Raw genomic sequence first — 144,179 nt, 5'->3', positions numbered from 1 at the left:
ACAAGTACTACTTAGGAGGATTTCATGAAGAGAGGCAACTGGTTACAGAAAGCATTAACTGTGAGAGAAATTGGACTGTTGTTAAAGCTTAGAAAATTGATTCATATTGCCAGAGATGCCAGAGGCAATAGGAAAACTTCCTAGCACTGAGCTGCAGAATTATCCTTTTATCTGACTACTCTACCTGTTTCCTTTGAAGAATCAAGTCTTCACAATTTCACAACATACAGACATATTAGCAGATTAAATAAAGTGTTCAAAAATATCTATCACAGGTTGGGGATTTAGCTCAGTGGTAGAGTGATTGCCTAGCAAGCACAAGGCCCTAGGTTCGGTTCTCAGCTCCGGAAAGAAAAAAAAGTAAAAAAAAAAAAAAATCTATCACTATTTTTACTATATCTTTAGTATAAATTTATGGTATCTGCTTTTAAACTTCAGAAATAATAATAGCATACCAGAATTGTGTTCATGGTGAAATCAATAAGTCATATTGTTGGTATCAACAATCAACCATGCAGGAAGTAATGATGAGGACCACTCACTTCTTTTTTTTTAATTTAAGAATTTTTTAAAATTCATTTTATATACCAACCACAGATCCTCCATTCATCCCTCCTCCCGCTTCCCCTCTCAGCCTACCTCCCACAACCCTGCTCATACCCTCCTCCAAAAGGGTAAGGGTTCCCATGGGGAGTCAGCAAAGCCTGGTACATTCAGTTGACTCAGGACCAAGCACCTCCCCCTGCATCAAGGCTGAGCAAGGTGTCCCACCATAGGAAATGGGCTCCAAAAAGCCAGCTCATGTACCAGGGATAGATCCTCAAACAGACAAAGCTATACAACTGTCCCCCATATGCAGAGGGCCTAGTCCAGTCCCATGCGGGCTCCACAGCTGTTGGTCTGTGTAGGTTTACCCATTATGAGCTTGACCCCCGTCCCCTTGCTCATAGAATCCCTCTTCTCTCTCTTCGACTGGACTCCTGGAGCTCAGCCTGGTGCTTGGCTGTGGATCTCTGCATCTGTTTCCATCAGTTATTTGAGAAAGTCTCTATGGTGACTGTTAGGGTATTCACCAATCTGATTATCAGGGTAGGCCAGTTCAGACACCCTCTCCAGTATTGCTAGTAGTCTAAGCTGGGGTATTTCTTGTGGACTCCTGGGATTTCCCTAGCACCTGGTTTCTCCCTAACCCCATAATGTCTCCCTCTACCTAGATACCTCTTTTCTTGCTCTCCCACTCTGTCCCGCACCCAGCTCAACCTTCCTGTTGCCTTGTGTTCCCATCCCCCACCCTCTCCCCTTTCTCTATTGTTCCCCTCACCCCCAGACTTTATGGGTGTAACTTCTGACATTACTAGGAGACACAATCTCACAGCAAAACTTCCTATCCTCTGGCTCATATACACTTCTATACCCTCCTACGCAATGTTCCATGAGCTTTAGGTGCAGAAGTGTTTTGTAACTGTATTCCCTGGGACCAGGCTCCATGACTCTGCAGTTTGATTGGTTGTGGTTTTCTGTAGTGTTCTCTGTCCACTGCAAAGAGAAGTTTCCTTTATGAGGAACAAAGACTATACTTACCTGTGAATATAAGGACAGATGTTTATAGATTGTTCTTAGGGATCATGCTGAGTTAGTAAATTAGAGGTGGTACATTCTCCTCCAATAACCATCACTTCACTAGCACTGCAGCCAAGCAGGACTCTGTAGTTTCCTCCTTTGGAAGTTTGCAGGAGGCCTTCTGGGACCTTGCAAGCTAGTCTTCCTGGAGGGTGTATTCAGGTCAGTTCCAGCTCAGCAGTCTTTCGGGTTTTGTTTCTGAAATGCATGCTATCTTCAGCAATAGGGACTTACTTTCCTTTCACCTCTGGGGTGTCACCAAAGGGCAAGAGCAACAGACTATATGTTTTGGGATTCTCTGGGATAGCACTGGCCAACAACTCAAGAAGGCTTCTCAACTCAAAAGAGGGCTTCTTAACTCAAAAGAGGGATTCTCATGTCTCGTATTGTGGCAATTTTTAGGTAGTCTATTAGAGGGAGCACTGTCAGCCCAGATGAGAAAAGTTCATTAAAACCATGTATACGTGCATGAAATTACATTTATTATAAAGCTTTTTTATTTTGGTAACTAGTTAATTGATTCTCTGTGGCTTTTTTCAGACTTACTTATTGTTATTTTACCCTCTTCTCTCCTCCTGTACTTACCTCCCTCACTACCCCCTAAACAGAGATTGCTTGTACCCTGCTATTACCTTCTGTATGGTTCCCCAGCTCCTTGTCCCAGTAATGGTCTTCTTTTCATTTCCTGGTTTCTGAGTTAGTACAGGCAGAACCAGGTGGATCTCTGAGTTCGAGGCCAGCCTGGGCTACAGAGTGAGTTCCAGGAAAGGCACAAAACTACACAGAGAAACCCTGTCTCAAAAAACAAAAAGAAAAGACAGAATATGTGATGTTTGTCTTTCTGATTTTGGGTTACCTCAATCAATATGATCTTTCCTCGTACCATCCATTTACCTGTATATTTCATGGTTCCATTTTTCTTTACAGCTGAATAGTATTTCATGGTGTATATGTACTATATTTATTGAAAAAAATTTAAAGAAGTAGTAAGTTTAGGAAATCTCTTCCTTAGGAAAATTATGCAAATCACTTTCCTGCATTTTAAGAACCACACTAATATTAATTTCCTCCAAGGAAACTTACCTAAAAAGTATCTAATACATATTCTATGACTCAACATATTTTGGATATTATAGTTTATTATCAAGAAATATTTTCTGTTAAGGTGAGAAATTTAAACATATTATCTTTTAATATTCTTCACTATTCATTTCTAAAATCTTTATCTGGTTTAACAGTAAAACTCTTGCAATGACTATTGTGAAATATTTATTTTCCTATCTACTCCAAAGAAAATATTATAGATCTAGTGCCAGGGTCCTGCTGTGGCTCAGGTTCAGGTCCTGAGGCATGGGAGGGATGTCAGGCCAAGAAAAAATTCTTACCACCAAGTTGATTGCACTGAAGTGGCCCTGAATAGTTCAAACCATTTTGATTTATATTTTAACAGTTTTTCTTACTAGGGTTACACAAATAGCTTTATTATTGGCTTCTATTTTTGACTTTAAGAAATACATCACAATTTAAGGAATACACGGTGATCATTATGAAAGCACTATTGTTTCCCTTTATGCTTTCCGAAATCCAGTTTCCCACCCCCCTGCATAACCTTATTCTAGGTACAGAGTTCAACATTTTTGCAGGCTTGAGTAAATATTGAGCCAGACACATCCTGTTCTAGCAGAACTTAGGTCAGCTGGCAGCTAACTGCGGTTACAGAGTTACAAAGTAATAAATACAGGTTCAATGATTTAAGGACAACAATATTCAAACCCAAACAATCCTTTCATGTCTGCAAAATATGCTTTTATCCAGTTCCATTTTCTACATGAGGTTCCCATGTCTCAATCTCTCTGTAAAAGGCAGACTTTGGTAAGGCACTCTTTTCCCATCCTACCATATTTCTTCCACCAATATAAGCTCCTGTGTATGGTAAAAGATGGATCTATCCATCCCATATTTTATACTACGTTTTTCCTTTTGGAATATAATAAATCTTATCATTGATTCTATATATTTAGTGTCCAGGGAACTTACTCTCAACAGTTGGCACTATGGGCATTCCTGAGGCTTTTCCCCCATTCTGTGTATGCATGCCTTACTCTCCTTTCCAGAACTGTGAGACTCTGTAAATGTTCCAAGTGTTTTTTTCTCATATGTGCCTAACTGATTCTCTTGAATCAGAAAAGTTCCCAGCGTCAGGAATTGTAGTTAATAATTCCAGATAAAAGATTAGAGAAGCATCTGTCACCTGCTGAATCGTAGGTGAAAATATTTGCGGGAGAACAGAATTTCCATGGAAAATTAGAGCTGTTGCATGTATGACTGACAAAGTAAAACTAAAAGCTGCTCAAAGAATCAACAATATATGCTGTAAGATGCAAAAACATACAAAGTAGAATTTCAGCTGATTATGACAAGCTAATACCTGGAAGAAGGCAAGGGCCTTCCAGAGGTCAAGCTGAGATTCAAGGAGCCATGGTGATATTTGTCTTTTGATTATCAGCCTTTTCCTGCTATGAGTTTCTTGTGTGCTGTTGTAGCTTTTCTATCATTGATTGGGCACCATTTCCCCTCTACTAAAGGAATATTTAGATAACCTTGTGCACTGACAGTTATGCACAGCCCGAACCCCAGTTCAAGCCTCCTTGTAATCAATGTCATTGTCAGCATCCGGCCAGGTCCATCCCCAGAAGGAAGAAAATACCTTATCAGAGATACCTCTGTACACTCTAAGAACAGACTTAAGCGTCCAGGCTATCTGTTTGAGAAGGCCTGGCGGATGTGCCAATTAAGCTTAACTTCCTCCTTTCCCAAATCTTACCTCTAGTTCCAGATCTCACTTTAACTATCACCAGAGGCATCTAGCTGTACACAGGTTGCCTAGCAACTAAGCACACTTTCCCCCACCCTGCAGGAAAACAGCAGATAGCTAGGACAAATAGGAGACACAGGAAAAAAGAAGACAGTTTTATTTTCTCCCACTGACCTAGCAACTTATAGATTCTTAACATTTTCTACCAATCACGTTTAGTTGAGGGCATATAATCCCTCTTCTTAGATATTACCCGAAATTAGCCTTATGTTAATTCATTAGTCACTTCCTTTTGGGTTGCAGATACTTATCACCCTTCCATTTGGCCCTGGAAGCCTGGTGGTCACCGCCTGAGGAAAAATTCTTACCTGCCTTTACAATCCACATAATTCAAGCCTGGTGACTTTGCTCCACCAGAGGACTGTTATTGCTTGGGTTTACAACTGGATTTCTGGGAGACTTAGGGGGAATGTGGAGAACTTAGAGATGGAGAACAGACAGAGACAAGGAGGATTTTGACCACAGAGTACATGTGGATGAGATGGAAGATGAGGAAGAGTCAGATGGCGAAGTTCTAGCTGGGTAAGAACAAGGTGAAAAGGACCAAGATGAGGCAGAATTAAGATGAGAGAATTAAGATAGAACTTAGAGGGAGCAATAGATAAATATAGAGAGAAATCAGGCAAGAAAGGGGCTAGGCATGAGAACAGAACTGAAGCTGTGTACATAAAATGTTATTCCAGAGAATTAAAGTGAATGGACTAAGGAGCTTGGTATGCCGAGATTCTATTTCCATTTCCGGTAGTTCTCTCTCCTGAGCCCCTGGGATGTATAATACTAAGGCTGGTCCCTCTAATATTATACAAGAAATGTAATAAGAGAGAAAAGAGCCCACAAGCTGCATGAGTTTTGCAAATTACTACACTGTCCCATGGACTGGTCCTTGCCAAGTGGGAGTCCATTTCCACAGGTGCCTTCCCTCAAGGAAACCTATCCAAGACTAGGCTGCATGGCTCCCAACAATCTAGTAGACATAAAGCCTTCTTAAACTCTGACATTAAACCTCAGAATGCACAAATGAGCTTAATCCCATCTCCATGGTATTTTCATCTTTAAATGTCTTTGGAATGGAATATGTACACTAATATATGACTGGATGAGAATAGGCAGTATTAAGTAAATCATGAGATGGTGTATTAATATGTTAATCTAATGACCTCTGTTTTTCCAATTACATATCTTCTCATATCCCACATACCCTACACTTCCTCTCCCCCCATGGCCTTCTAAATTGCTCTATCTCACTCTTGGTTTCTAAGTAATTGAGAGCATACTACAAAATTGGTATCACAAATTTTTGTTATAAGATACAGAAAATAAAGTTGGAACTGAGCTTGGAAGGTTCTCCCTGATGCTTCATGATGGAAGGTTCCATGCAGGCTGCTGGGGAAGAAAAGGCAATAGTCTTAACCAGCTCTGAAGCCTATGAACTACAGTAGCAATCTTCCAGGAAAGATGAACCTATTTGGGCAATAGTGGCCAGAGTGGTATGGATGTAATGAACCACTCTTGGACTGGATTTGAGAACCGCTCCACAGGTGAAAATCTATAAGCCCAGTCAAAACCATATTAGAGAAAAAAACTTAAGCCCTGTGGTGGAGATTTCTACTGTTATTTAGCTCAATTGGCAGCATCAGATTGCCTTTACAAAAAACTATGTTTCTACCCATAGACAAATGTTACTTTCAGTCTCAATTAGAAAAACCTATCTTTGCAAGGAACAGTAGTTCAGTCAGTACAGGGACTCATGGTTGCTCAGGGTTCTGAGAATAAGTGTTGGTTAATGTTAACCCTAAATAAAGCAGTTCATGCTATCCATGCAAAGGCTTAGGGAACATTGTGAGAGAATTTAAGAGCTGGAGACTAGGTGGATTGGCAGATAACCACAGCTACAAAACGCCATCTTGTTTGTATGTCACAGTCATTGCAATCATGAGCTGACGGCAGTGTGGTTACCTGCACAGGGCTCTATCATCAGTCAGCCCCAGATGTTGAAGAGGCTCATGGTGCTTTGCCAGTCTCTGATGAAACTTTGCCTACTGATGAGTAATGGGAGTGGAGGAAGCCCACCAGGCTCCCGACAGTAGATAATTTCAAACTCATTTTTACACAGACACCCCTGGTTAATCCCAAAGGTAACAAAACAAAAAACCATGAACATGACAAAGAAATTGGGGGGGAGGTAGGTTGATAGGTGTCGGGAAGATTAGAAAAGGCTGAGATGAGAGTAATCAGAGTGCATTAGATGCATGTATTTAATTGCCAAAAAACAAATTTAGTTTTTTAAAAACCTAATTAGCCACTGGGATCAATGTTACAATGAAACAGAACAGATAAGAGTTTGTGATGTATGAATGTATATTCCTTAAAGACCTCCCTACTCAGTTTACTGATACTCATAAAATGTAATTTCTTTAACACCCATAACAATGCTTATCATTTATACCATACTAAAAGCATGAGGGACATTCTATTATGGGATTTACATATATTGACTTAGTTCATCCCCACATTACTCACTGAAAAGATACTGTTATTTTCCCCTCCTTACATATTTGGAACCACAGGTAATAAGAGAGTTAGTCCTTGGAGACTGTAAAAATATAATAAGAATAAAGATAAAAAAATTAGTAAAAGAAATATGCTTATCATTACCGCATAGTGCACACTTACATATGGATTCTGTATTAAATATTGTATTGAATTCTGACAAGTTTGCTATAAAACAGACCTTACTTACTATTCTAGAAAACTAGCAAACAAGTTCAGCAATGTAAAGTTTCTCATGTTCCAACAGCTAATTAAGTTATATATTTAAATGCCTATCTTTCTAAGGCTTTCAACCATGAAGCATTCTATCTTAGCAAATACCAAGAAAGACAGCAAACTGACAAAGCTCATTCTACATTGTTAGTTATTTCCTTCTTACCTCATTTTAAATAGCAAAAGAATGAATGAAGTGTGAAAAAAGGCAACTCATAACATTGTGACACCCTTTTTCCCCTGTAAACATAAAAACCCCACATATTTGCCATTGATAGTTTGTTGTAGTCTCCAGCCTAATACACAGATTTAAGAATTGTTTCTCAAAGTAGAGCAAATTCTAACTTTTAACATTCACTTTCTTGTTTATTTTCGCAGACTTCTTATTTTCTTTAAAAGAATTTAATATGTGTGGTTGTTTTACCTGCACATATATCCATGCACCACGTGTGTCCCTAGTGCCCACAGAGATCACAAGAGGGTATCAGATCCCCTGGAACTGGATTTACAGATGGTTGTGAGGCACCACTTGTGTGCTGGGAATCAAACTCAGATCCTCTTCAAGAACAAGTGCTCTTAACCACTGGGCCATCTCTTATCTCTTCGGCCCTCTTTTACTAATATATTTAATGTGGAAGGAAAATCTTTATTTATTCAAAATAATTACATTTTAGATTTTTTGTTACTAAATGCTATTTGTTGGTAGCTTTGAACTTGGAGTCAAGGTTCAAATGGTCTATTGACCACAATTGAATGAACAGTTGCACAGTGTCAACTTATTCAAAAGAAAATAATTAATTGGTATTTGAGATAGTAAAAAAAAAACCTCATTTTCATCTATGCAGGAACAAAATATAGATTTAGAAATAAAATTTTTAAAATGATGTTTGGCTCAAAGATGCCAGATAAATAGAAATGTGATTATGGCTTACTGTAAAAGTTCTAAACATATGTATTTATCAAGTTAAAGTGCATGCCTAAACAGGAATAATATATTAATTCAGTACAGACAAAAATGATATTGCCTTGAGTTTTAACTTTCAATCTGTGTTCATAGGACTCCAGCTCTTAAGATGGTCAATGATTATTCAATGAGTCATATTTTTATTATCTAGAACAGAACACAAAATGAAAAAAATTACAATTTTCCTGTAAGAATTATTTATAGATGTCACTTTTAAATTAATTATTTTTAAGTCATCTAATCTACTTTTTCAACTTACCTTTACATGCTCTAAATCAACAAAGTTCTCCAAATCCTAAAATGATCTCCCCTTTTAACATGTGACAGAATATTTCCTTCTGAGGGCAGGGCAGCCTTGACATTTTGATTAGTACTCATAAAGATAAGGAATTCATTTTCTCCTTCATCTCACTTGTTAAAATAAATCCTGTTGCATTATTGGTGCCGTTCATATTAATAACATAATGGGCATTTAAGATGAAGTTGTAGAGACTTGCTGTATTTATCATTTGAAGTTTCAATTTTCCTTCAGAATCATGTAGGGAAAACGTGTCTCTTAGAGGAGAGGATTTCAGGTGGTTGTATCTTGTTAAAAATAAAACAAAAAAAAGCACTAAGAAAATTTAATTAAATGCTTAAAAAGAAATATTTTAAAAGATGTAAAAAGCAGCAATTCTACATTTATACCATCAGAAATAAGTAATTTTATTTAATAAACTTCTTAATAAATAGATACCACATGTATGCTCTGTTTTTCCTAAATATATGGCTCTGAGAGTATTAATCAAACTATAATGACTTATAAACTATTTTTTCACCCCTGGAAGCAAAGACTGACCAGTTACACACCAGAGGATGAAGAGAGTATTCATTCTTCTTTTCCCTTCTATTAAATTCCACACCAAACTTCCCAGTAGACTACCTTGAGCAAGGAGAAGCTCATTACTTCTCCAAATGACACCTGATGACTAAAGTCTACCACTTGGATACTTGCAGTTTTGGAGGATCTAGGGTTGGGCACCAGTATTAAATCATTTCACGATGTGAGCAAACTAATTGGACTAACTCTTTAAGATGTAAGCTAATGACCATCTGGTAGAACTGATAGTTATAAAGTACCTTTCCAGTCAGATCAGTTCAAAAAATGTTTATTGGCATAAGAAATAAAACATATATAATTAGAGATGAGATTTAATATAGTTATTGAAGGTATTTGATACAAATAAAGATACAAAGCCAATAACTGACAACTACAAATAATCTAAAATTAACAAGCTTGAATTGATTTTAGTAGAATGCCAATATAATAAGATATGTTGTAAACACAGGCTGTTAGTAACTTAAACTCCTTATGCCATCTAACCTAAAAAATTCTCAAGTGACACAGGCATAGGCATCTTTGTGGGTGAGCCATCTACTAGTTACAGTTGTATTAGAATTAAATTTAATATTATAAATGTAGTATTTCATTGCAGTCAGTTCTACTGGATGGAAAATAGTGTTGCTGTAGAAGCCTGTTCTTTATTAATAATAGTCCTGCTGGAGTGGAAAAACCATTCTTCTTGAAGAACCTCAGGTTCCTCTGATGTTCTGTGTGGGGAATAGAACTTCACCACAAAAATTATCTTGGTAATTCACTGATCAGGGAACATTCATTCAGCTTAAATCATGTGAATGGGTATGTGTTCACATTCTATAATTCAGTTATATTTAATAAAATCATTATCTTAAAATGACACAGAGATTCACATGAGTATAAAATAAATAAAATTAATTTTTAAAATTTAAAATTTACCAACATATAAAGCTCTTTTGGCTATTATGAAATAAACATACTTATTAAATATATAATTTGAAATACCACCATAAAATTGTTCATATAACTTCTAATGAAAACATATGTGTTTGAGATGAGATACTATTATAACTTTGAAGATGTGTTTTACAAGGTAATATGATGATTTCTGAAATGAGTCATCTTTCATGTGAGATTACCAAAATGGCAAAATAAAAAGCAACCCACAAAACACACACACACACACACACACACAAAAAAAAAAAAACAAAAAAAACAAAAAACAAAAAAAAAACAACCCTCAAATAGTTATTTAGTGGATGAGACTCAGCTCCATTTGGATTTTCCTAAGGGAAATTTTGTCAGTTTCTCATGGGTCTGAAGTCTAGGTCCATGACACATACATAACAACATAATATATAATACATAACATAATACATTAACAACATATGTTTACTGAAGGGTTCATCTGCTGTTTACACATTAATTCAAGGCTTCCATGGCTCCCCCAAATTAATGAAGAAGGAAGAAAATGTCTTTTTACTATTACTATAGAGATATGACCCAGAAGGGTAACAGTGCTGTTTGGGTTGAACCCTTGTACATTGTAAGAACGTGCTTAACCATTTCTCTGTCATTGTGTGATCCTTGGGTCTTTCCTAGGGTCCCATTTTCTAGGTACCCTCCCTGGAGTTGTGTAGCAGTCTAGTCATCTTTGTTTTACATCTATTATCCTCCTATGAGTGAATACATACCATGTTTGTCCTTCTGAGTCTCGGTTATCTCACTCAGGATGATTTTTTCTAGATCCATCCATTTGCCTGCAAACCTCATGATGTCATTGTTTTTCTCTGCTGAGTAGTACTCCATTGTGTATATGTACCATATTTTCTTTATCCATTATTCATTTGAAGGGCATCTAGGTTGTTTCCTGGTTCTGGCTATTACAAACAATGCTGACACAGGGATCACTCAATGACAGAGAAATGGATGAGATCTACATGAACAACCTGGATGACAGTGGGAGTAATGAAGGGCAAGGTTTGAGGGAAAGAAAGCTAAGGGGAGCAGGAGATCCCAGATGGATCAAGAACAGAAAGGGAGAACAAGGAATAACAGACCATGATAAATGAAGACCACATGAGAACAGGAATAGGCAGAGTGCTGGAGAAGTCCCCAGAAATCCATAATGATTCCTCCACTGTAGACTGCTGGCAATGGTCGAGAGAAAGCCTGATCTGACCTAGCCTGGTGATCAGATGGCCAAACACCCTAACAGTTGTGCTGGAACTCTCATCCAATAACTGATGGAAGTGGATGAGAGATCCTTGGCCAGGCCCCAGGTGGAGCTCTAGGTGTCCAACTGTTGAGAAGGAGGAGGGTCTGCAAGAGCGTGAATTGTTGAATCCAAGATTGCAAAAAGCACAGGGACAAATAGCCAGTCGAAAGGAAGCACATGAATTATGAACCAATGGCTGTGGAGCCCCCAGCTGGATCAGGCCCTCTGGATAAGTGAGACAATTGAATAGCTTGAACTGCTTGGGAGGCATCCAGGCTGTGGGACCAGGACCTGTCTTTAGTACATGAGCTGGCTGTTTGGAACCTTGGGCTTACACAGGGACACTTTGCTCAGCCTGGAAGGAGGGGACTGGACCTGCCTATACTGAATAGACCAGGTTTAAATGAATCCCCAGGGGAGTCTTGGCCCTGGAGGAGATGGGAATGGAAGGAAGGGGCTGGGGGGAAGGTGGAGGTGGGGGCGGGAGGGGGGAGGACAGGGGAACCCATGACTGATGTGTAAAATTAAAACATAAATATAATAATAATAAAAAATGAACGTGCTTAACAATAGAGGTTCCACCTAGTGGGCATGGTAGTACTCACTGTGTAATGTCTGCACTTGGGAGGAGAAGGTAGGAGAATTGGGAGTTTAAGGTCATCCATGGCTGCGTAGGATGATTAAAGCCAGCATACAGCATGTGAGACCCTGTCTTACACAAATATCAGCTCAAGTTGTAATCCTGGCTCTGTTGTTTTCTGACTGTATTCTTAGGTTCACTATGCTATTGTCTTCCATGCTTTTGTCTTCCTCTCTGTACACTGAGCTAATAATGACACCATTCTTCTTGAAGGATTGTAACTGGAAGCTTTCCTGTGCTCCACAGAAAGAAGAGAGAGAGAGAGAGAGAGAGAGAGAGAGAGAGAGAGAGAGAGAGATACACATACCTTACCCTATGTGAAGTATATTTTTGAAATTTATATATAAACAAAATCATTAATAACCTCAGATTCAAAAATCAGTTGTTCATCAAAAGAAAACCATTTTCACCTAGAACTAACAAAAGGTGTCCTCAGATGAGTGCTTGTAGACAAATTGTGTGTGTGTGTGTGTGTGTGTGTGTGTGTGTGTGTGTGTGTGTGAGAGAGAGAGAGAGAGAGAGAGAGAGAGAGAGAGAGAGAGAGAAAGAAAGAGAGAGAGAGTTCTAAAACCCTTATGGTGAACAAAAGATTTCTATTTTTGCCTTTCATGTGACTTACTCTGTGCTATGTATTGTCCACTAATGCTTGTGCATAAATTGCTTGAGAAGTACAGATATAGACCTAAATCCTTTCTTTCCTTGGCACTTCCTGACAGGAGTGGAATCATGCTTCTTCACTCTGCTGGCTCTACAGTGATACAAAGATATCCTCCCTTCTCCCCTACTCCACCAGGCCAAACTACTCCACATATTCTCAGGCTTACTTCAGGCCACCTGCCACAGTCATATTCAACATTATACATGCCCTCAAGAACTCTTGCTCAGCTAAATACCACTTCCCAACCAACAGATATTAGACTGTTGGCCTTATGAGCTATAAATGTAGAAGTCTATTTTGGAAAGTTGTGTATGAACTTTATCTAAAAGATATGCTCATTGAAAAATGAAGTCTTAATAAAGGGTAAATTTTCTGTGGAGAAACCAATACAACTTGATCAAGAAATATAAATTCTCCAAACATACAAATCACACAGTAGTAATATAAGAATGAAGTGACTCTTCTAGATAGCTCACATACTCAAAGAGTATGCTTATACATGCTTGTATAGTATACCTTCTGATTTATTTAATAAAAAGGATATACTGTGAGGACAAATTTATTATTGAATTATGTGTATTTTTATTGAAAACAGATTTTTTCATATAAAATATTATGAATAGTTTCATCTCTCCCAACTCTTCCCAGATCTTCCCCCACCCACCAAAACCCACACCCCTTTTTCTCTTTCTCTTTAGAAAAATGAGCATCTAAATAATAAAATAAAATAAGATTATAAAAGAATAGGAAAAAAACCAAACAGAATAAAAGGGTCAAATAAAAAGCACAAGAAACATTCAGATGCAGAGCCACACGCATTCATACAAACACAAAATCAGAAACCATAATATATAAGCAAAAGACTGGCAAGGTATAAAATAAATAACCAGACAATTCATTATGAGACAAAAAAAACCCTCCAAAAATCATTGAGTTAATTTTGTGCATACTTTTAAATTATAAAACATTTCAGACATACTAATAACATAAGAAAATATAACCCAAATCTGTGTATAACCAGAAATATAGATTGAACAGATGCCATCTTGCCATATAGATTTTAAATCTTTGAAGTATAATAAGTGCTTCTGATTTTAATAGTCATTGGTGATGATAAAATTTTGGGGAAAAAGTTCTTATTCTGATGTATGCTTATCTGTATATAATTTTAACACTGGATAATACTGTGAATATTTTTCACATGTAAATACAATTTGAACTATGACTTTAAATATTTTATCATGTTCTTTCTACTATTGGTAATAAAAAATTATGTTACATTTTTATCTTGTAATACAAATTATAATAGTTACAACTTTATTTTTTAACTGTTTTACTTAAAGTTAACCTATATACTAGATATATAAAGTTCACATATATACTAGAGTCTTTGATACACAAAGACTAAGGTTTATGTGGGCTGGACAGATGGCACAGATATTTCCCAGTAACAACATGACAGACATAGACCACTGAGCCCACCTCACCCAGGTGTACCCTCTACAGGACACTCCACACCAGCAGCTGGGCACTGCTCCCAGTACCTGTTAAGGACATAGGACCTAAAGTTCCCACTGCCCAGAAATCCCTGCAGTTCCCCTTCTGGTTCACAGTGGACTGTAACTCCAATTCCTAAGGATCTGGCTCCCTCTTCTGGTCCATACAGGTACTGCATGCACATGGTGTAACATACATATATATGCATGCATGCATGGGTACGTGCTAGCATTATTATGATACATGAGGCTACACATAAAATATGAATATGTTTTTAAGGAGTAGTGTTTATAAAACCACATTATCCATTTCACCTGAAGTCCTGTTAAAAATTGGAAATCCCAGTGCCTCTCTCAAACATGTAAAACTGGAATTCAAACATCAATATAATTCATGAGAACAGAATTGGATGAAAATCACCATCTTTGTACTCATTAGCACCCTAGTTAGCCTCTCTCCTACTTCCTCCACATTTGCCAGAGTGAGTTTTCTACTTAGCTAAATCAGTTCTTACTAGTTTACTGTTTTAAATTCCCCAGTGTTTTGCATTAGGTGGGTACAAAATTCAAATTAATTTAAAAGGCTTAAAAATATCAGTGTTCAGGGTTGGAGATTTAGCTCAGTGGTAGAGTGTTTGCCTAGCAAGCACAAGGCCCAGGTTCGAGCCTCAGCTATCAAAAAAAAAATCTCCCTGTTCAACTTTCTCTTCGTGTTCTTCACGTTTGCTTCCTCACAGTGATCAGACTGGTCTTAGATATATTCTTTCTTGTATTACTCAGATATTCCAATTTCCTTTCCCAATTCCTTTGTTCTTGCTCCCCATTTAAATTATTCTCTCTCTCTCAAGCCATGATGTCTCTTTATAATAGGCTTATAGAGTATGACTGTCTTAGGGAACTCTTTTTTCACCTCTTGTTTAACAAGATGATAAAGGCTTTATATGCATTGTCCTGACTACACTGACAAGATATTTTTGCCATCCTAATTTAAAAGAGGGTATAGTTGAATAATAAATATAACTTACAAACATCATAAAAACTATTACAAAGTAAACAACAAGTCTAGATTTATGAACTCTTTAGTCATTGTACCTTTCTTGCTGACAAAGGAGAATAAAACCAGAATATTAGCCTGGAATTAGGCAGACAAGTCCTTGTAAAAACTTTTAATGATTTTTTTTAACCATGAAAGGAAAAGGACAATAATTTAAACACATTTTTCTCAAGTAGAGAGAATGAGAATTTATTATGGGAATATTACATAAGGAGGAAAGATGAGACTTATAAGAGGTTAGGGCAATAATTTCAGGAATTAATTGTATTGAATGGGGCATGGCAATATGTGGCAAAGTGAGAGAGGACTTCAAACCTTTCAAGATTCTAACTTAAGTGATCAGACAGCTAAAAAGTGTATGTATTGATAGGCAACCATCTCACAGGAAAAGAAACTTCTTTAGAAAATGTACTTAATGAGTGTAAGTAAACAATATATTATACTGTGAAGTAGAATGCACTAAAATTGGGAAAGCATGGAGACACTGTAGATACATTTTTCCATGTTTCTCAACTCAAGGGCATAATCATTGAAAACAAAAGAACTGAGCATGTAGCCTGGTGGTATAATGTTTGCTTAGCTTTCAAGAGGGTCTAACAGTCAATTTCCAACACCAAAAGAGTTATCCAGTGTTATATATGAATAATTCAGAAGTGGTCCTATTTTCCCCCTATTTCTGTTCATATCTAAACTACATATATTAAGCAAGCAGATTACCTTTCGTTAGCATTTAAGTTTCAAAAATCTAGTGTCATTTAGTATTTAAAGTCAAAGGCTCTATTCACCTCAAAATCTCTAGATAGCATTTAATCTATAGAATGGAATAATATCTACTGTGATTATCCATCTTTTCCCTTTACTGTGGTGATATTGTGTTCCCCAAAATATTGTACACCCTAATAAACTTATCTGGGGTCAGAGAACAGAACAGCCACTAGATACAGAGGCCAGAAAATGGTGGCATACATGCCTTTAATCTTAACATTCCAAAGGCAGAGATCCATCTGGATCTCTGTGAGTTCAAGGCCACACTGGAAACAGTCAGGCATGGTGACACACGCCTTTAATCCCAGGAAATGATGGCAGGAAGCAGAAAGGTATATAAGGCATGAGGACCAGGAACTAGAGCCTGGTTAAGCTTTCAGGCTTTTGAGCAGCAGTTCAGCTGAGATTCATTCTGGATGAGGACTCAGAGGCCTCTGGTCTGAGGAAACAGGATGAGTTGAGGAACTGGCAAGGTGAGGTTAGCTATGGCTGGCTCTATTTCTCTGATATTCCAGCGTTGACCCCAGTACCTGGCTCCAGATTTGTTTTTATTAATAAGACTCTTTAAAATTCCTGCTATACTTTACTACTAATTTTATAAATGCTAGATTAAAAGTTGAAGTATTTGTCAAATATAGACGAATGTAAAGTGAAACCTCTAAAAGGTTATTAAGTTACAGGAAGTAGGAGCTTTAAGTATACTATTAATGCTAGGTGGGGCATTTATAGTTCATTCCTAGAGTAATTATTAAACATTGGCAGATATATATAATTTTTCATCCATGAAGTATGTGCCCAAATAGTAATTTCAGGACCTGGGCTTTTCTGGTCTAGAGCAGTGTTTTTAATCTTCCTAATACCGATACCCTTTAATGAAGTTCCTCATGTTGTGATGACCTCAACCATAACATTTTGTTTTGTTTTGTTTTGTTTTTCGAGACAGGGTTTCTCTGTGTAGCTTTGTGCCTTTCCTGGATCTCGATCAGTAGACCAGGCTGACCTCGAACTCACAGAGATCTGCCTGCCTCTGCCTCCTGAGTGCTGGGATTAAAGGCATGTGCCACCACCGCAGGCCTGGCTTATTTTTGTTTGGTTGGTTGTTTGTTTGTTTTGTTTTGTTTGAGCTGAGGATCAAACCCAGGGCCTTGTGCTTGCTAGGCAAGCACTCTACCACTGAGCTAAATCCCCAACCCACACATAGCAGGTCTGGCAACCATGACTTTTATTTATTTATTTTTTTGGAGCTGAGGACTGAACCCAGGGCCTTGTGATTGCTAGGCAAGCGCTCTACTGTCACGACCACCTCGACCAGCAAGGGAGACGCAACACCAAGCTCTTCTTTTAGCAGTTTACTCAGGAACCTTGAACAAACTTCTGACCCTGGGGAAAGCCCGCCCACGACCTAAATAGTCCCTGGGTGGTCAACCCCATCCTGCCACGTGGGCACTGCGGATAGGTCCAGGTTCACAGAAGCAAGCCAGATCCTAGGACTAAGCCAAATATGGAGTTGTTTACTCCCAAGAGCACTCACCATTGGGAAGGTGGGGGCAGAAGCCGGCGCCATCTTATCGGTGCGGCTGCACGCAGTTCTCTACAGTTCCCCCTTTTTTATTATAGCAACAGGTAAGAGTAGAGGCCTGATCTCTGTAAGAATGAATCAGGGACAATGTACTGACTCTCACTTAGGCATCAGCCATCCGAGGAGCATCAGACCCGTCCGACACCCTTTTCACAGAGGTGGGACTTGAGGTATCTACCCACATGCAATCAGGCGTGCTCTCCTTAGGATCCAATGTGCAATGGACCCCAAGTGCAGTGCTCAAGCCTTGCATCCTGTGCTAAGGAACTTAGTACTTCATGGTGGCTAGCCATGCCTGGGGGGACCGTCCTGCCTCAACAGCTGTAAAGGCCTGAATGATCATGGCTGCATTGCGATGCTGGGAAACCTTAATCCGACAAATACACCACAGACAAACTAAGGAGACCAACACCAGAAGGCCCGTCAAGGCTCCCAGACCCACCCACTCCTTGAGATGATTCATGGCATTAGAGATCCATGAAGACAATCCCTCTGCCAATCCAGCATCCACCCAGGTCGAATTCACTGTGACAATTGCCACCCTCAGCTGTTCCATCAGGTTGTCAAACTCTCTGGTCCAATTACAATGCTAAATAACCATGGAAACAACTTGGCATCATGGCGAACTGGCATCGGTTCTGGGAACTTGGACAGTATCCCCCATCTTTTTTCCAGCATTCCCGGCTGCATTGTCACGAGGAAGAGCAGGAGGATCGTCATTTCGACCATCGTGGATTTCCCCATACTGGACTCTTCTAGTGAGGCGTTCGGGCACCCACACCAGATCTTGTTGATCCTGAGGGAAAACACAAACAGAATCTCTTGCCCATGTCAGCACGGGATTGGGCCCGCGCCAGAGCCCTGTCAACACATCTTTCCATTTTACCATTCCTTTAGCTGTACCATGAGACTCATGATGCCTATCCGCTACAGAATGGCCCTGAGCATCCAAATTTTAAAAAATGATGGTAAATAAAGCAAGAGAAAGTCTTTCCTTTGGGGTATGGCCGCAGCCTATTCCCCCTTTTTGTTTTTGCAGGCATTCTTTTAATGTGCGGTGAGCACGTTCCACAATGCCTTGACCTTGGGGATTGTAGGGCAAGCCATGTATAAGTTGCACGTCCATCTGATGACAAAAGTAGGCAAACTGTTGTCCCATGTAAGCAGGTCCATTGTCAGTCTTAAGTTGATGAGGTTTTCCCCAGGCCGCCCAGGCCTCCAAACAATGGGCAATAACATTGCATGCCTTTTCCCCAGTCAAAGGTGTGGCGTGCATGACACCTGAGCAGGTGTCCACAGACACGTGCACATATTTTATGTGTCCAAATTCAGAGATGTGTGTCACATCCATTTGCCAGACCTTTAGCGGGAGTAGACCCCGGGGATTTACCCCAATACTGGGCGGATGTTGATAAACTACACATTGAGGGCAATCTAGAATCACTTGTCGAGCATCAGCTAGAGAAAGTTGAAACTTTTGTTGTAATGTTTTTGCATTGACGTAAAATGTTTCATGAAAGGTTCTGGCTCTGTCTAAGGCAGAGCTAATGAATATCCATTCCTTTCGAGTCCATTGATCTACTATATCATTACTTTTGCTCAGGGGCCCTGGCAGGCCTGTATGAGCTCTAATATGTTGGGGATAAAAGCAGGACTTCCTATGCCAAATCAATTGTTGCAGTTGTTGAAACAAAATGCAGACCGGACTGGAGCTTTTAACAGGTCCAGCTACTTCCAAAATTTTGAGGGCATTAATAATGTAGGTAGAGTCTGATATCAAATTAAAAGGAAAAGGACAAGCCTTAAAGGCTTCAATCACTATCTTCAATTCTACAATCTGAGGGGAGCCAGGTTGAAATTGGTGTTGTACAGGCTCTTGTGTATCTATCATGTATATGACACATCCAGTCTTGGATTCATCTGTAAACACATTTAGGGCATTAGGGATGGGCTGCGATGACGTTATCCTAGGGAATATCACCGGGTGTTCCTTAAAGAACCCTAATAGTGGGTGTTTGGGGTAATGGTTATCCATGTATCCAGTAAAGCTACATTGCAAAATGGCCCAATTATCTATTGTAGCACACAATGTTTGAACTTGATGACTGGTATAAGGCACTATAATGGTAACTGGAGTGACCCCAAAATACTGTAGGCATTGTTGGATTCCAATCATGGCAAGGTTTTCCACGGCAGTAGGGTAATGTTCAATGGATTTAGTTGGCAAAATCTTGGGATAAATCCAGAATAATGGCCCATCCTGCCATAACAACCTGGTGAGCTGGTAATAGGTAGGAAGGATGCACAGGATAATGTCTTTACCTTCTTGTAACATCTGTAAGAAGGCACCCTGTAACCTCTCTTCCACCTTTTGTAAAGTCTTCCATGCCTCCTTAGTTAATTGTCTTGGAGAATCTAATGCAGAATCCCCATTTAAGATGTTGAAAAGAGGCTTTAAGTCATAATTTGGTAACTTTAAATAACATCTAATCCAATTTATATCTCCTAACAATTTTTGAAAATCATTTAGGGTTCGTAAATTATCTTTTCTCAATTCCACTTTCTGTGGGATGATACATCTCTCATTAACCTTTGCTCCTAAATAATTAATAATTTTGTCCTTTTGTACCTTTTCAGGGGCTATAAACAGCCCCCTCCCTTCAAGCATTTTGACCAGATCTACATAGGCTTGTTCCAGGATTTGTGTTTCTTTTGCTGCTAGTAAAATATCATCCATATAATGTATGCATCTCAGGGCAGGATAATTCTGCCAAAGTGGAGCAATAGTCTCATCTACATAAAGTTGACACATGGTGGGACTATTGGCCATGCCTTGAGGCAAGACCACCCACTCATATCTTTTATCAGGTTCCTCATGATTATAGGAAGGAACAGGAAGGCAAATCTCTCACTATCTTGAGCCCATAGCGGAATAGAAAAGAAGCAATCTTTAATATCAATGACAATGACAGGCCATGAGGCTGGCAAGGAGGAAAGTAATGGTAAGCCATACTGTACAGGGCCCATAACTTGCATTTGATCGTTAATGGCCTGCAAGTCATGTAATAGGTGCCATTTGCCAGACCTTTTCTTTATTACAAAAATAGGTGTATTCCACGGGGACACTGAAGGCTTAATGTGTCCCAAAGAGAGTTGCTCCTCCACTAGTGCCCTAGCAGCAGTCAGCTTTTCAGAGGAAAGCAGCCACTGAGGAACCCATATGGGCTCCTCTGTCTTCCAAGATATGGGGATACCTCCCTCAGTGGCCCCTAGGAAAAACCCAGGCCTTGTCTATGGCTCCTTTGTTGTACCCTAATGAGGTCTTTTCTTCCCTGCAGAAATTTCCCTAATCCATAACCTGGGTGGTAACCCATGTTATTCATCATCCTAAATGATGCTGGGGAGCAATCATTACTTAACCTGAAACCTATATCTTTTAAAAGGTCTCTGCCCCACAGGGAAATCGGGAGTTCCAGCACATAGGGCTGCATAGTCCCGGAATGCCCTTCCCCATCTTTCCATTGTAATTGTCTTGCACTTACGTCTGGGGCTTTGGCATATCCCAGGCCTTGTAATGTCTGGGAGGAGAATTGTATGGGCCATCTTGACGGCCAATCTTTCTTGGCAATGATGCTCTTGTCTGCCCCTGTGTCCAATAAACCTGGAATCTTTTTGTTATCAACAGTGAGTTCTAACACTGGCCTCTGATCCATATCCAAGGACAGAAACGTTAAGTCTGTCCCTATGGATCTGAAACCGCCTTCCCCTCTTTCTTTTGATTGTGCTGTAAAGCAGCCATGTAGGCTAGGCAAGATTAGTAACTGGGCAATTCGATCACCCGGGGAAATGGCCAAGATTCTTTTTGGAGACTCAACCATGATTTTTACAATTCCGGTATAATCTGGATCAATCACCCTGGGGTGAACTCTGAGGCCTCGTAGGGTTGTGGAGGACCTCCCTATTAATAGGCCCACCATGCCAGGTTCAAGGGGTCCTTTAAAATCTGTGTCCACCAGCTGGACCCCCATTTGGGGTGTTAATACGAGTCTGGTGGTGGAGCAAGGAGGTCCAATCCTGCTGAGCCTGCAGTGGCTCTCCGCGGTCCTTGGGGTGTCAAAGGGTTGGCCATTGCTCCTGGCTCCATTCCCTGTCCTGATTCTCTACTGCCCCATATATTTGTGGGCCCTGAGGTCGTGGGCCCCGCTGTCCGTTTTTTGGATGTGCTCCTTATTGGCCTTGAACCAACGGTTGACCATTTATGTCCTTCACTGACTGACATTCATTTGCCCAGTGCTTCCCCTTTTTACATCTAGGACATACCCTGGGTTGTGTAGGGCATTGTCCTTTTTCTGCTTCAGCAGTACTTCCTCTCTCAGGGCACTGTCACTTTAGATGTCCCATTCTGCTGCATTTAAAACAAGTACCCAAGCTTCCTTTTCTATTCTGAGTCAGCTGGACTACAGCCACTGCCAGACCAGCATTGGTCAGGGGCCCTCCCAGTTCTCTGCAAACCTTCATCCATGCTTCTAGCCCTCTGGTCTTATACGGGGTTATGGCAGCCCTACATTCCTTAGTACATTGCTCATAGACAAGTTGTTTAATAAGAGGCATAGCTGCATCTGGGTCCCCAAAAATTCTGCCGGCGGCCTCAACCATGTGAGCAACGAAGTCTGAGAAGGGCTCCATGGGACCCTGCAAAATCTTAGTAAGGTTGCCGCTCACCTCACCCTTATTGGGCAAGGCCTTCCATGCCTTAATGCCTATCTTATTGATCTGTTCATAGACTTGAACTGGGTATCCCGTCTGTTGATTAGCGAATTGGCCCTGACCAAGCAGCATATCTCTGTCCCAAACAGGATTTCCGGCAGCCTGATTGGCTGCAGCCTCTTCGCTGGCAAACTCAATCAAAAAGGCCTTCCAGTCTAGGTACTGTCCTGGGCTCAAGCATGCTCGTGCAAGCCCACTCCAATCACTGGGTGTCATGCAGTGCCTGTTCAAAGCCTCCACCTGGGCTACAGTGAAAGAGGCCGTGATCTGGTAGGTCTGCACGGACTCAGCCAGAGATTTTATCACCTTGAAATTTAAGGGCTCCTCGTATTGGTTTCCTTGTGGATCTTGGAATACTGGGTAAGCCGGACGTAATTACGTTCTGACTGCCTTCCAAACCCCTGGACTGAAAGTGTGCCTTGAACCGCCACCCCCACCCTCCACATAGGGAGGGGGAGCCGAGAGTGCAGCTTGACATGACATGCGGAGGGTGCGCAGCATCCTTCTCTGTCTGGGTCTCCCCTTTTCTTCTTCTTCTCTCTCCCTTTTATCCTCGTCTCTTTCATCTGTTCTACAAGTGACCTTATCTTTCCCTCCAAGTCTGTAGACTCCAGACTCTCTATATCAGAAAGGTCGGGGTACAATTTTTCTTTTTCACCCTGTCCTTTCTCACTGCCCGCCTTTTCTGATCTCTCCTCCTGTAACATTTCTAATGCAGCCTGTCCATTCTCCACAGCTTCATTGTATCTCTGGTCTTTTAGGCACCTGCGTACTAACTTCCATACGGGACATACGACTGCCTTAAGTGTCCCTTTCTTGTGTGTGAAATCTAGATCTCGACCCAACTTATCCCAAGAGGCAATGGTAAGACTGCCCAAAACAGCAAACCAGGGAGCAACAACATCACACTCCTCCAAAAATCTCTCCAAGGTGCTTTTCTTAATCTTTAGATCTAAGCAGGTCATTAAGAGCCATAAAACTTGGGTGTGAAGTGGAAGCACCCATGTCTAAAACTTTTCAACCTTTTAGACAATGTTTCACTTTCACTTTTGGCTCGTCTATCGACTAGCCCTTGGTTCCCGCTCTCTCTTTGTCTACAGAGAAGAGCAAAAACCTCCCCGCTTTTGTCACGGGTTCCCAATTTACCTGGGATTTCCTTTAGCCCTGCTTTTGTCGCAGGTTCCCAATTTGCCTGGGATTTCCTTTAACCTCGCTTTTGTCACGGATTCCCAATTTACCTGGGAACTTACCAGTGCACTGCCCTGACTGCAGAAAGTTCTGAGCCCTCCTTGAAAGTAGTGAAATTCCCCATACGGGCCACCACTTGTCACAACCGCCTCGACCAGCAAGGAAGACGCAACACCAAGCTCTTCTTTCAGCAGTTTACTCAGGAACCTTGAACAATCTTCTGACCCCGGGGAAAGCCCGCCCACGACCTAAATAGTCCCTGGGTGGCCAACCCCAGCCTGCCACGTGGGCACTGCGGATAGGTCCAGGTTCACGGAAGCAAGCCAGATCCTAGGACCAAGCCAAATATGGAGTTGTTTACTCCAGAGAGCACTCACCATCGGGAAGGTGGGGGTGGAAGCGGGCACTATCTTATGGGTGCGGCTGTGCGCAGCTCTCTACACTCTACCACTGAGCTAAATCCCCAACCAACATTATTTTTGTTACTAGTTCATAACTGTAATATTGCTACTGTTATGAATTGTAAATATCTAATATGCAGGACATCTGATATGTGATCCTGTGAAAGGGTCGTTGAGGACTGCTGGTCTAGAGGAAGTCCTAAATGCCAGATCAGTGACCTAGAGAGGATTTCTATATATGTTTTATACAATGATAGACCAAGATATTTATTAGGATCAGGCCCATTATATGATAAATTTCAGCCATGGCCAACTCAAGAACAAAGCATCTTTCAAAATTCATACTTTAAGATTCGTTATTGTCAGTTCTGACTCAGATAATTGTTAAATGTCAGTCATGGCAGATTGAATAATTTATCTCCAAAGATGGCTTGATACCTAATACCTGAGACCAAATGTCCACAAATTTCTTAGTTCAAATGGCAAGGATTTGGAAGAAGAACCCAAGACAAGGAGATAATCCTGGAATCCAATTAAAAGCACAAATGTAAGAGAGAGTGAAGAGGCTCAGAATGGGAGAGAGGAAATATGAAGGTGAAAGTGGAGTTCAGAAGGAAGATGCCAACCAAAATGCCCATTTTGAAGACAGAGAAAAGGATTGGCAATTATAGTGACCCCTACCTAGTAGCCATAAAAGACAAATAAGTGGATTTTCTGCCAGGGACTCCAGAAGGAAAACAACTTTTTGACATCTTGACTTTAGTGAATCAGATTTCAGACTCCTGACTTTCAAAAACTACTGGAGAATAAATCTGTATTGTTTTATGACACTAAAATTTTGGTAATATTTTACAATAATAATAGTAAGCTAATTCAAATAGAAAACAGCACTATCATTTATGACAGACAATACAATTTCAAAGAAAGTTCTTTTGTCTCAATGAATATCCTGATTCTTAATTACAGTCAATCAAATATTAAAGACTTTAATTCCACATAATTTATCACAATTTTCAATATTTTTTTCTGGATGGAAGAACAAAAATAAAACAAAGTGTACTCAATCAATAAATTTACAGAAGTGTATCTTCTATTCTTAGGTCTGTTCTGTTCAACATATAGGTCATGTATGTCTTTGTCTATTCAAACTTAAATGAATTACAAAATTTGAGTTGCTGAATTGTATGCATGAGCCACATACAGGGAATCAGTATCCCTATGTAGCTAATGGCTCTACTATGTTATCAACACATATTGCAGAACATTTCCATTGTACTGCTCCTAAATGTTCCCTCATCACCACCTCCACCCAAACACAAACATATCTCTATCTGTCTTTGGGGAAAAGTGTAGCTTAAAATTCCTGTGCCAGCCTGCCAGCAGTAGAGACAAATCTCTCCTACTCCTCTCCTTGCAAGTAAACACACAGAGGCTTATATTAATCAAAATTGCTTGGCCATTATCTCAGGCCTATCACTGACTAGCTCCTACATTTAAACACAGCCCATTTCTTTTAATCTATATGTTGCCACATGTTCCGTGGCTTTACCTGTGTGCCATTACATGCTGCTCCCTAGACGGCAGGCTGGTGTCTCCTGAATCAGCCTTCCTTTTCCCAGAATTCTCCTTATCTGCTTATCCTGCCAATACCTCCTGCCTGGCTGCTGGCCAATCAGCATTTTATTTATCAACCAATCAGAACAACATATTTACAGCATACAGAGTACATCACCATCAGAGAGGGCAGCATACTCATTGCAGAGTGCATTAAAAAACAGCTATGAAGCTGAATGGTGGTGGTGCGTGCCTTTAATCCCAGCACTCAAGAGGCAGAGACAGGAGGATCTCTGTAAGTTGGGAGACCAACCTGGTCTATAGAATGAGTTCCAGGATAGCCAAGGCTACACAGAGAAACCTTGTCTCAGAAAAACAAACAAACAAACAAACAAAAAACAGCTATGAAATCTTTTTCAAAATCAACTAGCTATATTTTATAGGAAACTCATAACTAGATAATCAAGCAAATGTAGGACCTCTGTAGGTATATAAAGGAATGACGAATGAATTTTGAAATTACATTCTCAAATCTTAAACATGAGGCCTACACTAGTGTTTTTACAGAAATGATTAGTGTTGAAATTACATGTAGGAGAATCTCATTAAAATGATGGAGAAATGTGCAGATTTAATACTCTGTGTAGGCAAAGTTCTCTGCAGCATAATAATATTGATATTAAGGGAGAGTATGCATTGAACTAATCCAGAAACCTTATTACCAGTTTTAGAGGAAATAAAGGAGCCACACAAAGTGCTTCAGGCTGTCAGAAATGCTAGATGATGATAGAAATATTCAACACATGGCTCAAACTGATGACTACAATGTCTTGAGAAGGAAATAGAATTTCTCTTCCTCCTTTGCCTCAGCAGAACTTTATGCTTTCTCTCCCTGATGCCCAAAAATGTAAGATAGGTATATTTGCAACAGACAATCAAAAGAAATAATACAAAAGCAGCCCAACACCTATTCTGTACAAACTTTCAATGTCTTCTGCAGAAGCCATAAACATCCTGTTTCATTGATGACTCATCTCATAGAGCTGTGCAAGGGCAGAATACTTCAACCCATAGGACACTACAGGATACTAAAGTAGCCCATGTCTGATTTCCTTTTGTCCTAGATAGTATCTCACTCAAGTAGGGATGGCTGGCTTGGAACTCATTATGCAGCTTAGGCTGAAGCTCAAGTCATCATTAGTGCAGATATTATAGATATGAGCCACTACACATGGCTATAAACTACTTGTTTTTTGTTCTATGCAGTGCTGGAAATCAACTCCAGGGATGTTTACATGCTAGTCAAGCACTACTCCACCATTGAGCTGAAGGCCCTATCCTCTCTTTTGTATTTAAATCTTATTTGTAACTATCATAGATGAGATAACATATGTAATAAGTTTCCTTTATATTCAAAACTATTGCCATGCTAACAAGTATATATATATATATATATATATATATATATATATATATATATATATATATATATGTATATATATATATGTGTATGTATGTATGTATGTATGTATGTATGTATGTATGTATGTATGTAGTATTTGTTGACGAGGTATGTGGTAGATTGGAGAGTTTAGAATAAATCCAAATCTTTGGATCATGGGGTCTGCATTACAGCAGGAAACACTCCAGATCCTTGAAGGAGATGGTTATAATCCTCTCTAGTCATGGAGCCTTGTATATTAGGCCTTTAACTCTTTAGGTTCCTGTTAAAGTTGAGTATAGCGCTTATATGGAAGCAAGCAGCTTAGTTTCATTACTTTCAAACGATAAAGTCAGGATTTACTCATACACTGAAATGCTTTCTCCAACACATTTCAAAAAATAACATTTTGCTACAGAATTCTTTACATTTACTATGAAGTGCAAAAGCATCTCCATTTGCCTACATTATTGTTATCTCATTTTAGCATATAGGTTTTACAATTAGTTAAGCAAGACTGATAAATCATTATGCTTCACTGATGATCCTACTCTGTCAGATTTCATACTTGTTGTCTAACATCATGTTTACACTCCAGGATACCAGATTCCATTTGATCATAATGTAGTCTTACAATGTTCTTGGCTTTGGTAGTTTTCTCAGACACTCATGTTTAGGTGATTCCACAGTTTAAAGATTATTAGCCAGAGATTTTAGAGAAATGTCCCTTATTCTGGTGTGGGTTTTTTTTTTTTTTGTAACCAAATTGAGTTTGTGTATTTGAGGGAGAAAGACCAATTAAAGAAAATGTTCTTTCATCACATTTCACATGTTACCACGAATCATCACTGTTGATACAAAACTTGTTTGAGGCCTTTTTCAGGTTTTGCTACTGGAATGATACTCTTTTCTTCAATTTCCATACAGTATTTTAGAAGGGTACACACTAGGCCAACCTAGCTATAAATTATGGTAGTTTTGTTCTATCTACTTGGAAAAATATGAACAGAATTTACTTGAAACTTTTCACCATAGAATTGTCTGTCACTTTTTTTTAAAACTCGTTTACTTATAAAAATAGACACTGACTATGTTTATATAATACTTTGGACTATAGCTTGACAATTACTTAGTTGTTCAAACTGTTCAGGTTTAGGCTGTAAGGAAATCTTTTCACTACCATTATTAGGTTGTAGTTGATTACTTTTATTAAACAATCTCTTATAATCTACTATGGGAAAATTCTTTATAATTATTTTATTTCCTGCCTAAATATTATAAGTGTTCATTTTAAAAACTGAAAATAGATTCTTCTCTCATATAATATATCCCCAAACACAGGTTCCCCTCCTCCACTCCTCCCAGTCGCCCCTACTTCCCCTCTCCTCCAGATCCACTCCCCCTCTGTTTCCCTTCAGAAAAGAACAGGACTCCAAGATCTAACAACCAAACATAAAAATTCAAACTATATAAGACTAGGCAAAAGTCCTCACAAGAAGGCTAGACAAGTCAAACCAACAGGAGGTAAAGACTCAAGAGCAGGCAAAAGAGTCAGAGATACACCTGCTCCCACTGTTAGGAGTCCCACAAAAATGCAAAGCTAACAGCCATAACAAATATGCAGACCTATGCAGACTTGGTGCAAACCCATGCAGGCTCCATGCTTGCTGTTTCAGTCTCTGTGAGCTTGTTTGAGACCTGCTTAGTTGATTATGTGGGCCGTGTTCTCTCCTGGTGTCCTCCATCCCTGACTCTAATAACAGTCTTTCCTCCCCTCTTCTGTGGATCTCTGATTTCCCAGGAGAAGGACCCTGCAGAGATCTCCCACTTAGACTCTTTCTCTGCATAATGTCTGGCTGTGGGTCTCTGCACCTGCTCTCATCTGCTGCTGGAGGAAGCCTCTCTGATGATGATTGGACAAGGCACTGATCTATGGGTATAGCAGAATATCATTAGGAATAATTTCATTGATTTATTTTCCAGTTGTGCTTGGTTCTACCTTAGTTCCCTAGGTTATCCAGTTTACAGTTACTGACCAACCAGACAGTATAGGGCATGGGCTCCCTCCCGTGGCATGGGCCTCAAGTTAAACCAGACATCAGTTGGCCACTCCTACCCGTTCTGTACCACCATTGCCCAAGCATATCTTGCAAGCAGGACAGAAGGTAGGTGGAAGGTTTTGTGGTTGGGGTGGAGTGCAGGTTTCTCTTTCCATAGCCTGCAGAGTACCTTTTCCTGCAAAAGAGACTAGAACATAGAGGTGAAGGATCCACACAGGCACCATCTTGACCTTTCTACATTCAATGAGCTATGTGGGTGCCAGCTGTCAGTATCAAAGAGCAATATTCTGTCCTGCCATCAGCCAGGGTTATTTAGGGATATCCACAGGGCCCTTTCAGCCAACAAGTCAACTGGAAGTAACCAATTCCCACCACTGAAAGCCTTGCCTGGCTACAAGAGACAGCTAGTTCTGAATCTATATCCTCCCTTACTAGGAGTCCTCACTAGAGTTGCTCTCATAAATTCCAGGAAGTTTACATTGCACTAGGTTTCCATATTGTCTCTCAAGAGCCCCCAAATTCCAGCTGTCCATCCCCCTCAATTGATCCCTCCTGCTCCAGTCCTCACCCACTCCCAGTCTGCCCACAAAATCTATTCTATTTCCTCTTCTCAGGGTGGTCTATGCATTTCCTCCTAGAACCCTCCTCTTTACCTAACCTTTCTGGGTCTACGGAATGTAGATTGGTTATCACCTGCACAATGTGTAATATCCACTTATAAGTGAATATGTACCTGTTAGTATTTAAGCAGTGCTAGGAACACGTCCCGAACACGACAAAACCACAGAAGAGTTTTATTAAAAAGGATAGAGGTGATAGGCCTGTGTGAAACACACATGGGTGAGGAGATAAGGGGGCTCATGCAAGATGGCACCGGCTTTATAAAGGTTGGGCCGCGCATGCGTACAGGGACTCCTGTGGGTACTCCATGCATTCGCATAGATTACGTGGCTGCGCATGCGCTTTACGCAACCAAGTAAGGCCACAGAGTCCCGGTCCCGCGAGATGTCTGACCCGGAGACAGCTATTCTGAACTGTAAATAGTTAGGCGGTCTGCCGGGCAAGCCCAACCGTGTGGACATGTAATCTCTAACATTCCCAACTCTCATGTTTTAAAAAAGAAAAAAATGTGGATAGATGGGCATGGGACACTGGTTCTCTCAAAGACTGCTTCAGGCTGAATGGTGGACATTGATTGGTTTTTGGGGGAGATGGGGAAGCTGTCTCCTGAAGTTCTAGGATGAAATCCTGTAGCTGTGTTCATCCTCCAAGGTGTGGCTGGTCCTAGGATGAGATCCTGCAGCTGTCTGTCCTCCATGGTGTGGCTGGGAACCTTCTATCTGACAAAACACTGGTGACATAAAAAGCTTAGAGAAAAGACTCATTATTATTTTGTTTTTGGAGTTGACATTTATCTGAGGTAGCTCTATCTGGTCTGTCTGGTTGGAGACATGTTAAAGGTGGCTGTGATGTTTCAGTACTCTGCTTAATTTTTATCTGAGGCAAGCCTTATTTAAGGCAGTTTATTTAAGGCACCTGTTTGTTTTGCTAGTTTAGCGTTTGGGAAGCACAGGTGATCAGTTGCTGAGTATTGAACAGTGATAGATTGTTATAGATCATGGCCCTGTCTGTATGCACATGAGAAACACAGGTGCTAACTTTGAAATGAGACAATGAGCTCTTAGTTGGAAATCTTTCTCATTAAGTAACTCTGAAAGTGCAATTAAACCTGGTGAGGTAAGTAAAGCTGTCCTCTGTTCCCGACAATAGAAAGGAAGAGTGACATCCAAAACTCCCAGGACTGAGTCATTGGCTCTCGTGTCCAGAAGGAAAGAAACTGATCGCTTCCCTGCTGAGTTCTGGGTTCCCTGCTGTGTCTGTAGCCAAGCCTAGCTTTGCTGGAGGTCTTAGCTTGCTGTACCCATGCGTCTTGGGGCCTGGGGGCAGTCAGCTGACTGGTTGTCTTTCTAGGCGGCACCTTTAGCAAGGCTGTTGATGGGCAGGGCATTTGCTAGCCCATGGCCTTTTTCATTTAAAACAGGGACCCAACAGCTTTCAGGAGTCAGCGAGTACCAGCATTTGGCAATTTTGTTTTTGGGCTTTTCTTTCCTGGCACACCTTAACCACCACAGATGACTCTTTTGCCCGTGGGGTCAGGAGCCTTGTTCTCCAGATACTTAACTTTTAGCCGGGAACAAGAGACAGATTTTACTCTGTGTCCTGAATTTTTTTCTGATGATTGGTGGCTTAAGGACAGCTTTTGGAAGATCTGCCAGTAGGCAGACTGTAAACCTATCCTTTGGAAGACTTGCTTGAGGCTATAAGCTGATTTTTTTTTTTTTTTTTTTTTTTGCTTAGGAGTCATCCCGATTATTGTAAACTTAATTGTTTATATCTCAGCTGCTTTTAGACCCATCTGTGGTTCTCAAGGCAGTTTGAGAATGAATGGGTGGAGTTAAGGTGAGTTAGGGCAAGTCTTAGAAACCGCCCAAGCCCACGCATTTGAGCCCGCCCACCGCCGGTGCAAAGGTCAGACAGAAAAGTTTACAGGTGGCCGACGCCTTAGTGGGAAAGGAAAGAAAGGGTTTAGAGCTTTAGCAGAAAGCTTGGAGATGAAGCAACTCTTATTTTCCCGTTCACTGGCTGAAGTACCTGCCACACTGTTATGTGGTCAGGTTTACTGGTACCACAAAGCTGTTAAGCGGCCAGATTTACCGGTACCCGCCCCATCCACCAATGTAAGTGGGTGGTATCCGCCCTCTGTCCCATGGCTGTAACTGAGTGGAAAATAAAAAATTAAAATAACAAACTGGGATCAGACTTCAACTCAGGCGTCCTGAGAATGAAGTAAGATCTAAGATCAGCTCAAGTCCCCCCATTTTCGTCAAGGGATGGGAGGAGCTGTGACTGAGCTGCCATGGGTCCACACGGTAGACCCTAGACACCATTTTTGCTCTGAGCAAAAATGTGCCTGCCATTGCCAACACAGCCTGGACAACCACCGGGATTGTCCGTCGCAAACATATAGCTCAGATTTCAGCCATTAGAACAGCAGACTCACTGTGAAAAATCGTGGCGGTATCAATAATGGAAAGCCGCGCTTCTCATGGCTGGCCACCACCCTCGGCGGCCAGCTGGAGGTGCGTGCTGGTTGGCGGAAGAATCACAAGCCATGGTTACCTTTTTAGAGCTTTTAGAGAGAGAGAAAGCTAAGATAAAGAGCAACTCTTTCCATTTGCCTGTTTGCTGGCCAGAATTAGATAACTCCCATAAAAGATTGGGACTTTTTGTTATTTTTTAAAGCATACTTGGGCCATGTCTTAGTACAGAGACTGATAAGCTTAGGAATCTTTAAGTAGGGCTGATCGAGTTGAAAGCCTTATTTCCCATGTCTGCAGCAGAGAGACAAAAACAAAAAATAAACATGATCCGGAGCTGGGGGGGGGGTCGCTGTGTGAAGGAAGGTCTCCCCAGGAGCCCTTGATGCTCAGCCACCCCGTCGGGTGCAAAGAGCATGTTAGCTTTACACAGCCCCCAGGATGCACCTGACGGTGGTGGTCCCTTTACGAAATATCTCACTCAAGCTGCAGACATGGGAGGTGGCTGGAAATCTGGGCCCGAGATGGGGGGGGCAGCCGTGGCCAGTAAAGACCGTTGCCGGGGGTTCCCCCAGTCTCAAGAATAACCAGTGAGGTGCCGGACGCTCAAAGGTCGTTCTCACGGATTCAGGAAACCATTTACGCTAGCCAAAGAGGGGAAAACTCACCAATCAGTAGCGGTGTTGCATGCGGATTTGTGCGACCAGGATAATGGAGAGTGATCTGTCACGAACGGAGCAGAGTTCCTGGTGTGTGTAGCGCAGTTTCCATCCCGGTTCCCGGATTTCCAGGCGCAGAGCGCCCGGAAGTGCCCATTTCTGCACAGCACCAATGTTAGTATTTAAGCGGCGCTAGGAACATGTCCCGAACACGACAAAACCACAGAAGAGTTTTATTAAAGAGGATAGAGGTGACAGGCCTGCATGAAACACACGTGGGTGAGGAGATTAGGGGGCTCATGCAAGATGGCGCCGGCTTTATAAAGGTTGGGCTGCGCATGCGTACAGGAACTCCTGTGGGTACTCCATGCATTCGCGTAGATTACATGGCTGCGCACGCGCTTTACGCAACCAAGTAAGGCCACAGAGTCCCGGTCCCATGAGATGTCTGAACCGGAGATGGCTATTCTACACCGGAAATAGTTAGGTGGTCTGCCGGGCAAGCCCAACCGTGTGGACATGTAATCTCTATCAGTACCATATTAGTCTTTCTGGTCCTGAGTTACCTCTCTCAGGATACATTTTTTTAGTCCTATCCGTTTGCCTGCATATTTCATGTTATTTATTTTAAACAGCTAAGTAACACTCCATTATGTAAATGTACCACATTTTCTTTATCCACCCTTTGGTTGAAGGACATCTAAGTTGTTTCTGTAATCCAAAGTTCCCTAATCTTTCCTTGGAATAAGGTATAAGAAACTAAGTTTTGAGTATTTGAATTAATTTACTGCTTGTAGATTATCATTGCTTAGGCTTTCTCAGCTAACAGAACAAAGGTATATATACATATACATATATATACACATATATATATATAACGTATATATAGCTACATATGTTTCTATACTTAAACACTATGTACATTAGAGTAGACATTAATTAGTTCAGGTTGATGTCTCTGATATTATGATGTTAACCAGCCTAGCTTTGTTCTTTGCTCATCTGCAACTTCTTACTCCCTAAACTAAGAAATCTGGTTGTTACCTTCTGCAACTGATTCTTAGTTGTTCAGTTCCAGTATATATGTATAGCCCTATCAGAATGGCTATCACAAAGGGCCTCAAGGAAATAGACTTAGGAATGAGAATGATGTGTTTATGAGTAGTTTCCTCTGCTTTTAGTATTGCCTATTAGGGTCATTTCCAGCATTACTTAGGCCTACCACCTTTTGCCATTTGCTCACTTCAGTGATCTTATTTAAAAACTTTTAGTACAATTGTTTCCTCATATTTAAGATTTAATACACCACACACATTATATGTCCACAGTTAATTTCCCTTGTTTGTAGTGCATACCATCATTTTATATACCTTGAACTTCTTATGTTTTTATTCATGAGAAATGTTAGATTGCAATGCATTCCATTTCTACTATCTTCACCTTGTTTATTTAAAATGTATGCTATGACATAACTCCAATGTTCACAAGAAAAAGTCTTAACAAAAAAGTAACAGGATGTCTGGTGTGAGATTGCTTTGAAGAGCAATGTCAGCATAGCTACACCCATGAAATCTCAGCAACATGGTTACATAAATAAGACCTGAGCAAGGAGAGCACCAACAGCCATGCTAAACCTCATGAGGTCCCAACTCTAGACAAAGAACTACAAGCAACTAAGGAATGTTGAGAGTGAGAGAAAATAGTCTTCCCTAAGGAAGGGCACACTGATTAGTTATCCAGTACCAAGTGGTAAACCATGAAATCATGTTTGTAGAAATAACACCAAACAGACTGAGCAGTGTGTGTGTGTGTGTGTGTGTGTGTGTGTGTGTGTGTGTGTGTATGTGTGTGTGTGTGTGTGTGTGTGTATCAACAAAGTAAAGAAGCCAGAAGTTATGAAAGAAAAGATAAAGATTGGGAAGACTGGGGTCAGGGAGTACAGCATAGGGGTTAGTTAGAGAGAGCAAAGGGAAAGGCAAAAATCACGCAATTATGTTTTAATTTCAAAAATAAAATTTGAAAATTTATTAAGATATAAATATAAAAACTAATCATTGAAATATATTTAAAATGCCAAAATACATATTTGTGAATTTAGACTAGGAATAAATTTACTAAGATAAACAAAAATAAGTTTATTCAATTCAACTAAGCCAGATTTAAAAGTTTCTGTTAAGGACTAGAAGCAGTACCCCCTCCCCCAATAAAAATAATTGAAAATACAAGCTGCAAACAGAAAGGGGAAAACACACAAATTCCAAGGAGTAGTCATCAGAATGCATGAAATTCTACTATTTCATGAGACAATAATAAACATCCTACTTTTATTCAACAAAAAAAATAACAGTTTTATGTGTTATATACTATAAAACCAATACAATGGAAATTAAGATGACACCTTAGTCTGGATTTCAAACAATAACAACCACCCTAATTTGAAAAGGCAATCCCAAGCAGCAATACTTAGGGACAGGTTGAATGCAGCATGCCAGGAAAAGAGTGAATGTGTGCTTGCATTTCATTCCAGCTAAGTTGACTGACTACTTAGTTTTATAGATTTGTCTTCAATAAAGGTATTTAATTGTATCTCAGGTCAGTCTAATTTTAGGAATAAGTAGCTGGAAGTAGCCATTCCAGCTTTGATCTGGAAGTTCCAACCCCCGTTGAGGCTTTGGTAACTGTCATGCCTACAAGGCAGGGCTGAGAGAGGACCCTGAAGACCTGAGAGAACCCAATGTGCAGGCTCTCTTGGTTCCTGGACCCTGGATGCTGGAGGTAGACTGAGCACAGTTCTCCAGAGAACACCGCTGCACTGTGCTACACCTTTCCCAGATCCTATTACCTATCCCTTCACTTGTAAGTTACCCCACAAAATAAACCTCCCTTTTAACTACCTGGCCTTAATAATTTCACCAATAGGGTTCTGCATTACATTTGGATTAAGTGCACCTGAGGAAGACTGTGGCTTAAGAAAAAAAAATCTCAAAATCTGCACTGTAATTTCAGCACTGAATAAAGAGTGGAAAGATTGGGTTAGAGAGAAGTTGCACAAGGCACCTCAAAGAAGAGATTGAGGAAGGATTTTAGGAGCTAGAGGGGTCAAGGACACAACTGAGAACATGGGCCACAGAATCAATTCAGCAGGGCTCACAGAGACTGAAGTAAGAACCAGGGAGCCTGCATGAGACTACACTAGACCCTCTGTATATATGTTACAGTTGTATAGCTTGGTGTTCTTGTGGGACTCCCAACAATGGGAGTTGAGTGTGCCTCTGACTCTTTTGCCTGCTCTTGGGACCATTTCCTTCCTACTGGGTTGCCTCATCCAATCTTAATATGAGGGCTTGTGCCTAGTCTTAGTGCATCTTGTTATGCCATGTTCATAGAAATAAATTGACGATAGGAAAGCCTGAATAAATCTTAGTGTCTAAGAGACAAAATATATTTTTGAGGGCCATGCCACTTCAAGGGTCATTCTGATCTGCATGGCCTGCGCTGCCACCCAGGGCCATGTAACATCAGGGACCAGGTTCTGCCAGGGGCTATGTCTGGGTTCATGATCCTACAGCAGTCAGGGTCTATCTATGTTGATGTCTGTGGCTCCTGTTACCACCCAAGGCCATGTGAATGTGTGCAGTCTAGGCAGCCATCTGGGGCTATGCTGATATCCGAGAGTCATGCTGTTGCTAGGGCCATACTGATTGGAGTGGCCTGCCCTGCCACCTGGGGCCATGGTGTCATCCAGATCTGAGCTGCTGAGGGTCATAGTTGGGTCCATGACCCTACTGCAGCCAGGGTCTATGTTGTCTGTGGCTCCTGTTACCACCCAAGGCTATGGGAATGCCTAAAGAATGGGCTGCCACTTGAGGCCATGTTGGTGTCTGAGGGCCATTTTTCAGCTGGGGCCATACTGATCTGAGTGGCCTGCACTGCCAACCAGGACCATGGTGACATCCAGGTCTGAGCTACTGTTGAGGGCCATGTCTATGTTAAAAAACATTTAAAAAGGCACAGTATGTGTTAGGGATTTAGCTCAGTGGTAGAGCGCTTGCCTGGCAAGCACAAGGCCCTGGGTTCGATCCTCGGCTCCAATAAATAAATAAATAAATAAATAAATAAATAAATAAATAAAGGCACAGTATGTTTTTGTAAATTTATAAAATTAAATTCAAAGGAAAAATCACATAAATAGAAATAAATAAATAAAATGATGCAAGCAATCTAAATATCCTCCTCACTGGCTCCAGAATGAATTCTTAATACAATAAAAATATACATTTATGTGTTAGTTACAATTTAATTATATTAACTGTTTTCTAAGAAGAATATACTATATATCAACAATGAGGCTCATTGCAAAGATAAGCATAAATAAGGCCCAGAATATTTAAGGAAGGAACTATTGAATTTCAACAGGAAAATTAGCACAGGGCAGGTAATTAAAATATAAACAAATCATTATATTCATTGTCAATAAACAAAAATGAAAATTAAAAAGACATTATTATTGGATTAGTGAAATTGTAAATTAGATACATAAAAGTTTTATTAAGATAAGAAGAAATAACAGGGATTTTAGTGAAGGGTCTCTGGAGAGAAATCTGTGGTAGTAATAAATGAAATTAACTCTGAATATGTATTTTCTGTGGAGGTGGAAATAAGAATAGGAAAATTGTGCTTTTATCTTGGTGTACTTGGCTATCCTTGATAAAGCCAAGTCTTTTTTGATCTGTTCTAGTAAACTTATCAAAATCACTTAATCAGTAACTCTTTCCATAATGCATTCTATTTTGAGAAGTATTTGTAGGGAAACTCAGCTAAGTATAGTGCCTGTGCCAAAAAATATGCATCTTTCTTTTCATTCTCTCAGGTCCCAGTTTTGTAAAGCATAGGAGCAATGAATAGGAGATACCTTTATAACATTAGGATCAATCAAATTAACCCTGTTAATAAACAGAGTGAGATTTGTATTTTTGTTTCTTTCTCATGTGGCTATGTAAATCATTAATATAATTGAACCGTTTGCTGTAATCATGAATTTAAACTTTACTTTGGCTGACAACAAGATTTACTTTGACATGGTAATATGTATCATAGATAATACTAAGTGAGTAGAAGATAATTTTATAAAAATAAAGTAATATCGTGGCTTATTGTTGTTTTAGTACTCTTAAAATATTCTCTGGAGAATACCCAGAAGTTACATAATTTGATAGTGAGTTTTATGTTTTAATTGACAGAGCAATCAGAAGTTTTGTTAACTTACATTTGCCATTGTGTTTCTAACAAGGAGAATAATTTTTCTTTCATTAGATGATTTATAATAATGAGTCACCCTACATAATAGATTCCTCTAGTGCAGGAAAAAAATTTCAGAGTAAAGTATTCCCCACTTTCTACTCATTTTTAAAAGGACTAATTTTAAAAGTAATTGGCCATATTAATAATATGAATTTATAATCATTGGATATGTAATTTATTTTTCTGCTAAAGTATTTACATCTACTTTTCTTCTATAAATGTTATACATTGAAAACAAAAGCATTTGCTGTGATTATCACTAGGCTCACTCCAGAGTAAATGAATCTGATATGTCCCTGTCATGAAAACAATTCTTGAGAAATTAAAAATTTCAATGAAAACAGCATGCTTACATTTTACATACTGACCTCTTGGAGATATGTCAAAATTCTTATGGATAACAGAATACCCATGCTTAAATGTTCAACATGACCAACTTCTAGAAAAAATACAATGCCTTCACTTCACTTCAGAACAACCAATACTGGGTATCATATTTAAATGGTAAAATTAGATTACAAATATAGGATAAATATGAAATGCTAACATATTTCTGGTTTGCTTAAACTTACTTGTGACAGGCATGCTACACTTAGCATTCTAGTTCAATTGGAATAATCATCTCGTCCAGCTGAGAAACTGCGGTTGGGAACTATGTGATAAATACTGTGTGATACATTGTTTTCAGTCCATTATAGTGATCACTATTTTCCTTATGCATCCAAATTAACTACATTTGGGGTTGGAGAGATGATTCAGTGTTATTAGCATCACTGTTCTTGCAGAGAATCAGGATTCTGTTCCCAGGACCCTCATGGCAACTCAAAATCATCTTTAACTCCATTTCTAAGGCATCCAGCGCCCTCTTCTAGCCTCTGTGGGTACTAGGAATGCACATTGTACACATTCATGAAGAAGTATTTCACATGAAATACAAATAAGTTTTTAAAAATTATATTTTTGACCACTGGAAGCCAGATATAAAGTAGCATACTGTTCAACAAGCCCCTTATATTTGAAAAGGTAGTTAAAATCTAGAAGGAAAGGTAAAACTTACCTGTTATTCACAATTTAAATTACTCTAGTATCCATAACTAGGCACATGAGTATGCAGTTAATTCTAGCTACAATATACTTATTGGTTACCAATAGCACAAATCTTATGCACTCAAAAAAGAATAAAGCAACGTGGTTGTATTTCTTCTCAACCAAGTGAATTAAAATGAAGGAAGAACTAGTTTTTCTTGACATTTTATCTCCAAATTACTAATATGACTTTCCCAGAGAAATATTTCCCAACATTAAATAATATGAAAAAAAGTTTCCATGGTGTTATTTATTCAGTTTTGTAAAATAAGTGCTTTGTAACTGAAATCTTTTACATTTGCAGCTTTCTAAAGCAAACACTGAAAAGAATGTAAAGCTGTTCTCTCTCAGCTTTTGAAAAGCTCATTTAGTTACAGAAAGTATTTTATTTCTAACACTTTCTCACATACAAAACCTACTTAGTTCCTAAGAATATGACAAACTGTTTTTATTTCATTCTGTTTCCACAGTAACATAATGGGATTCCTTGGCCACCAAAAGCCACAATAGTTGATAGTGTAATTTCTCAGTCTTTACATCTTGAGTTTGGTCTCTTCAATACACTAACCAAAATAAATCATTTGTCCCATTGACACACAAATCCCACCAACATGCCTACATTTGAGAGCTGCATATACCTCTATAGCATTATTGAGGTACAGGTTCGGGGCAAAACTAACTCCTGAGGTCTGAAATTTGTCATTCTGGACTCAAGGGGAATGACAGCCAGAGTCAAGGCTGTGGAACAAGGCAGGCACAATGACCAGCTCCTCATCTCCCTTCCACAACCACTCACCAATGAATGCCAGGCCACAAATGTATTCTAATGTAGAGAGGTTTATGGAATTTTTGCTGAACAGTAATTCAGAAAGTCACCTATAGTTTATTCTATTTAAGTATATATCTGACGAGCAACTAAAAATGACATCAATTTTTCTTATATTACTAGCTTTCATTTATTTCCTCAACACTGTGAAAGAAAACAATAGCTAGGCATATTGAGGAAACTTCATGACAGAAAGGGAAAAACTGTTTTTCACAAGAAAAACCAAAGAACTAACAGAGATTTCCTTCATGAACCTAAGCAGAGATTCAAATATTAGGAGGAACAAGAGAGTGTAGGTTATTTCAATTTCACCCCTATTCTCACATACTTGTTACATTTTTGTAGTTCAAAATTTACCTTGTAATACCTATGATTATGTACCATAAAGTGTCAGCATTATAGAACAAGCAAGCTGAAACACTACAGAGATTTTCATTTCTGTGCTTTAAACTGATAGAAGCAGAAGATTCAGGTGTTTTGTTTGGTTTTTACAGAAGGTGCCTTGTCCAGCCATCATCAGAGAGGCTTCCTTTGGCAACAGATGGGAGCAGGTGCAGACCCATAGCCAGACATTATGTGGAAAGAGTCTAAATTGGAGGTCTCCAGTGGGCTCCTCTGAGCTCCGGGAATCCCGTGGAAGGGGAGGGGTAAGATTGTAGACGTTAGAGGGTATGTAGGACGCCAGGAGATCATGGCCCACAGAATCAATTAAGCAGGGCTCATATGGGCTCACAGAGACTGAAGCAGCATGCACAGGACTTTTGCATGGGTCTGTGCTCGGTCCTCTGTGTACATATTATTGCTGTTAGCTTGGTGGTTTTGTGGGACTCCCAACAGTGGGAGCAGGTGTGTCTCTGACTCTTTTGCTTGCACTTGGGCCTATTTTCCTTCTATTGGGTTGCCCTTTCCAGCCTTGATATGAGAGAGTTTGCCTTGTCTTCTTATATCTTGTTTTGTTGTGTTGGTTGTTGTGTCTTGGAGGCCTGTTCTTTTCTGAAGTGAGACGGAGGGCAGTGTATCTGGAGGAGAGAGGAGGTGGTAGGGAGCAGAATGGAGTGGAAAAAGGGAAAACTGGTCTGGGTGTATAGTATGAGAAAATAATCTATTTTCAGTATATATATATATATATATATATATATATATATATATATATATATATATATATATATATATTTAAGCTTCTAAAGGCTTAAATAAAACTTTACTTACTGTAATAGTTTCAGATAAAACATAAACATTCAGTCTCAAGGAGTGAAACCTATTGAAACAAAATTACACACAGTGCTGATGCGTTCACATAAGATGCTGATATTGATTGCTGTTCACAGTTGCTTTTATAAATGCAAGATATCCCACAGTATTCTCTAGCTCATTGTAGTCTACTGTTGATATTTACTTTCTGGACTTATTATTTGGCCAGGTCGATAAATGATTGACTGCAGCTTGTTTTCCTTTAGCTGTGGCATCAAATAGGCTGCATTTCTCACTTTGTCTTCTCAGCAGTTGTGTGGATTATGGAGATGAGCTGTGGCTGGAGCAGAGAATGCATCATTTATATATGTCAGTTGGATGGCATCATGTGCCTGTTCCAGACTGTTTTTCAGAGTCTGTGAGATTTATGAGCATCATAAAGATTCTCCCCCCACCCAGATCATGTTTGTAGAATTCATGTTTCTCTGCTGGACTTCCTGTTTCATATAATCAGACAAAATAAGGAAAAAGAAGAAGATTTTGGAGTAATTTTTCTCCAAAAATAAGAGAAAATTACCCCATCCTCTTAAAATTTTGTTGTACTTTCAAACCACTAATTAATCAGGATAAAATAAAAACAATAGTGGGAGAATTACTTAGAGCAAAATAAAAAAGTCAAGGCACATTTCCTTTTAACATGTTCTTTTTGCAGAAAAAGCATACATACATTTTCATGAATATATATTTAGAGTCCAATGTATGAAATTGTGCACCCTAATTTGAGCCACAGTAAAATCCATTCCATCATACATCAATAGTTTTGCTAATGTTCTTACAACGTGTGTGTGTGTGTGTGTGTGTGTGTGTGTGTGTGTGTGTGTATAGTTTTATCTACCTGTGCAAATTGAAGTTATTATTAGGTGTTGTATTAATATGAACTGGTTTTGGTAGGCAGAACTTGGTGAGGCACTCACATGACTGAAGGAAATGCACAAGTGAAAACTTTTATTCATAAAACAACCACTGAGGAAGGAGGAGGTAGTACTCGATCTTTCCTCTGTCACTCCTCCAGCAAAGCAAAGAAGAACCGAGCCTGATTTCTAGCTTTAAAAGTGGCACTAATTACCAAAACCCAAACCACATAATACATCATACTATACATAGAAGATGAATTGTTCTGTGTGATTATGTGAAGAAAAAATATTATTGTCTAACACAGTGATTCTCAACCTGTGAGTCTTGACCCCTTTGCGGGTAGAATGACCCTTTTACAGAGGTCTCATATCAGGTATCTTGAATATCAGATATTTACATTATAATTCACAACAGTAGCAAAATTACAGTAGCAATGAAATAATCTTATGGTTGGGGGTCACTACAACATGAGGAGCTGTATTAAATTGTCACAGCATTTTTCCTAAGCATAAAAATAGGTTTCATAAAGGATGCAATATCGAAGCTGCATTTTTCTAAACATGTATTTCCCTGTTAGGTGAGACCTTTTCTGTCATTAAGAATGAAGAAAACAGAAAACAATTAAAAGATACAGTTAGGGAAGCATGTAGAACCTGAGAAACCAAGCAATTATGTTTTATCCAGTCTGATATATCAACATTACACTGTATCTATATCTCTAATAAACATCAATACACCAATTCCCCCAACATGCATAGCATTTGCATAAAGACAGGTAAATACTAGGAAATAAAACTTGGTTTTGAATATGAAGCATCCATATGAATTGCTGTTTATCATACATTCATTTTTATTGGTTTTGTCTTGAAACATCCTTGTAGGCTAAAATAAAAACCTCTTTCTCTACTGATTTCCATCTTTTTGACTTAATCCTTATTGATTTTATGATTTTTCTTGCCCCAAACTTAGTGAAATTAATAAAAATGCTGTTTTCTTATACACTGCTATATTCACCTAGTAAGTATGCTCCAAAGGCTGTCTACTGGATAAGGAAATACAGCTTTGAAGGTTTAGTTAGGATACTTTACAACTTTAGGAAAAACAAAATTAGGAACAAAGTAAAATTCTGGAACTGCTTTTTTTGGTGATTTACCCTTTTGCCTAACAGATTAGCTCATCAAAAGTGGATTATATTGAACCTTGGTCTCTTGAGAACGGCAAGGTTTGCTTGGGTGTTCCTGTATTGCAATCAGTAAAATATTATTCATTCACCAAATTATGTAACAGGAAGCCAATGTGTTATACTAATAGCACAGGAGAAAGTGCCTCAATTTACATATTCAAGAAATTTTCAATATACAAAAGAACATAGAATTATTTGAAAACATCTCAGTCTTCAACAGGTAAAAATTGAGATGTAAAGGGAAATGTGGTAGTCTGGCTATTTGACATGTTGCTCATTACATTAGTCTAATAATATATCTTCTGAAATAAATTATTTTAGCAACATGCAAGTGTGACTAGTAAACCTTAATATTTCAATTTATAAATAAGTTCTTTTTTATCCATTACCTATTTAAAATATCTCTTTAGACAACTAATAGAAAGATTTCACCCTCTTAGTTTACATTCTTTGTTATTTTGTGAAATATTTGATAGGCGTTTGCATATTCTGTTACAAATTAATTCAGAAGGCTCCAATTTGACCATTTCATATTATAGTGTAATGGAACTGATGCATCCTCAGACAAAATAGCCTTTCATTTAAATGCCTACTTTTGACAGGAAAGGAAGCTAGAGATGTGTGAGCTTTCACAGCTGGGATATTTTCCCATCACAAAATGCCAGAATATCTGCAAAGAAAACTCTTTTGTCAAAATCAATTTTATATGAAGCTTGATTTAATAAGCAGTTTTTATGGGGCATAGAAAATGCTGGCAATTTTCTTTGTTGTAGTCAAGCAGTTATACTAATCACAGCACACCTAGACTTCAGGACCAACTTCCTCTCCCTTAGAGTTGATTGCCAGAACTTACGCACCCCAAATTTTTTACAGCACAGAGTACATTTCTCTAAGAACATAAAGTGTTGAACTTCCAATTCTATAAGACAAAACAGGCACTCTCATTAATAGGGGTTGGTGATGAAATATATTTTGTATTACCTAGTACTAACCAAAACAAAATGTCATGCTACTATTATTTTCGCACAAAGTTTACCATAAACTTTTATTACCTCCTCAGAAGTAGAGGATCAGTGATAATTTGGCATTAATTACAAAAGATTGAACATGTCTACAAAAGCTTCCTGAAATCAGAGCAAATGGCAGTAATCCAAAAGTATGGCTGAATTTGAGATTTGTTGAAAATGGTTATCTCAAGGTCTGTTCAAGAAGTTCCGGCCATGCTGTTACTTCTTACATCATCAACCTTAACTTTTTTGGTTCTAACTGTCATAGATACACTTCATATCTTTACTCACTCTCCCTGGAACCAGAAAGCACATTCATGGGCTAGGAGGAGTTGAAAAGAATATCATATGTTCTGTAGGGTTCACAAATTCATCCCTAGACCACGCCAAATAAACTATTTTACAATAGATCTTTGGGAGCAATTGTAATTTGTATATATTAGTATTTCAAAATTGAAGTATGACTTAGAGACCCAGTGAAAAATTGTATTTGGAAAATAAAATTTAACACTTCAAAGCTATGTAAGTTTCTGGCTACATGACAGTCTTTTTTAAATAAAGAAAGGAAAAAAAAAACATGAAAAAGATCAATGAAAGCATTGAGTACATTCCTGAAATGGTCAGACAAAAGTATTCCATTTACAAATCAATCTGAAATGTTAAAATTGGAAGGTAAATGTAAATGTTGAGACAAGTTCCTGAGATGAGGACATTTGTAGAAATACAGAACTTAACTTAGCTTCTGTTTTCAGATCACAACTAGAACACAACCTTGAACTACTATGCATATACAGGGTTATAAAACAAAAAATATATACTCATTTTCTTTTAAGAATTCATGAGATATTAAAGGGAGCTGATGATGTTCTACTTGACAAAAGAAGTTTTGACAGGCTGCAATGGAATGATACACTTTAATCACAATTCACTTGCATTTTGAATTCAGAAAATAATTTAAAAGTTTGCATGTTTGAATTTAAAAAATATTTTGAAATAGCCCATGCATCAAACAAAAATAAGAAAAGTTATTAGGAAATACTCAGAAATAAAATTGTAAATGTCATTACATATCAAATTTATAAGTGCTTTTAAATTCCTTTATAGAATGCAGACCCTTGAATGTTAGGGGAAAACAACAAGGCAAGCCTTATATCCTACCCACTCAACATAACAAGGTGGGAAATACAGTTACTGGCAAATGTTAGAAGGTAATAAATAACAAGAGTAAAAATTAAGTAGACATAAGGCTCATCAGGGTGTCTGAAACAGATTAAGTACTAGTTTCCTATTGGGATAGCTACATATCTTTCTATACTCCCATTTTTTGAAAAAAGCTGAGTTTCAAATAAAGGACCCAAGTACAAGAATTGTGTATTTAGGAAAACCCAATTCAAAATGATGAAGATAGATTCAGAACCATAAAATTCTCATGGCTCTTTATAACAAAAGAGATACTAGTCTTTATGGAATAGTGCACTCTTACAAATAAAGGAGTGTCAGAGTACTCACAATTATACTGTATTCATGGTGTGGAAGGTTGAATTGAATTTAAATAAAAACGTCAATTGATCTTTATAATTATACTAATAAAAGTTCCAAACTAATTGCAGCATTATCAGAGAAAAGGACAATAATCACAAGAAGTACAAAATTGAGATTTGGCCTGAAAAAATATGAGCACATTAAAGTCCTGATAATTAAGACAAAGATTTACTATTATAATACACTCTGATTAAAAGAATATGAAATATAACCAGAGGTGTAAGTTATAGGACAATTGGTAATCTATATGGAAAAGCACATTAGGTCTATTCATGTCCTATTTTAGAAAATGAATTGCATTAGGTGTCGAGATACAAAAATAAAAAATAGACAGCAAAACAAAAAACTATTTTAAAACTCTATGGAAAAACTTGTAAATAAGATGCAAAATTCACAGCCATAAAAATTATTCAAAATGAAGCAAATCTGATTAACAATTATGCTGTACAAAAAAATGAAAATTTGGTTTCCATTTCCAGCACTGAGAAATGAGAAAGACACAGAGACAGAAAGACAAACAGAGGAGAGGGATGGAGGGAAGCAGGGAAGATGAGAGAGAGAGGGGGGACACAGCAAAAGGCAGACAGAACACAAAGAGGGAGAAGAGGAGAACACAGAGAGTGACAGGAGAGAGATGGAGGAGAGAGACATGGAGGAATTAATCCCAATTAATTTCATGTCTGAAAAAGAATTGCCTATCCTTATATCTATATAAATTCATGCTTTCAGTGATTAAGAAAAAACACCCAAATAAACGAAAAGAACCATGAACAATGGTTCTCCAAGGAAGAAAATTAACAAATACTGAGATGAATACTTGGTTCAAACTTACTAGAAATAAGGTAAAGTGTGAGAAACCCAGTGCTATTAAAGATGACAAAAAGTTAAGGATGATAAAATAAGGTGCCAAACACTGGTGATTGGAGCACTCAGTCACAAAAACAGATGACACTACCAAGCAATTTTGATAGTACAAAAGTGATGACACAGCAATTTAGTTCCTTGCTGTTATATGCCAAATGAAGAAACTTGATCTTTTGCTACAGAAAGTTCACGATACAGCAATACACATCTGTCTTCTCCGTGTGTGTGTGTGTGTGTGTGTGTGTGTGTGTGTGTGTGTGTGTGTATGGAGTACGTATATATAATAAAATATATAGCTATATATATATATATATATCCATTATATATCTATACATCATATATATGTATTGATATGGCTAGGGATATGTACACACACACACACACACACACACACACACATAAACACACAGAGCTAAACAACTAATTTTACCTTCATATGTGTTCTCTACCTTTTTCCATTTTTCTCTGTGCTTTTGGAAAGGTGAATAAGTTTAGAATTCATTAGTCAGCTCTTTTGACTACCAGTTGTTCTTAATTTTTCTGATAATAGGAGAGACCTCTAGGCTCTAGAAATTGTTGAAGGGTAGAGTGGAAAACTTCTCAGCTCCCTTCAAGGTCATCCAAAGTTAGCTGCAATTCCATTCCTTGAAAGGCACTTTTCTTTTTTAAATTATTTTATTATTATTAATTACACATACCAACCATAGATCTCCCCTCACCCCTCCTCCTGCTCTCCCTGCCAGCCTTCCCCCGCCCAACCTCCATCCCCTCCCCCCAAATTGTATGGCCTCCCATTGGGAGTCAGCAAAGCCTTTCATATTCAGTTGAGGCAGGTTCAAGCCTGTCCCCTCAGCATCAAGGCTGTGCAAGGTGTCCCACCATAGGCAATGGGCTCCAAAAGGCCAGTTCATGTATCAAGGGTAGATCCTATTCCCACTGTCAGCGGCATGTCACACAGACTAAGCTACACAACTGTCTTGCCCATGCAGAGGGCTGAGTCAATCCCATGCAGGCTCCACAGCTGGTAGTCCACAGTTCATGAATTCTCACTAGTACTAGTTTGTTTTGGTTGTCTCTGTAGGTTTCCCCATCATGACTTTGATGTCCGTTGCTCATAGAATCCCTCTTTCCTCTCTTCAACTGGACTCCTGGAGCTCAGCCTGGTGCTTGGCTGTAGCTCTCTGCATCTGTTTCCATCAGTTACTAGATGAAGTCTATATGAGTCATCCTTGTGGATTCTTGAGAACTTCCCTCACCCAGGTTTCTGCCTATTCCTATGATGTCTCCCTTTATCAAGATATCTCCCTATTTGCTCTCCCACTGTGACCCTGTTTCAGCTCAATCATCCCATTCCCCCATGCTCCTATCCCCCATCCCCTACCCTCCATTGCCCCCCTCTCACCTCCAGTTTACTCAGGATATCTCATCTATTTTCCCTCCCCAAGGTGTTCCATGTGTGCATCTTAGGATCTTGTTAGCTAGCTTCTCTGGAGCTGTGAATTGTAGTCTGATTAACCTTTGCTTTACTTCTAGTATCCACTTATGAGTGAGTACACACCATGTTTGTCTTTCTGAGTCTAGGTTACCTCACTCAGGATCATATTTTCTGGTTCCACCCATTTGCCTGCAAATTTCATGATGTCATTGTTTTTTACTACTGAGTAGTATTCCACTGTGTATATGTATCACATTTTCTTTATCCATTCTTCGGTTGAGGGGCATCTAGGTTGTCTCCAGGTTCTGGATATTAGGAATAATGCTGCTATGAACATAGTTGAGCATATGTCCTTGTGGTATGATTGAGCATTCCTTGGGTATATACTAAAGAGTGGTATAGCTGGATCTTGAGGTAGATTGATTCCCAATTTTCTGAGAAACCACCACACTGATTTCCGAAGTGTCTGTACAAGTTTTCACTCCCACCAATAGTGGAGAATAGTGCTCCATATCCTCTGCAACATAAGACCTTTTATCATTCTGTAGGCTGTCGTTTTGTCTTATTGACCTTGTCCTTTACCCTACGAAAGCTTCTTAGGAGGTCCCATTTATTAATTGTAGCTCTCAGTATCTGTGCTACTGGTGTTATATTTAGGAAGTGGTCCCCTGTGCCAATGCGTTCAAAATTACTTCCTGCTTTCTCTTCTATCAAGTTCAGTGTAACTAAATTTATATTGAGGTCTTTCATCCACTTGGACTTGAGTTTTATGCATGGCAATAGATATGGATCTATTTGCATTCTTCTATATGGTTTATTTTGTTTGTTTTTGTTTTTTTTTTTGAGACAAGGTTTCTCTGTGTAGCTTTGCACCTTTCCTGGAACTCGCTCAGTAGACCAGGCTGGCCTCAAACTCACAAAGATCTGCCTGCCTCTGCCTCCCTAGTGCTGGGATTAAAGGCGTGCACCACCACCGCCCGGCTCTTCTACATGTTGATACACAGTTATGCCAGAACCACTTGTTGAAGATGCTTTCTTTTTTCCATTGTACACTTTTGGCTTCTTTGTAAAAAAACCAAAAAAAAAAAAAATCAGGTCTTCATAGGTGTGTGAATTAATGTCAGGGTCTTCAATTGGATTCTATTGGTCCACATGTTGATTTTTATGCCAACACCAAGCTGTTTTTATCACTATAGCTCTATAGTAGAGCTTGAGGTCACGGATTGTGATGCCTCCAGAGGCTGCTTTATTGTACAGGACTGTTTTGGCTATCCTGGAGTTTTTTGTTTTTTTCATATGAAGTTGAGCCTTGTTCTTTTGATGTCTGTGAGAAATTGTGTTGGGATTTTTGATGGGGATTGCATTGACTCTGTAGATTGCTTTTGGTAAGATTGCCATTTTTATTATGCTAATTCTACCTGTCCATGAGCATGGGAGACCTTTTAAAGTTCTTGTCATACAGGTTTTTCACTTGCTTAGTCAGAGTTCCCCCAAGGTATTTTATGTTACCTGTGGCTATTGTAAAGGGTGATGTTTCTCTGTTTCTTTCTCAGCCCATTTATGATTTGTATATAGGAGAGCTACTGATTTTTTTAAGGTAATCTTGTATCCGCCACATTGCTGAAGGTGTTTATCAGCTGTAGGAATTCCCTGGTAGAATTTGTTGTGATCAGTTACATATACTATCATATCATCTGCAAATAGGGAAAGTTTGGCTTCTTCCTTTCCAATTTGTATCCCCTTAATCTCCTTTTGTTGTCTTATTGCTCTAGCTAGAACTTCGAGTACCATATTAAATAGATATGGGGAGAGTGGACAGCCTTGTCTTGTTCCTGATTTCAGTGTAATTGAAAAGCATATTTTTTAAAAAGATAGTTCATCATATTATACCTCAGCTTTACTGTGTCAAAGTTTGGGTAATTGATTTGTTTTTTCTCTTCAGAACTGTGACAGTGTAGAGTTCTTCACTGTTCCCAGCCCTAGGGTATTACATTATCCCATGTAATTTCAAAGATCAGCTTTTAGTAATTTCTATTCAACTTAATAAATCCTGTATTTGTCATCTGGCTCTTGTGGGGATTCATAATAATACAATTCAATCACAAAATTCTAATGAAATTGAAAACAATCTTGAATAGGACTCATATGATTAGATGGTGTTATAGAATTAAAATGGAGTAGTAAATAGAAAATTTACAGTTTCATGAATCTTATTACTAATTTAAAAATAGGCAATAATATCTAAATATTACTCAGAAAATAGTTTAAAAATAGAATCATAAATATGTGTACATATATACATATATACAAATATTTGGGTGTGTATAATTTTGTCATAAAGCTACAAATAAAAGATAAGAAATAAAAAGTGTTCTTGTTTGGATAGATATTTGATTGAGTAAAAGAATTTAGAGTGTTTTGAATTAACTGGTAGAATTCTGTTTTCAAATCAATGGTAGATATACATTTGCCTTGAAAATACATGCATACAGGGGCCTTAGACTTGGCTCAGTGGTTAAGAGTACTTCTTACAGAAGATCTGAATTTTGTTCATAGCACCCATATTAGGAAACTTACAACTACCTGAAACTTCAGCTTTAGGGGATCTGATACACTTTTTAAGACTCTGTGGGTTCCTATACATGTGTACACACACACACACAATATATATATATATATTATATATAATGAAATTATTCTCAAAAATATATACATGTGTCTCCTGTCACATAAATTGTATATATTTTTAAAAAGTTAAACCATATCATTTTAATTTAATTAAACACCTGTTTGATTACTAATTCATTATTTTTATTACATATAAAGAAATATTTCATGTTTTCATCCTGTTTTGCTACTTACTACTCAGGGAAATACAGAGTTTAGAAGTTTATGGTGATTCAGATGTTATAGCAATTATTTTTACATTCAATTGGATTATTGTGACTGTGTAAAATTCTCATAAATATTCTTGTTAAATTGAAGCTAATTTTATACTTACTTATCTTTTTGTAGAATTTCAAAATAATTTCTTAAAGTAAATAAGCCAGGTAATGAGTGAATGAAAAAAATAAAATGTTCTCACTCTCATGTGGAAGCCAGAGGATTGATTTCATAGAAGTAAACTAGAACACCCATCAGTGAAGATTATTAGCAAAGAGAGACAAGAGAGGATAAATGATTTCCTTGACTCCTTCCAATGTGATAATTGAGCATGAAGGCTTACATTTAATGTGTGGCATTCTAACATTACATCTTTATTTTGCATCCTCAGTAGAATATTAATTACAGTTATAAAATAGGTCAAAGTTATTTTATGAGACTAGAACTTGATCTCAGAAGTCAATTATCAAATGAAATTAGAATCCACCACTATCATCCCAATTTAGCAAAGAGAACTAATATTATAAAGTATCCAATATTAAACAGTTTGCAAATATTAGAGATCCCCTGACTTTAGACAAAAAGCAGAATAGATTCTTAAACCTGCTGCCCTCTGATCTTCTGTTTCCAGGAGCTCACTAGGTATGGACAATGTCACAGACTACCAGTGAGTTGATCTAGTGAAAGACATTTTGTTGTTAGCTATTTCATTACTCTGAGCTCACACTAAATCTAAAGAACAACATTTTTCTTTTATATTCTTTTTTTTTGGTTCTTCAAGGCAGGGTTTCTCTGTGTAATTTTGTGCCTTTCCTGGAACTCACTTGGTAGCCCAAGCTGGCCTCAAACTCAGAGATCTGCCTGGCTCTGCCTCCCGAGTGCTGGGATTAAAGGCGTGAGCCACCACTGCCTTTTAAAAATTTTCCATATAATACATTTTGATCATACTTTTTCCTTTCCCTCTATTCTTCTCATATCTTCCCCGTCTACTCACCCAGCATCTAGTCTTTTCTATCTTTCAGAAAAATCAAAATCAAAACCAAATCTAAACCCTTAAAAGGGGGCAGAATATAAACTATGACATCTGTTTTTTGTCGGTTAACAATTTCTGAGCATTGAGCCTGCCCAGGAATATGTTGATATATCTAGTGTTACTCTATTAAAGAAAACCCATTTTCTCTCTCACAGAAGCTATTAGTAGCAAATAGCTTCTTGAATAGAGGTTGAAATTTGGTTTTTCTCTTTCTCCATGCTGGGATTTTGTCAGGCTTCAACATAATGTAGGTTTTGTGCATGCTGTCAAAGTCTCCATGAGTTCATATATATGTCAGCCCTGTTGTTTCTAGACAACAAAACTGGTTTAAGAAACATTTTTATAACCTATAGAACAAGGAAATTACTTTTCAGGGAACTATGGCATCTTGAAGCTCTTACCACTCTGTGCACTTTCTGATTTCCTGGTTTGTTTAAATGTTTTCCCCTTCTCTGTTTTTCTCTATATAATCATGAGAATATATCAGATAGGAATAATGGAAAGCTATACATTCAGAGTCACAGTCAAGTAAGGTCATTAGGTGATCCTGCTACTTACTTCCTTCATTATCCCTCAAAACATGGCTTAATTCCAAGTCCAATCTGTGTCCTACTTCAGTTCAAGTATTGGACACTGTACTTCCAATCACAGCACTTAGCAAGTACTATCATTGACATTAGAAATGGATTTTCTCAATACAATGCACTTGCTTTATGAAACTGAAGGAATCAGGAGGACTGCTATGAGAAAGCAAAGAATGAAGACAATGACTGAAGCTCGAGTTTTTTCTCTGGGTCCTGCCAAGCCCTGGCAGTCCCATAGCCCACTTACAAAACGCTTATAATATTTAAACTGCTCCGCCATTAGCTCAGGCCTACAATTGTCTAGCTCTTACTTATACTCAGCCCATTTTTGTTCATCTATATGTCACCACATGTTCCATGGGTTTACCTGCTGCCTTTACATGATGCTCCCTGGAGGGCAGGCTGGCGTCTCCTCCTCTCGGCCTTCCTGTTCTCTCTCTGCTAGTCCCACCTATACTTCCTGCCTGGCTACTGGTCTATCAGTGTTTTATTTATCAATCAATCATCCACAGCACTTCCACTTTGTCTTTTTTTTTTCAAAAAGGAAGGTTTTAACTTTAACATAGTAAAATTACATATAACAAAATAATTATCAAGCAAGAATTACAGTTACAATATTAAAGAAGATATCCTATCTATCTTATATTTGTGAGTCTAAGGTTTTATATCTAACTTATCTTGTATCATAACTGAGGAAATTATATCTATCTAGTCTTCAACCACATCAAAGACCTCAGAAGGATATAATATTACCTGAGAAACAAGAGAAGGATGCAAGCAAATTTTGGGAGTCTTGCAGGGTAGACAGAGACAGCTGGCAGCCTGGACAGTCACCTAATGTTCCTTTGTAAAGTTGGGGCATTTGTCTTCAGTCCTTAGGACTAGAGTCTCTTGGTCATTTTTCCTGTACAATGTCTGGCATTTTCCTCTGTGAAGCAGGAACCTGAAGGACCATTTTGTCAAGCAAAGTTCAGTGGTCACCTTTCTATGGGTCCTGAATGTCCAGTTGATCAAGCAGTCCAGACAAAAACAGTTTCTTGCCCAAATGGCTATTTTTGTCAAGGTGAAGATAAACTCCATATGAAGTGTCTTTGATGCCCATCCTCCTCTCTGAAGTAAATCAGTGCTGCCAGGAGCGGAGTCGCATAGTCCAGAAAGTCTAATTTTTTTAAAGAGTTATTTATTTATTATGTATACAGAAGAGGGTGCCAGATTTCATTACAGATGGTTATGATCCACCATGTGGGTGCTGGGAATTGAACTCAGGCCCTCTGGAAGAACAGTCGGTGCTCTTAACCTCTGAGGCATATCTCCAGCCCCTAAATTTTTAAGACATTTAAAATGCCATATTCTGTAAATCTTTGAAATGTTTGAGGATTACCTACCTAATTGAATTATATCTTTGTATAGCTAGAAAACAACATGACGATAAGTTTGACTATCATAGAAGACTAATTAATCTGTATTTCTTAATTATCCATTACAATCTAAATGAGTTACATAAACATAATACCTCAAATGAGAGTAGAAATGTATATACATATACAGTATAACAAAATTAAGTTTAAATTTGTATCAATAAACTAAAATCCACAGCAATGTAAAACATTTTAAACAAGTTGTTCTTTAAAAGTAGATTCAATAATCTACCCTTTTATCTTAGCCTATCTATATCATATCTCCTTTTCTTCTTTAGAAAGAGATCACATTTATAATTAACCTGATTTAAATAAAAAATATTGGTTTTTCTCTGTCCCACACCAGAGGGCTCTTCTGATATGGGACAAAATAATTTTTTAATCTCTTTTTTTTAATTTTAGCAATATGTTTGGGTTTAGAGAAGGAGTGAGCCAATTCCATATCCAAAGCCACCTTGGTATATCTGGGAATTTGAGTGTAGTTTCTCTTACTACTTCTTGCTGGAGGGAGGCGCTGTATCTTATGGGGACACAAAGAAAATTTTAGGATTATGGAGTAGTCCGTGAGGGTATATCTTTTGAGCCAGTTGCCTTGAAACCGTTTTGGATGTTGGATCATTTGAGCCATGGTGTCATCGGAGACCTTTCTGGGGGTCTTGGCTAGTCAAACCTGATGTATCTTAATCTGGAACAAATCCATAGCCTCTGGCTTTCTGTGGAAACAAAAGCAGAGACTCTTTTCCAAAGCAACATATCCTTATATCCAAATTTTGAAGTCAAAGTACCTTTAAAATTTACATATTTGTTTAACTCAACAGCTCTTACGATGAGATGTTTTTGTTTGTTTGTTTTTGTTTTTTTTTTCTCAGTTAAAAATCCCAAAGACAATACAATCCAGATTCTCTGTGTAATATCCATTTTTACATGGCTTATTTTTTATACTACCTTTATAGTCTCTTTAAAGACTTTCTTTTTAAAAACTATTTTTTTATATAACTATATATTTCTTTTTTTCTCTTTTAAGCCTACATACATTTTTACACACATTGTAAAGCATTTAAAGTCTTGTTCCATCTGAATCTGTCTTATTTTGAATCTATTGTTTTAAACTGCAGCATTACTAGGGCTGGAATAGCAGCTTTGGCTGCTGGCTCCGCCCACCTCAGCTTCCCAGCTCTGGGAACCATCAACTCTTAGAAACAGTGGTTCTATGCTTCTATCAAAGCAGTGTGTAGCCCAGAAACCTCTTTTTTTTGTACTAGCAAAGACTAAATCCACCACACAGTGTAATGTGCCACCTGTAGATGCCTCATTCCTGCCATACTGCTGGTCAAACTCATAGGCCAGGAACCCGCGAACTTGAGAGAGACAACTAGGAAGCTGTTTTTAGCTCGGTTTTAGAATCTTTTTTCTCAGGTTTTAGGTGGAAACTCTTGCCAACATGTGAAGCTAGAGTTTTTCTCTCAAGGTTGGGATGATATGTTGGGAGAGACACATGATACTGAGTGGTGAGAATTTCCAATTATGCTTTCTTTTCTTCTAGCTCTGTTATCTGTTCTAAAGCAATGTTTCCTCTTTCTGAGTTTCACTGAGATGAACAGTATTCCCTCTAGGACCAAAAACTGTGCAGCTGTGCTGCCAACTATGAGATTTCTCACCATATTGCTTCTAGGGTGGATATATTAAGTTATAGCATAGTTTTTTTTTCCTGTGTAGATAGTTGAGCTATGGGTGTATTGAAAAAGTAGGCACTAAGGATTTGAATTAGCCTAGATTGAAAACTGAATAATATTTTAAAGTTATTGCAAAAAGGGACAACAGAATCTTAATTTCTTTTTTCTTAATTTTTAAAACCTTTATTTTAGAAATGACAATTTTTGAGTTTCAGACTTATGATTTATGTCATAATATTCATAATCATATGCTTAAAATTCCTAGTTTTAGGAACAGGATTTGTCTTGTTATTAACCTGTATTTATATATATTCCACATCTTGGTTTAACATACTCTGCTGTGGATATCACTCTGTATAAATAAAGTGCTGTTTGGCCAGTGGCCAGGCAGGAAGTATAGTGGGACAAGAGAGAAGAGAATTCTGGGAGGTGGAAGGCTGGGGCAGAGAGATGCTGCCAGCCCCTGCCATACCAGGGAAGATGTAAGGTACAGGTAAGCCACGAACCAAGTGACAAAATATAGACTAATAAAAATGGATTAATTTAAGATAGAAGAACTAGATAACAAGAAGCCTGCCATGGCCATACAGTTTGTAAGCAATATAAGTTTCTGTGTGTTTACTTGGTTGGGTCTGAGGTTTATGGGCCTGGCAGGTGAGAGAGAGTTGTCCTGACTCTGGGCCTGGTAGGGAAACTCTAACTACAGTACTCAATTTAGATTTCATGTGACTTTCCCATAAACCATCCATGCTTCCAACAACTTTATTTAGCTCCTGTAATTGCTAATCTTAATCCTCAATTTGATTGGATTAGAATTACCAAAGAAGCTTATCTCTGGGTGAGTCTGTGAAGGTATTTTCAGAAAGGTTTACTGAAGAGGGGAGGCTCACCATGAAGGTGGGTGGCACCAACCCATGGACTTGGGTCACAGACTAAGCGCAAAAGACAAACTAAGCTTTATTAGTAACATTCATGTCTTTCTACTTCCTGATTATATCAATGTGGGTGGGGAGAGCAGAGGGAAGGAGGAAGGAGAAAGGGAGAGAGGGAGAGAGGTAGAGGGAGACAGAGACAGAGACAGAGACGGAGAGAGAGAGTGGACAAGAACACAAGCAGAACAGGAAGATGAAAAGTGTTCAGTTTGGCAAGGAAAGGAGTGCAAGCAAGTTCAAAGTTGCCGACAAGGTGGATGTAAAATTAATTCCCCTCTCAAATAGATTAGGCCTGTTAAACCGAAGCCTAGGGCTTTGTAATGAGATAATAGGAAGGGTTTTCTAAGAGGAAGACCCACTCAAGCAAAGCTCTAACTTCTGCAAACACAGTCATTGAAAGGAGAGAACCTAAGTTAAGAATGCTGCTGAACGAGTTACATACTTTGCTAGAAAATCAATGCGTAGGCATACAGAGGCCAATGCAATTATGCTCCAAGAAAGCGATACTATATTTTTAGCCTGCAACACAACTTGTCAGCGTCACCTACATGTTGATGGTTTCAAAATCATGAAAGATGCAAGAATAAGGGGTGATTAAGGGGTTATAGAGGTGTTTGCCAAGGATCCTAAAGGTGGCAGGCAAGGTGTATAGAGTTGGATTCTCTATAAGGAGGCACTGAGAGTCCATTATATAAAGATGTAACTGTGAAACACAATTTTGCTACAAGTGCAAAGACCATGGGATAACTGCCAAATAAATTTCAGACATGAAGTTGAACTTGCCCAAGAGAGAGGTTATGTGTGCTTCCAGTCACTGTTGGAGCTCAGACAGTTCCAACATGATCCTCAGATGCCAGATATGGAGTTACAAGATTTGGTGTTTACTCTTCTGGATTTTGGTGTCACTTAGGTTAGATGTTTCTTTATCGTGTCTTTGTTCCATTCCTCCTTTTTGGAATGGGGAAGTTTACTCTGTTGGACTTTTGTATGAATGTTTACAAGTATAACAACTTTTAGAGACGGACTAAATTAAATTTGTATTATGAGAAGAAAATGAGACTAGGTGGCAGGAAATAAATATTATGTTTCAAATTTGCTTGTCTGGGAGTCACATTGACAAGCTGTTTTCTGCCAGATGTGGTGGCACATACCTTTAATCCCAGCTCTTGGGAGGCAGAGGCAGGTGAATCTTTGTGAATTCATGTCCAGCTTGGTCTACAAAGTGAGCTTCAGGATAGCCAGGGCCTCACAGAGGAACCTTGTCATGCAAAAAGAAATTCAGGCATCATTGTACTAATTATTTATGTGCTTATTAAATGACTTACTAAAATTTATACAATGTGCTTTGTCCCTGCAAGGCAATATTTATATATGTGAGTTCTAACTATCATTATTACCACAGCTACTATCATTAGTAATATTTTGATACCACTATAACTTTGATTGTCATTATATTTAAAAAGTACACATATGAGGCCCTTATGTTGTTTGCATATGTAATTTTAAGATTGAGGGATAAATTTTCCAAATTTCAAGTTATGAAAATAAATGTCCAGAACATTAAACACTGAGTCATGTAATCACATAGAATTCTAATTTTGAAACGGAAATAGCTGTTGAGAACTGAGCTCACAAAGCTCAGCCATCAGTCTAAAACGTCAGATACAGCTGGGGTGGAATAATATATAGTTCAAGATAATACTGAATCACTTTAATATCCCCACAAAAAGTGAAGACAGTTACATGTTCCATAAAACTTCAAGATGACTAAATCTTATCACTGGTATATTCCTCCACAGTAAAGAATATGTAGCTGCTATCAAATTGCATGAAATTTAAAGTATATAAATTTATCCTCATGGCAAACATAGGCTTTGTAATTTAAACAACTCCTGTTTCTGGATTTGCACTATAATTTTCTTTCCTAACTTACCACTAAAAATAAATACCCAGATTTCTGCTTCATTTATCATAGTAAAAGAAGAAAGAAATGTAATTTTGAAAAAGAAAAAAAAATTGAAGATATAAAACTAAAAACATTTCCAAATAAAAGCATAGAATTAACTGTGTGTGACTAACAATTTAAAATCCACCAGAAGAAACTGTAATGCAAAGAAGCTGAATGGTTTTAGTGCTCATAATGTAAACTTGTTAAATATCAGTGTGGTATGAATTTCTTATAGAAGAGAATATAAAGTATGCTGTGGTAAATACACACACAGACACACACACACATACACACACACATATCTGAATAGATGCAGAAATTCTCTGAGCCCATTATATTTCTAAAAGTGACAGAAAGCTTCTATTCATTGCATATTTGTCATTAGGTGGAAAAATATGCTTCATTTATTGAGACTTTGAATGAAGTTGAATAACTTAAATCATGTTAAACAAATATCAAGAGACAATTACTTATTCAACAAGAACTAAAGCTCGAACACACCATAATTTTAATGATGGATAAAAGAGGCTGGTTAAGGGAAAGTTGTAAAGAATTCTTCCACAGTAAATAGACACCTAAAACACAGTTTAGAACTGCCAAAGAACAACTACTGATGTATAAAACAAAGGCTAACTGGGATGAATTCCAGGAAGATATCAAGGTATATGATAGCCCTCTCCCCACCACACGCAGACTCCACTGCCACACTCACACAGAATTTCCTGGCTATGCTAGGGGAGCCATTTGATCTTGCTCAAACTTTCCATTCTTTCCTCCTCATAAGGGAGGAGTTCTAGAACTCCAGTCTGGAAGTGCAGATTCATCACTCAATACTGAGCAGGCAACATTCCTATCCTCAGGAACAAATTATTTCTGAAATGAAATTACTTTTTATCTTAAACTAGTATCTGGACTGCTGGTTTGCTCCTGAGACATATTGTGCTTTCCACAGGCCAGTTCTCAAATTCCTATCTTACTTTTGTCACAGTTCTGTGACAGGGAGCAGTTTGATTGCATTCCTGTGATTTTTTATTTTTGTTTGTTTGTTTTATTCTTTTCTGCTTTTTGCCCATCTTCAAAAAAAGCAAGTATATAAAGAAAAGCTTGTTCCTGCTTTCACACAGTCAGTATATGAATTTATGATTCATGTGGAAAAGATCCTCCAAGAAATAGTCTATGGAAAGGATCCTCAATGAAATAATCCTAGCAACCAGCTGACTTCTGGAAAGTACAGCAGGGCACTTCCTTGGAAAGTAAAGTCTACTTTATTGACTAATGCTTCACATACTTTACTCTGCTGGTCTCCCTTATAGTCAGGCTAATCGATAGCTATAAACAATAGAAATATGTGTTTTTATTGGTGAAAAATGAAAAACGCATAGGAACTAAAAGGCTCGATCTAGATTTGTCATTTCACTCTCAACTTTTCAGATCACATTTCCTTTATCAATAATTTACAATTTAGATTTTAAAATGCTTGGCGAGACAGAGAAATATGAATGAAATCTAAAGCAATGCCATTAATTTTCTTTCCTATTTTAAGTTAGAAAAGATTTGGGTGTACTGTAATGTACGATAAATCAGTTTTGCTTTTGATTTGATTGTAGCACAATCTTTGAAACCTGAGTTATTTCTTTTATCTTTTTATCTGCAACAATAGGATTCACATTCTTATAAATTTGCCAGTCACCTACTTTATGATATGCTGTTACTCTCCCCAATGCCAAGTATTTGGTACTTCCATCACCTCAGTGGCACTATGTTTCAAATTAATAGTGCAAAATGACTTCCTGCCTATTATTTTTGGGGAAAGTCCAGGGTATTATAATTGTGTATGGCTGGTCTGAAATTTTATTATGATGCACTTGTGGGCATTTGTTTGTCTTTCTGATATATTTGTAACTAACTGAAGTTACTGCAACTATGTGCTGACAGTGTCCAAATCCAGAATATTTGGTAGCATTTCCATAGGATTTTTTCTACCATCTTAGTCTTTTATTGAGAGTACACACACACACACACACACACACACACACACACACACACACACACTACTGCTCCCCCATGTTGTACTGTTCACAAATCATTGTTCCTATTCTGTTTCATTTTGCATAATCAATACTTGCACTATATGCTTTGAAAATCTCTTAATATATTCTTACGTAAGAATATCCTTCTATAATCCAAAGCTGTGTAAGTTTTATTATTATTATTATTATTATTATTATTATTATTATTATTTTGTTTTTTCAAGGTAGGGTTTCTCTGTGTAGTTTTGGTCCCTGTCCTGGATCTCACTTTGTAGACCATGCTGGCCTCGAACTCACAGAGATCTGACTGGCTATGTCTCCCGAGTGCGCCACCACTGCCTGCTGCAAGTTTTATTTTTAAATTGGGTAATTTTCAGTTCTCTAAATTTGATTTGAGTATTTCATAACCTTCCATTTTCTCCCATTTGTTCCTGTTTCCCTTTATATCATTGAACATTTATATGTTATCAGCAAAGATATAGTAGAGGATAATTAGTTTACTAAGCTGATTTAATATAAATTGAATCTGAAAAGCAGTAGACAGTTTTTTGTAATGATTTATAAGAAAATAAGGACTGGCAGGACACAAAGGGAAAAAAAAAACGCCCTGGGAATTAGATGATATATAATAATAATGTTGAGAACAACTGAGAAGAAAACAAAAATGTCCACAAATTCAAAGGACTTGGACATGGATAACAATAAAAGAGATACTTTAATTGTTTAATTACTAAGAAAGACAAGAGAAACTTAACTCCAACAGAAAATATATTAATTCTTAGAAGTTAGAAAAGATATCAATTCTTAACTTTTGACATGTTGCTCAAGAAACAGACATAAAATAAGCCTTTAGAAAGTTAAGATATTTAGAGAAGGCACCACAGTTATTTTCATTAATAGGAAATGGTATGATTGTAGAAATTATAGACCAAAATAGGTACTTTTGGGGAGGGGAGGGTGAGCTTGGCAGAGAGAAGGGAGGGGAAACTGTGGTCAGGATGTAGCTTATGAGAAGAAAAAAATTAAAATAAAATACTTCCAAACATGAAGAAATTATTATTTTTTCCAACAGTGTCTGGAGCTGGATTCCATATGACTCTTTTGACAGGTTTTTAGTGTGTGTGTGTGTGTGTGTGTGTGTGTGTGTGTGTGTGTGTGTGTGTGAGTGTTTCCCCTCTCCATTCTCTCTCCTCTACCCGGATTTCCCGCCCACCACTCCAATTTAACCATTCTTGTCCCATTATTCCCATTTAAACCATTATACCACCATATTACATCTCTCATTCCTTGAAACTGTCCCCTCTACCTCCACCCACAGCCTTTTACTGATTTCCTGACCTGTATTGGTATAGTGAATGAAACATGAATAGTCAAAGCTAACACCCACAAATGAGAAAAAATGTGACATTTGTCTTTCTGGGGTATGGGTTACCTCACTCAGAATGATTGTTTCCAGCTCCATCCATGATTATAGTTGGAGATTTCCTGCCTGGCCCACAGTCAGTACAAATCTCTCTCACCCACCAGTCCCACAGTTGCTCAGACCCAACCAAGTAAGCACACAGAGACTTATATTCTTTACAAATGTATGGCCATGGCAGGCTTCTTGTTATCTGTTTCTTCTATCTTAATTTAACCCATTTCTATTAATCTATAAATTGCCACATGGCTTGTGGTTTACCAATACCTTACATCTTTCTTGTCATGGCAGCAGCTGGCCGTGTCTCTCTCCCCTTCTACTTCCCAGAATGCTCTTCTCTACTTGTCCCACCTATACTTCTTGCCTGGCTACTGGCCAATCAGCATTTTATTTATACAGAGTGATAGCCACAGCACTTCCCCTTTTATTTTTTGTTAAAAAAGGAAGGTTAACTTTCACATAGTACAATTACATATAACAAAACAATTATCAAGCAAGAATTACAGTTACAATATTAAAGAAGATATCCTATCTATCTTATATTTGTGAGTTTAAGGTTTTATATCTACTTATCTTTTATCATAACTGAGAAAATTATAACTATCTAGTCTTCAACCACATCAAAGACCTCAGAAGGATATAATATTACCTGAGAACCGGCAGAAGGATGCAAGCAACTTTCGGGAGTCTTGCAGGGTATTGTTTTAACAGCTGAGCAATATTAAATTGTGTAAACATACCAACATTTTGTTTTCCAGTTATCAGTTGATGGATATCTAGGCTGTTTCTATTTCTTGGACAATTTGAATGCAGTAGTAATGAACATAAATGAGAAAGTATCTCTCTAGTTGGATTGTAGTGTCATTTGGTGATATACTCAATTATGTTATAGCTGGATCCTGAGATAGATCCATTTCTAGCTTTCTGGGGAATTTCCACACTGACTTTAGTAAATAATAAATTGTAATAATGTCAAGTAAGAGAAAAAAATCTTAGAATTTGCTATGTTCTTTTGTTTCTAATTTTGTTAATCATGTAACAGGTGGGTATATTTTCAAACACAGATTTTATTATTTACCACCAATAGGAGAGAAAACACATGTTAATTAGAAAGCACTATGTTTGAAACATTTACAATACTACACCAAGTATCTTACTATTCAACAGTTGATTTTGTCCTTAAAAATCTAGTTAGCAACTTGGCAGAAATGTAATAATATATTATTTTTAATCTATGTATTCAAAATATTATTTCAATTATTATTATTATTATTATTATTCAAAGTAGAGTCATAAAATAATATAAAATTTGTGGATACAGCAAATAAAGAAAATAAACAATTTTTCACTCATGAACTTTGCTCAGAAAAGAGGAAGGTAAATATCTCTGGGTAATGCACACGTAAGAAAGAGGCACATAGATCTTGACTTTTAAGTCTGCTTAAGGAATTAGTCTAAATTGTAGGAGTTTCTACAAAAGAAGTTTCTAGATATGCTCAAGTAATAGTCTTGAAATCATTTTGAAGATACTCAGTGATTTTCTATTGCAAAACACAGTTGAATTGGCTTTGAGTCATATTAAAACAAATACTCAAAATTGGAAAATTCTAAATAGTAGACAGGTTATAGTGTGTCAAATATTAATGCAAGATGATTATTTGATTGAAGGATGAGAAGTAATACATTTTAGTGTTCTTTGATATTTCAGAGACCATCATATTGAATAAAACTGAAAATCGACTATGTATGAGGGGAATAAATAGCAATGTCTTGATTCCTGGGAAAGAAGTTCCAATACGAAAAGCCAAAGAACGTTGGGGAGATGGGGAGAAACCTAGTTAGGAATTCCCTTTGCCAGACTCTGGAACACCACTGTTTAATATGCAAAATTCTTAGCCTTCACATTCTCTAATTATTCACTACCTTATATTTTTGATAAATAAGGTACAGAACAAGAATGAATGTACTTATTTGAAAACTATAAATGAAAATAGAAATTCAAATATTGTAATAATGTAATAAAATTGACTTCAATAGGAAGCAAGTCATCATCTTACCTAGTGTCTCATTTATTTGCTTGCATATTTTAACTTTGTCTTTGAGATAAAAATATTCCCATGTGTAAAGTTGAAGTTATTTGTGTGTGTGTGTGCATGTGTGTGTGCGTGTGCGTGTGCGTGTGCGTGTGCGTGTGTGTGTGTGTGTGTGTATACATTAGAATGGGATATTTGGCTTACATGTGAGCACTTTGAAGATCACCTACTAAACTTCTAGAAATAAGCCAGATCAGAAAGACAATTATTTCTGTTTTCTCTTATATGCAGAATCCAGATTTGTTCACATATGAACACACACATGCAGAGAAACAAGCATGGGGGAGGTAGAGGAAAGAGACAGACAGGGAAAGAAAGAAAAAGTGAACAGAAAGAATAGAGACCATGTCATTTTCTCAGGGTCTCAGATCCAAGATATTATGAGAAATTTTATACATTTTGGTTACTAAATTTCATTGATTCATAAGTTTCAGAATTGAAAAGTGGTTTGGGCATTTAGTTTGAGTGCTCTTAAATTCATTTTCATTCTACTGCCCATTATTTTTATATTGGCTGGTGATCCTAAGTGATTGTTTGACCTTTTATTAAAAGATATATTTTCTTAGTCTATTCAAGTTTAGATAATCCAGCACTTGAGTAATATGAACCAGAACATTCTTATTTCATTTTACCATCAAGTCCACAGGCAATAAACAACTGTAACATTTATAGACACACTTAGCTGAAGCAAAGCTTATTTTTTCTGAGGGGTTCATCTAACCAGCATGTGGCTTAAAAGTGTGCAAATAGTTTTAAAATTACTGAGCAATTTACACCAATGTCATGGATGCAGTCAAAGTTCTTAATAGGCTAGTTATTTTTCCTTCTAGACTCTTAGTTTAAATATTTCTATACTTTTTTAAAATTTAGGTTTGTTTTGTTTGTTTTGATTGCTTTACTTTAGAAGCAGAAAGAAGAAGCATGAGGTTGCAGTTAAGGAAAGAGTGTATGGATGACTGTCAGAAATAATAATTACATGAGAAATCAGGAACAAATTCTATCATCTTTAGGAAAAACTAGAAAAGAAATTAGTCTATTTATGGTACAGATAAGTCATGCCTATTGCAACCCACCTATAAAGTTATAACTACCTCAATATAATAAGTAATGGATGTTCATTCACCCTTTTGACTTCACTTTTTATAAATATGGTATTTTCATGTTCATGTGTGGCAGTGTCCTGTACTGTTGTTCCCTTTCTGGGAGGGGGCCAAGTAGAACCAGAGTCAAACCACACATACTCTTGGAGAATGTCCAAACAACAAGCTCAGTTCATTCAGGAAGAGGCAAGCCTTATATACCCTCCACCCCATCCTGGACGGAGGTCTGATGAATATGCATCAGCTGGTGTGACATAGCTGTCTCTCATTGGTCCAGGTCATCTCCAGATCATGTTTCATCTGCTGTTGCTAAGGCCCTTAGGCAGACCCAGGCTGGCTCTCAGAAAGTATCTTTTTTACTTGTTTGGGCCAGCTGGCCCACAAGCCTGTTAGGGATGAGTCATCCCACATTTATGTATTTGGTTGAAGTCATAGTGGTGTTAAAAAATATCTCAGGTTTTCTTCAATCTAAATTTTGAGTATTTAAAGAATACATTTTAAAGTTACTTTTGTTTTTTTTAAACTTGGTCAAAAATTAAATCATTCCCTTTTTTGAGGCTTGGAGATTAAATCATTCCCCTCCCCTGCTATTACCTCTGACAAATGTTCCATGATTGCATCATTATGTATCTGCCACAGTGTTCACTAAAGGAGTAGCCTGTGAAAGACCAATACCAACAATGCCATCAGCTTGGAAATATTTTAATACTCATAGCTTTTCTTCTTCATAAAAGAAACAAAAACAGCAAAGCTTCTGAAAACCAGTGTGTGTGTGTGTGTGTGTTTGTCAGAGGAGTTGTTTGGGGCCTTCATTCTCTCATGTAAGAGATGCTGCAAAATCACTTAATGATATTTATTGATGCTTTCTAGAGCTGATCACCTCTGGAGCTCAGATTTAAATTCTTCATTTCCAGCTCACTGGGTTTTGTCTTTCATAGTAGTTGTGGGTAAAACATGAATTTTTGAAAAAATTAAAATATATTTTTTTACTAGGCAAAGAATTTTATTAACCCTTTTCCAAACTTTATTATTATTATTCCCAGGCTTATTTAGCTTAATTTGCTTCAAAGAATGAGTTGTGTTTAAGCAAAAACTGAAAGAGCTGCAGTGTCCAAGGGGCTCAGGCTTAAAAATATTAGTGATTTAGATTTTATCAGATTCATAAAGAAAAGAATTTGTAAAAGCAGTCATGATATCAAATAGCAGCTCCTGTAACTTCTGCAAGTGTCACCGTCTTCAGTTTCGTTTGCCTCGTTCTTAGAGGCCTCATCAAAATTCTCCACCAAATCTGGGACTTCATCATCATCATCCTCTCTGGTAGCAAGTGGTGCTTTTCCATCCATGGATTGTTTGGGCAACCAGTCTCCTTAAACTAGTCAGAGTGTCCACCCTGAGCTGGTTTAGGATGCTGGGAATCATTTCTGTCAGCTGCTTTGTCTCAGCGTGGCCTGTGATGATGATGGTGTTTGCTGCCAGAGACGCCTGAACTTTAGGATTATTAAAATGGATCACTGTTTCTTGGTTCGTAAACACATTCACCTCCTCAATACCAGAGACAGTTAGTGTTCACCCCTAACTTCTTTAAGAAGAACTCCAGGTTTTTTGTTTTATTGTTTGTTTGTTTTGGTTTTGTTTGTTTTGGTTTGGTTTTTTGAGACAGGGTTTCTCTGTGTAGCTTTGCGCCTTTCCTGGATCTCACTCTGTAGACCAGGCTGGCCTCGAACTCACAGAGATCTGCCTGCCTCTGCCTCCTGAGTGCTGGGATGAAAGGCGTGCGCCACCACCGCCTGGCCTAGAACTGCAGTTTTTTATCATCTGCTAAGGCTGTTCTGTGAACCACCTTCTTTCCGTGAGCAGTTCCTTTCCCACCAATGCACACATGTGCCTGAAGTTTGGCCAGTTTCTCCTTGTTCATGATTGTTTCTTTAATCTTGTCAGAGTGGAAATGGGGCCGCAAGGGGGACTAGGGTTCGCGCTCAGGGTGTCTCTGGCAGACCAGCTGAGATAAGACCCACACATGCGGGGACACCTTGAGAATATTCTTAAAGACAATACAGATCCACTGCGCTAAAATAATCCAAACAGATTCTTTGATTTCCTTGGGCTAAAGGTAAAGGTTTTCTTTTCCTTCCTTCCTTCCTTCCTTCCTTCCTTCCTTCCTTCCTTCCTTCCTTCCTTCTTTCCTTCCTTCCTTCCTTCCTTCCTTCCTTCCTTCCTTCCTTCCTTCCTTCATCCTTCTCTCCCTTCCTTTGTTCCTTCCTTCCTTTCTCATTTCTTTATTTCTCTTTAACCTATTCCAGATTATATTTGACTTCTTGTTTTACTACAATTAACACTAATTTTAGATATTGCACAGCTAGATAGGAGTTCTTACTGATAATTTACATTGTCAGGAACAGAACTGTTTATTGATTTGGCAGCACAATTTAGGACAACAAAGCCAGCATTATCTCACATTACATATTTTATATGGATTTTACAGATTAAGACATTGTAATCAAATTACTTGTGACTATCATTGCATTTTTACTGCTGTAGAAACTGGGGCACACTATTACTCTTAGGGGGAGAAACTTATGATTTACATGTATTCAAATTGGTAGGTTTCAATGCTCAAATATTTTAAATATTATCAAAAATTCCATTTAAACACTTTTGGGATAAGTCTTCCATTGGTCTTACTAGAGATAGGAAACAAATCTTGTATTTTATTAGAAAAACCTATTAAGCTAAGTGTTATGGGAGGGAAGTAAGTACATTTTGAGAATAAAATTCTGGCATCTCTGTCAAATTAGTAGTAAACTGAGTCAAACAAGAATGGAAAAAATAGAACTAAATTGGACAATCCCCACTATTGTGAATACCACCCAACAGAAACACCTAAACAATTAACTATTTACACCAGGTAGTGAGAAGCACGATTAAGGATGGTGTGAAATTTAGTTAATTATCAGAGGAGTCCTGTCAACATTTCAAGATGGAATCATAGTGACTTTATGGTATTGACTAAGTATACTAATAACTGTGTCTGGTAAGTACTTAGTACAGAACCTACTGACTACATTAATATTACAAAGCCATAGTTGGCCACATAGAAAGAGTCACATTAGTCTGTTCATCTTAAAATGGTAATTGTTTATCCCTTCTGAATTGGCTGTAATCACCTCCTCTTTGAAAAAAAAAAAACATTCATACCATGCAATGAGGTACTGAAAAATGATCACATCATTTCTAAAGATATCAATCTTTTATACTGTGCTTTAAAAAGATTTACTTTAATTTTTATGTACATGTGTGTGTGTGTGTGTGTGTGTGTGTGTGTGTGTATGCCTGTTTTATGTGTATATGTTCTGGTAAAGGCAAGAAGAGGGCATCAGATCCCCTAGAGCTGAAATTTTAGGTGTTTATGAGTTGTCTAACATGGGTTCTGGTGTCCAAATTCAGATCATCTGGGAGAGCAGCACATACTCTTAACTAGTAAATCTATCTCTCCAATCCTTATCCTGTACTTTTAAAAATAACTAGTTCTAGATTTCCAGTACCAGCAAGGTTTCCCTCTTGTTGAGCAGACTTTAAGTCCAATTAGGAGGTTTTGGTTACCCCCAAGGTATGCACGCCATACTGCACACTTATACTCACATTTAAGTAGAGTTTTCACGCCTTGTCAAGGCAACTTCTCTTTGCCATAGACAGAGATCACTACAGAAAACCACAACCAATCAAAACACAGAGTTGTGGAGCCCAGTTAGAATAGATATACCTATAAAATACTTCTGTCTAAGACTCAAGGATCATTACAGAAGAGGGGGCAGAAAGATTGTAAGAGCCAGAGGACCAGGGAGTTTAGTATGAGACTATCTCCTAGGAATACTAGAAGTGACATCCATAAAGTCTCACCAACATGATTACCTAAATGTGAGCTGAACAAGGAAGACAGCCACAGATATGCCTAAGTGTACAGAAAAACCCCCTAGGACTGAACTCTATAGAAAGAGCTACAGGCAACTAAGGAATGCTGAGAGTATGAGAAATAATCTTCCCCAGGGAGGAGAATACCATTTGATTATCCAATACCAGATGGTCAGCCCGGAAAACATATATACACATATATACACACAACATATGTACCTAGCAGGATATATAACATATATTCTTGTAACAACAATTATTGAAAAACGAATCCATGAATTTGAAAGCTCAAGTGGGGAGGTATATGGGAGGGTTTGGAAGGAGGAAATTGGAGGATGAAATGATGTAATTATGCTATAATCTCAAAAAATTCTCCCAAACAACAACCAACAAATAAACAAACAACAGCAAAAAGAAAACCCCACTGAATTAGTTTTCTTCAGGGAGGCAGTCCCTTGTAGGCTGCCCATGCAGATGGTCCTATACCCACCCATATGTATACTAGCAGCACTAAGTGCACAGAGTTTTTAAAGGTTTACTTTTGTTTAAATTTACATGTATGTGTGTGTTTGTGTATATGTACATGGGGATACACAGAATACAGAGGTGGGTGCTTATTCCCTCAGAAATGGAATTACAGGTGGTTGTGAGCTAATTGGCATGGGTGCTGTGAACCCAATTCCGGTTCTCTAAAAGAGAAGAAAAGACTCTAACCTTTGAATCAACTCTCTAGCCATAGGAGATATTTAAGTCCTTGGAGATCACGATAAAAAGTGGAGTAAAATAAATTGGGAATCATGTTCAGCAACTCTTCCTGTCCTTTGTTAAATGTGTCACCACAGAGTAGGTGAATTTCTGTGGAAGATTTGTCACATTTCTAGTCTAGGTCTGACTGTGACAGTCCTGAGCCTTAGTGTTCAAAAGTAGTATCATCAGACATAGAACTTCTCATTTAATTTTCTTTGTTCATTTCGTCTCATGCAGTACTTAGAGGGTACACAGTAAAAGATAGTTAACCATCTAAAGTTGCAATTTAACTAGGCATCCTGCATTTGGGCTGGTTGACCTGCTTGTAAAACCCAGAAGTGTCCCCGTAGATACCAAACCAAGAAGTATAATCCACATTATGTGACATGAACATGAAATTAGAAAGAACTTTTATTAAGCAGTTGTTCAAGTTTGTACTGGTAGTCGTTCTTTTCAGTTCCCAAGTCATGCAGATTTAATGCAGATGGTATTTCTTAGAACCTATTCACTACATCAGAATAGAGGGTTGCAGTTACAGAATTCATTGTATTTATTCTCTCCTTTGAACATCATAAGATGGCTCAGAGTGGGCATTTTCTCCCTGGTTTAAAAGATAGGCTATGGAGATTTCAAAACTCAATTAAGCTTGCCATAATTGACACGATTATTACTTGCCACAGGCAGGAATATAACCTAAATATGTCTGATTCATGTTTTTGCTATATATTAAAATGTTTCACATGGCAAGACAGAAAATAGGAGAAGCAGAACCCATTATACTAGACATGTTAGAGAATTTCATATTTTACTGGAGGGAAAATAGGGAAGAGTTTAAGAATATTTACAATTGTGTAGTTCCCCTGGAGGTAAAGCAATCAAAATCAAATAGCATCTTCTGTTTCAATAGCAAATCAGATTGTATTGACAAAGCAATGTTTTCCCCCAGCACTAGAAACTGCTGTGAGCGATATGGCAAAAATCAACAAAGATAAAAATGTGTGCAAGGTTGTTTTTTAAATTAAACATGATTAAAACATCAAAAACTTCAACACAGCAGAGGATGAGAAATTCTATTGTTTGGCAGATAGCAGAAAGCTTTTGATTATAAGAGAAAAGCAAATAACACACTCAAGACAATAAGCAAATCCAGATGATGCTGTTTATCCAATGAGACACATAGCTGAATTACTGTATATGCAATTGCTTCAATGTTTAGGAGAAAATATGAGCTCTATCTACTTTTTATGGTGAAATGTTTTTTTTATTAAGAATGTTTTTATTCATTTTACATACTAATCAAAGATCCCCCTCTTACCTCCCCCCAGCCCTCCCAGCCCCACCCCACCCCACTCCTCACTCACTCCTCCACACAAGAAGGCAGGGGTCTCCCATAGGGAGGCACATCTAGTAGAGGCAAGTCTAAGCCCTTCTCCCTGCCTCAAGGCTGCACGAGGTGTCCCCAACTGTCATCACAGAACTTTTCACCATGACTGATGGAAGCAAATGCAGAGATCCACAACCAAACACCAGGCAGAGCTCCAGAAGTCCAGTTAAAGAGAGAAAAGAGGGATTCTATGAGCAAGTTCAGCAGGATCATAATGGGGAAACCTGCTCTATCTACTTTTAAATATGTCCTGGTATATGTGCCACTGGTGTACTTAAAGGAAATATTAATGAAACAAAGGATAATTATGTTTGCTAAATAGAGCATCAATAAATTTGCATTTTATTATGCTATTATAGTATTCACTTAAATTTTGCTTAAGAGAAGGAACATTCCTAAAGATTAAAGTAGTTTTTAAAAAACACATTGCAACTACAAACAATATTCCCATGTGTATTCTTACAGTAGGCAATGTAGATACTGGCTACTGTTATTAATGGTTGGATACCCATTGGGGTGTGTGTGTGTGTGTGTGTGTGTGTGTGTGTGTGTGTGTGTGTGTGTGTAATCAATGTTTTATATAAATAAGCAAGTGTCTTTTAAAGTAAATTATACCTAGTCAAAATTTTATCACTTTTTCAGAATATTAATGAACAACTGTTTTTGCATTTTACTAATTGCCTTTTCAAAGTTTAAGGCAACTTTATAACAACACAGGCCTTTAGTTTTTCTTTGTGTTAATCCCTTTATGAGGAATATCACAAAGGTGAATGAAACAGTTAAAGCACTTCATAAAAAGGAGCAAGCTGTAGAATTATGTCACAATTATATCGTTATTAGTTATGTATAATTTATTATAGAGGTATAAGTAAACAATCAGATGGCCACATTTTTATGGATAATACCCCTTTCCTTCAATTCCAAATGGCAGAAAATTCATAGCTGTTCTTTCTATATTTGTTTTGCTATGTTGAATCTTGCTATGACAACCATTTTCTCGGTTATTAGATATGTATAAAGCCTGACAAAATATTGAAAATGAAAAATAGTCACCTCCATAACTTTTTAGTTTTTCTTTTGCATGTGAAAGCATATATTTCACCTTGAAACTGATCTATTTATAAACTCTTTGAGATCTTTCTTCTACCTGGTCCTTCTGTCTCAGTGAACTGACTTTGACACCTCTCACTGAACCATTGTTAATTCTGACTGAATCTCTGTTCTCCTAATGAGACTAGCCTATGTGGATCATTCATGGGATATGCTGAGAAACGTATGTTAAATTAATCCTTTATTCATTTGACTCCTATTAATATGCATCAAATTATATATGGCTTGTCATTTTCAGTGTTCTGTGACTTAGATGCTAAAATATCAAATTATAAATTAATTTAAAAATTCTCAAGATGGGCTATAAATTGAAAAAAAATGTAATGCTTTCTTTTGTACAAATGGAAAGAAAAGTCTAGGGATATAGTTATGGTTAAATAACAAACAACTCCACAAGTATCCCATGATTTAAAAATGGCTCTGGACTTTTTGTTCATTTTCTTTCTCTGCATATCTCCTGAGAGATATTAGGGAAGTCTTAGGTAGAGGTTTAAAGCACAATGCTTGGGCATGGACAAGAAACAACGATGCTATTCAGGTGTGGTCCCAATACCTTTAAATCCCAAGGTATGGCTCATATTATTGAATCACTGTTCCAAAAGAATAAAAATGTATTCAATATTTTAAAACATCAATATTTTATTTTTTCCTTCAAGCTAAAACATTTCTCCCATCACTGTGCCTCATAAAGCCATGCTGATAAAGGGTGGACAGGTGTAGGCACATTATTCGGTTCACTTATTCCTAGTTAATTACCTTTATGGCTCAAATACCAAGTGATAATAGAAAAGCATGATAAATAGCTCTCCAGTAAAATGCTTGGAATATTATAAAAAATGACTTGCTTTCTGCCAGCCAACTGTCAGCATATTATTTATCCCATAATATGTTGTATTCAGAACAAGACATAGATACTTTTTTTTTTTTTTTTTACTTTTTAGAGGGATATATGATAATACCTCAACTAGTTAGGGCATCATAATAAAATAACTGATACTGTAAATATTTGAAGACTTAATTTTCATTTATTTAAGAAAATACTGCTAAGATTTTATTTCTGTGTTCTCATCACTGTTTATGTGATATAAGAACATACAAAATATGTATCAGGTAAACTTTACTAAAACAGACAAAATGATTTTAAACATTTATACCTTGAAACATTTGAAACTACTTTTACCTTTTAGAGATTTTTTGGAATTGCCATAATGGTTTTTGCAAGAACAGAATGAAAGCTAGTCACAGTATGCATAATTTTTCAAGAATTAGAATGCCTTTTTGGGGAAAGTATACCAATTTCTGAGAAGTTTGAAGAACAGAGATACTGATTGCTTTGTTAGAGAAAACAATTCTCTTCTCCAACACATATTCAAGTTTGAGTCCCCAGAACTTGTCAGTATGGTATGTTGCATGAATGGAGAACTGAAGCTGGAAGTGTAATCAATCACTAATCTTTAATATATCTCTGCTGGTGTGTTATTCAGGTGGCCCCACCGTAATTACAGGAATTCTTATAAATGAAAAGGATGCAGAAGGGGTGTTGTAGAAAGGGAAATGTGCCAATGTGAATCAGTATTAAAGAAATGAAGCATTTCTGGCTTTGTGGATAGAGAAAAGAAAGCATAACCAAAGAGACATAGGTTGCCTCCAAAATTTGAGATAAAAATTAAGAAAATATGATCTTCTCTGGAGATTTAAGAAGAAACATAGTTTTCCTCATACTTTATTTTCAGTCCACAGAGTCTTGTTTCAAACTTATAACACCTTGATTTCAGCCCACTGATAGCTGTATCAGATTTACTACCTATTATAAGATATATTTTCATTTTAAAGCCAAGTTCGTTCTATCTATCATCATAGCAATAGAAAACTAATAGAGATGTGTTCTTCTTTTAAAAAGATACCATTATTCTCAATAGCCATTGAGTCAGAAATATTTCCATGGAAATTCATTTTAAGGTTATGTACAAAGATATGCTTTAGAACTTGGAAAAAGTTGATAGTTATATGAGTGATAACTGTTAAAACAGGCCATTATTAATTGAAAAGCACAACATATTTTATTCTATAGACATATTTTATAGAAACATTGGAGAATTACACTTCTGAGTAGTATATATAAATTCCTAAGAAACAATTACTTCAATTAAAATTAAGAATCAACTGAACAAATTAGATATGCATAATTTGTGAATTTATTTGAGAGCTGAGAATGCAAATATATGCAGACAGATCAAATTTCATCGATTTTTTTTTTTTTTTTTTTTTTTTTAGCTCTGGCTGTCCTGGAATTTGCTCTGTAACCAGGCTAGCCTAGAACTCAGAGATCCACCTGCCTCTACCTCTCAAGTACTACTATTAAAGGTGTATGATACCCTGCTCATCTGATAATTTCTCATAAAAGCAGGAACATGTTTGCTTTTATCCTGATGAATCTTTGGATGGAGGAGGTATTGTTCACAGATGGAATTTAAGGAGAAATCAGGAAGATCATTAAAATACTCTTACTGGTTGTGGTTAGGATAATGTAATGTATTTAAGTTCTGAGGAATTTGAGTCAGAGTATATGTAAACTTTCCCTACAAACTTTTAATGGACGCACAGAAGTACAATATGGATGTCTGGGAGTAAATAAAAAGAATTGAGAGTGATAATCCCTGAAGTGTGCAGAGTTTTCCCAATGTCCCAGGCTTAGCTGAGAGTAGAAAAAAATCAGGAAATGTCCTCCAAGGCAAAAATAAATTTTCATTAGCTGAAATGAAGCGGACTTCCCTGAGTAGTTTTCATACAGGGAAAAACTCCTCATTAAAGGCAATGTAAGTCTAGATTATTCCTCCATTAGACCATCAAGTATCTTTATCTCTAATATTTCTTTTACTATCCCCAAACTTTGAAGATATCTGTCTTTACTATTCTTCCTGCTGTAGAACAAAATATCCAAGACAGTTAGATTTAACATTACCCTCTGAGCAAACATGCTCTGCATGAGAATTTTGAGATGCCATTCCTCTAATGGCATATAATTAAAACCTATTAATTTTGAAATAATTTCTTTATCATGACATTTTTTCCTTAAATCTCTATATGTTCTGTTGTATTCAAAATTGTTGAGATTCTGCTCTTATTATCAAAGTACTGGCCACAGAACTACAACACACTTTACAATTTTCACATGTGTACATATAAATTACTGTGTTTTTTTCTTTTTGAGATATGGTCTCTGGTAGTGCACATTGACCTTGAACCCACTATGTAACCAAAGATAGCCTTCAATTTTGATCCTTCTACCTCTACAGTATTGGATTGATTACAGGAATGAACCAACATTCTAGATTTACATAGTGTTGGGATAGAACATAGGGCCTCATGTATACTAGATAGGTATTCTACCAACTGAGCTATATCCCCAACCCCATATAAAAATGCTGAACACCATAGATATTTGCTGTGTTCAAAGATGAGGTTAAAGAAAAATATGAAAAAGTTCTCAAAGACAAATACACAGTAAGTATAAATAATAACAAACTATACATAACAAGGAATCCAAAACATTTACAATTGAAGAGCAGTTGCACTTCAGTGTTTGACATTAACATGATAGAAAATCCACAAACACACATTTATTTGTCAAAAGGAAACATATTTTTGGTGATAGCAGGTCTACTGTGAGATGAGAACAAATGTATATCAGCATATGTCTTCATAGTAAAGGATGACCCAAGACTCGGCATATGGTTCTGTGGTCCAGCACTTGGAAAGCATGTACAGGACCCTGGTTTCCAGACACAGAACTGCAAATAAATAAACATAAACATGGATATTTATTTGTTGATTTGGATGATACTAAATTTGTAGTATCAGTGAGTGATACATCCAGAATTACATAAGAATTTACAATCTGAAATGTCTTCCCAGAACCATAGAACCTGGATCCTTCCCAGAACCTAGAAGGCACGAATTAAAACAAATGTGAAGTATGATTATTAACAGGAGAGCATGAATGAATAGATAGTAGGCAACTGAACAAATTTTGGGGCAATATTCATGAAATTACCAAAAAATATTATGTTAGCTTTATTATTCTTTATTTGTGTTATACAAGTAATTTAAATATGTTTGAAATTGCTTCACAATTCAACTCATTTGCTCTCTATTTTCTATGTTATACCATCAATTTATGTAGTATCATTTCCACTTCTTATCCAATATTATAATTTATTTTTATTATATTATAATACATGTGATACATACAAAATTACATATATTTCATATACAAAAATGATAATGTAATGAAAATCTCATGAAACTATAACATATTTTTTTACCTGTCTTTTGAAACCTCAAAGATCATTCTCAGTGATATACCTCCTCCAACAAGGCCATACCTCCAAATCCTTCCCAAATAGTTCCACCAACCATTGACCAGGCATTCAAATGTATGAATGTATGGGGCCATTCTCTTTTATACAACCACTACTACAAGATTACCACCACCATGAACACTACTACTAGTACTACTACTATTACTACTACTACTACTACTTTTACTGCTACTACTACTACTACTGCACACACACACACACACACACACACACACACACACACGCACATGCACACACAGAGGAATGCAGATAGCATTAAAAAATCACATATATGTTCTCCTGTGGTGTGTATGTGACTTGAATTTAAGTTTAAAAAATAAATGGTCTAAGTCATTCTATTATTCTGAATTCCATTGCAATTAGATGTCTCCTTTCTGAGGACTTTCAATTTTCTTTTCTTTTCTTTTTTCTCTCATATATTACATCTGGAATGCACCCCCCACACACATCACCTTTCCCTGAGATCCACTTCTCTTCTGTTTCCCTTCGTAAAAGGGCAGACCTCCTCCCAGGATATCTACCAAACATGGCATATCAAGTTGCAATAAGACTAGGCACCTTCCCTCATATTAAGACTCACAACCCTAAGATTAAGTGTCTCATGCTCTACTGACTGAGCTAGCGACTCACAAATATAAGATAGATAGGATATCTTCTTTAATATTGTAACTGTAATTCTTGATTGATAATTGTTTTGTTATATGTAATTTACTATGTTAAAGTTAAAACCTTTCTTATTAAAAAAAAATGGGGAAGTGTACTGGATGGATGATTGATTGATAAATAAAACACTGATTGGCCAGTAGCCAGGCAAGTATAGGTGAGACTAGCAGAGAGGAGAATTGAGAGAATAGGAATGCAGAGGCAGAGAGACACTGCCAGCTGCCAGCATGACAAGTAAGATGTAAGGTACTGGTAAGCCATGAGCCAGATGGCAACTTATAGATTAATAGAAATGGGTTAATTTAAGATTTAAGAACAGTTAACAAGAAGCCTGCCACAGCCATACAGTTTGTAAGCAAAAAAAAAAAAATTGTCAGAGGCAGTCCCCATTCCCACTGTTAGATGTCCCACAATAACACCAAGATATACAACTAGAATATATATGCAAAGGATCTAAGTCAGAAGCATACAGGCTCCCTAATTGTCAGTTTAGTCTCTTTGATCCCCTATGAGCTGAGGTTAGTTGATTTTGTGGATTTTCTTGTGATGCCTTTGACCTGTCTGGCTCTTACAATGCATGCCCCCCCATACACACATTCTATAGGATTTCCTAAGATCTTACTAATGTTTGGCTATGGGTCTCTGCATCTATTCACATAAGTTGCTGGATGAAGCCTCTCTGATGACAATTATGCTAAGCTCCTGTCTACAAGTATAGCAGAGTATTATTAGGAATAATTTCATAGACTTTTTTTGCCAGTTGTATTTAGTTCTATCCTAGGTCTCTGGGACATCCACCTTCTGGATCCTTGCACTAAAGGAAGTGTCAGGTATTAACTCCCTCTTGTGGCAGGGTATTAAAGCTATATCAGTAAATGGTTGGTTACTCCCACAATTTCTGCACCACCTTTACCCCAGCACATGTTGCAGGATGGACAAATTGTAGGTTGAAGGTTTTGAGCTTAGGTTGGTGTCTCAATCCCCCCACTTTGGAAGCCTTTCATAGTTACAGAAGGCCAGTTCAGGCTTTGTATCCTCCATTGCTATGAGTCTTGGCTAGGGTCACCCTTGTAGAATTCTGGGGTTTTCCATTGAACTAGGTTTCCATCTCACCCCCAAAATGATGCCTAATTCCAGTTGTCTCTCCCAGTATTCTCTCCCTCCATCCTTCTCCCACCTGATCTCTCTTGTTCCCATCTTGATCCCCACAGTCCACCCATGATATCTATTCTATTCTTCCTAGGGAGATTCATGTGTCCCATATCCCAACTTGAGCCCTACTTGTTATACAGCCTCTCTGGGTCTGTGGATTATAACATGATTATCCTTAGCTTTTCAGCTAATATCCACATATAAGTGATTATATGCCATGTTGTCTTTCTGGGTCTGGGTTAACTCACTCGAGAAATTTTTTTCTAATTCCATCCATTTGCCTGTAAATTTCACGATTTTTTTTTAAAAATAACTGAGTAATCCTCCATTGTACATATGTGCTACAATTTCTTTATGGATTCTTCAGTTTGGGGACATCTAGTTTGTTTACAGTTTCTAGCTATTAGGAATAAAGTTTCTATGAACATAGTCAAGCAAATGTCCTTATAGTAGGATGGACATCTTTGGGTATATACCCAAGAGTAGTATAGCTGGGTCTTGAGGTATATTGATTCCCAACTTTCTGAGAAACAACCATATTGATTTCCATAGGCTCTACAAGTTTGCACTCTGACTAGTAATGGAAGAGTGTTCCCCTTGTTCCACATCCTCACCAGCATGAGATTTATGTTGAGGTCTTTGATCAACTTGGATTTTAGTTGGGGTGATAGATATGGATCTATTTTCATTCTTCTACATGCTGACATCCAGTTAGAACAGCAACATTTGTTGAAGATGCTTTCTTTTTTTCCATTGTACAATTCTTTTTTCATTTTTTCTATTGTACAATCCAAAACTCGGGTGTACATAGGCAAGTGAATTTAATTCTGGGTCACTGAATCAATTCCATTAATCAACCTGTCTGTTTTTATGCAAATACCATGTGGTTTTTATTACTATAGCTCTGTAGTAGAGCTTAAAATCAAGGATGGTGACACCGCTAGATGTTCTTTTATCATATAGTGCTATATTGGCTGTCCAGTTTTTGTTTGTTTTTCTTTTCATATGAAGTTGAGTATTATTCTTCCAAGCTCTGTAAAGAATTGTGTTGGAATTTTGATGGGGATTGCATTCACTCTGTAGATTGCTTTTGGTTAGATGGCGATTTTTACTGTTAATACTACTGATCCATGACCATGGAAGATCTTTTCATCTTCTGATATCTTCTTCAATTTCCTTCTTCAATGACTTAAACTTGTCCTACAAGTCTTTCACCTGCTTGGATAGTTATACCAAGATATTTTATGTTACTTTTGGCTACTGTGAAGGGTGTCATTTCTCTGATTTCTTTCTCAGTCTATTTGTTGTTTGTATACAGAAGGGCTACTGATTTTCTTTTTAGTTTATCTTGTATCCAGCATTTATCAGCTGTATGTGCTATTTAGCAGAACTTTTGGGATATCTTATGCATATAACTATCATATCATCAGCAAATAATGATGTCTTGATTTCTTCCTTTCCAATCTGTATCCCCTTGATCTCCTTTTGTTATCTTATTGCTCTAGCTAGAACTTCAAGTACTATATTGAACAGATATGGAAGAGTGGACAGCTTTGTCTTGTTCCTGATTTTAGTGGAATTGCTTTGAGTTTCTCTCCAGTTAATTTGACATTATCTTCGGCTTTCTGTAAATTGCCTTTATTATGTTTAGGTCTGTCGCTTGTATCCTTCATTGATCTCTCCAAGACTTCTATCATTAAATCGTGTTGGGTTTTGTCAAAGGCTTTTTCTCTATCTAATGAGATGAATCATGTAGTTTTTTCTTTCATTTTGTTTATATGATGGATTACATTGACAGATTTTCATTATTTTGAACCACACCTGCATATCTGGGTTGAAGCCTATTTGATCATGGTAGATAATATTTTGATGTGTTCTTGAATTTTGCTTTTTAGTATTTTATAGAGTATTTTTGCATCAATGTTCATGAGGGAATTTCATCTATAATTCTCTTTGTTAAGTCTTTGTGTTTTTCGGGTATCAGGGTGACTGTAACCTCATAAAATGAATTTGGCAATGTTATTTCTCTTTCTATTTTGTGAAATGTTTTTTAAATGTATCAGTATTAGATATCTTGAAAGTCTGGTTGAATTCTGTGCTAAAACCATCTGGCTCTTGGCTTTTTTTGGTTGGGATAGTTTTAATGACTGCTTCTATTTCCTTAGGGGTTATATGTCTATTTAAATTATTTATCTGATCTTGATATAACTTTGCTAAGTAGTGTCTATCAAGGAAATGTTCCATGTCTTTTAGATTTTCCAGTTTGGTGGAGTGAAGGTTTTTGAGGTATGACCTAATAATTCTCTGGATTTCCTCAGTGTCAGTTGTTATGACCACCTTTTCATTTCTGATTTTGTTGATTTGGATATTCTCTCTCTGTTTTTTTTTTAGTGAGTTTGGATAAGGGCTTGTCTATCTTATTGATTCTCTCAAAGAACCAACTCTTCATTGATTCTTTGTCTTCTTCTCTTTGTTTCTATGTTACTAATTTCATCCCTCAGTTTGATTATTTCTTGCCCTCTACTCCTTTTGGGTGTTTGCTTCTTTGTGTTCTACAGCTTTCAAGTGTGCTGTTAAGTTGCTACTATGATATCACTTTAATTTCTTTATGCAGGCACTTAGTGTTATGGACTTTCCTCTTAGCAATGCTTTCATTGTGTCCCATAAGTTTGGGTATGCTATGCATTAATTTTCATTGAATTCTAGGAAATCTTTAATTTCTTTCTTTCTTTCTTTCTTTCTTTCTTTCTTTCTTTCTTTCTTTCTTTCTTTCTTTCTCTCTTTCTTTCTCTCTCTCTCTTTCTCTCTCTCTCTCTCTCTTTCTCTCTCTCTCTCTCTTTCTCTCTCTCTTTCTCTCTCTCTCTCTTTCTCTCTCTCTTTCTCTTTCTCTCTCTCTCTTTCTTTCTCTCTCTCTTTCTCTCTCTCTCTTTCTTTCTTTCTTTCTTTCTTTCTTTCTTTCTTTCTTTCTTTCTTTCTTTCTTTCTTTCTTTCTTGACTTGGTAGTCATTAGGTAGAGTTGTTCAGTTTCCATGAATTTACAGGCTTCCTGTTATTGTTGAAATCCAGCTTTAATCCATGGTGGTCTGATAAGATACAGGGGGCTCTTTCAAATTGGAGACTTGCTTTGTGATGGAGTATGTGGTCAATTTTGGAGAAAGTTCTTCCAAGGTGCTGAGAAGAAGGTATATTCTTTTCTGTTTGGATGAAATGTTCTGTATATATCTGTTAGGTCCATTTGAGTAAATATATTTGTTAACTTGATTATTTGCTGTTTAGTCTTTGTCTGGATGACATGTCCATTGGAGAAAGTGGGGGTATTTAAGTCTTCCACTATTATTATGTGGAGTTCAATGTGTCATTTAAGTTTTAGTAATGTTCTTTTATAAATTTGGGTGCCCTTTCTTAAGGGCATAGTAGATGTTCAGAATTCAGACATCATCTTGGTAGAATTTTTCTTTGATGATTATGAATTGTCCTTCCCTATCTCTTTTGATTAATTTTGTTAGATATTACAAAGGCCACATCAGCTTGCTTCTTCAGTCCATTTGCTTAGAAAACCTTTGTTCAACCCTTTACTCTGAGGTAATATCTATTTCTGATGTTGAGGTGTGTTTCTTCCTTGGGATGGAGTTTTCCTTCTAGTACCTTTTGTGTGGCTGGGTTTCTGGATAGCTATTATTTAATTTTGAGTTTGTCATGGAATATCTTGTTTTCTCTAATTATGGTGACTGAAAGTTTTGGTGGGTATGGTAGCCTGGCCTAGCATCTGTAGCCTCTTGGAGTCTGGAAGACATCTGTCCAGGTCCTTCTGGCTTTTAAATTCTTCTCTGAAAATTTGGGTATAATTTTAATAGACCTGCCTTTATATGTTATTTGGTCTTTTTCCACTCCAGCTTTTTTCTTTGTTCTGTATATTTAGTGATTTGATTATTATGTAGCAGGGGGACTTTCCTTTTTCCAGTCTAATCATTTTAGTTTTCTGCAAGCTTCTTGTACATTTATAGGCATGTCTTTTGGGTTAGAAAATTTTTCTTCTATGATTTTGTTAAAAAATATGTTCTTCTTCTATTCCTATTATTCTTAGGTTTGGTTATTTTCATAGTATCCTAGATTTCCTGGATGTTTTGTGTCAGGAATTTTTTAGATTTAACATTTTTTGACTGATGTATCAATTTCCTCTATCATATCTTCTACTCTTGAGATTCTCTCCTCCATCTCTTGTATTCTCTTAGCAATGCTCATGTCTGCAGTTCCTGTTAGATTATCTAAACTTTCCATCTCCATTATTCCCTCACTGGTGTTTTCTTATTTCTTTAATTCCACTTTCTGGTGTTAAATAGTTTTGTTTCCTTCAACTGCTGTCTTTTTCTTGATGTTCTTTAAAGGATTTCTTCATTTCCACCATTTTTTGTTTGTCTTTTCCTTGATTTGTTTAAGTGCTATATTCCTTTCTTTAAGTACCTCTATCATCTTCATAAATTTGATTTTGAGGACTTATTCTTGTGTGTCAGCTGAATTGTGATATTCAGAGCCTGCTGTAATAAGATAGCTGGGCTTTGGAATGACCATTGTCCTCTGTGTTGTTGTATACTGAACTCTGACCTCTATGCAACTGGGTTTAGGTGCTGATTTCTGAGTTTGTTTTTGTTAAAAGGGTGATTTCCCCCTTGGTTTCTGTTTTCTCTTTGGTCTTCTGACCTGAGTAGCCTCTGATTCTGGTGACCAGTGAGTCCTCAGGTCCAGTAGCATACCTCCCCTAGGGTTTTTCTCAGCCTGCATGACCTCTGGGATTCTGAGGTTCTGGAGTTCCAAGTACTGGTGTGTCCTCTAGCAGAACAGGGGGCTTCTGCTGGAGTTGAGGGCTGGGATATGGAGATAAGGGGAAGGGGTGCTGTTGGGAAAAACTGAGCATCCTCTGAGTACCTTTTGGATGAGTGCTGGTGAGTTCTCATTAGAAGATTTTGAAAGTCTCATTGTGCCTGTTAAACTGTGATGTGTCTATGCACACATGTGTATTTCATTCTGATAGAAATAGAATAGTTTGCTTCAATTTGAGGAATGGTGTCTTCCATCTTTTTAAATTGTATTCTCTTCTAGTTTTTTGGAGTTTTGTTTTCGTGCATCTTAAATATGTTTATGACCTATATACTGGTTATTTTTTGTGTTTGCCTCTAGTTCACTAATTCCCTCTTAACCTCTTTTAACATAAAGTTAAAAACAAGTATTAAATTATACATTTTATTTCTCTGTCCCAGTAATTCTATTATTTTTAATAGTGATATATTCATTGACAGGTATTTTGTAGCAATAAGATTTAAGCCACATTTTAAAGCCCCTCTTAAACTATTGTATGAAAACTTTTATCACTAGAATCCAAAATATCTGAGACTAAAACTATAATATTTTAGACAATTTTCTTGGTGCTCATATATCTATTATTGAAGGACAACTATAAAATACTTTTTAAATCAGGCCTCCACAGTCAGGAAATTATTACAAAGAAATGCTATTCAATTGGTTTTTTTTTTGGTGTTTTTTTTAATTCAGTTGCAGTTTGAGCCTTGTAAAACTAAAGGTCTACATTGTAGACCAAGTATTTAAGTTGTGTATTAATAGCTTTTAGTTTGTTTTCTGGGATAAGAATGAAAGCTTTGTAATAATAAAAGAAAACTAGTAATGCTGCTCTTAAATTTAACACAGGGCACATACTTTCTGTAGGAAACATTTTCTTTTTTTAATACCATATGCAGTCTATGTTACAACTACTCATCTCTGCTTTTAAGTCTGACACTATCCACAAATAGTACATTTATAAATGTACATGATGACTGTTCCATTAAGGCTTCTAAAAAACAGGTAGAGTGCTGAAACCTTATTTAAAGCACTGAATATAGGCCAACAGAAGTAAAATGGTTTTATTTTTTCATAAAAGTATATGAAGCAGGAATGCATAGTCTACATTACCACCCATTAGCAATACCACTTAACTGACAAAAATTATGTGGTAAAAGTAAATATCTTTAATCTTCTATTATTTACCGTACATTTAATATCCTTTAACATCAGCAAACTTTACCACCCTTATATCCTAAGAATCATCAAAATATCTATATGTTGCCAATTAATAATTTAAAGTATAACTTATCATCAATCACTCCTACAGAAATTGGGGGACTAGGGGGCTGAAAAAAGGGTGGATCTAATGGGTGGATCAAACAAGGAATGGGATAAAAAGTAGAACAAGTCAGGGAGAACTTGGAGAGCCAGATAAAAATAAAGGGCATTTGAGGGGTCATCTGGAAACCTAATACAATAGAAGGGAGGGATTTGATAGAGATATCCCAATTTATACATATATATATATATATTTGTATATATACATACATACATAAGTATATATATATATATATATATATATATATATATATATATATATATGAATGTATGTAAGTATGTATGTATGTATCTATGTATAAAATGGAATCACCAAAAAACAGGGGAGATAAAGTCCCAACTAGACATCTCTCATCATCAAATGAAACCTCCAGTGTCAGCAATGAGTTTTTAGCCAAGGGAGTCCCATGGAAACTTCCAAACAACCCAAGCTAATGCCAAGGATATTGTTTGCTCTTCGTAAACTGATGGTAAGGCCCTGTTGCTGAAGTTGTTACTTAAATAACTCACAGGACATGGAGAAGTTGAGGTGGATCATACCTAGAGCCTTTATCCCTACTGACACTACCCAGGTGGCCAAAAACCTGAGATTAGACATATCAGAAAACAAAACAAAACAGGAGAAAACTAAATATTACTGCTCTAGTAAAGGAATACAACAATAAAACAACTCCTAATGACATTCTGCTGTACCAAGAGATTAGTGTCTTGCTCAGCAATCATCAGAGAAGCTTCCTCCAGCAGTAGATGGCAGCAAAACCAGATACCAACAACAGGACAATATTCTGAGAGTAAGAAACTTTGGACTAATGAGTCCTAAACGGGATGTTTCCATTAAATTCCTCCCCGCGGGACTCATGGAACCCTGTGAAGGAAGATGAGAAAAAAACTTGTAAGGGCCAGAGGGGATGGAGGACACCAAGAAAACAAGGCCTTTTAGCCACAACTGGACTGATATACACATCAATTCACAGAGACTATGGCAGCATACAAAAGGCCTGTACATATCTAAGCCAGATGGGGTCCCAGTGTTGAAAGAGGAAGTGAATACAAGCTCACATCCCAATTCTCTAATTGATAACTGCTTCCAAATGAAAAGTTAGTTTTCTCCAAAGGAGTCTCACTGGGTACACAAATCACACTGAAGGACAGGCCCCTTGTCCAGCAGTAGATTTAGATAGCCAACACAGAATGAACTCAATGGCCTTTTTGGAGGATTCTTTTTTGAGGGGTGTCACACAATTATTTGTCTTTGATTTTTCCCTTACAGATACTTTGCTTATGTATTATTGTTTCTGATTTTATTTTTATGGGTTTACTGTGTGTGTGTGTGTGTGTGTGTGTGTGTGTGTGTGTGTGTGTATGTGTGTGTGTGTGTGTGTGTGTGTGTGTGTGTGTTTGTGTGTGTGTGTGTGTGTTGCCTCAGTGTCTATATGCGTTTCCTATGCTTTTCCTTTGTGGATTTTTTTCCCTTTTTGTCCTATTCTGGTATGTTTGTTGCTATTGTTATTGTTATTTTAGAAGTCTGTTTGTATTGAGAGAGAGAGAGAGAGAGAGAGAGAGAGAGAGAGAGAGAGAGAGAGGATGTAGATTATAAAACATCTAAAGAAATTCCAACACTCTGTTAGTTTATTTACTAGTCACACAGAGGCCTAAGAATGATAGGGCCACAAGATCACATGATTAGAGTGAGGTTTGACTGGACTTGTGTCTAGGAGACAAGGCTTTTATGTCTTAAGTAAATTAATGAAGGATAAATGAATTTTCAAGTACGTGCTTTTTCTGGACCTAATTTAGCATGTCACAGATTCTTACATATATAATACTTATATTTGTATGTGCATTTGTAAGCATATGTGTAGATTTCTCAAATTTATATTTTGAGTAAGTTTTAAATTACAACTCAGGAAACAGATATCAGTTTACCCTTATTATATGTTTACATGGAATTCTTAAATTTTAATGGATTCTATTCCTATCTTCTCCTGTTTTTGTTAAACTTTTTCTTCCTAATTACAAATGTGTTTGATAAAGGTGGGAATACTTTTTGCTATTTAAAAGTTGTTCTAAGAGCTGGCAAAATGCCTTTGCATTCTCAAACTTATATGTGCTTTAAATAATGCCTAGCAGAGTGCAGCTTAAGTGGAATGTATTGAGATGTTACATTTGCACTACAATTAGATGTTTTAAAATAACTCATTAACATTTTATTATTTCCAAATCCTTAAAATAGTTTGAATTATTCATACAAAATGATTTTATATAAAAAGATTAACTCATCTAAAGGTAAAAAGTAAAAAAAAAATAGTATTTCAATTTTGAAAGTCCTTTATATTTTATATCCTATTAATTTGATTTGAATTTTAATGCAATATTATTTTAGCTTATAGTAAAACATACAACAAAATATATACACACATTAAAATGGCCACTCTATTTGAACAAATTGCCATCCATCATCTCACAAGTACCTATGTATTTAATCACTGAGTCACCTTTAAGTATATAATAGTTAATATAAATTTTAACATCACAGAAAAGAGGGTGGAGAGATGGCTCAGTAGTTAAGGCAACTTGTTTCTCTTTCAGAGGAGCCATGTTTAGTTTCTAGCCCCCACCCACATCGATGGTTCATAATGACTTGTTACTCCTACTCAAGAGGATCTGACACCCTCATCTAGCACTTGTGGGTATTTGAAAGCATATTCTCATATACTCACAGGCACACCCTCATAAACATGAATTATAAATCTATTTTAATTGACTGAGAATTCCATACATGCATTGATCAAGTCCACTCTCTTTCCCTCCTTTCCAACTCTTCCCTATCTCCATCACTACTATTCCCTCTCAATGTCATGTGTTCTCATTTTCCTCTCTAAAACTACAGAGCCGACTTAATACTGTAAGTATGAACATGGGTGTGGGACGATGCACTGGAACATGGGTAGTCTCTTGGGAATCTCATTTCTGAAAAGAAACTGCCTGTCTTCTCCCAGAAGTCATCAATTACCAATAGCTTCTCAACAAGGGGTGGGAACTTCCTGATCACCTCCCTACTCCATGCTGGAATTTTGTCTGTCTTGATCTTGTGCAGGCAGGTCTTGTGCATGCAGTAAGTCACAGTAAAACAAAAATATTAAAATAAAATTATAATTCAATTGTCTAAGCTAGGGTTTCTATTGCTGTGAAGAGACATCATGATGACAGCAATTCTTATAAAGAAAACCAGTTAATTGAAGTGACAGCTTACAGTTTAGAGGTCCAGTCTTTCATAATTATGGTGGAGAGCATAACTGTGTGCAGGCACACATGGCACTTGCTACATCTTAATCAGAGGACAATAAGAAGCAGACTGAAAGTCACACTAGGAGAAGCTTGAGCAAAAGAGACCATAAAGCCCACCACACAGTGACACACTTCCTCCAACAAGGCTACACCTACTTCAATAAGGCCATATCTCCTAATCATGCCATTCTCTGTGAGCTTATGGAGGCAAATTACATTAAAACTACCACACTGATATAGTATCAAGTCAGAAAAGTACATTATAGTTGAAGATGACATGAAATTAATGCAAACTTAATTCATGTTTGGGTTTGTTGACATTATATGTGAAATTCAAACCTATTGTTACATTTTATTGGTATGCTCATATTTGGAGATTTAAGATACTGATTTTAATTGTACATATGCAATCCTAATCATATTTATGTTTTAATTATTTTAATATTCATTTTCTCTTATGGATAAAGTTTTGTGACCTTCAAAATACATAGATTACCATCATCTGTCTGGACTTGGAGATAGGACCTTTAGAAAAATTAGGAGAGTAGTTCAATTTAGATGAGGCCTTACATGTGGGATCCAACCCAATAAGATTAGTATCTTCTAAAGAGAGACAGCAGTATTCTACTTTCCTCACATTTTCTCCAGGTATCCACTGAGGAAATTCCCAGGAAGGACACAGAGAATGAGGTCATCTGCAAAGTAGGAAGAGAACCCTACTTTACATTGAGCATTCTGGCACATTTGTCTTACAAAGTCAATCTCTGGTCCCAAAGGAAAATAAAAGAGTTTAAGACATCCAGTTTTATGATATTGCTTTATGGCTCCATGAATGGACTAAAAGAGTAGTAATGCTTGGTGATGGTGGCAGCAGCAGCGGCGGTGGCACACACCTTTAATCCCACCACTGGGGAGGCGGATCTCTGTGAGTTTGAGTCCAGCCTGGTCTACCAAGTGAGTTCCAGGAAAGGCGCAAAGCTACACAGAGAAACCCTGTCTTGAAAAACCAGAGTAGTGCCTCAGTTATCAAAGTCTCAGTGGATACTTACAACCACAGGTAGCACAAAATGTTATGCTTTCCTCTGTCTAAATACTTATGGTCAAGTTCAATTTGTAAATTAGACAGAGCAGGAAATTATTAATAATAAAACCATCAGTTTTTACCAATATACTATGATAAAGTTATGTAAATATGGTCTTTTTCAAAGCATAACACATTCTAAATTGTTCTCATTCTTCTTGTGATGATGTAAGATAATAAATTTCCTATATAATAGAATAAAGCAAAGCTTATTGGAAAATAAGCACTGTTACTAGAGCAGCGGTTTATCTGGGAAACTAGCAAACTATGAGGTGGGTAACATATATGATACGCACATGCTGGAAAATGGAATGGTTCACATTCTGGATTAGATGTGGTGGGATAGTATGTAATTTTACCATATTACAAAGATCAGCATGCAATTTAAAGTTTAGGAATTGTTTCTAGAATTTTCTGTAAGTGATTCTGCTGAAAGTAAAATCATGTACAATAGAGGTCAGCCATACATTGTCTTTGAAAACAAAAATTTTATTCCTGAGTCAATAACATTGAGTCCATTCTCACAAGTAAAGTACTTTTGCCAGGAAGAATGCTGTGGTAATAATGGCTGTGAGTCCTTTTCTGCAAAAAAAGTTACATGTGCACTAACATGTTAACATTGAGTGGATTTTTTTATATCAGGTAGAAAAATAGTGTCAGTTTTTCTCCAAAATTTAGGTTTTCTAGTATTTATCAACACAGAAAAAAGTACTGAAAGTATTTCAGTTAATTTTCTTTATGTATGTAACTTAATATTACTGTTGAATGTCCATATGGTATTTCTTGTTCATCTTTGAAATAAAGATGAACAAGGCTATGTGTGTGAGTGTGTGTGTGTGTGTGTGTTTACAAACACACGTGTGTTTGTATGCATGTTTGCACACATTAGCCAATTTTCAATAATTTCATCAGGGACAATATGTCAGATTACATATTTTTATCACTTCATTTTTATTGAGATTGTACAGATTGCTGTACTAAATTATTCATTATTTCTCTACTCATCATTATCTTTAGAAACAACTGTCAGTTCTGTTGGTTCCATTTTCTCATCATCTGTAATATTTATTTCTCACACTCTGTTTCATCTATACTTTTAAGAGTTTCTCACATGTGCTTTATATATTTTACTACTGTGTGCTACACAGATGCATAAGTCATCATGAAAGTCCTTTTCTCTTTTAAAGAAGTAAGCCATTTGTGGAATTTGTTGAATCTTTTTTCAGTTCTGTCCTCATCTGACCCTGAGTGTCATTTTATTTCATATTTATATTTCTGCTATTGCTTGTTTCCTTTCTCATATGTTTTATATGTAATTGTCTCTGCATTTTCAATCTTTACCATCATTTTAACTTGAGTTGCCATTGTAAATAAAATGTAGCTGAGTTTGCTTGTTTGAAATACCAATCTGAGAATCTATATTTTAAATACACAAATTAGCTTATACATATTCAGAGTAATCACAGATATATTTAGAGATATTTTTGTCATCCTCATTTTTCCTACTTTACATGATTTCTCATTGTCTCTTTCTGCTTCATTTTAGCCATTCATTAGTTTGTTCTAGTTTTATTTTTGTTCCACTTATTTCCTGTGATGTTTCATACAGTTTCATATGAATGCTTCTGAGATTCAGTGATTATCACATTTTATCTAATGAAATATTTCATTCTAGAAAGATGGTATACAAACTCCATTTCAACATACCCAGGTTCAACCAATGAAGTTTAGAAATAGAGTACTGCAGATAGAAATTTTTATATAATTTTCCCATATAATAGTCCCCTCAGTTTCACCAAAGGACTGATTCCTTTTGAACATTTATGTTTATCATCCTACTCTTTTTTGATAATTATCAGACTATGGGTGTTGATATGTTTTTCACTGCTATAAAAATTCCCAGGACAAATAGTTACAAAGGAGGAAATATTTATGTTGCCTTTTGGTTTCAGCAGTTTAACTCGCTGATTAGGTAGTTCCATTGTTTTTTGGCCATGGTGAAAAAGAATGACTTGCAAAAAAAAGGGGGAGGGGAGTGTCATGGAGAAGAGGCTATCTCTATCAAGTACAGAGAGACAGGCAATATATAGCCTCTAGGAACATTCTCCCATTAACCTACTTCCTCAAGTTATGTAGTCACCACCTCCTAAATATTCTTGTACCACGTCTGACCATCTCCTCGTGGATTCTTTCTTGGTCTTATTAGTGCACTTTGTCCAGACAGAGCTGACAGATTTAGGGAGCCTCTCTCTGGTCCAGATGGAAGCTCTGGGCCGGATGGGAGCTCTGGTCCTGATGGGAGTTCCGGTGCAGGATGGAAGCTCTGGTCCAGATGGGAGTTCTGAGGCAGATGGGAGCTGGGGGCTGATCTCTGAGTCTCAGGAAGTGGCTGGGGTCTCCGGCAGATGGGTGTGGGGGCAGGGTATGGAGATTGCAGGGTCTGCCTGCAGTCTTGGAAAAGGGGAACCTTCTCGCAGGGCCACCCAAATGACCAGAATCTGGGGCCAAGTTGGGCAGGTCTTCCCGGGATGGCTGGTGCCCAGGGGTGGGACCTAGAGGCGGGGGCCTCTCTGACTATAACCCCAGGCACTCACCTCTGGTCGTGATGGGAGTTCTGGGGCAGGATGGAAGCTGGGGGCTGGTCTCTAAGTCTCCAGAAGTGGCTGGGGTCTCTGGCAAATGGGTGTGGAGGCAGGGCGTGGAGGTTGTAGGATCCACCAGAGGGTCTTGGAGAGGGGGAACCTTCCCGGTGGGGCTGGGGAGTCCTGCCCTATGGCCAGAACCTGGGGCCAAGTTGGGCTGGTGCCCAGGGCTAGGACCTAGGTGCTGGCCTCTCTGGGTGTGAGCCCAGGCACTCACCTCTGGTCCAGATGTAACCTTTTTTTTGCTTTTTATTAGTAAGAATATTAGTTTCTAAATGGATTAAGTAACTAAACAGGATACCAAGTAAATTGACTAAAAACAAAACAATTACAAGAGTTTAGATGAAGTTTTTCTGAGACTTACCTGTCAGAATTGAAATGAGTATTTTAATGCTGAGCCATATGTTATTGAGAAAGTCTAAAACATTCAAATGTATTTGTGTTCAATATTCAAATATTTGTGTTTTGTTTCTTTTTCTTTTGAATGAATTTTTATGGCTCTTTTTATTTGTTGTTGTTGTTTTTGTTTTTTGAGACAAGGTTTCTCCGTGTAGCTTTGTGCCTTTCCTGGATCTTGCTCTGTAGACCAGGATGGCCTCGACCTCATAAAGATCCACCTGCCTCTGCCTCCGGAGTGCTGGGATTAAAGGTGTGCGCCACCACCACCTGGTGTCATTGCTCTTTTTTTAAACACCACTCCATGTTTTATCAAGGATGCACTGACAGATATTATGGGCAGTCATTTAAGATATACACAGTGATATTTTAGTACACAAATACATGGTAAAATGACTATCACAATCATGCAAATAAACATAGCCTGTTAATTTCTCACCTGACATTGCTTTCTCCAGTTTTTGTTGATGATGATATAAGATTTTTGAGGCAGCTTAAAAGGACAAGAGGAAGCAAAGAAACAGAGTCTGACTTTCAACAGACAGGGCTGTGTTTACTAGTGTGGGGCATGGTGGGTGCAGGGAAGCCTCTCTCCAGCAGTAAGTTGAGGATTATGCAGGGGAAAATATGACTGAGTCCCTTAATAGGGGTGAGTGGGGGACTTACAAATGAGGAAATTGTTGCAGCGTGTAGCCCACATTCCTCTACTGCAGTTTCTCCTTCCTGAAGTTGTGGACACAGGCTGTTCCATCAAACTTTCTGTATTTATGGTGATCAAACAAAATCCAGTAAGGTCAAACAAGGTTATCTGTAACATTGTAGGAATACTGTTTTATGGGTGAGGTACTCTGTCAGATGTTAGCGGTAATGTTCGGTGATGAGAATGCTTCAGATCTGTTTTTTTTTTAAATAGTTCATATGATCTATTATTATTATTATTATGTTATATTTCTTAAAATCCGTTCCTTGTCCTTTCTGCTCTGTCCTAGGTGCAGATTCGAAGTAACAGATAAGGGGGAGTGAGCAGACAGAGGCTAAGGAAGGTATTCCTGTCTGTGTCTCAACTCAGTCCTGACAATAACTACCTTTCTTCATTCCTACAATTCTGAAAAGTACTCAAGCACTTGTTTTGTGTTGATGACTGCAGCTTTCACATGGCTCTCATCAAAACTAATCTGCATTTAGTTTTCTCAAACCTATTGTTTGAGAAATCCACGTGTATCTACAGGTCCTTAAAAGATGATGTATATTAATCATTGCATGCTTTTCAGTTAAAGCCTTTCCCTCTTGATATGTCATCTATTTTATGCCTAAACCATTACTACCTATATGATTCAGGTTACATGTAACTTTTAAATCAATATTTATGTACCATCTTTCTGTGTACATGTATGGGCATAGGTTTTCCCGTGTTCCTTATGTGAGGAAATCAGAAGGGAACACTTCCTCATTTACTCTTTGCTTTCTGTGAGACAAGGTCTCTCCTCAAACCCAAGACTCACATTTTCTCAGGCTGTTAATCATAAAGCCTCAGGAATCATCCTTTTTTTTTCTTTGCCTCTTAGAGCTAGGGTTTTAGATGTGCACAGGATGCCTAGGGCATGTGGATCTGAACCTGGTCCTGGTGATTGTGCATTTTATTAATTTATTTAATGTGTGAAAGAAGTACAGAAGAAGCCACTGGGAAGTATCTTTTAAGGAGCATGAGAATATTTAAGGTGTCCAGAAAATAGTAAGTACTTAGTATTACAAATTTTAAAAAATATTATCATTGGAAGATGGATATTTATCTTTAAACTCTCAGAATGGTCCTTGATTAAAAAACACATATTCAATATTTAATGAAATGATTTTATTTTGGTATGGAAATCAATCATAATCAAAAACTGGAATCATTTAAATATGTTGCTAAAAGATGTAGGACTATCAAATCCATTTTCAAGTTCAATTATAAATATATTCAAGCCTGTTATTTTGCCTACTGTCAATATGGGCAACCTGACCATACCTCAGTTTTTGTTTTTGTTTTGTTTTGTTTTGTTTTTCAGACAAATAGTTGATGTGTTCTAGACAAAGATATGGACTAGGTGTTTTCTTCCTTACTTTCAGGCCAAAGGAAATGAGATAAGGATGCCCTTGCATACCACAGTCAGTTACTGTTCCTATGGGCTGATAAAATTTAAGACTAATGTGGTGTACCATACATAATAAGCTGAAAAGTACCTGGCTTTCCAACCATTCCTATTTCTTATATTTCTCATCTCTATCAGCATATATGAATAGTTTGTATAAAATGGGGCTTTTCAGCTCTTTGATATAACAAATGCAGTAACTAGATGGTTTAGGCTTTTAACAAAAATTGTACATTAAGCTACCTCAGGGAAAAATGCAATTAATATATTTAGATCCATCATGTCCAGCACATAATACATAGGTAAACTTAGCAGGCACATAATTTAGGAAGGGAAAAGTTGTGCTTTACATAATGTTTCCTCACAGGTAAAATTGAATGTGCTCTAAAAAAGGTGTAAAAAGATGGAGGGTGATATAGAGTAGAATTCAATATTCATTAACCACAAATCAGTACTCATTAACTTCTTTATTTTGACTCATATCAATTTATCGAAGTATCTTAAGTCTATGATACAAAAAGTTAATGGTTGCTCCTTTGTTTATTGGTATCAAGCATAATTCGTTGTCTATATACAGGGAAATAAAAGTGGTTATTTTAACTTTCCTGTATATAATATGAATAATTTTCCTTGATATTTTCTAATCATTTTCTCTTATTAACTATATAAGTATAATCTTAATCTCACATTGAATTTAATCATCTTTTCTGTCTCTGTTACAGGCTTGACACAAGGTGTGTGAGGAATATGATTTCTTTTTACACCCCCCACCCATCTTTTCCATTTCCTTTTTTGTTTGTTTCTTGTCAGGAATGTGGTGAGGTAGAATCACAAGAAAAACACAAATGATTTATATTTACCTGGGTATTGTATATACCCAATCTGCTGAGATTAACTACTTTGGGCTCTATTATGGAAAGCAACAGAATACTAGGCCTTTGGCTGGACTTATTTTAGATTTCTTTGATTATTCTGTCCTTGGAGTTCTTTCAGGTATGTTCAAAGCTTTCATGAGCCAGGTGTCTTTTGCTTTTTTGGATTCTCTAACTTCTTACTAAGTTTTTAATGCCATGTCCCTTCAAAGCCTTACAGATAAACACATTCTAAAGAGAGGAGAATATGGTCAATTTTCCACAGATTTTCCACATTACTGTTCCCCTCAATACACACATCCAAATTATATGCAAATAAAAAGTTAAACTTTGAGTTTTGTTCCCTTTGAAAAGATGTCCATAATTGTGAGACATGTAAAGTATGGATATTTATATTTATTTTTTAACACATAATTTTTTAAACATATATGCATTGTTACCCATTGAAGATTGGAATTATATACCAACATAGATTGCCACAAACAATAGCTCTTATTTTGTTTTTATACTTTACCAATTATTATTTGCATCTGAGTTTTTTTTAAATGTAGACCCAGTGCCTAGTAACCCTTGTGAGTATCATCTGTTTCATCTATAATCACTAGTACTGTCAAAGCTGAGTATTATAGCTATAGATTTGAAGGCTGTCAATTTTAAAAGATGACAAAGCAGATAAATAAGTTGACTATAAAAAGAAGTTAATAGTTCTTTTAAAAACATAAAGAACCTACTAGAAAAAGAGGGGTAACTTGAGAATCTTTTCTTCCAAATCTATTGGACTCTAAACACTTAATTTTCAGTATCAGGTAAATGCAATATAAAAAACTAAATAGTCTATTTTATATAGTAATATAATTTCAAGTTTCCAACAAAAGAGAAACTATAAAGCTGGCAGAGTTTGTGTTTTACTATGAAAACCTTTCTATGCTTAACTTCTAACCAGCATGATTACTTTGCTCTGTCAGTACGTACTTTCATGATTTTGCTGTTTCTCTCCCTAAACAAACAATGGTAATTATAAATTTACATAGACTGAGATAAAAAAGATAATTACTTATCAATATGAATTCAGTGGAACACCCAAATGTGTGGTGGGTATTGTGTTCCCTGAAATATTGTCTGTTCCCCGAAATAAACATATCTGGGGTCAGAGAACAGACAGCCACTAGAACAAAGCCAAAAAATGGTGGCTAGAAAATGGGAAGAGTAAGCCCTAACAGAAGTTGGGCGGTGGTGGTACACACCTTTAATCCCAGCACTTGGGAGGCAGAGCCAGGTGGATCTCTGAGTTCAAGGCCACTTTAGAAACAGCTAAGCATGGTGACCCATGCCTTTAATCCCAGAAACCCAACCTTTAATACCAGGGAGTGGGGGCAGAAAAAGAAAAGTATGTAAGGTGTGAGGACCAGGAACTAAAGGAGAAAAAGCATGTAGTTAGTTAAGCATTTGGTTGGTTAAGCGTTCAGGCTTTGGAGCAACACAGTTCAGCTGAGATTCATGTGGAGGAGGACCCAGAAGCTTCCAGCCTGAGGAAAAAGAATCACCTGAGGAACTAGCAAGGTGAGATAGTTGTGGCTTGTTCTGTTTCTCTGATCTTCCAGCATTCACCCCAATAATCTGCCTCAGGTTTGATTTCATTAATAAGAACTTTTAAGATTCCTGCTACACAAATGGGCATAAAATACTCATTTTGTCAGAGGTTCCTCATATGTTTTGCTTATGTTTTAATAAGAATCACAAGAACTTTTATATTTTTTTAAATTGTGAGTTACTGCTAGAGACTTTGCTGTTTTCCCCAAGCACAGGATCTTAAAGTTTATTCCCTAGATGGGCATGGTCAGCATCACCATGATCTAGTATTTTATTAGAAATATTCTTAGTCCTTCCTCCCCAACTACTCTTTTGGCTTTATGTGGTTTGATAGCTTCCCTTATATATGTTAAAATGCTAACACTATGGTGAAGTATTAAGGTATTTGAGTCTTAACCCATTATAGGATTTATAGGAGAGGCATTTTAAAGATGATTGCAATTATATAAACATGAAGCCTCTACAATTGAATTATCTGGCTTTATAAAAAGAGAGAGGCCTAAAAAGCACTCTTCATAGCCCCTGTCTGTTGGAAGGTAATGCCCTATGTGACAAACAGCCATCACCACACATAGCCCCTTGACTTTAGATCTTAAAAAATTAGCCAAAATAAACTTCTTGTTTCATAATTTATTTACTCCACAGTATTGTGTTATTTGCAACAGAATATACACACATACACTCCAGTCAGAAATTCCTCTGGTAGGACCCAGGCATTTGTGTTTTAACAAGCTCTCCAAGGGATTCAGATCAACAACAACAACAAAAAATTAAAGACCACTGTTCCAAAGTACCTACACATAAAGAAGGACTAATTTCAGAATTAAGCTGCTGAGTGCAACATAAAAAGTGGAAAGAGGTAGGAATTGTATCCCATAGGGTCTACTGACTATCCTCCAGCTTGCATGATTCTGACATTCCAGAATTTTCCAAATTTGCCTTATATGTGCATTTCAGATTAGGCCATTAACTTGCTTCATGTATTCTGACAGCAAATCCCTTGATATCAACTGGCTTAATTCAAGAATTCTGCTCCACTACATTAGCTATAACAACACACTACTAGCACATCAGATTGTGCAGCAATTTTAATTAGCAGCCTATAATATGGAAAAAATCAACTAACTAGAATTGCTTCTCTGAAAGTAAAATCTGTGTCTTCTCCCTCACCCTTTAACTCACTGCTCAGATGCTCCTAAGTCATATAAACACTGTAAATTTTAATGTGAATTGTTATCTGCTCAGCTTCTGGGGAAAAAATACACACACACATTTTGATTCTCTGTGTGTAAGTGTGTATGGATTAGCTTTACTACAGACTACTGCTATTATCACTGCAAGGAAGTACACTCCACTAGTTTTAAGTGTGTTTTCCAATTCTAGAACAAGCAGTGATTAATGCAATCAATGCAAAAATAGACAAAAATATATGGAAGTAAGAACGATTGGGCACACTATTGGTAATATTGGAAAATGAGTTGCTAGGAATTTTTTTATTTTATCATGGCCTATAGTGGCCTGTGCTCTATTCTAAGGCTAAACAATGGATTAAGGGACTGGCTAGGCAAAAATGTACTACTATAATTATTTATCTGATTTAAGGCATTTGAAAAAAATAAAAATTTCCTGAAATATTTTTCTAATAGTGTGTATGAAGCTTAGTTAACTCCACTATCATAATATTAAATAAGTTGTTTTCAGTTTCAATCATTTTGGCTTCAACTATTAAATACTACTTTTACCTTATATACAGGTGTTAGGTTAATAGTATGCTTGGCATAGTGATGAAATCACTAAGCATATTCAATCTCATAAACATATATAAACAGCATATTAATTGCTATGTACTTTCTATTTTTAACATGGAAGATTATTAATGTAAATATAGCAAGCTTATACCTTTACATATTGTCTGATGATGTATCAAGCCTTCCCTGGAATTTTTCCAAACTAAGTGAAAATAATACAGAACAAAGAAAACAATTTCTCTGTGTCATATTAAAAATTATTTTTGGCGATTTCTCAGCATATGAAAACAGTACGTTCACATTGAAGTTGGAATTAATGGTTACAAAAGAAGAGTTACCAATTAATACCCTTTCACAACACTAGAGTGTAGAGAATCATTAAGCCAGCTGAGATCTACCTTTGCAGAAACTATTATATAATAATAGAAATACTGACTGATTCAAAGAGTTTACTAGAAATTAAAGGATTAGTGCTATGCCATTTTAAAAAGACCCAGGAAATGAAACCAGTTTACCTCTCAGGCATGCAGTAATGACAGTCATAAAGTAAAAAACATACACACTGTAAATAATAAAAGTTTAGCAAGTTCAAATTTTACAAGTTAGTATTTTACACCACATTTTAAATAAAATTTAAATTCATTAAATGCTTACTTTTTGCATTCACGATCTGTCATGAAATTATCCATCAATCTCATTTCATTGATAAGACTAAAATATTATGTTTTAACCATTAGAGATCATGAAGTTTTAGAATCTATTTTCTAGAGTATAGCACACATGCATCATTACTGGTGGAAAGAAAATAATGAAACTTGATTTTTTTCTTTTTTATTATTAAGATCCAGTCTTATTGCCTCTCTCCAATCAAGAAGCACTACCCTGTCTTTTTTTGTTGTTGGTGGTGGTGTTTTGAGACAGGGATTCTCACTATAGCTTTGTTTCCTGTCCTGGATCTCTATTTATAGACCAAACTAGCCTTGAACTCACAGAGATCCGCCTGCCTCTGCCTCCTGAGTTCTGGGATTAAAGGCATGCACCACCACCGCCTGGCTACTATCCTGCCTTTTGAGAGTAGCAAGTTTCACTTTATTTTATGCTACATTAAAATTTTTAAGTGGCAAAGTATCAAAGCAATCAAACTAACTCATACTTCTCTAAATAGCATGATACACTGTTGCAGTGGCAATATCTTCATGTTTGTTTGTGGTTTGGTCAAATTATGAAAATATATTAGATATTCACCATTTTCTGCTCTAACAGTTCTCTCAATATGAGCCAAGGACTCTGAGAAGGTGGCCGGAAAACATTCATAGCACAAAAGGTCAAATATATTTTCAAAATAACATATTATGTACCTTTGTAGTCACTTTCAAATACACTTATTGACATTTTTCAGAGGCCACACAAATTATGATATCAGCCAGCTGAATACAATGCAACATATGATAAGCTAGTTAAAGCTTGGTATTATGCAGATTCACGAAAATGGCAAACTTTCACAATTTTCTTTTCATAGAAAATATGTTTTATAATAAAACATTATTAAAATGTAATAAATTTATTATTGTTACCTTACAATGGTTAATAATTGAATGCTTTTTAAAATGTCTGTGTTAATTTCTAAGGCATGAATACAGACAAATATATAGATATATGCCACATAGGATTTTGGAGTTCTCAGCATGAATTTTTAGCTTGAGAGATACAGTATTTGAGATTCATTGTCCTAGACATTCCTAAGTCTGCATCCACACCATTCCTGATTCACCTTCCATCAAAGCCTCCAATAAATGAGTTATCAAATTCATTTGTCATTTTTCTATCATTATTTACTCAAATTCTTTAAGTGATTAGAATTATCTTCTTTCCTCTTTTTTTAACTTAAGATTCCTCATATCCTTTGGTTCTAATTTTTCTATTTAATAATTTATGATCATATACATGGTTATATACATATATATCAATGCCCAATTTTAATCCCTCATTTTGATATACTTTTTATCTAATTTTTAGAACCATTTTCCAAATAAGTTTCTTTTTTGACAATACACAAATGTATATAATGTATACTAAACACTCTCATCCAAACCCTCTCCCATTTCCCTACTACTTATATCTACTCTTCTTTCTCTACAAATCTGTTTCATATTCAAGTCTATTAATTATTTTTATATATGATGTTCAGTTTTTTGTTTTTGTTTTTGTTTTCCTTTTTTAGATTTAATTTAATTTTACATATCAGCCATGGGTTCCAGGCAGGTCCAGTCCCCTCCTTCCAGGCTGAGCAAAGTGATATCAGTTTTAAAAAGCTTTACAACCTATTGCTCAGTCTAGATTTGATTTTAGTTCATTCAAAAGTGAAAAATTATTAAGCTTGCTTGTTATTTTATTTCATTGATGCTTAGCAATCAGATGGACAGATTTTTTGCATTAAAGGTATTGCATAATGAATGGTTTTTATAGCAAATAATAAGCTGAAAATGGCCTGTGGTAAAAGCAGTCAGAGCTTCGCATTCTTGACATTCTCAGCAAAAACTTACAGAAGCACTCAGTCTACAGAAGCTGCCTCTGCCAACACTCATTAGACAAGTGAAACCTGAGGACTCATTACAGAATAAAAGGAAGCCCAACTACAATGTCACAAAACATCTAAGATTCATTTACCCATCCCTCAGAGTGCAACAATATTCATCTTTCTTATTTTACCACCACATGTATTCTATTCATAATCATTTGCCAACAGTGCAAAGTAACAGACCCTTTTCATCAGCTTCTGGTCTTTTTTTATGCAACAGGATGTTTTATATATCAACATAATTGCCAAGTAACTACTTCAAATACACCCAAAACAACAGCACTAATCAAGTTATCATTTTGTTCTTGCCCTCCACCCCTGCCAAAGTTGTAATGTTGTGTCCATCATTTCAAACCTTGATTAAAGAAACCACCTGCTATTTCAGTACCCAAGTTGAAATCTGATGCCACTTTCTCTGTTTCTGATAGTCCAATATCAAACATTCTACAAGCCTGGTGACATGGCCCTCTTAGATATTACTTAAACCTCTTCTCTCACTAGCTACCAGTGCAACTTAGTACAGTAACACAACATCCTTTGATCTAACAATAGCCCATTAATGAATTTCCACGTATTCTGCTTCATTATTCACTGCATTCTCCCCAACAATATAAAATTATATAGAGGTGGGGTAAAAATAGGTTGTTGCATCAGACATACTCTAGGCTGTAATCTATTATAGACATTATGTCTAATTCATGTTTGAAAACTTCCTTGAAGGAGACTAAGGGGACTGAGGACTAAATATAATGTAGGACCTTTAATTGGATGCTGGAACAGAAAAGGCCGTCAGTAAAACAACTCCACTTCTGTCTCAACTGCGTTCTGTTTTTCTCTATGTAACTGTATAGGAAGCAGATTTCTCCATTTAAATAATTTTCATTAATTTTTGAAAAATGCATACTTCACAACTCTTATAAGCCTGAAGCTTTGAAAGCAATATAAATAAATGAGACAATATTTCGGTTGATCAGTAGACTAGATAGATATTCAAGTAATAATAACTACAATATAACATAGAGAAAAGAAGCATTCCTAAGGAGATGGCTCAGTTGGCAATGTGCTTACCATGAGGGCCTGATTTCAGATCCACCAAGCACACACACAAACCTGGGCACAATTTGTTTCTTGTCAGGAATCCTAGCACTGGGGAGGCAGAAGCAGGAACATCTATAGAGCTCACTGACCAGTTGAATCAGTGAACTCCAGGTTTAGTGAGAGATCCTGCTTTTTTTTAAGTTAGAAAGACATGAAATATTGACTTCAAGTTGCCATGTTTGTGCATATACACATGCACACATATATGTGTGCGTGCGCGTGCACGCACACACACACGCGCAAACACACACACACACACACACACACACACACACACACACACACACACACCATATACAGACTCAAATGCTATGATAAAAATCCTTAGGATCATTATAATATGTGATTCTACCATTTCTGAGTTAGAACACTTGTATAATCAAAGTAAAAATATTAAATTTTTAAAATTTTAAATATTCTCTATTTATATATGTATCCCTACCATAATTTGTTTCAATATATCTATCCATGAAACTCTTTTCTAAATTCAATAATTGGCTGCTTTCTTTAGTATATGTTGGAAATGATCTTTTAATAATATATTTTGTAAAACAATTACAGCACACAATGTTGGAGTCTGCATTTGGTTTTAATATCTATGTTATCTTTGTGAAATGCAAAATTATAAAGTAGAATTCCACAAATCATGAAAATATTAAAATATCACATTGAAATTTTTGTGACAATTAAAATGGAAATATGCAAAAATATTTAATGAATAAAAAAGTGGGATTTGGAGAATGATGTGTATTTTGAAAAGTGAGTTCTTAGTAAGCAGAATTTCTAAAAGCTTCTCTACTCTAATGTGCCTTAACCCTGGAAGCTGTGAAGAAGGTGAAATATGTGTCATTCTCTCAGGTATGTTGCATGGGCAGAGCTGATTCTACACAAGGATACTATCCAGGTAAGCCTTCTAGTAACTTAAGAACTTTCCACGGTTGATGGCAGAAGAAGCTAGAGATTCAAACAAGAAAAGAGCTTGAAAGAAAGTACCATTGTCAATTTGAAAATGAAAGAGTATAGGCTAGTGAGATTGCTCATGGTGTAAAGGCATTTGCCACACATACCTGTGGAAGGAGAATCCAACTCCCGAATTTTTTCTACTGATTTCTCCTCATGTGCCATGGTATATATATACTGACTGACGTATGTGTAACCACACGTACATACACACAATAAAAATAATAGTAATAATATTAAATGAAGAATTGTTTTAAAGATGAAAGGATCACATGAAATAGGATGAGACTGCTATAATGAGGGGAGAATGGTCTCTAGCAAGTAAACAGGGATCTCAGCTCTGTAATATAAGGAATTCAATTCTACCAACAGAATTGACAGCAAGCTTAGAAAAAGAGTCTGAGGTCCAGATGAGAAGACACTTGGCCAATATTTTGGACTTGTGAAGCTCTAAATAGAGCAGTTATTGTTTTTCTGCCAGACTTCTGGCCTATAGAAATCTGAGCTATTATTACTGATGTAGAAATTTTTGATGTAGAAAGTAAATTAACAGGCCTAATTTTAAAGAATCTTGGGGTTTTCCCATCGTTCAGGACTCTTCATATGGTTTATACAGATAGACAAAAATAACACAATTATGGTTATTATTATCCTGACACTGTTAGTCCCTGAGTATAGAGCAGGGAATAAAATATTATCTCTGACCTGATACAGGTCAGTAGGTCGAGGATGATATAAAATTAAGGCAAGTTCGTTAAGTTCTATTGGTTAAAGGACTAAGAGTAAGGTGCTGAGCAGATAGAAAATGTCACACATCCAGAGACAAAACAAGAGAAGTTCAACAGAGTCCAGGGCAAGAAGAGTAATAATATGGGGAATGCTCTAGAGTATGAACGTTATTTAAGCACAGTGTGAAGCTTCTGAATATTAAAATGCCTGGCAGCATAATCTTGCACTTAACTGTAAAGCTATCTCTCCAGCTCCAACACTGCACTTCTAATTATGGCTGAATATTACTCTCTGACTACTACTGAGTTAGAGTCAATTGGACTGCCACTCCTAAACAAATATATTTTGGCCACTATGGGGAGAACAGAGGCTTTTATTTTTATGTTTATTTTTTGGTTTGTGTTCTAGTCACATCACATGAAAATTAAGGCTCTATCTTCTTTGATTACTGAAGTATGTGCAACAACTGTGGAAATTGATACTTTAATGAATGGACAAAAGAATGTCCCTAATTACTATCTCATTTCCCCCAGATCCCTTATCATCATGATTCTATTTTAATTTTTAAAATCATAATTTACTTTTCCAACGCCCTAAAATAATTCATATAAAATTTGTTTTAAGGTACATGAACTGATTTAGAATGTATAGAAATTTAGATATGGCAGTACAATTTCATGACTCTATAGTTTATATCTCTTACCTTATACGTTATATATATGCCAGAATTGAACTTTAACATAAATTTGAAGAATATTTCAAATTTATTACTTAATTAAGTAATTAATTACTTAATTATTAAATAAACTTAAATAATTCAGAAGTCATATTTGAAACCAGAAATGTACATTTCAATTAAAATATAGTAACGTGGGCACTGTTTGACTGTGGTAGTATTTGGTCTCCAACCATGTAGCTTACATGCTAAATATACCCTTGTATTTCTTTTTTATATCCAGTTTTAGATTAAAAATTTCCCAGAGTATATTCTCTCATATATTCAAACAGATAAATATAAAAGTTCAGGAATATGTTAGGCTTTGCAAATCAGTGGAAAATATTTTTCATGTGCAGCTGTCTCCACTGTTTGTGAGATATACTGATGGCTAAAACATTTGCTTCTGCATCCAGCAGTTGACTAAGTGAGGTGTATTTCTGCAATAAGTTCAAGATATAACCCTCAAGCTTCTCTTAAACCTAGCAAGACAAAAATATAAATTTTATCACATAGTTAATGATTTTGCAAATTAAACAATGTTGTGCAGATTTAAAGAAAAACTGCCATGAAATGTGACTACACAGAAATGATGCTAAGTCTATTTATCTTCACATTGTATTTTCTCAATTAAATATTAAAAATAATTATCATAATTGTCACAAAATCATTGTTAAAGTCTTCAAAATAACTAATTAAGGATGAAAAACTACTGATGTTTAAAGTCAAAGTCATCACACAGTACTGCATTGACCTAGTAACCGAATGCAAGTGTAGCACCATATAAAAATGCACAGGATGCAATACAATATCTAGTAAATATATAATACTCATCTTTAAAATAGTGCCTAAAATGCAGTATTTTTATTTATGTCTAGAATTTCCAAAGTTTGATGTTAATACCATATTCTCCAAATTTTGGATCCATTTCTTGGACTCTCTGGTCATATCCTTCGAGTTAAAGCTACTTTTCTTACCCTTTTTCTACTGTTGTAAAAATTGGAATTTGGATGTGGTAGTAGCCAATCAGTACCACAAAAAGAACAATTTTGCCTAGTAGACAGTGCAATAAACAAGAAAGACCCTCAATTCCTTAATGCATTTACAGAACAGTTCTATCCTGTCCTCCTGGACATTTAACTTTTGGCCCATTTTCACATGAAAAAGAGTTAACAGTTGACCTTATTTCATGCAGTTAAAGTTACCATCTTTCACTTTAAAAAGTGAATGCTCACTAGCATGAATGAGTTATTTCCTCTTCACTGAAACTCTACCCATGCCTAGGGCTTTAATTTCAATCCTGACCAAGATGGCAAGTTTTTGCTTGAATTCCCACAACCTTTAGAAACACTGAATATATATATATCTTTAAAATGGCAGAAATCAATCACATTATAATATTGTGAGACAACAGAATAAATGTGTACATTGTACAGGTTTAATATAATATGGAAATTAACACTCATATTCTTTTATGTTTGGTTTATATAATTAGTTATGATGTATGTAATTATAATTTTAGTAGCACCTAACCTCTGAGAAATGCCATATTATGCTGGTTAGAATAAAGCCTTACTTGTTCTTAATCCAGCAGAAAGTTGGATGTGCATAGAAACTAATACCAGTGTATTCAATAGTAGAGAAAGGAGCCAAATTTTATGAGTGAATGTAGAAAACAGTGGTTATTTATGCTAAGAATTTCAGAAAAGCTTTTCCAGATAATACAAAAATGTGAACTGAATATGAATGATTCACTAATTTGTAATTCTACACTCTTGTTTGTTTTACTGTTATTTAGTTTTGTTTTGTGTTTTGGCTTTGTATTTTCTTAGAAGAATATTTTTTAAGGCTAGATGATGCTATAAATATTGTGTCTTATCACGTTATGGATGCTGTGATTATTTGGTATATTTTATCTAAAATTATATAAAGCAAACAAACCCCTGTCATACATAAAGCTGTTAATAACTATATCAAATACCATCCTTTATTATATGACCTTTTCATTATGTTTAAAACTTTAAATTCTGAAATTATTATTTTAACATCTCAAATAAATGATACATTAATGCACAACAAGGACTAAGAAAAGCATAAACCATAAACAAGCCCACCAAAAAAAGAAAATAGAAGAAAGGAAACAATAAAAATCAGAGCACAGATATAAATCTAAATTTAACAAAAATATAAAAGCTAAAGGTAACAAAGATTTACTTCCAGCAATAATACTAAGGGCCTTATACATAAAACACACCAACATAATGACAAACCCAATTTACTATCATTTCAAAGCTAAAGTAAAAAGCAATTGGTGATACTTCACATAATTTCATGATGAAAATTCTCAACAATTTAGTTATATAAGTACCATATCTCAAAATAGTAAAAGTGACAGGTGAAAAACTCACATCCAATGTCATGTACAACTGAGACAGCTGAAAGGGTTAAAACTATGAAGAAGATAAGGATACTGAATTTGACCATTCTTATTCCATAGAGTAAAGTTTAGCAAATACAATTAGAAAAGGGGGAGAAACAGACCATCCTATAAGATTAATCTTAACTGGTCTTATTAATAGAAAACACCTGGAGCCAGATATTGTGGCAAAAAGTGGAAGATCAGGGAAATAGAACAAGCCACAGCCAACCCCACATCGACAACGCCTCATCTGATCCTGTTTCCATGAAACCTCAGACTGAAAGCCTCTGAGCCCTCATCCCTGAGGGTCTCAGTTGAACTGTTGCTACAAAGTGTAAAAGCTTAAACGCTCTAGTTCCTGGTCTTCACAACTCATATACCTTTCTGCTTCCTGCCATCACTTCCTGGGATTAAAAGTGTATATCTTTCTCAAGCAAGCATGAGATATCAAGTCCTGAGATTAAAGGTGTGTGCCACCATGCTTGGTTCTGTTCCTAATGTGGCCTTGAACTCACAGAGATCCAGATAGATCTTTGCCTCTCAAATGCTAGGATTAAAGGCATGTGCTACTATTGCCTGACCTCTATGTTTAATATAGTGGCTGACTTTGTCCTCTGATCCCCAAATAAGTTTACTGGGGTTCCCAATATATTGGGGGACGGAATATATAACTATACCATCTTAACTGGAAATTAAGAAGTTAAAATATACATATTCATAGATGGAGACACATAGAAAAATATAAATACTCCATTAAAACATAAAATATACTAGAACTTGTAAAAACTTACAAAAATTATTATAAAAAGTCTAGTAGTATACAATTAACACAACTGCAGTTTATGCAACATCATGAACTTCCTCTAAAAGTAAGTTATCCATTCACAATAGCTACAAAACCATAAACTATTAAGGAACAAATTTAACCTAAGAATTGAAACTTTTCTACAGTGACAATTATAAAACACCAATGAAAGAAATTATAGAGGACACACACAAAGAAAAAACCAGAGATAGAAACAACAGCAAAAATAAACATACAGTCAAACCAATCTATAGTTTCCTATAAGTCCTATCAAAATACCAATTACTTTCTTCACAGGGATAGAAAAATCAATCCTAAACCCACATAGAAGGCTACTAAAGACAAAGCATAGCCAAAAAAGCAATGCTGAGCTAATAAAAAACAATCAACATATTGAAAATCATACAATGACTGACTTCAAAATGTACTACAGATTTTGAATAATCCAAACAATACAGCAGAAAGCAGACACAAAACTAAGGCCATAAAATAATGGACTCCAAATTTTATCAGTATGTATATAGTCAGCTGACTTTTGACATGTGAGTCGAGAGCACATAATGGAAAAACAGTCTGTTATGGTTGGTGCCTGTAAAACTAGTTCTGGTGAGCACTGTTGTGCCAGGTTACAGTGGTGAACTGGCAATGGATATTTATCTTACCTTTGATGAAAAACACAAGGCAGTTTCCTTTCTCATAATGTATGGCAAGGTCATCAGGGCTGAGGGACAGATGTGCTCTTGCTGACAAAGTAAAAAGAACAACAAATGAATAACTCTTGACTTATTCAAAATAGTCATCACATCTGAGAACAAGCATCAAATGGATTCTACTCAGTATCAAAACTGAAATTCCACAATTACTTAACTAATACACAAATATATATAAATAATCTTAGGTTTGCAAAAACTTCAAAACATCATAGTGAGATTGAAATAAAAGATCAAAACATTTTTCAGGAATTCCTACTAAAAAATTTGAAAATATTTTGGATAAAATATATGTTTAATAATTTAACAGTGAGAAATAAAAAAATTTATTTGTGGCATAGTGGATACATACATACATACATATATGCACATATGTAAATACAAACTCCTGAATTTTTTTCTTCAATGTTTTCCCAGTGGATAAGAGTGTTTGCACTGTAAACATAAAGACTTGAGTTCAAATCTCAGCACCCAAATTAAAAACTGGATGTGGCTTGTTCTTGTTCTTGTAATTCCAGCTCTGTTAGAAGCACAGAAAGACAAGACTTTCAGACTTGCTGGCTGTCAGCCTACTTCTAGAGTCAGGGAGAGACCCTGTCTCAAGAGAATAAGCCAGATAATAAGCAGGACACTCAATGTCTTCCTCTGGCCTCTGTGTATGTGCATGGGTGCTCACACCCAAACATTCATGAATATAGTCCACATCTACATACAAATACGAACAAGCAAATAACACATTTATCACTTTTACATGGTGCTGGGGATAGAAACCTCTGGGCCTTATGTTCTCAACTCAAGTAGTTTACTATTTAGCCACAACTGCAGCCCCCAGAATTAACATCAATTACCTGTCAAAATAAAGCACGAAAGAGGCAAATTAAAACGCACAAATTATAACAGATTGGAAGTGAATATATTTATGGTTTCTTGAACTCCATGTTTATTTTATTACTTACAAGATTTTTGAGGAGTATTATCTGGTTTGACACCCAAACAATTCTAGGAGCTATGTGTTGCCTTATTTAAAATAAAATACTAGGATAAAGAGGGGTTTGAAATACAGATTAATCATCAAAGATGTAAACTAACTTGAATATATTAACTAGTGTTTAAGTACAGCAGGAGATAAGCATTACAGGGACATTCTATCACTTTGATTTTGTTTCCCTATGAAACATACTCAATTCTTGCATGCTCATTTCAATCTAGTGAGAGGTTATGAGTTGATGTAACCTACCAAGTTAGGTTATGAAGTCAAGGGATATTGAACATGCCACATCTGGAAAACTATTATATGTGAAATAATTAGTTTTATTTTTAATTGATAAATAATTATATAGACTATGCATTTATGGTCAACAATGAAACTTTTCTATTTGTTTACATGGTAGAATGATTAAATCCAGAAATCCATCAGTGAACACCTGTAATCAGATATGTAATGGTTTTACAAATGCACTCTGAAGACTTAAATTTATCCTCCTCCAGATTTCAAAACTATGCTGCAATTAATCACAAATATTACCTGTTTTAGAAATCAAAACATAGCAACACATGTACACACATACATCTGTGTACAATAACATAAAAATAAAACACATTAAGAAACGATTTTAGCTACACTTATTTGTGGATATAAGAGTAGGTATTTAGGACACAGTTACCTATAAATTAAAACATAGGCATCTAAAATGTAGTTAGGAATCATGGTTTTAAATTACTATATTACACATCAGAATGCTCACATTTTACAGTTGAATTGCTTGAATAATACTGTCAATAACTTACTCAGCTTGAATATATATTCACGTCTCCTGATTCACAAAGGAAATACTAGACCTCAAGTGAACTCAGGTTCAGTGTGAGCACACTATAGTAATTATGTCTATATGTTTATCATGAATGCTCCTCAGTAATCCCATAAGTGTAAGTCATAATCTCTAATTCCTTACAACATGGTTAGCATAAACATATATTTTCAAATATGCTCAAGCATCAATATTGTTTTTTACTGTTGACAATCTTCCTGCTGTACCACTGAAATAAACTTGCAAAAAGTATAACTAACTTGGTAAAGAGCACAGCTATTAGACAAAGTTTATATTATAAATTCTTTTGTATTAACATTTTTATTATACAAAATAATGGATCTTTTATGATACTTTCATGAAAGCAGACATGCATGCAAACATACAAACAAGCATGCATATATATGTAAAGTACTGTATTCCACGGCAAATCTTCTGAGTCTATCTGGCACCAAAACTTTTGGATATTTTGTTCAGCAGAGAACCAAGACATACTTAATATAGTATAAAGTTTCTTGAGGTAAAATTTCATTTCTGAATTCCCATTTTCCCTGTGTGTTCTCCTGCAAAGTTCTGAGTAGATATATAACACTTTACAAGTACTATAGTGCTCATATGAGGAGCCAGGGACTTTTTCAAACTCCCAGGTTTCATCATAAAGAGGATTACAATAGATTTATTGTACATAGGAAGTGAGTTATGAAGTGTTTTCTGTTAGGTATCATTTTAACGCAGAATCTTTCCTGAAAATTTTGTGTTGGTGGAAAAGAACACTCTTGCTTGAATGAACAAATTATTTTTCTGAGCCCAGGTTTTCCCATAAACTCAGTATCCCTTGAGGAGTTATTGATTTACCTCTTGGCTTATGAATCACTAGTAAGACTAAAAGAATCAAAGGGAAAATTAAAAGTATATACTTCAAAGTGAGAAATGAGCTAAATGTTTTTTTTAAATCCTCTTTGATTGTCTATGCTTGAAGTCATGGAAGTGCTCTGTAGCCATTATTTGAATAATGTCATTTGTAGTAGTCAAATCCTTCCCCTGAAAATATCAATTATTAATAACAAGGTAAAATATGAACATATGTTTTGTAGGCATTCATGTATATTATACTTCTGAGAACTTATATTTACATATTATAATGTTTTCATAATGGAGCCAGTAAATACATATATTTAGTCTCAAGGTCATGCTACTGTGCAATCCAGATCAATTTCCTGATATCTTAAGGAATGAAAGAAACAAGAATCAATATCTGCTACCTAGAATAACTGTATAATTAATTTTTAATTTTTCTTATATGTATGGGTGTTTTGCCCACATGTATGTCTGTGTACCATAGGCCTGGTGTCCATGAAGGCCAGAAGAGGGTGCTGGATCCCCTGAAACTGAGGTTACAGGGAGTTGTGAAAGAACAGGTGGGTGCTAGGATTGAAACCCAGGTACTCTGGAAGAACATTCAGTGCTCTTTACTGCTAAGCTGTTTCTCTACCCCAATTTTTAATAATAATAATAATAATAATAATAATAATAATAATAAACAACTTAATGGAAAGCTTACTGGTTTTTGTGTTTCTTATATACCCTTGCCCAAGTTTCCAGATGACTGAAGACAGTTCCCCTTCCAGGAAAGTTTTTGTCCTAAAGTCATGAGAAAGAAGCAGCACTTCCACAAGTACTCTCTGACTCAGTTTCCATAAATCCCCCAATGCCATCAGTCTAATTTTTATTTTCCCTCATTTTTTTCTTGAAATTTTTGTGAATATTCTGTTTACGTACTTTCTTATTTAATTTTTGTGGCTCTACTATGTCTCAAGTGTCGGTTGATTTACTATGAAGCTAATAAATTTTAAGTTTCAGCAAGGCCTGCCTGAATTCCACTTAATTTTATGTTATTTTTGCTTTCATAAGAATGACTCCACAGTTTAATACATACTAGGCCCCAGATCCTAAATTTGCTTTGACCACAGATAAGAATATCCTAGGAAAATCATGCCACTTTTGACTACCCAGATATGATCTGAAAAAGGGTGACACCAATGCACATGTCAAACTGGACAAGAACATTTCCAGGAGGCCCCTTCCATGGGTACAAGCACACCAATTGGTTTTCTGGTGCCACATGGTCAGTCCTGAAAACATACAGAGAAGTAACATTATATGGACTCACAGGTTATGTGTCTAAATATGTACACACATATATGCATATATTCTTGCAATAACAATTACTGAAAAAGGCATTGTTTTTGAAGGAGTATAAGGAAGAGTATATGGGAGGGTTTGGATGGAGGAAAAGAAAAAAAGATATGTTGTAATTAAATTATTATTGCAAAAATAAATTATTTATTTGTTGTAATTAATTTATTGTTGCATAAATAATTTTTAAAAGATGTATTTATATATGTATGTATATATGTATATATATATATACATATATATATATATACACACACACACACACACACACACACACACACACATATATATAGTGTTCTGCCTGCATGTACGCATGCTGGCCAGAAGAGGGCACCAGATCTTATTACAGATGATTGTGAGCCACCATGTGGTTGCTGGGAATTGAACTCAGGACCTCTGGAAAAGCAGGCAGTGCTCTTGACCCCTGAGTCACCTTTCAAGCCTGAAAAAAACATCTTAAAGCTGTATAAGCACATATAGACAATGCAGGAATGTATGCTTGAATGGGTCTAAAACTGAATCATTTTCACAAACCTTCTCCGCAGAGTTATTGCAATGGAAATCATCCTTGGCATTAGTTTTCAAATTTACAAAATGGAGGATAATATTATTTTAGGTAGTCATAAGAATTAGAAACAGGTGAGGCAGCAAGTATTTTCTGCCAATCTTGATTATCTAAATTCAATCCCCAGGACCCACTTAGTGGAAAAGATACCTGATTCTTCATGTTGTCCTCTGACCTCCCCTACACATGCTTTAGTGCATATGCACCCATACAGATAAAATAAATAAATGTAATGATATTTTAATTATAAACATGAATAAAAGCATAGCCTACATTAAGTCCTTATAAGCATTGCTATTATTATTATTATTTTTATGTGTGAATAGCTATAAAACATGTAGTCTATCCAGAAAAGGAATTTAATGACAATAAGAAAACTGATATTTTCCTGAAAGATTTCAAATAACTTCAACAAACTTAGTGTCATGTCAGCAAACTCTTAGATGAAAGAATTACTATGAATCATATAGTCTGACTTAAAACATACTTGAATGGTTGTAGGCTAAGCTTGTTTTCATGCATGTTTTACGATTTCCATAAATATCTATGTCCTAAGTAGCCCCTGTTGCAAAGAGAAAGACAGACACATAGAGAAGATTTGTGCCCTTATTGAAAAAAACTAGGTTAAATGATATCATAAATAAAATAGTCCTAAGAGCTTCAGAACATTCCATCCAAACACCAAAAATTACACAATCTTTTTGGCAACCCATGAGGCTTTCTCTAAACTAGGTAATATACAGAACAACAACAAAAAGAAGCATAAAGAAATATAGAAAAATGAAATAATTTATTGTATTTTATCTGACCACAATGGGGTAAAACTAGAAATCAATAGTAAGAGAAACTAGAGAACATACACAAACTCATGAAAAATGGCCAACACCTTATTGAATGATGAATGGGTCATGGATAAAAGAATGAGAGCTGGGAAGATGGCTCCCTAGTAAAGTGCTTGCTACACAAACACAAGGAAATGAGTTTGAATCCCCTAGTATTTATTTAAAAAGCCAGGCATGGTTACATCTGTAACCCCAACACTAGAGACTGTAGAGAGCAATGGTCCTCGGAGCTCTGTGGTTGGGCTGTGTAGACAAAGCAGTGAGCTCCAGATTAAGGTAAAGTCCTTGTCTCAAAAAGTAACCTAGAGGCCTGGTGTGGTGTTGCATGCCTTTAATCCTAGCACTTGGGAGTCAGGGACAAGAGGATCACTGTGGATTGCCTTTATTATGTTTAGGTATGTTCCCTGTATTCCTGATCACTCCAAGACCTTTATCATGAAGGGGTGTTGGATTTTGTCAAATGTCTTTTCTGCATCTAGTGAGATGATCATGTGGTTTTGTTCTTTGAGTTTGTTTATATGGTGTATTACATTGACGGACTTTCATATGTTGAACCACCCTTGCATCCCTGGGATGAAGCCTACTTGATCATGGTGGATATTTATTTTGATGTGTTCTTGGAGTCTGTTTGCCAGAATTTTATTGAGTATTTTTGCATCAATGTTCATGAGGGAGATCGGTCTGTAGTTCTCTTTCTTTGTTGCATCTTTGTTTGGTTTAGGAATCAGGGTAATTGTAGCCTCATAGAAGGAGTTTGGTAATATATCTTCTGCTTCTATTGTGTGGAACAATTTAAAGAGTATTGGTATTAAGTCTTCTTTGAAGATCTGATAGAATTCTGCAGTGAAACCATCAGGTCCAGGGCTTTTTTTGGTTGGGAGACTTTTAATGACTGATTCTATTTCCTTAGGGGTTATTGGACTATTTAAATGGTTTATCTGGTCTTGATTTAACTTAGGTATGTGGTACCTATCCAGAAAAGTATCCATTTCTTTTAGATTTTCCAGTTTTGTGGAGTAGAGGTTTTTGAAGTATGACCTGATGATTCACTGGATTTCCTCATTGTCTGTTGTTATGTCCCCCTTTTCATTTCTGATTTTGTTAATTTGGATGCTCTCTCTCTCTGTCTTTTGGTTAGTTTGGATAAGGGCTTGTCTATCTTGTTGATCTTCTCAAAGAACCAACTCTTTGTTTCATTAACCCTTTGTATTGTTCTCTTTATTTCTATTTTATTGATTTCAGCTCTTAATTTGATAATTTCCTGGCATCTGTTCCTCCTGGAAGACTTTGCTTCTTCCTGTTCAAGGGCTTTCAGGTGTGCTGTCAAGTCACTAGCGTGAGATTTCTCCAGCTTCTTCATGTGGGCATTCAGTGCTATGAATTTCCCTCTTAGCACTGCTTTCATAGTATCCCATAAGTTTGGGTATGTGGTGTATTCATTTTCATTGATCTCTAGGAAGTCTTTAATTTCTTTCTTTATGTCTTCCTTAACCCATTGGTGATTCAGTTGAGCATTATTCAGTTTCCATGAGATTGTAGGATTTCTGTAGTTTTTTCTGTTGTTGAAATCTAACTTTAAACCATGGTAGTCTGATAGAACACAGGAGGTTATTCCAATTGTTTTGTATCTGTTGAGATTTGCTTTGTGGCCAAGTATGTGGTCGATTTTAGAGAAGGTTCCATGGGGTGCTGAGAAGAAGGTATATTCTTTTTTGTTTGGGTGGAATGTTCTGTAGATATTGATTAAGTCCATTTGAGCCATAACATCAGTTAAGTCCATTATGTCTCTGTTAAGTTTCAATTTGGCCGATCTGTCCAGAGTTGAAAGTGGGGTGTTGAAGTCTCCCACTATGGGACCAGGATCTGTCCTTAGTGCATGAGCTGGCTGTTTGAAACCTTGGGCTTACACAGGGACACTTTGCTCAGTCTGGAAGGAGGTGACAGGACCTGCCTTTAAAAAAATCCCCAGGGGTGCGTTGATCCTGGAGGACATGGGAATGGAGGGGAGGGGCTGGGGATAAGGTGGGGGTGGGGGCGGGAGGGGGAGGACAGGGGAACCCATGGCTGATGTATAAAATTTAAAACACATAATAATAAAAAAATTTAAAAAAAAAAGAGGATCACTGTGAGTTTGAGGTCAGACTGTGTCTACAAAACAAGTTCTAGGACAGCCAGAGCTACACAGAGAAACTCTTGTCTCCAAAAACTAAAAAATATTGAAAGTAATGTAGAAACTAATAGAGTGAGACATCTGATATTAATCTCTGGCTTCCAATTGCACATACACAGCCAAGTATAGCTGCAGACACATATGCATATGCATGTATCACATATAAAGAACATGTGCACAGTGCGCGCCTGCACTTACACACACACACACACACACACACACACACACACACACACATGGATTGGGGGTAACGGGGAGGAAGGGCAGGGAGAGAAGGAGAAAAGGGAGGGGGAAGAAGAGAGAGGGAAAGCAGGTGCTGGAGAAATTCAAAGGCAGAGACAAAGGAAATCAAAAAGAATTTTTAAGAAGGTAGAATAAAATGAAAACACAAAATCAATGAGATAGAATGAAGGCAGTGGTAAGAGGACAACTGAGATTAAAATCTTAGAGATTTCAAGTAACAATGCTCCTTTGAGGAATGGAACACCAAAAAACAAGCCAAATGTAAAAATCTGCAGATGAAGTATTTAAAGTCAGGGCACAAATCAATTAAATGGAATGAAAAAATATATACAACAAATCAATGAAACCAAGAGTTAGTTCTTTGAAAAGATAAACAATAATGAGAAAAACAAAACCGAGCTTACCGAAGAATGAAAAAAGTTCAGTTTTTGCACATGTTGTCACAGTCTTCATGATTTCAAATGTATGTAAACAAACCCTTTTATGTCTGCAAATAGCTGTTTCTTTGGAGTCACCCCATACATCTGGCCCTTTCAATCATTCTGCCTCCTATTCCCATATAGATATCCTGAGCTCTGAGGAGAGTAGTGTGGTAAAAAATTCCCATTTAGTGCTGAGTGCTCCAAAGTCTCTTACTCTATGCATGTTTTCCCATTGTTGTTCTCTGTGTTAGTGAAGAAGCTTTTCTGATGAGAGTTTAGCTGTAAATATCACCATGAGTGAAGTAACTCAGATCTAGAAAGACAACCTTTTGCATAATTTTTCTTTTTTTAATTTTTTTCAAATTTACTACTGTCATATATTACATTACAACCACAGTTTCTCCTCCCTCTTCTCCTCCCAGTTTCCTCCACTTCCCCCTTCCCTCCAATCCACTCTTTCTCCATTTCCCTTCAGAAAAGGCCAGGCCTCCCAGGGATATCAACTAAACATGGTATATCAAGTTACAATAAGACTAGGCACCTCCTCCCCCATTTAATGCTGGACAAGGCAACACAATAGGAGGAAAAGGGTCTCAAAACCAGCAAAAGAGTCAGAGCCAGCCTCTGCTTCCACTGTTAGGATCCCCAGAAGAAGATCAAGCTATACAACTATAATGTACATGCAGAGTACCTGAGGCCAGACCCATGCAGGCTCTCTGATTATTGGTTCAGTCTCTGTGAGTCCCTATGAGCCCAGATTAGTTGTTTCTGTGGGTTTTCTTGTGATGTCATTGACCCTTCTGGCTCCTACAATCCTTTATCCCCCTCTTCCACAGGATTTTCAAGCCTAATGTTTGGCTGTGAAGTTCTGAATCTGTTTCCATCTGTTTCTGGATGAGACCTCTCTAATGACAATTATACTATGCTGCTGTCTACAAGTATAGCAAGAGTATCATTTGGAATCATTTCATTTGACTTTATTTTGCTAGTTTTGCTTGTTTCCATCCTAGGTCTCTGGGGTATCCAATTTCTTGTTCCACGCAGTATCAGGGCCTCCTTCTCATGGTATGGATCTCAATCTGGACCAGTCATTGGTTGGTCACTCTCTCAGTTTTTGTGCCACCTTTATCCCAGTACATGTTGAAGGCAGGACAAATTATAGGTTGAAGGTTTTGTGGCTAGGTTGGTGTCTCAATCCCTCCATTGGAAGTCTTCTCTGGTTACAGATGGCCTGTTCAGGTTCTATGTCTCCCATTACTAGGAGTCTTAGCTAGGGTGGTAGCAGCATGATTTTTCTTATATGTATATGTTAGCTTTTAAACCTTAGATGGTGTGATTCCTTCAGAATATCTACAGAGGTCAGATGACCAAAGGGAAGGAGGAGATCTTTCAAGGAATGGAAAACCGAAAAAAATGTTATTAAGGTAATAAAGGGGAAATTAGAATAAGGGAATTAAGTGGGATAACTGATACTAAAGGCCTTTTGAAAAGCCATATGTTAACTTGCTACTTTTGAAGCTTCCTAAAACTTATACATATGTAAATTGAATTTAAATGAAATTATCATATAATGGAAGGGATAATGCCCCAACTAGACATCAAATAAACTCTCAGTACTAGGAAATAGGTTACATCTTCCTTGAGCTATTGTCACATCCTCTGCACCCCCCCAATAAAATTATGTTGAAGGCTATTATCAATGTTATTGGTAACCCTCCACAAACTGACAGTAAAACCGCATCGCTGAAGATACCATAAACTTCTACCATCAGATATGGAGAAATTGAGGTGGTGCTCAGCTAGAAGGTTCACCCCTACCAACTAGTGTTCATAGTGCTGAATGATACTATGCATGCTATCAGAAAAGTTATCTCCAAATTCACCTATCCATGAATTTTGTGATCTACAATAGCAACTTGCCGGCAAGATATACCCATTGGTGCAATAGTGGTCCAGATGTTATGAGAGTAACTAAGCACTTTCTTACTGGATATAAGGCCATCTCCGTGATATGGGACCCATATCTAACACTGTTAAGAGGCCAAAAACATAAGACCAGCTATCTCATGGTCCTTAAAGGAAAATGTACTACTAATATTCTTATAAACAAAAATAGAAATAAAATGACTCCTAATGCCATATAGCTATAGCTATGTGTAGTTAGAGTTTTCCTGCCTGGCCCAGTCAGGACAAATCTCTCTTACCCGCCAGTCCCACAGTCGCTCAGACCCAACCAAGAAAGCACACCAGAAACTTACATTGTTTAGAAACTGTATGGCCATGGCAGGCTTCTTGTTATCTACTTCTTCTATCTTAAATTAACCCATTTCTTTTAGTTTATACTTTGCCACATGGCTTGTGGCTTACCAGTGTCTTTACATGTTGCTTCTCATGGCAGCGGCTGGCGGTGTCTCCTCCCAGCCTTCCTGTTCCCCGCCTTCTCCTCTTCCTTGTCCTGCCCATACTTCCTGCCTGGCCACTGGCCAATCAGAACTTTATTTACACAGAGCGATATCCACTGCACTTCCCCTTTTCTTTTTTGTTAAAGGAAGGTTTTAACTTTTACGTAGTAAAATTACATATAACAAAACAATAATCAAGCAAGAATTACAGTTATATTATTAAAGAAGACATCCTATCTATCTTATATTTGTGAGTCTAAGGTTTTATATCTAACTTATCTTTTATCATAATTGAGGAAATTATAACTATCTAGTCTTCAACCACATCGAAGACCTCAGAAGGATTTAATATTACCTGAGAAACGAGAGAAGGATGCAAGCAACTTTCGGGAGTCTTGTAGAGTAGACAGAGACAGCTGGCAGCCTGGACAGTCACCTAATGTTCCTTTGTAAAGTTGGGGCATTTATCTTCAGCCCACAGGACTAGAGTCTCTCGGTCACTTCTCTCAGTGTCCTGTAGAATGTCTGGCAGTTTCCTCTGCAAAGCAGGAACCTGAAGGACCATTTTATCAAGTGAAGTTTAGTGTTCACCTTTCTACGGGCCCTGCATGTCCAGTCGATCAAGCAGTCCAGGCAAGAACAGTGTCTTGCCCAAATGGCTATTTTTGCCAAGGTGAAGATGAGATATGAAGTGTCTTCAATGCCCATCCTCCTCTCTGAAGTAAATCAGTGCTGCCAGGAGCAGACATGTCTCACTGTCTAGAAAGTCTAAATTTTAAAAATATTGTAAATGCCATTTCGGTAGGTCTTGGAAGTATTTGAAGATTACCTATCTATCTGAAATATCTCTATGTGTACCTAGAAGACTTAACTAACATGGCTACAAGTATGATTATCATAGATGACTAATTATTAATCTATTTTTAATTATCCATTACAATTTAAAATGAGCTATATAAACATAATACCTTAAACAAGAGTAGAAATATACACACAGCATGACAAAATTAACTTTAAGTTTATATCAATAGACTGAAATCTATACCAATGTAAAACATTTTAAACAAGTTGTTGCTCTTTAGAAGTAAGTTCCTTAATCTACCCTTTCAGACTATTATATCTGTATCATATCCCCTTTTCTTCTTTAGAAAGAGATTGCATTTATAATCAACCTGCTTTAAATAAAAATATTGGTTTTTCTCTGTCCCACACCAGAGGGCTCTTCTGATTTGGGACAAAAGAATCTCTTAAACCTTTTTTTTTAACAATGTGCCTGGGTTTAGAGAAGGAGTGAGCCAATTCCATCTCCAAAGCCAGCTGGGAATTTGGTCGTAGTTTTTCTTACTACTTCCTGCTGGAGGGTGTCTGATTGTAGAAGGAACAAGTAGGACATTTCTTTACAATTTCCTTGGCTTGTTGCCAGTTTATGGAAAAATCCTTTTTTAAACCTTTACTATTGACATGATGTTTCTTATGAAATTCTGAGGCCTCCAGCACATTTCCTATCAATAATTTATCAATCTCATCATTACCTTGTGCTAGAGGGCCTGGCAGACCAGTATGGGATTGGATGTGAGTTATATATAAAGGATAACTCCTTTCCCTGATTGTATCTTGTAATTGAATAGTGAAGTTAATTCTGAAGCACCAAGGATAAATTCTGCAGTCTCAATATGTAATACCACTCTTTCAGCATACTGAGAGTCATTAACTATATTGAGAGGTTCTGAAAAATCCATTAATACCAACAGAATAGCATACAATTCTGATTTTTGAACTGAATTAGAAGGACTTTGAACCACTTTATTTAAATTTTCTGATTTGTAACCTGCCTTTCCTTGTTTTTTGGCATCTGTATAAAATGTCTGAACTCCAGATATGGGTTTTTCATATACAATTCGAGGCAAGATCCAATCAGCTCTCTTTATAAGATCAATTCTATTTGCTGTTAATTTCTCCCAAAAAATTACTGCAAGCTCTTTGCCAAGGTTCACTTTCTGTCCATAATTTTTCAATGTCCTCTTTAGTTAAAAGTACAACAATTTCTGCTGGGTCTATTCCTGCTAATTGACGAAGTCTCAATTTTCCTTTCAAAATTAAGTCAGAGATTTTTTTTCCACATAAGTTTTTAATTTTTTATTTGGTTTATTTGGTAAAAAATCCATTCCAATATAATATCTTCTCTCTGCATTAATATTCCTGTAGGAGAATGCCTAGAAGGTAAAATAACCAAAATGCAATCCAGCTTTGGATCAATATGATCTACATGTCCTTCATGTACTTTTATTTCTACCAAGGCCAATTCTTTCTCAGCCTCAGGTGATAATTCTCTTGGACTATTTAAGTCCTTGTCACCTTCTAAGGTTTTGAACAAATTATTCAGTTCATCATTTTTTACCCCAACAATAGTTCATAGATGAGAAATGTCCCCAAATAATCTTTGAAAGTCATTAATAGTCTGTAGGCGATCTCTCCTAATTTGTACCTTTTGAGGTCTAATTTTTTGTAGCTCTATTTTATATCCTAAATAATTAATAGAATCTCCTCTTTGTATCTTTTCAGGAGCAATTTGTAATCCCCAGTAAGGCAATATTTTCTTTATTTCTTCAAACATTCTTTCTAAAGTATCTGCACTTGAGTCAGCTAGTAAAATATCATCAATATAATGATAAATTATAGATTTAGGAAATTTTTTACGTATCACTTCCAAGGGCTGTTGTACAAAATATTGGCACAGGGTTGGACTATTCAACATTCCCTGTGGGAGGACTCTCCATTAAAATCTTCTAACCGGTTGAGAATTATTGTAAGTAGGCACCGTGAAAGCAAATCTTTCTCTGTCTTTTTCTTGTAGGGGTATTGAAAAGAAACAGTCTTTTAAATCGATAACTATGAGAGGCCATCCTTTAGGTAACAAAGTAGGCAAAGGAATTCCAGATTGTAGAGAGCCCATTGGCTGAATTACTTTGTTAATTGCTCTAAGGTCTGTTACCATTCTCCATTTACCAGATTTCTTTTTAATAACAAATACAGGAGAATTCCATGGGCTAGTAGATTCCTCAATATGCTGAGCATTTAACTGTTCTTCTACCAGCTCTTCTAAAGCCTGGAGTTTCTCTGTTGTTAAAAGCCATTGATGAACCCATACAGGCTTGTCTGTTAACCATTTTAAAGGTAGAGCTGTTGGTGTCTTTGGAAGATCATCAGTTTTTGTGCCCTGTTCTTGTATAATATGGATGGATGGTGACCACTCATTAGAATAATACCTTCTAATATTTCTCTAAGAAACATGTGCTAGTTTATGATTTATTTCTGAGGTTGGAGGGATGTTAATCTGAGTATTCCATTGTTGTAACAGGTCTCGACCCCACAGGTTCATGGCTATGTTAGCCACATATGGTTTTAATCTGCCTCTCTGTCCTTCTGGGCCTATACATTCGAGCCATCTTGCACTCTGTTTAACTTGAGATAATGTTCCAATTCCTAACAGTTGAACATTTACCTCCTAAAGAGGCCAAGATGGATGCCAAAATTCTGGTGCAATTATGGTAACATCAGCACCTGTGTCTACCAGACCAGACAACAAAACACCATTTATTTTTATTGTTAATTTTGGTTTTTGTTCATTTATAGAAGTTTGCCAAAAAATTTCTTTATGGTTTCTCCTGAATTTTCTGTTCTGTCTCAGTTGTTCCATTACTCTGAGTAGCCTGGTTTATTCCAATAGGCATTTGGTCATTTTACTGCTCTGAGCAGGGGTCTCCTCTACAATTGCAGGAAAGGTCTGAACTGGATTCACTGTAGAGGCCTGCCTGAGGCCCCTCTGGGAGTTTCCCGAAGACTGGGGCAAAGTATTACCTTGTCTGTCCCTTGTTGATCTACATTCATTGGTCCAATGTCTTCCCTTACCACACCTTCTACATACTCTCGAAGGAAGGGGCATTCTGTTGCCATTGTTCCTTGAAGAAACATGGTTTCTAGAAGTGCCCTGTTTACAGTCCCTTTTCAATTGTCCTTGCTTTCCACATCCAAAACATTTGACATTCCTCAAACCTCTTGAAATTGCTTCTCCTACCCACATATTATCATGATCATGAGCCTCAACATTAACCGTGTCTCTAATCCAATCTTCCAATGGTGCAGATCTCGCCTTTAACGGCCTGATTATTCTCTTGCATGCTTCATTTGCATTCTCAAAAGCCAAAGATTCAATTATTATCTGGCTAGCTTCTGAATTTGTGACCATTCTCTTTACTGCTGAAGTCAGTCTTTGTAAGAAATCTGTGAAAGATTCTTTTGGGCCCTGTATAACCTTTGTAAATGACTCAGTTTTCTTCCCTGGTTCCTCAACTCTGTCCCATGTATTCAAGGCTGCCATTTGACATAGAATTATAGTTTGGATATCATATAAACATTGTGTTTCTACTGCAGCATATTGGCCTTCTCCAACAAGCTGATCCTGGAAGATTTGTATACCTCTATCCCTACATTGTTTTGCTATGCTTTTAGCTTCCTCTTTGAACCACATTTGCCACTGGAGCTGCTGTCTGGGTTCCAGAACTGCCTGTGCCAGCTCCCTCCAGTCCTGTGGTATAATCCTATTATAAGTTGACCAGGAGTTTAACATTTGCTTTACATATGGAGAATGCATGCCATAAGATACTATTGCTTCCTTAAACCTTCGTAAGTCTAACATTTCAACTGGAGTCCAAATATTTTGCGTATTCACTTGACCAGGTTGCTGTTGTATGGTTACCGGATAAATTAAGAGTGATTGTGTGAAAACAGGCTTTCTTTCTGTAACCTTATAATCCAATCCTGAAACAACTTCACTGTTAATTTCTTCTGTCTGAATCTGAATTTCTCTATAATTCATTTTAACAGGTTTAACAAGTTTTTCTAAAATTTTTATCCTGGCGCTTAAATTGACTGTCTTTTTAAATTGTAAAATAAGGATAAGAAGAATAACAATGTACATAATTCGATCAACATTAATCTTCTCATATAGTTGTTCCATTACCATACTGCCTAAAATTTCAAACAAAGCCCAATTTTCTTCCAATGTACACATAAAACCCTTTTTTTAATGTGGAAAAAAAATCTCTTTAAAATATCTGATATAAATGACTTACCAATTCTGCATAGAATAGTAGAAATCTAAGGGAATTTCCAAACAGCTACCTAGCGTCCGAAGTGGGAATTGAGAGAGAGAGAGAGAGAGAGAGAGAGAGAGAGCAAGAAAGTGTAGCCACGTTCTGGCTAAAAGCTTGAATCCAACTGCTTCAATGTTCCGGTCTGAGCCGAGTTGAGCCTGGGCTCTGGCTTCCTTAAGCTCCGACCAACCACGTGCGCTGGCGTTTCAGTCAAAAGCAGCCTATCTGCAGTTGCGTGTAGCTACTGCAATTAGCGGTAGCTCCCACAGGCCTGAGTTGTTTGTAGCACTGGCTTTTTAAGTAAGTAACTCCAGCTGCGGCGGTAACTGCTTGTGGCTAAGGTTGGGCCTGAGTCCTAAGCTGAGCTAGGCCCGGGTTAGGCCCAAGCTAGGCCCGAGTGAGGGAGCTGGGCCAGCCCAGGTGGGAAGCCGGACCCACTGCCAAGGCAAGCAGTTTTTCAATGAATTCTTGCCATGTTGGGCGCCAATGTAGATGTAACTGGCTTATTAAATAAGAAACACAGAACTGATTGCAGAGTTAAAAACCACGAGGTCAGAGCAAGAGTGGAAAACCTTACCCTTCACTGCTTCTGCTGTTCTTCCTCTCCACCAGAGACTTACTTCTGTGCGTCCTGTCTATTTAAAGACTTTCTGTTCTCCTCCCTCATTGGTTGTAAACCCAGCCACATGACCTCCTTGTCACTGCCTGTTTGTACAGACCTCCAGGTCTTCTATGGTTGGTATTGAGATTAAAGGCGTGTGTCTGCCATGCTGGCTGTGTCCTTGAACACACAGAGATCTGCCTAGCTCTGCCTCCCAAGTGCTGGGATTAAAGGCGTGCACCACTACTGCTCGGCTTCTGCTCTGGCTTGCTCTGACCTCAAGGCAACTTTATTGACATACAAATAAAATCACATTTCAATACAAATAAAATATCACTATAAAACTTTACCACTAGTTAGTTACAACATATCATGTTATTATAATTAGTTACAAGCTGTTGTCTTTGTCCATCAATTTATTCCCTCATTGTTCTTGAACTTTTTATATAATTTATGTGTTGCCAACAGAATATAATTTTCTTCTTTTGTTTTAATAAATATCATTGTTATGGTTTGGATAAGGAACACTCCTTTAATGACCTAAAAGGATATCATCTTATCCTCATACAGTTTCACTCTCTTTATGTTTCCTAGCTACCATGAGATGAGCAGCACTCTCTTACCATGACCTTCATTTTGTATGTTTACATGTCATCGAACACAGAAAAATAGAACCAGATGTCAAAGTGTGAATCAAAATAAACATTTTCTAATTTAACTTGTTTATTTTGACTATTTTCTCACAGTGACAAAGTTGATTGATACAAGCAGTGACAAAAATAAATATTATATAACAAACTAACATAATAGATACTGAGGCCCATGCAGGTTTTGGCTGGTTCAGAGGTAAATCACTAAAAGCTAGATGTTCTGGTTGAACATGCCATGGAGTGCTCTTCATTGTGTTATATTATCATTGCTCTACTTGTGAAAATACTGTCAAATAAACGTTAGCTTACTGCTTTTACATTTAAGCTATTCCAATAGAAAAAATGAATGAATGAGCTGTACACCTCATTGATTTCCATTTAATATGCTGAATACATATAGGCAGGCTCATTCATTTTTATAAAAGCTGACATATAGAACTTAAGAGTAGAATAATGACTGGCAAGAACTGGGGAGACTCAGACACAGAGGGATTAACACAGGCCAATCAGTGGATACTAAAATAAAAATTTATGCTATTCTAGTGCACAGTATGGTGACCATCAGCCAAAAATACACTGTGTTTTAATAAGCTAGAAGTAAAATATATTCTACTACAAGTAATGTTTATAAAGATAAATATATTTGTCTTAAACATTACTTAATACATACATGTATTGAACTTTTACCTCATATCCTATAAGTATACATATTTTTTTCTTATATCAGATTCAATTTAAAAAAAAAAAACCACCCAAAGGGGTTGGAGATTCACCTAGGCAAGCGCAAGGCCCTAGGTTCGGTCCTCAGCTAAAAAAAAAAAAAACAAAAAAAAAACAAAACACCCAAAATATTTATGAGACTTAACAAAAACACATAAAATCTTTATCAAAGCCAGTTTGATAATTTAGTGACAGACTAAGTAAAGGACATTCCAATTTATGTCATAAAATAGGTCTATTTGTGTTGAATAGAGTATTATTGTTCAGATACCACTTAAATTGTTTGTATATTTAATGTCTTACCTGGTGGAAAGGTTCTACAGTCAGCAGATTGGGAATATCTCAGCACTTATAATGGGTCATGGGAAGATACTGAATGAGGACTGATAACACTTGTATTGTCATCCACATGAGATGCCCCACAAAACCCTACTTCTGTTGTCTGTTGTGAAATGTATCAGGAATGCCCACTACATTTAGGCTTCTAATTTCATAGTCAGGACTCCAGTGAAATTAGATTCTGGATCTGAGGCAGGTGGACTCTGCTCATGAGAGTGAAAAAATTCAAGCCACAGTGAAAAGTCAAAGGAAAAAACTACTAGATTCATGTGAAGCACCAGCCTTCGGAACAATGATTGACTGACAGAGCCCCCCTTCTTCCGTCTGCGCCTGCGTGGTTTTTTTAAAGGGCTGTATGGGCGTGACCGGAAATGGATAACCATACTATCCGCTTTTCTTCAACTGCCGTTATTCTCCGGTTTTCTTCACGGCCTGTGAAGCCTTCAGGAAGCTGGCTTGAGCCTCTGCTGAGGAATCTGAGGAACATCCGTGTGTCAAGGTATCTTCTGGAACCCTCTCCCCACGGACCAGAGGCCTTCTCAAAAAGACCTGCTCCTAATTTACCCTAACCTACCCCTGCTGTTTAATTTGGGTGTTTCTAACTACTGCCTTGTGCCCCATACTTCCACTTGGGAACCGGGATGCGGTGTGGATAGAAGAAGGCAGCCTCTACCAAAGAGAGAAACAGTACTGGTCAGGAAGAAAGTTAATATTTTGAGTTGAAACTGAAATGACAAGGTCTAAATCTCCCCTTCCCTTTTGGGTTGCTAAGTCAGTACGAGGGAACCAGGCAAGTCAGCCTTTCATGGAGTAATGGCAGCATCTACCAACAGAGATTGTAAAATTATCTCATCCTCTGTTTTCCAGGGTGACCTCTTCCTTAACCTGTTTGCAGCACTATTTGTGTTCCTTGCTACGAACATCATGCCTCGTGGCCAGAAGAGCAAGCTTCGTGCCCGTGAGAAGCGTCGCCAGGTCCGTGCTCAAAATGCACTGGAGGAACACACCTCTCCAGGTCCTTTCTATGAGTTTCCACATCAATCTCTTCCTGATACTGGTATGCCTACACCTCCCGACATGCTTCAGGGAGCACACTGCACCATTTCAGACACTACAGGTACCCGAAACCAAGATGAAAAACATTCAGATGACTCTGATGACACTGTGGCCTGGAAGAAAGATCCTATAAACCGCAAAGTAGTCTTACTGGTGCAGTTCCTGATGGATAAGTATCAAAAGAAAGAGGTTATTACAAAGGCAGATATGCTGAAATCTGTTGTCAAAACATCGAAAAATGACTTCAGTGAGATCCTAAAGAGAGCCTCAGAGCACATGGAACTGGCTTTTGGTGTTGATCTGAAGGAAGTGGATCCTATCAGGCACTGCTATGCCCTTTTCAATAAACTAGAACATACCTTTGATGAAATGAAGGGTGAGGAAAATATGCCCAATACTGGCCTATTAATGATGGTGCTGGGTGTGATCTTCATGAAAAATAACTGTGCCTCTGAAAAGGATATCTGGGATGTGCTGAATATGATGGGTGTATATGCTAACAGAAAACACTTCATCTACGGAGAGCCTAAGAAAGTTATCACTGAAGATTTGGTAAGGCTGAAATACTTGGAGTCCCGAAAAGTACCCAACAGCAATCCTCCATCCTTTGAATTTGCATGGGGTTCCAGAGCCCAGGCTGAAATCAGCAAGATGAAAATCCTGGAGTTTTGGGCCAAGATCCATGATACTACACCAGACGCTTTTGAAGCCTTGTATGAAATAGCTGTGAAAGATGAGGAAGAAAGAGCTCGAGCCAGGTCTGCAGCCAGGGCTCGCACTGCTGCTATGGCCAGTTCACATTCAAAAACCATCAACAGCAACTCTTCTCAGGCTAAGTAATAGCTAAGGCTATTTCCTCACTATTTGTTTGTAATGGTGTGTCAGCTACCTAATAGTGGAGGGTTAATATGGGCTGAGAGGAACAAGTGCTTGCATTTCTTTTTCTGTTGTATATTAGTAACTTCCAGTTTTACCTTCCTCTCTTTTAATTCTAGGTTATATTTTATAGGTTGAAGTCTGAGGAAAATTTCCTATGTGGAAATTAAGGACAGTGAATATTTTAAGTAGTAGATGGACAGCATAGGTATAGAAGGAGCACAATGAATATCATCATTGCATTCCTCTGCCATATTTGTTACTTTAAATTTTGCTTTTGGTGTAATATTTCAGATGTTTCTTTCAGTTGGCTTCAGTGCCTTTAAATGTAAAGTTATTAATGAATTTGTGTATACATTTACTGCCCTTTAATAGTTTGAAGCTATTCTGGGGAGAAAAGGTTACTTTTAGTTAGGGGTGTGGCCACTGGTGAGCTCTCCATGTTCCAGTGGATGAACCCACACCTATGCCCACATGGGTAGCACTAACTGGACATATTTTTTTAAAAGATGTATGAGAAGAAAAGGAGAAGTCTACATCAGTTTGAATTTACTAGTCTGTTCAATCTTAGTGTTTTGTTGGCTCAGTGACTAAAATCTGAGTCAAAACATATTCAACGTCAAGTTAAATAACAAGATAGCAAAAATGGAAAAGAAAATAATTAGAGGATAAATACTTAGCTTTTGGTTTTCTTTATTTCACTTTGTTTCATACAAATAAAGTGTATGTACTTTTGTTTATCTTACTGAAGAGTACCCGTGTTAATAAAGTATTTTAAACTGTAATTCATGCTTATCAGTTTATTCATTATCCAAAGTTAATTAGCATCTAGCCTTTGAAAGTCATTCTGTTAGCAATGGGGAGTTTATACATGATGGGAGAGGGAAAATCAGTTTTCTCCAATAGAGTAACACTGGGTATATCAACCATTCCAGCACAGTATTCATGTTCAGAAGTACTCAATATATAATGGATCCCACTGTTGTTGTTTTTTTTGTTTATTTGTTTGTTTTGGTTTGTGTAATTGGAGGTAGAGCTTTCTGTCCTGTATGCCCAATTATACCCAGCAGTTGCCTCCCAAATTATCACTCAGAGGCTTATATTAATTATAAATGCTTGGCTGATGGCTCAGGCTTATTATTGACTAGCTCTTACATTTAAATTAACCCATTTCTTGGCTTTTTGGGACAAATTCCCTAGGGTTTGTTACCTTGTTGAGACTTGACATGGGGGGAGTGGCTGGGTCCTGCCTCAAATTAGTATGGCAGATTTTGTTGACTCCCCAAGGGAGTCTTACCCTCTCTGAGGAGTGGACAGGGGTGGAATGGGGGTAAGAGGAGGGTGATAGAAGAGGAGGGAGGGGAAACTGGGATTGGTATGAAAAATGAAAAAAAAAAAGTTTTTTAAAAAATAAAAGTCTGTTTGGGAGGCATCCAGGCTGTGGGACCGGGACCTGTCCTTAGTGTATGAGCTGGCTGTTTGGAACCTTGGACTTACACAGGGACGCTTTGCTCAGCCTGGAAAGAGGGGACTGGACCTGCCTGTACTGAATCCACCAGGTTTAAATGAATCCCCAAGGGAGTCTTGGCCCTGGAGGAGATGGGAATGGAGGGGAGGGGGTGGGAAGAAGGTGGGGGTGAGGGTGGGAGGGGGGAGGACAGGGGAACCCATGGCTGATGTGTAAAATTAAAACACAAATATAATAAAAAAAAGTCTCCCCCCCGGAAAAAAAATTAACCCACTTCTATTAACTTATGCATTGGCCCATGGCTTTCAGATCCTTTGGCATCCTACTCCATGGGTGGCTCACAGCATCTGCCCTGACTCCACCATTCTTCACCTCTGTCCTCAATTTGATTGTACTGCCTAACCTTATTCTACCTCACCATTGGCCAAACAGCTTTATTATCAACCAATGAGAGCAACACTTATTCACAGTGTACAGAAGGATATCCCACAGCATTTCTCCCTTTCTGTCTAATCAAAATTAAAGGTTTTTAACTTTAACATAGTAAAATTACATATAACAAAAGTGTTATCAAGCAAGAATTATAGTTACAATATTTACACTATTTGGATTTGATAAAATTAGAGAAAACATTCAATTATCTATTTTATTTTCATGTGTCTAAAGTTTTATATCAAATTTACCATTTATCACAACTAAAGAAAACTATAATTATAACTATCTAGTCTTCAACTCCATCAAAAACTCCAGAAGGATGTAACATTACCTAATGACAGGGACATCAGGCTGCCTGGACAGTCACCCAAAGTTTCTCTGTAGCATTGGGGCATCCATCTTTGGCCTACAGGCATAGCATATCTGAAAGACTTTTTTCAGAAACAGGAAAATTTGAAGGATTTCCTACCTTGTCTTGGCAAAGTTTGGTAGTTACATTCCTTTGTGTCCTGCTTGTCTAGACTGGACAGTGTTCTTACTGTCAGCAGTTGAGGCAAGGGCAGTTTCTTGCCTAATATGCCAGTTTTGCCAAAATAAAAATAAAATCCATATGAAGTGTCTTCAGTGCCCATCATCCTCTCAGAAGTAGATTGTTGCTGCCAGGAGCAGACATGTCTCACTGTCATGAAAAGCCTTAGGTTATTAAAACATTTTAAATGCTGTATTCTGTAGGTCTTTGAAGTATTTGAAGATTACCCAACTGAAATATATCTTTGTATACGTTATATACCTTTGTATACCTATAAAACCAAACTAACATGACTATAAGTCTGACTATTATAGATGACTATTAATCTGTATTTTTATTATATATTAGATTTTTAAATGAGCTGTATAAACATACCTTAAACAGTAGAAATATACATACAGTCTAACAAAATTAACTTTAAATTTATATCAAAAATTAAAATCCATACCAATATAAAATATTTTGAGATTAACAGTTGTTTTGGGGATTAAAGTAGATTCAATAATCAACCTTTTTTATCATTTTTATATCACATCACCCTTTCTTTTTAGAAAGAGATTGACTATGACCAATTTATAAACAATCCACCCTAAAATGAAAGCAAACATTCATAAACAATATTTGGGAGTTTAGATGTAGTTCTCTAGAGTACTTCCTATTGATTGGGGGCACTGGTAATCTTATGGGGACCCTGAGAAAATTTAGAAATATAATCAAATCCTGATTGGGTATTTTGTGTGGCTGGTTCATCTCAGCCAGCAGTCTTGAAGCTGTTTTGGATGCAGAACTCAGAAGAAAGTATAACAGAGGTATATTGCAATGTTGAATCATCTGGGCCATACAATTTTATTTGTGTCTGGTCCCTTGTCCAGAAAAAACATATATAAACTTTTAAAGGATATATATATATATATATATATATATATATATATATATATATATATATATGTGTGTGTGTGTGTGTGTGTGTGTGTGTGTGTGTGTGTGTGTATAAATACAGATATAAACTGTGCATTGCACACAAGCCAGTCAAAGGTAATTTTTTGTCTTATGTTTGAGCAGATAAAATACATATCATGTGTCTTGTAGTTACTTCAGGTTTATTTTACCACATCTGTAGTCAGTATTTCAGGAGATCTTCCTTGATCAAATCTGATTTTCCTTTGCTCAGAATGGATCCATAGCCTCTCATTTTCTGTGGAAATAAAAACATAACCTCTCCCCCCTAATGACATACAACTTAAATTTTGAAATCAAGATGTTTTTGAAATATATAGGTTGGTTTATTCCAGCAGCTTCCATAATCAAATTTCTCATAGCAGTCAAAAATTTTAAAGACAACAAAATAATATACATAATCCAGACTCTGTGCATTTTCCATCTTTACATGGCTTATCATAATTTTTATTACTCTATTTCTCTCTCAAGGACTTTATTTAAATTATTTTTTAAATTTATGTCTGTCTATGTCCTTTTTCCTCTCTCCTCCAAGCCTATGCACATCTTTTGAATATTCTGTGACCTCTTTGGAGGACTTTTTGTCTGAATTTGTTTTTATTATATATCTTTAACCCCTTTTAGTTGTATGAGCAAACCATAAATCTGCCATGCAGCTCATACTTGTACTGTGTCTTGTGTGTGACTGCAGGAATTCTCTATGTTGTAGCTAAAGCCAGAATGCCATGGCATCTCTGTACCATGGCCCACATGACAGACATAACTGGGAAGCTGTTTTTGGCTCCATTTCTATGTTTTAGAACCCCTTTTTCTAAGCTTTCTCAGGCTTTATGTGACTGTATGTGTGGCACATTGGAGTGCCATATGTAATTGGAGGCGGAGCTTTCTGTCCCATACATCCAATTATACCTGGCAGTCACTTCCCAAATTGCCAGAGGCTTATATTAATTATAAATGATTGGATGATGGCTCAGGCTTATTACTGGCTAGCTTTTACATTTAAATGAACCAATTTCTATTAATCTATGAATTGCCACATGGCCTGTGGCTTACCAGTCCTTTGGCATCTTGCTCCTTGGGTAGCTCGCAGTGTCTGCCCTGACTTTACCCTTCTTCATCTGTCTTCAGTTTGATTATACTGCCCAACTTTATTTTGCCTCACCATTGGCTCAACAGCTTTATTATAACCAATGAGAGAAACACATATTTAAAACATACAAAAGGACATCCCACAGCAGGTGTGTGTGTGTGTGTGTGTGTGTGTGTGTGTGTGTGTGTGTATGCACATGTGCACATATTCTTATTTGGTTACTTTGATGTTTGTTGTTTTGTTTCTTTTTGGAGGGATTTATTTTGTTTTCTTGGTGTTTAGAGGGATTGACTTGGGGAAACAATATAAGCAAAATATATTTCAATTTAAAAAATGTTTTAAATAATAAAAATATTTTAAGAAAAGAAGTAGTGAAAGCAAGAATTTTCCAGTTAAATAACAATGAAAGTATGGGGAAGAAAATGAAATGGCTTTTAAAAGCCTAAGGACAAATAATACAAAGGAATAAGGAGGTGAAAAAGTTAGGAAGGAATTCAGCAAATGTGTCGGGATATGTAGCTAAAAACAATTTGGAAAAATGTATTTGATGAAAAGCTTTTTGTGACTACAAGACTCTACAGGAATCTGTGATTGGGCATGTACATGCATACAACTAAATACAGATAATGATATTTAGAAAAATGCATTTGCACTGAACAAGTACAGAGTTTTTCTTATCTTTATTCCATCAACAATGCAGTATAATAATTGGCATAAGGAGGATGTTCATAGGACATGCAAATAACATACTATTTTATATAAAACACACAAGTGGGTATTGGCATTAGGTATCAAGAATTCATGTTATTGAATTAGTCTCTCAGGCACATGAGGAATTGTTGTACTTTTAATTTTAGTTAAGTAGCAAACTACCCGAAGTTGGTGACCAGAGACAAAATGATCATACTGTGTCTCATCTTCCTGAATGCCACCACCCTTTTAAGAGTTAATCTGAGAGTGCCACTGGGGAGATGGCCCAGGAGTTAAGAACACATACCCCTCTTGCAAAGGATCCAAGTTCAGTCCCCAGCACCCACATCAATATCCTTCCACCTGTAACTCCAGATCCAAGGGATCCAAATACAAACACCTAAACAAAACCTTTCTTAAAAGAATTATTTGGGGTAAATGAGTATGATTAATATAATCCACCTTAAAATGCTGAGCCTGCTGATGGTGTATGTCAATTATCTCATCCCTAAGGAAGCAGAGATAGGCATGGTCTCATTGGCCAGCTAGTCTTGTCTAATGACAAGATTCAGGCTAGTTAACAATCCTGTCTCAAAAAATAAGGTGGACAATGCCTAAGAAACTGGACCCAAGAATGATTTTGGCCTCTACATTCACACACACAAAATTACATGTGTATCCACAAACATGTGCACACACATACATATATGAACATACAACACACAGTATTATAAATAAACCAGAGAAAATATTTATCATAAAGGGATGGTGGCCTGGGCTGTATAAATTCAGATGAAAACACAGCACTATCTTGTTTTATGCACAGCATCTCCTAGGAATTTCTGAGAAATAAGGATAAAAGTATCTTGAATGAGATGCCCTTATTGGCTTGCTTCATCTTGAAGTAAGAGACACAGTTCCAATGCTTTAAAAAAGATACCTTTAACTAACTAAATTTAATATGTCAATGAAATGAGTGAAAATAAGGGTGGTTTAGATAGAAATATAAGGTAACTTGCTGATCTTTGACACAAATTCTGGGGAACCCTGACATGTTTCCAAATAGAAAGACATCATTTCATTGTAAATTAAGTATCTTACTCCCTAATAAGGAAAATTGTATATTTATTTCCTGAAAAGAATTATGAGGTAATTTTGGCACTAATTGTCTTAGAATGTACAGGCTGTCCTTAATTCAAAAACAAATAAATTTTATCAGAGGGGAGGATGGCATTATCTGATGTAAAACTGGTATCTTTTATAACTGTCATTCTTCAAAGACAATTTCTATAATCTCTTTGCCAAGTTAATTGCTTCATATCCATTACATGCATTCCAAAAGCCCCTAGCAAGATATAATTATCAAATTTTGAATTTTCTTTCTTTTTTTCTGTCTTAAAAAAAAACAAACTATTTTTGTGTTTTTTTAAGACAAGGTCTCACTATGTTGCCTCTACTGTCCTAGAACTCACTAGGGTAGCCCAAGCTAGCCTGAAACATGTAAATCTTCTGCCTTCACCCACTAAGTGCTATCATGAGAGGTTTACGCCACAATTCTAGGAAGAATTTGTTGTCTTTTCTTTTTAAAATATTTTTATTATTTGAGAATTTCATATATACGAATCTTTCATATATATAATGTATTTTCATCATTTTTACTCCCTTTCCAGTTCCTCTCAAACTCCCTTCGCTGAGTTCCCCTTCTCACTTCATGTTCTCTTAATTATTTTTATAACCCACTGAATCCAATTGTTGCTACCTATGTGTATGTATGGGTGTAAGACAATCCACTGAAGCTTGAGTGATGTATCAGGGGCTAGAGCACCAAAGGAAACTAACTCTCTCCAAGAAGCTAGCAGTTGCCAATAGTTCCTCATCTATGGGCAGGGACTCATGAGCCCCTCTCCAATCCATGCTGGAATGCCAACTAGATTTATCATGAAGGTGAAGATCCTATCACGTCCAGAAGACATTCTTTAACAGCAGTCCTTTCTAGCCTTTTCTAAACTTTCTGCCTCTCTTTTTCAGTGTTCCTTGAGCACTGGTGGTATGACACAGATGTCAAATTTAGGGCCAAGAACTGCACCATCACAAAAATTTGAATATATAACTGAACAAACTTAATTCTCAAAAAGAAATACAAGAATAAGCTCTGAGGAGAATGTGAACCAATAGGAAGGTCTGGGTAGGATATTTTGTTGACTGACTTTGTAAAAATATGCAACCATTTGTTAAGAGAGGGAGTTTTATATTTTCATTATCACCAATAAAAATTAAATACTATTATTCCATGTAGGAAAATAAATTCTTATTTGCATGTGGTTATCAATGTCAAGTTATAATCTTCTGTAACTCCAATTATAGGGGATCCAGTACCTTTTTATGGTCTCTACAGGAACCAGGCATACATGCAGTGCACATAAATGCATGCAGACACAACATTCATGCACAAGTAATAAAAATTTAAAATTATTTTTAAAGGTATTTCTGTGCATCTGCTGAAATGGCATTTCTAAAATTGGGAGTATTCAAATATTTATTAACTATTTTCAAGTATTTAAGTATTCATTTACATGTCATCAAATATAGCTACTTATAACTATTTAGAATCTTGAAAGTTATTTTATAGAGAATTGTAAACAAAGCAAGAAAGAACAAGCTATACAAGACAATGTGATGAACATGTCATATGGTTTCATACAGAAGCCCTTCTACACTCAGAAGGGACTGTATAACTGAGAAGAGGTTGTGGCAAATTTCAGGGCTGTGGAGAGAGAAAACAAGCTTGGCCAAGGTTTGATCAGCAATCATTTTCTTTTCATTGATCATCTGGGACAAGCAGTTAAGTTAATTATGTACAAAGCAAAGCAAAGGAATATTGAGAGACTGGAGTTCTATCACAGAGAAACAGGGAAGTTATCCTTGACCTTATTTAATTCATGTGAGCAAGAGAGGCTCACTGCAAGAAGACATTTTCTGGGACACTAAGTTGAGTCCAGGAAGATTTCTTAATCTTTAATGTTTTCCAGTATTAGAAGGTTTAAATAAAATTTTAAAATGTATAAAAGAGAAAAAAGATTAATACTAAAAAATACCTATGTATATATGATACACATTGCAGGGTAATCTGTTAAAGAGATAGCACAAACAGGAATTTCTTGCAGTTATATAGCCAACAGTCAAACCTATTAAATGCATATTCTTAAGATAAAAGATAATTAGCTAGTCCTTACATATCAAGAAATACATAATAAGGCCCTAACACAGAAAGTGGAAGTATTGTCTGGGATATTTTTTGGTTCTAAGATGGATTTACACTGAACATTTATAGTCAGTGTATAAGGAGGCATGAAGAAGTTCCCTGCCATGAGACTAAGTGTAGGGAATTTACCCTGGGTATCTGATTGTTCTACTTGCAAAGCATGTATCATCAATGTGCACTGCTCATAAACCACCAAGACCCTAGGAAAGAACTGATATCATACCATTACAGTAGTATGTGTCTCACTGTGGCCCTTCTATGATCTGCAATCAAAAATGGGTTTAAATGTATTTCTGAGGAAGAAAACCAATCTATCAATGGCAATTCAAAAGAAATATTATTAAACAAAAACAAATATAAAAATTTATAGTAACTCTACAAGACTATAAATAAAGTTCTAACTTAATATGACATCAAATGCATGTAGGTGACTTTCCAATAAGATATCAGATTAGAAACTGCCTTAGTGTGATGCTATAAAAGGAAAGAGTCAGGATAATATGAGTTAACTGTATTCCAAAAGAGAACAAGAAGATGAGCTTCAGAAATGAAAAAAAAAAGTGATAGAGAATGTAAACAGCACAGAGAAACAGAAACGCTGTAGAGTAAAAAATAAGTACACAATCTATAGTTGGCAGGTGGAAGGGAAGCTTAACCTTCATCTGCAAGGTAATCTGGTGGCCCTGGTTTAAAAAGAAAGACTCACAGTCATAACCACAGTTCTCATCAATCTGAATCCAGTTGAAAGATTTGGTATATTGATGACTCTCCTTGCTTGGCAAGTCTTCATTAGAGAAGAAATTTATTTAGTTACTCTCCATATCTCTGAGTGCTATAGTTATGAACCACTTTGAGAGGTATCTACTGTCTGAGAAAGTTATTACAGGAAACTGAAAATAAGGACCAAACACAAGTCAGAAAGTCTAGGACGTGGGGTCATAGGGCCTGGGTAGGTGATAGTTACATAAGGAAGTTGTGGATTATAGTAAGTGCTACACACAAATACACTGGGAAGTCAGGCAACAGAAAGCTCAGGTTTTGAAAGATTCCAGGCTTTTGGCAGCCCTAATCCTATGACAAGGAGAAAGGAAAACTCCTTTATCTTAGCATAACTGTGGAAACTAATAGGTCCATGTCCAGTGTCACTGGAGGTGTTTGGCCTCTGATGTTACCCCTTTGCAACATGATTTTTGTAAGTGGGAACAGGGAAGCATTCAATTACAGCAGGCTCCTCCTTCTAGCAAGCAAGGAGTTGACTACTATGGAGGTCCTAAAAGCCCAAACACAAATCCTTCAGATGTTGTCTTGGTGCTCTATTTCCTTCCTTAACTCGGAAAACACTCAAGAGACATCAAATGGCTTGAAGTCTACACAATCCAGGTATTACTAACTAGGAAGTCAGAAAAGTAAGAATCCACCCCACACAAATGTTGCCAAGTGGAGTGCACATTTAGCTGACTCAGTATGCAAGGATGGGAATCTACTGAAGTTAATGTGCTCCTGACAGACAATTGATGCTTAACTTGTCCTAGCTAAGCACTAGAATGAACAGTAGGAGAAATCAGAGATTCTAACCTCAATTAACCACCTTCTCATTCATGGAAAACTGTAATGTTAGCATGCCTAGACAGAATTTATACCAAAGTATTGTCTTTTAAAATTTGTTAATTTTTCTCATATTTGTAGGCTATTTATCACATTATTATAATTACTTGGATAATATTTTGTTCTTTAAAAAGTCCTTGCCCTTATTTCTTTTCTTGTGTCTATCTAATTCACTTTCTTATATTTTTTATTGTACAAGCAGAATATTTTATCTTTCATTTTTCTGTCTGTTTGGGTGGGAGCTCCACCTCAATCCCTGGCACCCTGGTATTCCTACACCCAAAGAGTCTGGAATGTTTTGGGTGGCAGCTCCACTTCAACCCCTGGCATCCTGGCATCCTATACCCAAAGAGTCTGGAATGTTCTGGTGCAAAATCCACCTCAACTCCCCTCCCCCATCTGGTTTATTTAATACTGCTTCATTTGCCGGGCATTGGTGGTGCACGCCATTAATCCCAGCACTCAGGAGGCAGAGCCAGGCGGATCTCTGTGAGTTTGAGGCCAGCCTGGGCTACCAAGTGAGTTCCAGGAAAGGCGCAAAGCTACACAGAGAAACTCTGTCTCGTAAAAAGCAAAAACAAACAAACAAACAAACAAAAAAAACCTGCTTCATTCATTTCCTTGCCTTTGTCCTTTATTTCATGTATATACTAAAATTTACTTTTAGCCTAATTAATTGCTAAATTTAGAGATTAACCTATATTGTCTTTGAGTATTCTTTTCTATGGTATTTGGTGATCAAAGACTTGACTACATATAATTTAAGCATACTTCTATATCAGGTTTGTTGGTCTGTTCTGGTGGAGTTACTGTTACAGTAATTATTCCCCTCTATGAGTAGTAGTGATGGATGAACCCTGTAAAGAAGACTGTTTATTAAGACTATTCAATAAAACTGGAAGATAAATATCCATAACAACAAATGGGCATATAACAACACAGAAACACCAGAAACATAAAAACACTAGATGAAATGATTTCTCTAATAGATTATAATCTCTGATAACAGAACCTAAAGGTACTGAAATAGTTAAAATTCTGACAAAGAATATAAACTCTAATGGTAAAAAATATGAATTGTCTCAGATAAGATACAAATTGGAGAAAACATTTCTCCTTTTATAATACATTTTTTCTATTCTTTCCTAGAAGTTTCAAAAAAAATAGCATACAATATTTAAAGGCAAGTTTAAATTCACTGTGTGATTCACCTTGTGTCTCATGTGAAGAAATGTTATAGTTGCAAGTATTACTCAGTTTTGCTAGCTAGTTGTTTGTCTGTTACATTTTAGTGAAAGGCCTGTTCTTTATTTAGTATCCTAAGAGGACATTTTGAAATTATCAGGAGTTCATGTATATATAAGTCTGTTTTAGGATGTTTACTCATTTCTAATGCTCTGCTTGATTATTTCTACACCTATACCTACAAATCCTTGAATACTATAGTTCTTAATTGCTCTTAATATCTACTAGGATATGACTTTACATATTTCTTCTTCATCATGAGCATATTGACACTTTCTATACATTTAAAATAATATTAAATTTTAAAATCAGCTTGCCAATTTTCAGCCATAAAATCTATTATGTTTCTTTTGAGAAGAATGAGGATTATCATACATTATAGAGTAAATTTGGGGAAAATGAATCTATAATATTGAATACTATTCCTTGTTCAAACATATCACAACTTTCTACTCGTATTACATTAACTTCTCTAAATAGTGGTTTCATATTTCTATATATTAATATTCATTGTTAGTCAATGTTAGCACATTTAAGGTATGTTTGTATATTTTCTATTATATATAACTATATTATATGTTTGTGCCTATCAATCTTAAGTAACAGCATTCTTCTATAATAGTTTATCATTTATATTTTACTTTCATCTTTATTATATTTGCTGCTAAAATAGCAATGTTTTTATCTTGATTTTATAAGCATTAATTTTAAAAATAATTTTGTTTATATTGTTTATCTTTAGAAATATCTATACACATTCTACTGTCTATCTTTAGAAATATTCATACACATTCTAATAGTCTGTTAATGATAGCAGCTGGCTTTTAATTTTCAATCTCTATTCCTTCGATGCAGTATTTTTTAGTAACTTCTTCAAAATATTGAATACATACAGTGATAATAGGCATATTTTTAATTTCCCAGTTTTAAAGTAAAGTATTCAAATTAAGTATGACACTATTGCTGTTGATTTTATGGATATCCTTTACTTTGATTGTATAAAGCATTATTCTATACCACTTTAGGTATGAGGTTTTCTCTTCTACTGTGTCCATGAGATATGTTAGACCTGGAACTAATTGCATTTATTGGGTCCATTCTTCCATTGCTTTTTTTCTGTTATCAACTATAAAACTTGACCAACAACTCTTTACCCAATGAACATTTTCCAGTGATGCTGTTTGAACAGAAGGGAATACTGTGTGATAAACAGCAGCTCCCAGTGCCACCAGAATGAATGAAGAAGTGATGGAGATGTGGGAAAAACAGGAGTAAAGTGTTCTTCCTTTTTTAAAACTGTTTATTTTTATCTTGTTTTTATTCATTTTTAGCCTTTCTTGTGGGGGAGATGCTACATTGCTTGGAGGATGAGCAGGATAAGGATCAGGGTGCATGAAGTGGAATTCCCAAAGGGTCAATTAAAAATAAAATAGAAAAAGTTAAAAACAAAATAAAACAAAAGGAAAAACCTTCTTAACTTGCATTTTTTTAAGACAGGGTTTCTCTGTCCATCCTTGGCTGTCTTGGAATTTGCTCTATAGACCAGGCTGGCCTCAAACTCAGAGATGCCCCTTCCTCTGCCTCTTGAGTGCTGGAATTAAAGGCATGTGCCACCACTGCCCAGCTTTAATTTGAACTTTTTAATACTCTGTGCTCTTCAATATCTGGATGTTGGTATAATCCAGCTAATAGTTGACAACAACTATACATTAGAGCCAAGAAGTTCTAAAAAAAACTTTCACCCTCCTTTATGTAGCAAGCAGGTTCTATTATATCTTTGTGGCTCCAACTTCTTCCTCATTGATCAACTATGTTTTCTCATGTGACTAACTGCAAATCCTAGTCTCAAATAACTATATTTTCTCTTTGTTCTTTTATCCTACAGGTAAGAGTTATGTATCATTGTGTTTATTACCCATGATTGGCATATTAAGTAAATAACTTCTTACTGTGATCTATGAATGGAACTTAGTGTAAAATGTTCTTTCCAAAAGGTGTCCTTCTAAAAAAAAATTACACAGTTTATGATAAGTGAATTCACTTGAAATCAAGGACATGCAGATAATTCCCTGCCATGTCCACATTATCTCTGTGGGAAAAGTAAGACCTGGGAGGAACATTTTTAGCTCTTTCACATGACCAAAGATAGTAAGACATAATACCAACTGTATTCCCTCTACTGTACTTTGCTTTAGTTTAAGCTAACTGTAAACATCACCTCATGTATTGCTTGCTTTAATAATAAAAATGAGAAGTGTTCTGTTTGTGCTGCTCTTGAGTCAAATGCCTTGAGCCTCCTGATTCCTCCATTCAGGTCTTTGGCATTTCCTTCAACCCATGGAAAGTTGGGATGGCCACTGTGGATCAAAGTATTTAGAGAGGATTAGGCTTCCCTGATAATCTCCATTTGACTATATATTGGACTAATTATATTGACTGGTTTTTCTCATGTTAGATCTTTCAGTTCTAGAAATAAAACCAACTCTGCCATACTTATATGTGTTTGGGTATATAATCTTTTCCATATGTATGCATATCACATCTATTCAAAAGTTCTATAATACAGATGCTTATCCATCTTTAGAAAATTTTGAACAATTCATGTAAGTTATACAGTGTGATGTAGGAAAAACAGCTTAGTGTTTCCCTGAATGATATTATGGCCTTGAATAAATTTATAAGAAAAAATGCTTGTAATATCCAAATAGTGCATGAGTTATGAAAACAATATATTACACCTAAGTAATTACAAGGTAATGTTTAAGTGCAGGAATGAATTAGATAATAAAGCCAACACATTTTGTAGGTATTATCAATTATAACAGAAAGAAGCAGAAAAGCATGGTACTAGTTAAATAAAATTAGTGTATACTGGGACTGGAGAGATGGCTCAGTGGTTAAGAGTATTTGTTGCTCTTTCAGATGATCCAGATTAGGTTCTCAGTACACACATGGTAGCTCACAACCATCTCACTCCACTTACAGGGTACCCAATGCTCTCTTTGGACCTCCAATAGAACCAGATTTGCAAATAATGCACATATATACATGAAGCAAAACACTCATAAATATAAAATAAATATTTAAAAATAGCACATACATATCTTTCAGAGAATATTGATAGCTATGATAGAATTGTAAATATCCTTAAATCATATTATCAACAGGGAACCAGGGAAAGGTTCTGCCTATAGAATTTATTATTATTATTATTATTATTATTATTATTATTATTATTATTTCTGCTAATAGATAAAAACAAATGTTTGAATTATCATTTCTTCATCCCCCAGCAGACTAACAGAAGAAGCTGATGCTCCTTAAAGATTGTGAACATCAACAGAGAGGAAATTACATTACTGTTTGGATATAAAATAGCCTCAAAGTCTCATGTATAAAAGACTTGTTCCCCTGTTGGTGGCACTGTTGAGATGTGACTGAATGATAACTTCATAGCTTAATGGCTACTAGAAGTAGGTCACAATGGGAGGAAGGGCTATGCCTTCAAGGGCTATATCTTGTCCTTTGCCTCTTTCTGTCTCTCTCTTCCTCTACTTCCTTACCCCATGCCTGCCTGCCTGTCTCTTCCTCCCCTCGCTCCTTCTGGATCTCATAATAGAAGCACCAAATATTATTTTAAGAGTATTCTTGCCAATAAACCCACTTTTGTCTGGCCAAGATTATAATAGCTACTGAGAACAGTGTTAATGCTTGGTGCCAGGTAAAGTGAGCCCATGATTATTTTGTTATATATATTTAGGTATTTTAGTAACAAAATAATTTTCTTAGAAATATTATGCTATGTTTTTACATGTAAAAACCCAAGTGATTAAAAAAAGCAAATAAAAATGGAAGATATCATTGAACAGCATGAAGTAAAACTGTAATAAAAATTCAAGAATCCACAAAATGTTTCCAGACTAGCTGAATTTAAGTGTTCATTATGCTAAATGGTGAAAGACAACCAAATCACCATATAAAAAGTGTGAAATTATTTCTCATCTGTTACAGGTTAGTTCTCCTTGATACAAATACTAGATAAGGGTGCTCCCCAAAAGAACACTATCAAACTCAGAGACAAACAGAGACAAATATCTTATTTAATAAAATGTCAAATATAATGGTGAATTAATAAATTGGCTGGGCCCAAGGAATACAAAGAAATCATGTTAGAACAAAACTGTACTTGAGCATGTTGGTTTCCACTTGTAATCCCATGACTGGGGAGATTGAGACAGAAAAAAGCATTTGGGCCCGGTGGTGGTGGCGGCAGTGGCAGCAGCGGAGGTGGTGCACGCCTGTAATCCCAGCACTCGGGAGGCAGAGCCAGGTGAATCTCTGTGAGTTCGAGGCCAGCCTGGTCTACAGAGTGAGTCCCAGGAAAGGCACAAAGCTACACAGAGAAACCCTGTCTTGAAAAAACCAAACCAAACAAACAAACAAAACAAAAA

General features: G+C 36.7%; 1 protein-coding gene and 1 pseudogene across 1 annotated transcript; one reads left to right on the top strand and one right to left on the bottom strand.

The window, feature by feature from the left end:
* Window positions 1–66,307: 66,307 nt before the first annotated feature.
* On the bottom strand, window positions 66,308–127,002 carry LOC118574709 (annotated as a pseudogene).
* A 437-nt stretch (window positions 127,003–127,439) lies between these two features.
* On the top strand, window positions 127,440–128,411 carry LOC118573682 (melanoma-associated antigen B18-like). The gene has a single exon (XM_036173980.1). The coding sequence runs from the start codon at window positions 127,440–127,442 to the stop codon at window positions 128,409–128,411; it is 972 nt and encodes a 323-aa protein (XP_036029873.1).
* Window positions 128,412–144,179: the final 15,768 nt, after the last annotated feature.

Source organism: Onychomys torridus, chromosome X, assembly GCF_903995425.1.
Source record: "Onychomys torridus chromosome X, mOncTor1.1, whole genome shotgun sequence".
Lineage (NCBI taxonomy): Eukaryota > Metazoa > Chordata > Mammalia > Rodentia > Cricetidae > Onychomys > Onychomys torridus.
This window is presented reverse-complemented; position numbering and strand designations above follow the sequence as displayed.

Bases quoted from the DNA above. Each gene is read 5' to 3' on its own strand.
- LOC118573682 (XM_036173980.1), top strand. From the start codon at position 127,440: ATGCCTCGTGGCCAGAAGAGCAAGCTTCGTGCCCGTGAGAAGCGTCGC.